The sequence below is a fragment of the Somniosus microcephalus genome, chromosome 3 (assembly GCF_052327205.1).
Source record: "Somniosus microcephalus isolate GS21.2 chromosome 3, FLI_Smic_1.0, whole genome shotgun sequence".
NCBI classification, from domain to species: domain Eukaryota; kingdom Metazoa; phylum Chordata; class Chondrichthyes; order Squaliformes; family Somniosidae; genus Somniosus; species Somniosus microcephalus.
Genome location: NC_140989.1, coordinates 295,527,241 through 295,671,419, shown reverse-complemented (window position 1 = coordinate 295,671,419; position 144,179 = coordinate 295,527,241).

Sequence of the window (144,179 nt, the reverse complement as noted above, 5' to 3'; positions counted from 1 at the left end):
AAATTTTAAAAATCCTCCAACGCTGCCTGAGCTCGAGGGGGTCTATATGGACTCCCGATACTCCCAAGTTATTTTTTAGTGTCCCGACCTCGACTGCAGTAAGGGGCCGTCGGGTAGTTGTCTCTATCCTATTACTCGTGCTTGAGGGGGCCTCCTCCTCATCTTCTGCTCCTTTGTCCCCTGAGGATCTGCGTGTGGGGGCTGGGACAGAGGGTTCGGATTCCGCCGTTGATTGGATGATCACGCACACTGGCATCTTGTCTGCCTCGGCCCCCGCCAATGACGAAGACGGAGCTGGGGGAGCAGAGGGAATAGGGCTCTGTCCGAAACCGTCCCAACAAGAGTCGGGATCTGCCAGTTTAATTTTGGCGACAGCTGCCACTACTGCTCGCTCTTGGCTAATTTGTGCCTGAAGCTGTTGGATTTTTTCTAGGCACAGGGCGTGGTCTGCCTCAGGGGAAGCGGTGCTTTGCTGTCGATTCAGTTCCCTTACTGCCCCCCTTGCATCTTCCAACTCCTCCCTCAACCTACGGTTCTCTACCTGTAACTCAATGTCATTATCTAGGATCTGGTCTAGCCTCCTTTGGGCACGCTGTGCTTTCTCATTTTCTCTTTGCTCCCGGGCCAGCTGGGTGCGGAGCTCGGAGTTGTCCTGCTTCAGCTGACGCGTTAACTCCCTTAACCCTTTAGCCTCCAGATTTACCTGTTCAGCAAACAGGTGTGCCCCATATGCCAACTGATCCCAGCCCTTCTTCAACTTAAGTTTGTTTTGGTGGATGTCTGCCGAAAGTTTGTCAAGAATGCAATCATAGTTCCCGCTACTATCTTCTAAAATTCCTAGAACGCCCGTGGCCGCAGTCTTACCGACTTTTTCTGCCAGGCTGCCTATTAATGATTCTCGATGATATGCCAACACCATCGTATTTCTGGTTTTACCTTTCAACAAGCTCTTTTCCACTCCCTTCTTTCAGAGAGAATACAACACTATACCCAAGTCTAAGCAACGATCACATGCGTTCGCCCGGTCCCTCCGGTCACCCCGACCAGAACCTTACAACTCCTAACTCTGTGATCCCACTTCTGACACCACTGTAAAATCCGGATCACAGGCTACACATAGATTACCCAACAGGGCATTAGAAGTTGTAAGGCTTTTATTAAAGAGCTACAGTTTTAAAGCATAATCAGATATTACATATGGTTTAAGCTGAGTATAATAGACATACAACCCGTGACAGTAGAAAGCGATCTACGACTCCTGAAGCGGAACGCCACGACCCGGATGGATGGTTGGTTGGATGTCTGATGAGGCAGCGTGGAGGTCTTGGGTCAGCAAGTCTCTGCAGTCAGCAACAGCAGTCACCTCTGTTGATTCATCCCCCTGGCTGTTGGAGGTGTTAGGCATAAGCCAGCATTGATCCACCTCAGAGGCTAAACTTAGTCAAGGTGCTAGGCCTGAGCCAGCATTGATTTCCACCTCGAAGAAGCCTTCACCCCTCGCTGTCTGACTTCTGCTCTCAGCCCTCTATATTTATAGTTATTTCGGTGGGCCGTGATTTATTTAATGTCAATCACCTGTACTCATCTATATCCCAACTGTGATGCAGGAAAACATCTCCCACTGTCTCTCTCTGCATGGCTGCCGAGGCCTTTCCTCTTATCTTTCTGAGGAATCTTTTGTCAAGTTTCTTCAAGGGCATTTTATGGCTTTGTGGCTCCTTATTGTCTAGTTAGTGCTATCCTTCCATGTTTTCTTGCATTTTACGACCTTCTTATCATTTTGGTGTTTGTTAATTGGCCTTGCTGACACTTCCCCCATCTGTTCCTGACTGCAGGTTTAATTTCTGTTCTAAGAGTCAAACTTCATCTAGGAATCTAATAGCTGTTTCTTACATATGACAACCTGTGTCTTATTTATTCAGGACAAACAATTAGAAACAAACACAATTCATAAACTAACAAAACTCGTTCTTACAACATCGAGATATGTGTCAACACAGTAAATAAATATATTAAGATGAACATCAAACTTTGCCACAAACATTCCCCTCATTTATTGGATAATTTTTACTTTTCGGCCTTCAAGAGTGATCTCCATCCCCTGCACACTTCCCCACTTCCCACCCTACTGCTCCTCTGTAATGTGGCCCCAGTGGCTGCAGCAAGGCTGGTGGAAGGCTGCTGAATGTTGGATCCAGAGACTGAAAATGGCTTTCAAGGGCGCCCTCGACCAGCTCTGGGCCTGGAGGGCCCGGCTGCAGACTGCACCAACTCTGCATGGGAGGCAGCAGTCTGGGCTGGCTATGTTACAGGCTGTGGCAAGTGCAATGGCGGAGTGGCAGTGGTGGGAGCAGGAATACTGTCATCCTGAGAGAGGACAGCACCTTCCTGCTCGACTGACACACTGCCACTCCCCCGGGGCAGTACCTCAGCATCTGGAGCAATCTGCTTGAGCACGGGTGAGGATGGCAGCAGTCAGTGCTTGAGTGGCATCAATCTGAGACTGCATGAGAGCAGTCTGAGACTGGATGGCACCAGCCAATAACTCAATTGCAGCACTAAGACGTTGCGTTGCGTCGGCCTGTGCTGCAATAGATCCTGCCACCTCACCCATTACATGCAGCATCACCTTTGGGTCCCCACGGTCTCCCTGCAATTCAACCATCCCCTGCAACGATGTAAGGATGGGTTCAAGGGTTTGCACACAGATGACAGCTGTGCTGGTGGCGGACTCCTCCACGCTCCTAGCCAGTGCATCCATGCTCTTGGGCACCCTTGCCATTGCACCCATGAGCTCAGTATGCATGCTCATCACCTGAGTGTTCATCGCTGCGATATCAAGGTCCTCATCCGAGTCCTGTGCAGCAGAACTTGTACGTGCACTCATCCTCTGGGGAGATCCCCGAGCTTCCCTTTCCCAAGGCGTTGCTGCAGCCCACTGGGTCCTGAAGCATCATCCAGATCAGATGCTAACCCCCCACTCCCCTCCAGTGAATGCGTGGCCCCAGTGTCGGAAGTGTCACCTCGGGAGACGCAGGCAGTGAGGCTCCGGCTTCCTCTTCCTCCTCCTCTGGCGCGTCGCTGTCACTGAGGGACAGGCTGTTCAGCTGGTGGTTCACTATCTAAAAGCAGGAAGGTACAAGAGTGGCTTTAATGTGAGGGCAGGGGGCAGGAAGGGAGCAAGGAATGGAGACAGTTAGTTAGATGGAAAGTGTAAAAGGCTGGTGTTGTGAGGGGGAAGTGGTATGAGAGAGGAGAGAAAGCTGATGAACATACCGTTGCTGTCCCCAAGGGGGTCGACCTCTCCAACGGCCACAGTGCCTACTACCTGGCTCGCAATGAGTCTGTGGACTCTCTCCTCCAATTCTGTGAGTGGATGCAGCTCCGCCTGTCCTCCTCCCGTCCGCTGGGTCTCTCGGCGGTTATGTGAAAGCTTGGCCTGCAAGAAAAAGGACAGCGTGTGAGTGAGTGTGCAGTCATGTGTTTGGCAGATGTGCCTACCATAGTTGAATAGCCATTAATGTGTGCAAGGTGTGGGATGTGCATGTGAGTTTTATGAGATGGCCATAGTTGTTTGGTGAGTGTTGGGTATTTGAGTATTTAGACCGTCTGTGTACAGAATGAGGTTGAGATGGTGGGATGTAGAGGTATTGAAAAGCAGGTACTCACTCTGACCACCCGAGTGAGGTCGTTGAACTTCTTACAGCACTGTGTATGTGCCCTTTGCACCAGGCTCCGCAATGACACATGTTGGGCAACCTCCCTCCAGACTCTTCTAAACTCATGAGGCAATGGCCTCCTGCCAGTGTCTGGAAACAGCACTGCCCATCGGCGTTCCACAGCACCAACCAGAGCCACCAACGCTGTAGGATTCGCAAAATTGAACATTGTCCTATAAGGGTCTATTGGCAGAAAAGGCCTTAATTTTAAAGACTGTTTTAAAAGAAGCCCAGAAAAAGGGGCACACAAAATGGCCGCCAGACCCCGTGACCAGCTTTTTGGGACATTTTAAAATGGTTCCTGCAGTCCACAGACAGCTTTTGTGGATTCAGCCCACAGTAAGTTCTGGAATGCAATTTCGGAGAATGCGAAATCAGACAGAACCCCATGCATATGGATTGGATGCAGATCCAATCAGATCGGCCTGTAGATAAAGGCCATCAAAATGTTTACCCAGACAAAGGGAAACAGCCTCAAGTTCAAAGGGGGACATCAAGACCCGTTAAAGACAATACAAGGTCATTCCAGACCAGAGATGGCAGTTACCGGCCATCCCAAAAGTACTTTAAACACAGTGACTACCCCTCTGTGCTACAAGCCCGCCAAAATTTAAACAAAGACTAACCTTGATATGGCAGGAGATAAGGGCCTCCATGAGAAGTATAACTGGAGACCTGGGGTAGCCATTAGGAGTTCGGAGAGAGAGCAGTGCGGAAGAGCAAGAAGAGCATTGTAGAGATCATTTTCGAGAGATCGTTCGGGGGTCCGAAGAAGGTGCAGTTCGGTTAGGAGTTCGGGTTCGGTAGAGAGGCCGCTCAGACTCGGAAGAAGAAGATGATTCGGTAGACGATTGGGATCGGAGACGTTTTGAAGACTCAGAGTAGCCATTGGTGGTTCAGGTTGAGTCAGCGTCCAGACCCGGGATAGCTATCGGGAGATCATCGACAAACCCCGGGCCATTGACGAGACGAGAAGACGACGACCCTCCAAGAGGAAACCTTATGAACATGGTCAAACAGATGGGCTCTCTCCACGCCGACGTCCAGGCCTGCTAACATCCAGCCTGTCCATGTCCATTACCTCAAGGGAGAAAAGAGTGTGTCGCAGCCTGCTGCGTTTCGCTGACCACGTGGAGACAGGACGCCTGAGAGGACCAAAACGCAGACTTCAAAAACCTCTATTTTCTAACTGGGACTGGTGAGCATGTTTCTGGCCCCTCATAATCTATCTAGCTAGGTTTAGGGGGTGGGCATTTTAGGGGATAATTAACAATGAGTTGTTGTCCCTCGATGTTCCGTGTGTTTCCCTATTTCATGGTGAACCTTGTAAAGTATAATATGCCTGTGGATATATTGGTTAGTACTGTATTATGATTTGTTTTTCCCTCCCATGTACCTTATTTTGGCTTACATTCAATTTTTCCTTTATGCAATAAAATTTCACTTTGTTTCATTAAACTTGGTCTAAAAAGTATTCTCTGCATTGTAGTTCCTGCCTCAAAGTCCAGTGTACAGAACCTAAGGGGTGGTGAGTGGGTCAAACCACTCGGTAAATTACTGTGCAAAAGAGAGAGAGGTCTCACCAGAGAGAGAGACCCAGCAAGAAAACCCCTTACAACGCCTGGTCGCTAAAGCTCTCTCCCTGAGCCTCTGAGTATCCATCAGAAATGTTTGAGGAAGATTTGTACGTGCTTGCAGGCCGATGTCAAATGCTGCAATGAGCAGGGTGTGGCTGTGCAGCAAGATGGACCCTCCCCTTTAAGAACTGGACGGCTCCAGTCTGTCTGAGTTCCAGGGTAATTGACATCGCCTGAGCTTGAATAGCGCTCTGAGGTAGCGCCTCGTTCCCCAATGTTAACGCCCTAAGAGAGATGTGTAGCACTTGATTTAGCACTCAAATCACCTCCAGGGACGATGGAGACGAATTTCGCGGTCGGTGGCGATAATTAGCACCGGGCGCTAAACTTTGCGCCCAGCCGATATCAGCACCCCAAAATGAGCGCTACCCAATTTTTCCCCCTGTGTGTCTACACAAATTAGCTCAATTCGAAGACCTTCTTGATCAGCCATAAACGGGCGCAATCAACGGAAACTCGCCATCATCATTATGTCATTTTTGGGGGCCTGGCTAGTTTTGTGGGCGGGACCATTACTGGGGAAATATATGTCTCTCTTGCTCTTGACTGCACCCAGCAGTAATTCAAGGGGCGCTTCATTGAATTTGGATGCTGCCCTTACTCTTCATGAATCCATGTTAAACACCTCCTACCTCCTCCAAATTCGACTTTTGCATTTGTCCTTTAAATAGTCGACTTGCGATCATGCCATGCGGGTGTGCCTCATGCCTGTGACACAGCTTTGCGACGTGAATCCCAGCAGGAAAAATGTAATTAATCAATCAAGTTTAAATTCAGCGAGGTTTTCTTCTTAGTTTGGCGCACGCAATCTGCCAGCACCCCACCCGCCCCCCGCCCCACTCCCGCCCCTCCCCCCGCCGCTCGCTCAGAACCCGCCTTTGCATTCCCTTTCCCTTCAGTCACCAGCAAATAATCGAGGTAAGTTGAGCTGGTGGTGGGAGGGGAGAGGAAAAATGCAAAGTGCAGGGCTGTGAAGTGATGACAGGAAGAAGGGAATGGCCTGGGGGGATGACAACCATTTTCCCACATACCTACTGTAAACAGGCAATGTCTGAAGCTGACAGGCACATAGACAATGAACTCAAACGTGAATCTTGGCAAGTAGTAGGTAGAGAAGACTGAAGTGAACAAAAGGAATGCTGAATGTTTCATTACTTGGTTACAATACAGATAAGAATGATAGAAGCAAGTTCTTACAATTGGGATATGATACATTGGTGCAATTATAAAGAGCTAAAAATATGGGTGGCCGTGAATTTGTTGTCAGCATGGCAAAGTTTGCCTCAGCGAAAAGTTGACACTGGCTAAGGCCCAATCTCATTTGTCCAAGTGTGAGCGTAAATATTTCAAGTCTGCTCCTGTTCTCCTCGATTCCACCTGTGTACATTTTCCAGCAGGAGTTACTGGGAAACATTTAGGAGCAGGAACCTATGGGTTGATTATTTTTTGCTCTCTAACTCAGGGCTGCTTTACCAGTGGTTAATCAGCTCCCTCAAGAAATTAAATACATTTGGTGAAGTTCATGATAGTACAAAGTGAACATGCGCCCAAATAATGGTTCTCTCTCATCCAGAGTTTCTTATGTTCTAACAAGGAAAGAACAATCAAAAATGTGATGATTGGCAAATGTGATTTTGAAAGGGATATTAAAGCTGCTTTGAAACTATTATTCCATTAGATTACTTTGTAGTTTGAATTAAATCAATTGTAATTTTGATTAACTATGCAATACACTTTGGGAGAGAAATTCAGTACCGCCCCGTTTGGGGCACTAACTTTTGAGAAGTTGGAAATTTAGTGCCAGGCGCTAATCAATCTCGCTGCCCACTAAATTCAGTCTCAGAGCTCAAAGACTGTAGGGGAGCGATAAATCAGGTGCTAATGGCATAGGTGAGTGGCGTTAGGCTCCAAGCAATAACGATTATGAGGTGTTGTGTAATCGGGAGTGAGCATTGGTGCAGGCATTTTCCAGCCATTAAAGGGGAGGGTCACTGGAGTCTGCACACCAGCCCCCAATGATTCGGGGAGTGCAGAACGACGATATGCTGTGGGATGAAATGCAAAGTCCTTTGACGATCCGCAACACTCTGGGGACTAAGCAGCATTTATTTGGCTGCAGATACATCCTGCGTGCTCTCTGCCACTCATAACTGACCTTTGGAACGCATGTTCCTTGATAGCTGGGGCGCTTCCCTTTAAGTAGCGCCCCGCCAGCTGCCAGCCGGCTGGTTCATGACTCTGCTCCCTGGCGCTGTCGGCACAAACAGTAAGGTGGGGGGGGGGGTGTGGGGGGGGGCGCTACTGAAGTTTGAAGATCGGGTGCCCAGTGAGCGTTGCATGGCAAAAGAAACCGAGATAAATTTGCCGTGCAGCACGGGATTCACCCCGCTGCGGCGCTACTGTCTGAGTGACCCATTAGTGTCAGGCACTAACTGAGGACACTAACCAACTTAATTTCGCCCCTTTTGAGTACTGGAGTCATAGCGTACTTGAGTACAACGTCAGTTTCCACATGTACACTGATGACACCCAGCTCTACCCACCACCACCTCTCTCGACCCCTCCACTGCCTCTAAATTGTCTGACTGTTTGTCCGACATCCAGTACTGAATGAGCAGAAATTTCCTCCAACTAGATATTGGGAAGACCGAAGCCATTGTCTTCGGTCCCGGCCACAAACTTCGCTCCCTAGCCAGGTAACTCCATCCCTCTCTCTGGCAACTGTATGAGGCTGAACCAGACCATTCGTGGTGTCGTATTTGACCCAAGATGAACTTCTGACCACATATCCGCGCCATCACTAAGGCCACTTACGTCCAAACGCCTTGGAATGTTTTTCCACATTAAAGGTGCTATACAAATGCAAGTTGTTGTGAACAAAGGCAGATGAGACACACATCTTTGTATTAAATGATTAAACTTTGTTTTATTTACATATATATTTCAAAATTTAATTTTACTCTACAGTGTATTACTCTGATAAAACGGCTAAATAAATGTGATTACTTGATAAACGAGTTATTTTGGAGTCCTCTCCTAGCTGTGTCACATTAATGACAATGAAATATAAATGAGGTGATGTCTGTGTCTCTGGCAGTGTGCAGTACCACTTCAAAAGGTGGCCATTTCCTAAGGAGCCAGAGCCATAGCACCACTGACACCAAACAGAAATGGCTGATGTAGCATCGGGCACCATTTTGCTGGCTCATCGTGAGATGCAGTCATGCTTCTTTTAAAGTTTAAGAATTCAGAATTAGTGGGCGCAAAATACGGATCCTTAGTGGGTGTTTTCTCGGTGCTATGAGGGTTGTTTTGGTTCTGAAATGGCGTCCGCAGCGTGCGTGTACACTTGTGGGGCGAATTGCGCCGGACGCCATAGTGGTGAGGACGTTTGCGCGCGCAATGAACGTCCACCGGAAGTATGCAGAGCAGGCAGATCATGACTTCAATCAGCGTGCAACACTGATTTGACACCAGCGGTGCCATTTCGAAGCTCCACACTCCAACCAACGCCCTTTTTTTAAGCTTGCACAACTGAACAGGCGCATCGCGATCCCCGCACCCATTTAACAGGGGCTATTGAAATTAGTGGCTATTATCTTTTACTTCTATTTATATATTTCATTTTTTTTAAATAGATTTATTTCTCGCTCCAATTTTCTCTTCTCCTCCCCTGAAACTGTTAACTCATCTCGGTGTACAGGTCCTTTGCTGCAGCTCCAATAGGTACTGATCTCAAACTAGTTTTTGAAGGGAATTCCGAATTTCTCTTTATTCTCCAGATCATTTGTTCTTTGATCCTTTGAGTAAAGCTGAGAATCTTTCTGAATTCTGTGTTTATCACAGCACACATGTGTCAGGCCGCTGTGCCATGATGAGCAATTCAGATTCCGTGCTGAGAGTGTACAGTGAAAACTTGAATCCACATGGCAAAACCAAAGGCCAGCATTCAAATCAGATCTCAGTGTAATAATATTCCCATAATACTAGCCATGCTATCAAAGTATCAGTTCTCATTGCATTGTGGTATAAATGGGGGCACTGAATTATAGTTATCACTCACACCACTTAGAAGGAAGAGGGCTAACAGAACTACATAATGCATGTAAGATCTCCAGTTTATCTGTTATCTTGAAACATTATTCCATTGCTCCATTTTCTTTCAATTCACAAGAGATGATGGCACAGTCCACTTGTTTCAACCACAGGGAAATAGACTGTCATGAAGGAAGCAGTGGAAGTTCAACGAAGACAATTGAAGAATAGGTGTCATGCCAGTTGGTGATCTAGCCAAGATCCATGTAATACAGGTTGGGCTGGCACCAGTAGCACAATGTTGCACTTTTGAGACTGTCATAAGGAAAATTGTGGCACAGCACCAACATCATAAGTGCAGTATAAATAGCTGAGGTATAGAGACCAGGAAGATCAGTTTCCTAGTCTAGCTAATCTCAGTTGAGGCAACAGCAAAGGTGCTACAATCAGCCTCACCTGTCTGAGTTACTGGAAGGTGAAATCAGCCATGGTTCTAAGGGGGAGAAATGCAGTATCGCCCCATTTGGGAGCTGTAATTTTCCAAAACTGGAAACTTAGTGCCAGGCGCTAATGGATCCCAGCTTTTGGAAAATTAGTTTTTGCGCTCCAGGGAGGAGCTCCACTTCCTTCCTGGAGCGCAACAGGTAGCAGGCGGGGCGGTAGGTGAGCAGCGCGGCACACTGGACTGTGCAGCACTGCTGCGTTGGAAAGCTCCTTCCCTCCCTTAAAGGAAGGGCCATCGCTACAGGCTCTGCAAGAGGGAAAGCAACTTACCTCGTCCTCTATGGCAGCCATGATCTAGCCACTACAGAGTGCTGGGCTGATTGATGGCTGGTGAAGAAAAAAAAAATGGAAAGAGCATTTCAGATTTTTTCTCACCTACCTCGGCCACCTCGCCTTTAATTATTGCCCCCAAAGTGCCCGACCTCCCGATCAGCGCCTCCTGCAGCTGGTGGTGTAATCGCCTGGCGATGCTGCAGGGGGCAGAAATGAATTTTGGGTCCAGGCCGCTACTAGAGTGATGTGCAGCCGGATGACGTCACAATCTCTGGGTGCAGGAGATCATGGCGGGATCAACCCGCACCCATTCAAAGTAATGTAGGTAGCACACTAATTTCGTGCTCCCTGCTGATTAACATAATTGTGATGTCCAGCCCAGTGCTCAACGCACTGCTGAGTGGCTGAATGCCCAGCAGGGGACCTAAATTTGTGCGAGGCTAACACCAATTAAAGCTGGCCTGCACTTCTTAAAAGCAGTCTGCACCTCTTAAAGGGGAGGTGCATTCTGCCTGCAGCAGACGATTGAACTGGCTGGGGAATAGAGTCAGAGCAGCAAAAAGTACCATTGATGTCACAACAGGGGAGAAAGCGTGCTCCAAAGTTCTCCAAAGCAGCATTGGAGACCTTGGTGCAGGAGGTGAACATGAGGAGAGAGGTCCTGTTTCCACAGGGGGCCAGGAGGCCCTCCAGGCAAATCCAGAAAAGGCAATAGGAGCAGATAGTTGTCATGGTCAATGCCAGCAGTGTTGCCCCGAGGACCTGGATGCAGAGCAGGAAGAAGTTTAATGACCTTACATGAGTGGGCAAGTTCAGTGAATTCATCTTCAAATGCCATATTCCACCATCTGCACCACTAGCCTCACACACTGCTAAATGCACCATACCCCCATCACTCACCTACCAACAATCTCTATGAAACACGACTCATACCTCACTTTCATAGCTTCACCTCACCCCCACACACATACCACTGCTGCAAGCTTCACACCCACATCTTTCAGCCTACACACACTGTCAGCTATTTAGCATGACAGGCATATCACCCAAACACATTGCACCACACTCACTGACACACTTCACCCAAACACATTGCACCACACTCACTGACACACTTCCCTTTATCTTGCAGAACAAGGTGGCTCACAACCGGAAGCAGCAGGATCTAACCGGCAGGGGACAGACGCACCTGCATAACCTGACCCCGATGGAGGAGACAGTGCTGGCCATTATTGGGAGGGCCATCGCTGAGCCTGTAGCCAGCAGCGGGGCTGAAAGAATACAAGATGCCTGTATCCTCATACGTAATCCTCTTTCTCACATCCCACTTCCCCCTCATCCCACAATCTCTGCTGATTTACAAGCTGCACATGGTGTAAGCATACACCTATTGCTTTGCCCTCCGCCCCTCACCACAACCTTACCCTTTTGCCTTTCTCCTTTCAGATAGCCAAGAACTGCCACCTGGCCAGGCATTGGTGGAGGTGCAGGAAATAGAAGAGCACCAAGACACTGATGATGAAGACACAGCACCATCACTCGATTTCACACTCGCAGCTACCAGCTCAGATACTGACACCCTGGGCCAGATTTTCAGTGTGCCGTGAGGTGGGCTTTTAGGCGTGCGGGGGGCAAAAATTCTGAATTCGGGGGTCCCGACACCATCCCGCCCAAAACCCGCCTCAATGTAAGTTTCAGAGGAGGCAGGTACCCGCCCCGCACTAGGACCCGCCGACCCGATGCGGGAAGGGATTAGTGGCAATTAACTGCCTGTTAACAGGTTGTTAACAGGCAGTTTTTAGCCTAATTCCTATTTTGAGGGGTTTCGTGTGGGATTCCTGACAGCTCCAAACCATGCCAGGTTAGAGCAGGCAGGCCGTCGGGTTGAAGGACTTGGAGGGGTCGCGATGTCGGTGTTCAGGTGAGTGATGGGTGCATAAGTGCAAAGGTAAGTGTGTTTGGTGTGTCTGAAGTGTGTAAAGAAGTTTAAATTACCTGTACTTACCTTAACAGCCTTTCTTCCTGTAGGCGTCGGGAGTCCATCACTCAGCCAGCACTGAAAGCAGAATGGCTGCGATCTGTCAAAAGTGACAGCCTTCAGCTTTGAGTGCCGGTGACAGTTCTAATTGAGTCTGCGTAGAAGGACTCAGGTTAGAAGTCAGACTGTCAGTGTTTGACAGCTTCAAACAGCTGTGAAACACTGATATTTCATCTGTCAAAAACTCTTGACAGATGAAATTTCAGTCTGTGACGTCACCTGTTGCCGGGTGGCCCTTAATTGGCCTGCTGAGCCCGCCCAGCGGGCTCAACAAGGTCAATCAAGGGAAAATCGAGTGGATTGGCCGGACGTCGATGGAGGCGGGACTACAACCCGAAAGTTGTAGTCCCGCCTCCTTCCCGACTGCTGAATGAAAATCCAGCCCTCTGTGTACGTTAGAGGTAGCTTAGAGATAGGATCTGCATGTGGTGAGACACCGGGCATGAGTGGACTGCAGCCAAGGCAGGGGGAAAGGGTAGCGCAGGTGCCAGCTCCCCGAAGGGCGAGGTCGCACATGAGTTCTGCTGCAGAGGCCTCAGTGGAGGACTTCAATGAGGTGGCCTACAGAAGAACACTGATGGGTATGCGCAATGAAATTCTTGGTGCTTTGGCAAGCTTGCCAGAAAGCCTGAGTGCAATGTCAAGGAGCATGGAAGAGTATGGCACGAGCCTTGCACAGGGCTTTGTACAGAGTTTGGAGCCCATGATTTCCAGCATAGAACTGATGGGCAACTCCATTAGCGCACTTGTGGACCCAACCATGATGCAGCGTCTGATAGCCAATTTCTCAGCTTCCATTGCAGTGGAAGCTCAGACTGCTGCCACCGTGGCTGCGTTTACAAATGTGGAAAGGGGCTTGCAGGGTCTCACAGCAGTCCAGCAATCTGTTCTCCAACTAGGATTGCTGGGGTGTTGCCCTGGGGGAGTGGCAATGTCTCAGTGGAGCATAAATCTGCTGTCGTTTCTCAGGATGACAGCATTCGTCCTCCCACCACTGCCACTCTTCCAGTGCCCTTGCTGTTGCCGATCAGCCAGCCAGCCCCGACAGCTGCAGCCCATGCCGAGGTGGTGCAGTCTAAAGCTGGGCCTTCTAGGCCCAGAGCTCCTCGAGGTCATCCTGCAAGGCCATCTGCAATGGCCCCCACTGAAAGTCAGCACCCTTCTACCAGCCATGCTGCAGCCACTGCGGTAGCACTTTGTAGGAACACTAGGACAGGCAAAGGCACATGGATGATAGCCACTAAGGGAATGCACAAGGGTGATCAATTTACATTGTTATATAATATTGGATGGATTGATGTATAAAGGTGGTTTGGAATGTTTCTTTTGTCGTGGTTTTAATTCAGCATTGTGACCAAGAGGACGCTCTGATGGTCCAGAACAGAGGGATGGTAAGGCGTGTGACTGTTGTACAATGGGGATTTGGGCTTGTGTTCAGTGGAACCGTAGTCAAATGAGGCGATCACAGACAGCTCGGCCAGAGACGGGATGTGCTGGTTGCCTCCTCCCTTCCTCCTGCTCCTCCTCTTCCTCCTCCTCCTCCCTCTGCGAGCAGCTTGTCCTCTTCTTTGCTGCCTCTGCTCCATCTCCCTGTCATACTGCAGGCCAAGGGGGATGACAACTAGAGCACCCATGACTGGGAGCAAGTGGTCTGACCAGAACCCTTGAAGTCAGAACCAAGGCCTTCTCCATTTGCAGCACCATTCCTTGTCACCTCACCAACTTTAGACAACTCAGGAAAACACAAAACACTTCTACAAACTTACACAGAGCCAGTAAAAATTAATCAACAACTAACCGGAGACTGGTGGCTGATCCTTTTATATCTCGCTGGTGGAAGGTCCTTGCTGCTGCTGAACACATGTTCAGCTGTGCGAGGTTAAGACAGGGCATTAGTGTCAGCATTGAGGATGAAAATGGCAGCGCTGGCGTCAAATCAGCGTTGTACGCTGATTGACATTACGATCTGCCCACTCTACATACTTCCGGCACACGCTCCTAACGCCCGTCCTACTGCCCTCACCAAAATGGCGTCTGGTGCGGCCACAGCAGAAGTGTCCATGCACAGTGTGGATGCCATTTTTGACACAAAATTCCACCCGTATCGCCGAAAAATCAAGCGCTACGAAGCCAAATTTCTAGCTCAGTGTCTTCAGGGGAGGAGGGAAGGGAAAAACACTGAAGAAAAAATTGGCAAGATAAAAAAAATGTGATCGCATCTGCCCAAGCTAGATGTGGGCCACTGGCTAATTCTAAGTAAAACATTCTGTTCTGGTAATTCCCATCACTTATTTAACATTTGCCACAATTTCTGCAACCCTGGCTCTGAAGGCTGTTGCATTTTCTCCTATTTTGTTTAACAAAGCTTCATGACGTTCCAAGTGACATTCCAAATATACATGAAGAGAATAAAGGAGCGGCAAAAGGAAATACATCAGATAGAATCTTACAGCGCAGGACGGGGCCATTTGACCCGTTGTGCCTGTGCCGGCTCTTTGAAAGATAAAAGCAAATTCATAGGCCTTTGTGAAGGTTTGATAATGGAAAGCAAAGTAATAAACTAAGGGGGTAATTATTTCGCTTCTGTATTTCTCCCAGAGGATTATCTTTTATATCTTCTTGTTGGAGGAGCTCAGGAGGCGGGGGTGGGGGCGGAGGGAGATTGTGCTGAATAAAAGTACTTACCAATGGAAATGATTTAAGGCGGCAAGATCAACATTCTTTTCCAAGCACCTCATGAATTGTTTGTCAATCCTTTTGTGAGGGTAATTTGCATTTCATGATGCTCAAGATACCAAAACACTGCCATTAATACTGAGCAGAATGTTCAATGGCTGTGGCAGTACCACACTCAGTATTTTTACACATTAATATATCACAGTTTGCTCTGGGAACAGCAAGTGAAATCATTCCGAATGCTTTCTGTTTATTTATAAGACATAGACCGAGATTGTTAGAAAGTTAAAATAAGCCAGGAGTGTTTTTTACGGGGGAAAAGGGCTTTCATTACTGGCCAAGGTGAAGGATGTTGTTGCTGGGCAACTGACTGTATTACTGTAGATAAAAAGTGTTTTTTCTCTTCATTGTATTTATAAAAGCTCACCTTTTCTATGGCTGATATCTCTTGCCATCTCATTTATATTTTGTATTGTTCAATATATTTATATATTAATTTTCCAGTTCTATGTGTATATAGGATAGTTGGGAAGTAAGGAGATGCCATCTAAGGAATTGATGAGAAATGGAGCTCTTCCCACTTCTTGCTACCCAGTGCCAGTAAATATTACTGGTCAGGAATAGCACAGGTTAGCTGCAGCCTTGACTGAGTATTCTGAAACATCTGTTTCTGTTATCACCGAAAGTGCCTTTTGTCCTCCTGGTGGATTTTATGCATTCCAGCCGGTGCTCATTGGCAGTGTAACCAAGCATAATGTTTCTACAGTAGTTTTAATTAGGAAGATGTTAGTTTCTGGTTCTATTACCAATACAATGAACAGATGGAGCCTTGACCTGCTAAAAACAGGATTCCAACCATATCTGATGCAAGAGGCACCCTGGGATCAGCAAGTGGCTGCCACTGCAGCAATAAAACCAGCTGGCCTGATCATTACTAGCGAAATGGGACTTTGATTTCTGAAACAACCTGCTGTCTAGGTGTCAGCCTTGGCTCAGAGGAAGCATTTTCGCCTCTGTGTCAGACGGTTGTGTTTTCAAGCCCCACTCCATCGACTTGAGTATATAATGTATGCTAACACTTCATTGCAGCACTGAAGAAATGTTGCATTGTCAGAGATGCTGTCTTAAGGATAAACCGCCTGTCCTCTCAGATGGACATGGCACTATCTGAATGAAGAGCAGAGGAGTTCTCCCGGTGTCCTGGCTAACATTTATCCCTCAACCAACACAACAAAAACAGATTATCAGATAATTTATCTCATTGCTGTTCGTGGGACCTTCCTGTGCACAAATTGGTTACCATGTTTCCTACATTACAACAGTGACTACACTTCAAAGTAACTTATTGGCTGTGAAGTGCTTTGGGAAGCCTGAGGTTGTGAAAAGTACTATATAAATACAAGTTCTTTCCTTCATTTTAGACCCATCTTTCCTTTTTTTAGAAAATTGGGTTCGAAATTTGTTAGATCCGTGTATCTTGATGTTATGTGTCCTTCAATAACTAGACACGAGACTGCAGGGAACAATCAACAGGTGTTTACTGGATGAGGGTTACTCTAAAACTAAACGTACAGATCCCTACTCAGGGTTTATATACAGGTGTGGTCACTGCCGGTACTACAGTATACAGGAGCTGTAAAAAGTAGTTCTCCCCTTAAAGGTACATACACTACAATTCCTCCCCTTTTAGATTGACAGTACCATAACATTCATTTAACAATTAACACTTTTAACATGCACATTAACTGAAAATAGTCCATTTATAAATTCAGTCTTTGGGGCGGCTTCCTGATCCTTTCTGGATAGCGTCTTTCCTGAGTGTCTTTTTCTTGGTGCGGAGGCCCCCTGTCTTCAGTTGGTTCATCAGCTTCCGATGCTACTGTTTCTGGGGTAGATGCTGCCTGTATGTCGGGTTCATCACCAGGTGCGCGAGACATGGGGTTGACTCGTTCCTGTGACTCGAGGATCTGGTCGACATGGCGTCTCACAATGCTCTCCCCAACATCCACTGTGTACATTAGTGGCCCCTGCCATGTGCATATCATTCCTGGTTGCCATTTCTCTGTTCGGTAGTCGCGGGCCAAGACTGGTTGCCCTACATTGAAGCTCCTTGTTGGCTTCTCATTGATGTGCTGGAATTGCTTATTCTCAACATCTCTTCGTACATTTGGTCTGAGCAAATCCAGATGAGATCTCAATCTTCGGTTAAAGAACATCATGGCCGGGGTCTGGTTGGTGACTGCATGTGTCGCATTTCTGTAGGCTAACAGGACATTTTCCACCTTATTATGCAGTGGAATGTCGTCATCGCACATGGCCCTTACTGCTTTCTTAAAGGTTTGTACAAACCTCTCAGCCAATCCATTTGTGACGAGATGATACGGGGCGGATGTGTAATGCCTTACCCCATTCCTTTTCATGAATGTTCGAAACTCTTCGGACACAAACTGTGGTCCGCTTTCAGAGCAAATTGGCTCTGGCAAGCCGTTCCTGGCAAATATGGTTCGTAGGACTGCAATAGTTTTCTCCGTGGTGGTGGACGACATTTTGATCACCTCAGGCCATTTCGAGTGCGCATCCATGGCTATTAGAAACATTGAGTCCATGAATGGACCAGCAAAATCAATATGCACCCGTTGTCATGGAGATGAGGGCCACTCCCATGTGTGTAGAGGGGCATGTGGTGGTGCATTTTGGACCTTCTGGCATCCTGAACAGCTCTTTGTCAGGTCCTCAATTTGCTGATCGATCCCCGGCCACCACACATAAGCCCTAGCAAGGCTTTTCATTTTCACCCCTCCCAGATGGCCTTCATGAAGCTCATTTAGCACTCTCTCCCTTAACTTGGGTGGAATTACCACTCAGGATCCACACATCAAGGTCCCCTGGCATACTGACAGCTGTTCTCTTCTGGATGAGAATGCTAGCAACAGTGAGTCGCCATGTGTTGGCCATCCCTTCACCTTCAAGTCATATACCCGAGACAGTGTCGGGTCATTTCGGGTCTCCTTCTCTATATCAGCGTTAGTTACTGGCAAGCGTTCAATTATAGTCGAATAAAATATTTCGACAGGGTCCACTGCTGGTGCTTCCGCCGCAGTAGGCAGTGGCAGGCGTGATAGCCCATCAGCGTTTCCATGCTGTTTCGTGCCCTTATACTCGATTTCATATTGGTTCGCCCCTAGAAAAAGGGTCCATCTTTGTAGCCGTTGCGCAGTCATCACCGGCACGCCCTTCTTTGGATTAAAGATGGAGACAAATGGTTGGTGGTCAGTCAGCAAGGTGAACTTCTGCCCGTGCAGATAGTGGTTGAACCTTTTCACTCCCCACACGAGGCTGAGGGCCTCCCTGTCAATCTGGGCATAGTTACACTCGGCTGAGGTTAGTGACCAAGACGCAAAGGCTACCGGCCCCTCCGAGCCGTCCGGGAACTTGTGCGACAGCACCGCTCCAATACCATAGGGTGATGCATCACACACCAACCGAATTGGTAGTGCTGGGTTGAAATGGGCCAACACCTCTTTTGATGTGATCAATTCTTTGCACTTCTGGAAAGCTCGTTTACATTCATCATTCCACTTCCATGGTACCCCCGTTTGCAGTAGGGTGTTCAGTGGGTGTAGTACTGTAGACAAATTCGGCAAGAACTTATGGTAGTTGTGATAATAATAATAACTTCCGGGAAGTTATGTCATCACTTCCTGTGAACTGTGAACTGTGAACTATGAACTATGAACTGTGTACATACCTCACTTCCTGTCATATGTCACTTCCTGTTGGACTGGTATAAATACTGGTCTGTTCAGTATTGTAAGAGGCTTCTACCAGAGGCATGGTAAAGACCTCTCTTGTATATAGTGTGTTTATAAGTTACTTAAAGCTTACTTTAAAGTTACTTGATGGTAAGACTCCTTTTTCTTACATCAATTTAAGTAACTTAATATTTACACTCTCAAATACTAGACCTTCGGACAAACTCGGAGTTAAGGATCCAGGGAACCACCCATCATGGAGAGAATCCTTAGACCTATTCGTCTGGACTTGGACCCGAATACACCAGCAGCTGGCAGGGTATGGAAGCATTGGTACCGTACTTTTGAGAATTTTCTGGATGAATGTGAAGCGGATGCTCCTGCTAGATTGAGGATACTTATCAATTATGTGACCCCAAAAGTGTTCGAATATGTTGATGAATGGGATAATTACGATGAGGTGATTCGGGCACTTAAGAAACTGTATGCCAAGACCCCAAATGAGGTCTATGCTAGACATCTACTGGCCACAGCCCAACAAGGGCCAGGGGAATCAATTGACGAATTCCTGCAAGAACTTCGCAGGCTCAGCATAGATTGTAACTTTCAGGCAGCCTCAGCTGAGCTGTACCGCAATGAAATGATTCGTGATGCTTTCATCTGCGGATTGCCTCTCCATTTATACGCCAGCATCTACTAGAAAGTAAAACACTTGAGCTACAAAAAGCTTTTGACCTAGCTTGTTCTCTGGATTTGGCAAAGAGAAATGTAGACCTCTATCAGCTGCCCAGATCTCGATCTGCTGCTGTAGCTGCAACCAGACAATTCAAGCGGTCTCAGGTGAACCCTATCATGGGGGAATCTAATTCTGATAATTCTGATGAAGAAGAGGAGGATGACCCCACTTTAGCAGCCTCTTGGCAATCTAGGAAGGAGTGCTTCTTTTGTGGAGATGCTTTTCACCCTAGGAAAACCTGCCCTGCTCGCAATGCAATCTGCAGTTATTGCAAAAAAAAAGGACACTTTGCTAAAGTTTGCCTATCAAGGGCCTCTACGAGGGCCAATCCAGCTAAGGCCTACCGAACTGCCCCAATTAGGGCCTATCAAGGTGCTCCAGTTAGGACCTATCAAGCTTCCTCTCGAGCTCTCTCCCGAAGAAGCACACCGAGAGTTTTAGCCACTCTCTGTGCAACGACACCAATTACAGCTGCTTGCCCACAGAACCTGTCTCATGCAGCCACAAAAATTTCAATTAAAGGGCATACCTTAGATGCCTTAATTGACTCAGGAAGTACTGATAGTTTCATTAAGGAACAGATTGTTGCGAAATTGAAACTACATGTCTTCCCATCGGACCAGGCAATTGCGATGGCTCAGTCATCACTTAATACCAGAATCTCCGGCTTTTGTGTTGTTGATATGACACTTCATGGTCGTATGTATCCCTTCACCTGACTTTCAGTGCTCAAGGACTTATGTAGTGATCTCCTCTTAGGGCTGGACTTCCAAAAACAGCATAAGAAACTCACCATTGAGTTTGGTGGATCCAAACCCGGACTTACTATTTCTAATATATCGTCTAAATTACCGTTTTGTGCATTGTCAGCAGCTTCACTTGATGAACCCTCATTATTTGCCAGTATTCCGCCTCGATGCAAACCAATAATAACGAAATCGCGGCGCTTTAATCAGGAAGACCAATCTTTTATTGCGGCTGAAATCTCTCGACTTCTAGCAGAGGATATCATCGAACCATGTTCGTCGCCCTGGCGGGCTCAAGTCATCATTGTCAAAAACCCTCTAAAACCTCACAAACAGCGACTATGCATCGATTATTCGCAAACCATCAATCAATATACCGACTTGGACGCCTACCCATTGCCACACATTGATGATACATAGATACATAGATACATAGAAGATAGGAGCAGGAGTAGGCCATTCGGCCCTTCGTGCCTGCTCCGCCATTCGATGAGATCATGGCTGATCCTTTAATTCAGTATCCCGTCCCCGCCTTCTCTCCGTAACCCTTAACCCCTTTTGCCCGTAGAAATATATCTAATTCCCTCTTAAATATATTTAATGAGCTGGCGTACACTGCCCTCTGTGGCAATGAGTTCCACAGGTTCACCACTCTCTGAGTGAAGAAATTCCCCCTCATCTCTGTCCTAAATGGTTTAGCCCTTATCCTTAAATTATGTCCTCTAGTTCTGTTCTCACCCGCCAAGGGAAACATTCCTTCTGCATCCAGTCTGTCTAGACCTGTCAGAATTTTATACACTTCTATGAGGTCCCCTCTCAATCTTCTAAACTCCAGTGTGTACATCCCTAAACTACATAGTCTCTCCTCATAGGTCATTCCCGCCATTCCTGGTATCAGCCTGGTGAATCGCCGCTGCACCCCCTCCATGGCAAGAACATGATATGGTTAATAAACTGGCCGAATACAAAGTGTTCTCAACTTACGATTTAAAAAGTGCCTATCATCAGGTACCCTTGAAGGTCTCAGATAAGCAGTACACGGCCTTTGAGGCTAATGGACGGCTGTACCAATTTCGTCGCCTCCCATTCGGGGTTACTAATGGAGTGGCTGTCTTCCAACGGGCAATGGATGGCCTGGCTAAGCAGGAAAACCTAAGGGACACTTTTCCCTATCTTGATAACATTACCATTGCAGGTCACAATCAACAGGAACACGACGCCAACCTCCAAAAATTTCGGGATGCCCTCCATCACCGTAATTTGACCCTGAATGAATCCAAATCTGTTGAGTCGCAACCGACCATCAACATCCTTGGCTACTGCGTAGGCAATGGTATCATTAAGCCAGACCCAGAAAGACTTCGCCCGCTCCAAGAGCTCCCGTCACCTAAGAATCCGGCTTCTTTACGTCGGGCTCTCGGTCTGTTTGCATACTACGCTAAATGGATTCCTCATTTTTCGGACAAAATCCAACCCTTGCTGCATGCTAGATCATTTCCACTGGGAACAGCGGCTGTTGCAGCCTTTAATCTTCTCAAAAAACAGTTGGAGAAAGTGGCTCTTCACTCCATCGATGAGAATCTCCCTTTCGTGGTTGAATGTGATGCCTTGGAGGTGGCGATCTCGGCTACTCTGAATCAGTAAGGTCGTCCTGTAGCATTTATGTCCAGGACCTTACAAGGTGCCGAGCTACATTATCCTCCGGTTGAGAAAGAAGCCACAGCCATCATAGAGGCAGTACGGAAGTGGAACTATTTTCTAGCTCGCCAGGACGTTACATTGATCACGGACCAACGATCAGTCGCCTTCATGCTCGATAATCGAAAACGAACCAAAATTAAGAATAATAAAATACAACTTTGGAGGATGGAACTGGCCTCTTTTGGTTATACCATTCTCTATCGGCCTGGCAAGGAGAATGTGGCCCCGGACACCCTCACACGGGCATTCTGCTCCACTATGTCATCCTCTACTTTCATGGATGTCCACAATGGATTGTGTCATCCTGGCGTTACGCGCATGCTACATTTCGTACGATCACGGAATCTCCCTTTTTCCACTGGAGATGTAAAGAAAATATGCTCAGAATGCCGGCTATGTGCGGAATTAAAACCTCAGTTCTTCCGCCCCTCAGATGGCATACTAATACATGCAACCCAACCGATGCAACGGCTTAGCATCGATTTTAAGGGCCCAGTGCCCTCTTCAACTCGGAACACATATTTGCTCACCATGATCGACGAATATTCACGTTTTCCGTTTGCCTTCCCCTGCTCCAATATGCTGGCGTCCACAGTAATCTGCTGCCTTGAGCAGGTATTTTCTCTCTGTGGCATGCCGGCTTATATTCACTCAGATCGGGGTCCATCCTTTATGTCAAGGGAACTCAAGGACTACCTCTCAGAATGGGGAATTGCTACAAGCAAAACAACACCATACCATCCCATCGGAAATGGGCAGGTAGAGAGGTATAACGGTATCATCTGGAATTCCGTACGTCTCGCTTTAAGATCTCGGGGCCTACCAGACCAGCAATGGGAAACAGTGCTTCCGGATGCATTGCACTCTATACGGTCCCTGCTTTCTACAGCCACAAATACTACACCTCATGAGCGGTTCTTTGGATTCCAGCGTCGCTCATCTCATGGGACATCACTCCCATCATGGCTAACTACTCCTGGACCTGTATTACTCCGAAGATACGTTCGGATATCTAAAAATGACCCTCTCGTAGACGAGGTCGAACTAACCGATGCCAACCCCACCTATGCAAACATACGATATTCCGACGGCCGAGAATCTACTGTATCATTACGGGATCTGGCTCCCTGCCCACCAGGACCTAGTGGGACATCGGGTGATGGCATTTCACCAGGAAACTCTTGGGACCTATCGGGTACCCCTCTCCAGGATCCTGATCAGACACCAACTAGCTTGGTGCCGGTAGAACCCCGTACTCAAGGTTGCGACCCTCCCAGTACCACGCATGAAAGTACTGATCCGCCACAGGCTAGCTCTGCACCTCCCTCTGAACAGAGGCAGTCCAACTTTGAACCTATTGGGGCTCGTACTCGAAGCCATGATCTCCCTGACCCTTCACAGGGCAATCCAGGCCACACAGACTCTGACCAATGGCCAACCGCATGTAAGCGGACCAGCGACCCTCTACGGCGGGAATCCAAACGGGTGCGACTCTTCCTTGTTCGGCGGCTGCGGACCAAAAGGTAGACCACAGCCTCCTAATCCTGCAGGAGGGAAGAATGTGATAATAATAATAACTTCCGGGAAGTTATGTCATCACTTCCTGTGAACTGTGAACTGTGAACTATGAACTATGAACTATGTACATACCTCACTTCCTGTCATATGTCACTTCCTGTTGGACTGGTATAAATACTGGTCTGTACAGTATTGTAAGAGGCTTCTACCAGAGGCATGGTAAAGACCTCTCTTGTATATAGTGTGTTTATAAGTTACTTAAAGCTTACTTTAAAGTTACTTGATGGTAAGACTCCTTTTTCTTACATCAGTAGTAGTTCACCAGCCCGAAGAACGACCTCAGTTGTGACACATTTTCCGGTGCTGGAGCCTTGACTACTGCCTCAATCTGTTCAGGGGACTTATGTAACCCCTCTTCATCAATAACGTGGCCACAATACGACATCTGCTTCTGGAAAAACTCGCATTTGTGGCGATTTGCTCGGAGCCCATATTCCTTCAATCTAGTGAGCACCTGCTCCAGGTTGGCAAGGTGATCACTGCCATTTTCGCCCGTGACCAGGATGTCGTCCAAATAACACTGGGTCCCTGGAATCCCTTGCAGGACTTGTTCCATTGCCCTTTGCCAAATAGCCGGAGCTGATGCTACCCCGAACACCAGCCGGTTGTATTGGTAGAGACCTTTATGAGTGTTGATCGTGAGGTACTGTTTCGAGGCTTCTTCTACCTCCATTTGCAGGTACGCCTGGGCCAGATCAATCTTAGTGAAGCGTTTCCCTCCAGATAGCGAGGCGAAAATATCTTCAATCCATGGAAGCGGATATTGTACCGTGTGAAGGATTGGGTTTACTGTCACCGTAAAGTCCCCACAGATGCAAACCTTCTTTGGTTCCCCAGGCGTATTACTCAATGACCTCTTCATTACAGGAACGATGGGTGTAGCCCACTCGCTCCAGTCCACTTTGGACAGTACTCCTGAACGTTCCAAACCTTCCAGCTCTGCTTCGACGGCTGGGCGGATCGCATAAGGCACCTGTCTGGCCTTAAAAAACTTTGGCCTTGCATTTTCCTCTATTTTGATCGTCGCTGTTATGCCTTTTAGTGTTCCAAGTCCCTCCTGGAACACTTCTTGTGCGTCAGTTAGCATTTTTCACAGTCCAGGTGGGACATCGTCATCCTTTTTGGCATCTACAGTCAGTGCTTGTATGGAATGCCAATCTAGCTGTATCTTTCGGATCCATTCACGTCCTAGTAGTGGTGGTCCTCCATCTGGCAATACATATAGGTCCATTTTTGGTGTTTCTTTACCGTTATATATAACGTTCACCCTTATTTTTCCTTTGGGGTAGACTTTTTGCCCCGTGTACGTCTTCAAGACAATCTCTGTATCTCTCAGGGGTATATGTGAGAATAGCCGCTTGTAGTTCCTTCGGTTTATGACTGTTAGGGCTGATCCTGTGTCCAATTCCATTTTCACTTGGACTCCAGCTATCTTGAGCGTGACCCAGATAGTTTGGTGATCCTCCGTTTGGATCACCTTATGTAGTTTCAGACAACCCAGCTCCTTGCTTCCGGAGTCTGTATCACTTTTCTGTTCGTCTGAACTACTCTCCGTCACCTTATGTACCTTCTTGTACTTCTCCTGTGGAGATTTCTTGCTGCTGGTTTTCTTTCCCGACCTGCAGACTCTTGCTATGTGTTCTATTTTTCCACACTGCCTGCACACTTTGTCCTTGAACCAGCAATCATTATGGTCGTGTGTTGTTCTGCCGCAGCGATAGCACTTCACTGTTCCGTATGACATTTCATTTGTGCCATATTCTTGCGGTCTCCGTTGTATCTCTGCAGCGCCCCGTGCAGCTGCTTCATGTGATACTGCCATGCTGAAAGCCGTGTCCAGCGTAAGATCCTTTTCTGATAGAAGCCGTTTCTGGGTTCCTTCACTTTGAAGCCCACACACAAACTTGTCCCTTAAAGTATCTGCTAGTCCCGTTCCAAACTGGCAGTATTTCGATAGCTTGCGCAGTTCCGTTAAATACTCAGCATTACTTTCATCTTTATGCTGGTTCCTTTTGTGAAACTTAAATCTTTCTGCTATCAGCAGCGGTGTGGGGTTTAAGTGGTTCTGTAGGATTGACACTATGTTTCCAAAATCCTTTTCCACTGGCTTCTCTGGGGTTACTAGGTTTCGCAGTAAGCCATACGTTTTTGCACCCATTGAATTCAACAATGCCAGCGCTTTCCTCTCACCTGGCACTTCATTCGCCTTGCAGTACACTTCTATGCGTTCGAAATATGTCGTCCAATCTTCGACTTCATTGTCGAACGCTGTGATACTGCCACTCTTCGGCATCCCTGGGTGTGGTTAGACTGGCTCAAAATGGCATTTTCCCGCACTCTCCCTTCTTCTCGCGGCTCAAAATGGCATTTTCCCGCGCTCTCCCTTCTTCTCTGCTGCGGCTCAAAATGGCGTTTTCCCGCGCTCTCCCTTCTTTTCCGCTGTGGCTCAAAATGGCGTTTCCCGCACCCTCCCTTCTTCTCCGCTGCGGCTGCTCGGCCCTTGAACACCGGCTGCGCTCTGCGCATTTCCCTTTCTTCCCCGCTGACGCTGCTCGTCCCTTGAACACCGGCTGCGCTCTGCGCGTTTTCCTTCGCGCCTCTCTCTCTTCTCCCGTCGATGCCGTTCGGTCCTGAACACCGGCTGCGCCCTGTGCGCTCTACCCACTCTCTTCTCCCGTCAACGCCATTCGGTCCTGAACACTGGCTGCGCCCTGTGCGCTCTACCCTCTCTCTTCTCCCGTCGGCGCCGCTCGGTCCTGAACACCGGCTGCGCCCTGTGCGCTCTACCCTCTCTCTTCTCCCATCGACGCTGCTCGGCCTTTTCTGTGCCGTCGGTCGGCTCTAGCCGCCGCTGCCCGGGAAGGGTCTGCGCCGTACCTGTTGCCAGCCTGTTTCGCTGGACCACCGTGACTGGAGAACCAAGCCCAGCTCTCAACAGCCTCCCCTGCGATGCTCAAATCTCCCCTGGATGACTGGGTGGTTGCTCGTGGTCGACGCCCGTGCTTCTGGCCTCGACCTTCTTCCACTGTTCTCCAGGAGCGAATCCCTGGGAGGTGATGCAGAGTTGCAGGTAGGTTCGAATCTGCTTCGTCGCCAATGTTAGATCCGTGTATCTTGATGTTATGTGTCCTTCAATAACTAGACACAAGACTGCAGGGAACAATCAACAGGTGTTTACTGGATGAGGGTTACTCTAAAACTAACAGTACAGATCCCTACTCAGGGTTTATATACAGGTGTGGTCACTGCCGGTACTACAGTATACAGGAGCTGTAAAAAGTAGTTCTCCCCTTAAAGGTACATACACTACAAAATTGATATGTGTTGTGCCCGTTTTTTGGCATAAAATGGGCGCAAAGCATACCAATTTTGTAGTGGACTGGCCTGCACCCAATCTGCGCAGGCATTTGTCCCCTGTTAAATTTGTGTGGCCATTTTTAGGTATACTAAGATAGACATTAGGCCCCTGAAATATTAAAATGAGTGCCAAACACCTGCTGAAGGATCCCATTGAGAAATTAATCAGCGTCAGGCCTACCTGACTTAGGATTCTTCGGCAGCCTCCACAGCTGCCAACAGTAGGTAAGATAATAAAAATGTGTTTAAAAAACCCATCCTGTGGAGACAGGAGGAGCAGGCATGCTCTTCAAACACCACAGGAGTCTGGATTGCTGCCACAACCCCCACCCCCCCAACCCCTACCCCGTAACCTGCTCCAATCCCCCTCCTAGGGCTTAACTGAGCTTTGCAGCCAATGAGGCAAGTAGCCCGAAACTGATATCTTCACCAGGGCGAACTGCCTGTGGAGACATGGGTAGAGTATTTTGATGAGGCCAAGGACCAAATTCCATAAATTCTCAGACCTCTCGGCACAGCATAGGAACCGGCCGATTTCCCACCTGACGCAACCATCGAATTACGGCTGGGCACTTGTTCGGCCCCCGTAGCTCACTGGCGGTATTTAAATGAAGCCCGAAGCTGAATTTAGATCTGGCCTCAGGCCGGCATAGACCAGTGAGTGGTGCCTTCACTCTTCCAACTTGGCACCCGCTTTGGGAACTAGTTGAATTTCTCAACCAAAGATACTGCAAGGCAATAATCCAGTCAAGAAGCCCCATTGACACCATCTGGAGCCTAAGATTAAACTGCTGCTTGAAAATCTCAGCGACCCAATCAGTAATTTTCGTTGCCCATTTTTATTGCAGCAACTGGTTTATCAATCATGTGTCTAGCAAAAGAAAAATTCAAGCTTATTATTAACCTCTGCCACCATTTCTCTCTTCATCTGTTCCATTTCCTGCTTTTTTCCCGTTCTGACGAAAGGTCATTGACCTGAAACGTTAACTCTGTTTCTCTCTTCGCAGATGCTGCCTGACCTGCTGAGTGTCTCCAACATTTTCTGTTTTTATTTCAGATTTCCAGCATCTGCAGTATTTTCTTTTTGTATTTCTTTTTTGCTGTTGCTGTTATGACAAATCAAAGTAACATGGGAACTCACAAAATATCAGGCTGGTAACATAAAATGATGTGAGACATCACAGAGTAATGGGTTCTTTGGGATGATGAATTACAAAGAAAATCAGCATTATCCACATAATATTCATTCTTATCCTGGCTGATGTGTCATCAAAATGTTTAATTGAGTGCTATTAACTTGATCTCTGACCCAGCTGACTCTGTCAGAATATTTTCCTATATAGTTTTTCAGAGAGTAAAATTCTGTTCTGTTTTGAAGTCATACATAATTGGCAAATCTACTTAATAAAGAAATGCCATTTTGTTCGCTAAGAAATATGTTTTTAAATTTTTTATTAAAATGGTAATTTTTACAATCATTAAAGTGAAGGTTGTCAGTACTGCAGAATGGATTTTTTTTTCTGTCTTGGCACCCACTCAACACTCTGAAGTCAGATATAGCACAGCTGGATGTAAAGTAAAACTCCTTCCAGTCTTAACCTAACTTCACAGATGCATCCTGTGCTACCCTAGTATGAGGCTTTCTATGTCCAACTATCCTTATGAACTCTGTAAGTAAGAGTGCCAATTTAGTGCTGAATTACGGGCAGATTTGTACTACGGCCCTGTGCTCTATAGTGAATTGAGAATGCCCAAACTCATTGCTTATTGGACTTTTGCAGCTGGCACATTCATATACTTTCATCCCATCAATCCTGCTCTTAGTTCTTATGTTCTAATCCGAATCAGATTGACATCCAGATCCCAGAGGTAAAAGGATAGTTTGTTAATTCACTTAACTATATTGTTCCTCACAGCTAAGCACTGCATTAATTAACAATAAGATATACAAATACAACCATGGATTGCCAACATGAAAAGTAGGTCAGAACATTTGTGATTTGTGTTCTTGGTCAGTATCAGACACAGATGTTCCTGTTTATATGAAACTCTGGTTATAGCCAAGTGATTACAATTCTGCTGGAAACTTCGGGGAACGCATCTGGGAAAATACATAAAAGATGTATGTGCCCTGTATAATAAATGTATAATTTTCTTAATGTTATGCTATTAACTTTTGTATTCCAATCCTGATTCTTGTGGTGTTCTTATGTTTTTCATATGCAAAAGATTGGAATTGTCAGAGGTACTGAGGAGTTGGTGGAGCACTCATGTTCTTTCTGGCTCCACAGAAACAATTAAATTAAATTAAATTGCCCACCGTCTAAGAGTCCTGAGTGCTGCAGGCCCAATGCCTGCTCCACTCATCCCTTTCCAATTTCGGCAAGGGAGCCTAAAACAGGCATTGGGCGGCTCACTTACATATGCAAAGCGTGTTTCAGGCAGCTGTCAGGGACACCTGAAAATTGCCCGACCCAATAGCGAGTCGGATGTCTTTCAGGCGTACTTTGGGTGCAGATAAGGAAGCAGTCCATGCCCGCATGCAACAAGACCTGGAAGACATTCAGGCTTAGGCTGATAAGTGACAGCTAACATTTGCGCCACACAAGTGCCAGGCAATTACTATTTCCAACAAGCGAGAGTCTAACCACCGCCCCTTGACATTCAACGGCATTATCATCACCGAATCCCCCACCATCAACATCCTGGAGGTCATCATTGACCAGAAACTTAACTGGACCAGTCATATAAATACTGTGGCAACAAAGTCAGGTCAGAGGCTGGGTATTCTGTGGTGAGTGTCTTACCTCCTGACTCCCCAAAGCCTTTCCATCATCTACAAGGCACAAGTCAGGAGTGTGATGGAATACTCTCCACTTGCCTGGATGAGTGCAGCTCCAACAACACTCAAGAAGCTCAACACCATCCAAGACAAAGCAACCTGCTTGATTGGCACTTCATCCGCCACCTTAAACAATCACTCCCTCCACCACCGGCGTACTGTGGCTGCAGTGTGTACCATCTACAAGATGCACTGCAGCAACTCGCCAAAGCTTCTTCGGCAGCACCTCACAAACCCGCGACTTCTACCACCTAGAAGGACAAGGGCAGCAGACGCATGGGAATACCACCACCTCCAAGTTCCCCTCCAAGTCACACACCATCCTGACTTAGAAGTATATCACCGTTCCTTCATTGTCGCTGGGTCAAAATCCTGGAACACCCTCCCTAACAGCACTGTGGGAGTACCTTCACTGCATGGACTGCAGCGGTTCAAGGAGGCAGCTCACCACCACCTTCTCAAGGGCAACTAGGGATGGGCAATAAATGCTGGCCTTGCCAGTGACGCCCACATTCCATGAATGAAAAAAAAGGATGTTGGTCTCTCAAATTGGCCCTCGTGCCCATTTGACACATATAAAATGGAGGCAACGAGATCCAATTTCTACCTGTAACTTCCCAGCCCCTAAACTTGCTTTAAAATCTATTCCATTTCATGCATAATGTTAAGTTTTGTGATAGTGCAATATAAAACCTTCCATGGGTTTTATATGGCTCCTCTCATTTTCATGACTGAGTCTGCCAAGTGTTGGACACGATATTCTACTTATGGGAATCCCATGTGGCATATAGATTGACATTGGGTAGTAGCATCCATTAAAGTTACTCTTCATATAGAGGGCTTTGATGTGTGAAGTGAAGTATAAAAGCAGATATGTATAGCAATCTTTTCTAACTACCAATACTAGAAGAACAAGATTCAAGCTTGAATCACCAGGAAAGGTATTATTTGATCAAATGTAATCACTTTGTGTATTTCATGTATTAGAGTTAAATGGATAAGTTGGTGGAGCTAAATTCGACAGAAGAGGAGTTGGGAAGGTTTCCTCCTTCCACTCGGGAGTAGTTAAAGGAAAGCATCCTCTCATTCAAGCGATGTGAAGGATATTTTAGATATTGGTGGTTAAAATTTGTGACCATCCTTTCCCAAGTTCTGTATAGGATATTGCATTAGATTTTTTTTCTAAGGTGACCTCTCTTATTTACCTCTTATTTGGAAGAAAAAAAATAATTGTGGTTAAAATAAATGAAAAAAATGACATTGACATTGTAATAATTGAAAGTCCTTTTTTTCTGTCCTTGGCAGCAGCACCAATGAGTTCAGTAAAGCAGAAATACCACCTGGTTTGAAATCCCATCGGGCCATGATTTGCATGTTGGCCTTTCTCCATTTATTAATACTCTGTTTACATATACCAGGTGTGCAGACCTCTCTGCAAATAGTACACAAGGAAAAGTCTCACTAACTGCCTCCAGAGCTCTATGTTGCAAATAATTATTTTACGCATATTTTTATAAAGAGCCCCAAGATTGGGTAACAATTTGTTTGCAGTCAGAACTTATTTTGCATACAAGGAGGTTTGAATATTTGTAACATGGCTTCTAACAATCTTTTCCTCATTGACTAAACATATCTTTTGGAAACAATAAAATGTGCATTAATAGCCACTGGTTTAATCATAATGGCCCAGATATTCCGATGCCTACGGGTGGGCACGCACTGTGTATTGGAAAATACAGGCCAGTATCTCCTGTAACAATCCCCGCCCCCTTCCCCTAGTCCTGCCTGCCCCCAGCTTTGAAATTCTCTACAGATATTGGGCTGGAAATTGCGGCCAGAGGCGGGCGAATGCCTCTGAACTGCAAGTAAACTCCGCATCTAACTGGGGTCTCTCTACCTTTGAAGACACATGCTCCTGTAAGATTCGCAAAATTCCCACATTCCCCCAAGGTTATTAATAAAAGGGACCCTATGGACAATTTAAAAAGGGTACCCAAAGATGGCGTCTGCACCTCGTGACCAAAAGCCTGTAAGATTTTAAAAGCTTGGACTCTGCAGCTCAGAACAAGCAGCTTTGGGAAATCAAAACTTAAAATGCAGTTTCTGTGAAAAGGACTTTGGCCTAGAAATTCGGTGGGCTTTGCGCCCAGTTACAGCCCAAAGAGGGCTTCTGCGCCAGTAGGGGTGGTAGCGCTGATTTTGAGGGCCGCGGTAATGGCGGCGGTAGCCGGTAGCGCTGCGCCGGCACCGATGACGTCATCGGTGTGCGCAGTGCCCCGGTTCCGCCCTGCTACCGCCCCAACCCCCATCTTCAGTAGCGGCCGCCTCTTCCATGGCGGCCGCTAACAACATCGGGAGACCGGGTCCTTACTGCAGCCTTAGTGGGGCGCTTTAAGGTGGAGGTGCGGCCGGCCGCTTTTTCGGCGGCCGCCTGCCCGCACCTCCTTCCCCGGCCTCCTCCGCCCCCCCCTGCGGCATTGCCGGCTGGTTTCCGTGGAGCCCGGCACTTCTCCGTTGTGCCGGGCTCTTTTGCCGGCACTCGCGATCGGGGCTCTGGCCGTTGCAGGCACCTCCTCCTTAAGAGAAGGAGGAGGCCTGCAGTACAGCAGCCTGCCGCACCGCATCGGGTGGCGCAGCGGCACCGGGAGCGCTGAAATTCACTTTCAGCGCCACAAGCGGGGGCGGGCACACCCTGGAACAGCGCCCGGTTCCGCCTTGGGGCACTAAAAGTGAATATGGGACGGGCGCAACTGGCTCCGCGGCCAGCGCAATATTTTCAGCGCAAACGAGCTGGCGGGGCTATACCCAATTTCTAGGCCTTTGTGTTTTGGAAGCCAGGCAGCAAACATGGAATTGTAGGAATGGAGGTTCCTATCAAAAGAATGAGTTCAACTCAGATAATTAAATTAATGAACTTTAATGAAAACAAACGAGTTTAAACTGGAAACTGCTAGGACACATCAATAACAGGTCTATTCTCCTTGAGGACTCCACGAGGACTGATCCCCTGATCAGGAGACTGACGTCATGACGTCATCACGTTCTTCCCGCCGTTGGGGCATCACATGACTAACGGCATGACGTCATCATGTGCTGTAAAGGTAACTGGCATTGTACAGTCAAACAGTGTAATTAAAGGTACAGGCACAGACAGTAACTACATTGCTGTTAAAGGAATTATGTACACCCGCTCTGAGTCCTTTGGTGGCTCCGCCACATGCGCCCCCCAGAATTGTCTTTAACAGAAAAGGTGAGGCGAGGAGGAGGCCTAATGAGCCTGTCCGATCAACTTCGATACCCTGGTAGAGGAAGCTGATGACCGGTGGACGTGTTGGCAGGCAGTGGCGGCTGAGCAGGCGCGGCGAGCGCAGGCGGGATGTCAGGCGGCTTTGGTTGATCAGGTGCGGCGGCCACGGGCGGTCGGCCACATTTGGGTGGTTGAGTGACTACGACAGGGTGATCCAGGTCCAGGAGAGCCGGCTTCAAGCGGTCCACTGAGATGTGATCCGGTTTCCCTCCGACGTCGACCAAAAAGGATTTGTCACCCGGTTCGATGACGCGGAAAGGACCAGTGTAAGGAGGCTTGAGCGGATCCTGGTGAGCGTCGTGTTGGATGAATACATACTCTGCAGTCTTCAGTCCCGGTGGCACGTAAGAGGTCTGCAAACCGTGATTGGACGTAGGGATCGGGGCAAAGAATCTGGCCGCTTCTTGGTGGCGAACGAGTTGCCGGGAGGCGGACCATGGCTCTGTGGGTGAAGGGAGGAAATCTCCTGGTACCCGGAGCGGCTGGCCATAGACAAGTTCAGCTGAAGATGATTGCAGATCATCTTTGGGCGCCGTACGGAGACCCAACAGGACTCATGGGAATCTGTCCACCCATCCTGCGCCTTGAGGACTGGCCCGCAGAGAGGCTTTAAGCAACCTGTGGAATCGCTCGCAAAGGCCGTTTGCCTGAGGATGGTAGGCGGTGGTGCGATGAAGCTTGGTACCGTGCCCCTGAGCCACAGCATTCCAAAAATCCGAGGAAAACTGCGGCCCGCGGTCAGAGGAAATGTCCGCTGGTACTCCGAAACGGGCGACCCAACAGGAGATGAAAGCCCTAGCGACGTCTGCCAACGTGGTGGAAACCAAAGGAATTGCCTCTGGCCACCTAGTGGTGCGTCCACTATGGTAAGGAGATGAGTATAACCCTGAGAAGGCGGAAGCGGCCCCACAAGGTCCACATGCACGTGGTCGAAATGACGATCCGGAACAGTGAACGCAGCTACTGCAGCCTTGACATGACGCTGGACTTTGGCCTTCTGGCATACGACGCAGGTATTAGCCCAGTCATGGACATCGATGTGCATCCCCTTCCAGATGAACTTGGCTGACATAAGCCATTGCGAAGCCTTCATCCCTGGGTGCGACAACCTGTGTATGGCATCAAAAACCTTCCGGCGCCATGCGACTGGCACTATGGGACGAGGGACTCCCATGGAAACGTCGCAAAGGAGCGTGTGTGGTAAACCACTTTTATCGTTCACTATCGTTACACTATAGTTATCACTGTTATATCGTTACTCTATGGTTATCACTGTTCACACTGCTGTATCACTATACGAGGTCGCCTCTTGTCACGCTGCTATACCTGGGCTGACCACTGCTGACTCCGCCCATGACTCCACCTACCTGCCCAGGTATAAAGGTAGTCGACTGGCTGGCATTCCTCCTTGTTGTATCCGATCACCGACGAGGGTGGGCTCTGTTATTTAGCCAATAAAAACCTATAGTTACTTTCTTAACTCGTCGCTTTTCATTGGATGAATTGATAGGTATATCAATTTTATTGGCTAAATTTTAAAATGTCGACACCTGAGCAGTCAAACGACCAGCCAAGCGACCAGCCAGACGCCCAGCTACAACAGCCACAGCAGCCGGCCTGGCTGCGAGCCCTCAGACCACCGTACCTGGATCTAAACCCACAGGCAGCAAACTCAGCCCTCGACTTCGAACACTGGCTGAGCTGCTTCGAAGCCTACCTGGGAGAATCCGGCGTGCCTCAGAAATCCATGCTAAGAGTTCTGAACGCCCAAGTGAGCCCTAAAGTATTCGCACTCATCCGGGACCTTAAAACATACGAGGACGCCATCAACCGGCTGAAAAGACAGTACCAAACCCCGGTAAATTCCATGTATGCCAGACACCTCCTGAGATCCCGCCCGCAACAGCCAGGAGAGCCCGTGGAGGAATTTTTACGGGTGCTACAAGCACTCGGCAGAGACTGTAACTTTAAAGCTTGTACCGGCCAGGTAAGCTGAACGAACCCCCCGATGCTCTGTCACGAATTATATGCGCCAGCGCGCAAAGTGATAGACTTCAGACCCTCCACAACGACCTCTGCCACCCCGGGGTCACCAGACTTTACCACTTCATTAAGGCCCGCAACCTGCCCTACTCCATCGAGGAGGTCAGGACCATGACCAGGAACTGCCAGACCTGTGCCGAGTGCAAACCGCACTTCTTTAGGCCGGACAGAGCAAGCCTGATCAAGGCCACCCGCCCCTTCGAGCGCCTGAGCATCGACTTTAAGGGGCCACTCCCGTCCTCTGACCGTAATGTGTACTTCCTCAACATTGTTGATGAGTACTCCCATTTCCCCTTTGCCTTCCCCTGCCCAGACATGACCAGTACCACGGTCATTAAATGCCTGAACGACCTCTTCGTCTTGTTCGGGTTCCCAAACTATATACATAGTGACCGGGGCTCCTCCTTCATGAGCGAGGAACTCCGTCAGTTCCTACTAGCGAGAGGTATTGCTGCAAGCAGGACCACCAGCTACAACCCCCGAGGGAACGGCCAGGTAGAAAGAGAGAACGCGACGGTATGGAAGGCCGTCCTCTTAGCCTTAAAGTCTAAGGGCCTCCCAACCTCCCGCTGGCAGGAAGTCCTCCCGGCAGCGCTGCGTTCCACCCGGTCACTACTTTGCACTGCCATCAACGCCACCCCCCATGAACGAATGTTTGCTTTCCCCAGGAAGTCAACTACGGGAACCACGCTACCAACCTGGCTGACCTCTCCGGGGCCCGTCTTGCTGCAAAAGCACGTGAGGGCCCATAAAACGGACCCCCTGGTCGAGAGGGTGGACCTCCTGCACGCCAACCCCCAGTACGCCTATGTGGCATACCCAGACGGGCGGGAGGACACAGTCTCCTTACAAGACCTCGCACCCCCTCGGGCACTCCGGAGACACCACCTTCACCCCCCCCCACCACCCCCCCAATTCCAGACCAGGTAGACGGCATGCCGGAACCCCACGAGCCTTCGCCGACCACGCAGACACCAGCATTAACACCGGATAATGCAACACCGTCGCTGCGACGATCAGAAAGGCTTACGAGGCCTCCGGACAGACTGACATACCAGAACTGGTAGTACACTTCACCCCGCCGGACTCAAATCTAAACAAGGGGTGAATGTGGTAAACCACTTTTATAGTTCACTATCGTTACACTATAGTTATCACTGTTATATTGTTACTCTATGGTTATCACTGTTCACACTGTTGTATCACTATACGAGGTCGCCTCTTGTCACGCTGCTATACCTGGGCTGACCACTGCTGACTCCGCCCATGACTCCACCTACCTGCCCAGGTATAAAGGTAGTCGACTGGCTGGCATTCCTCCTTGTTGTATCCGATCACCCACGAGCGTGGGCTCTGTTATTTAGCCAATAAAAACCTATAGTTACTTTCTTAACTCGTCGCTTTTCATTGGATGAATTGATAGGTATATCAGCGTGGCACCTGCGTCCTGGAAGACGACGTCGGTCGCTTGGAAGCTGGAGGGAGCGGTTCAAAATGATTGGACTTCCGAATCCGAAACCTGATCTTTCGCCATGAAGGCGTAGTCGACCCCCAGGTGCACTGTGTGGACCGTCGCACGGGAGAGGCAATCTGCCACCAGGTTGTCCTTACCAGACACATGTTGAATGTCCGTAGTAAATTCGGAAATGAACGTCAAGTGACGTTGTTGACGAGTGGACCATGGTTCGGTGGTGTTGGCCATGGCGAACGTAAGGGGTTTGTGGTCGACAAAAGCCGTGAAGGGGCGCCCCTCCAATAAAAACCGGAAATGGCGAATGGCGAGGAAAAGGGCCAGTAGTTCCCTATCAAAGGTGCTGTACTTTTTTTCATTTGTTCGCAATTGACGGCTGAAAAACGCCAGCGGTTGCCACATGCCGTTGACCCATTGCTCTTGCACTGCACCAATGGCGTAGTCTGACGCGTTGGTAGTAAGGGCGATAGTAGCACCTGGAAGTGGGTATGCCAGCATGGTTGCATTGGCCAAAGCATTCTTGGTGTCACCGAATGCCTGGATCATTTCAGCTGTCCAGTTGATTGGGTCTTTACCGGACTTGCCCTTGAGGTCCCCGAACAAAGGTTGCATGAGTTGAGTCGCCTTGGGGACGAAACGGTGGTAGAAGTTAACCAACCCCAGGAACTCCTGCAAGGCCTTGACTGTCGACGGCCGCGGGAAAGAAGTAACCGCCTCAACCTTCGTCGCCAAAGGGACGGCGCCATCCGATGTTATGTGGTGTCCCAGGAAGTCGATTTGTTGTAGGCCGAACTGGCACTTGGCCGAGTTGATGATTAACCCGTGCTGGCTGAGGCGCGTAAAGAGGGAACGCAAATGGGATATATGCTCCTCCTTGCTGGCACTGGTGATGATTATGTCGTCCAGGTAGACAAAAAGGAAACACAGGTCCCGAAGAACGGAGTCCAATAAACGCTGGAACGCCTGTGCTGCATTCCTTAAGCCAAATGGCATCCGCAGGAACTCAAAGAGGCCAAAAGGGGTGATGACCACAGTTTTCGGGACGTCTTGTGGGTGCACTGGAACCTGGTGATAGCCACGGACGAGGTCGACTTTAGAGAAGATAGTAGTTCCCGCCAAGTGGGCCGAGAAGTCCTGGATATGCGGGATCGGGTACCGATCCGGAGTGGTGGCGTCGTTGAGGCGTCGGTAGTCACCGCATGGCCACCAGCCGCCACCTGGTTTCAGCACGATGTGGAGAGGCGAAGACCAGGGACTGTTCGATCGCCTAATGATGCCGAGCCGCTCCATTGTGGCGAACTCCGCCTTCACAGCTGCAAGCTTGTCGGGTTCGAGCCTTCTAGCCCGTGCATAAACCGGGGAGCCAGTAGTGGTGATGTGATGTTCAACACCATGTTTCATCGCTGAAGAGGAGAAGGTGGGCCTTGTCAGCTCCGGAAACTCCCCGAGGAGCCGCGTGAAATCATCTGTAGGAGGAAAAGCACAGGCGATGGAACGGACCACGGAGGTACCGTGGAAGCACGGGATCGAGTGGAAGGTGGCTGCGTTGATTAGCCGGCGGTGTCGGACATCAACTAGCAGGCTGTTGGCACACAGAAAATCTGCCCCTAGGATAGGCTGTGAGACTGTAGCTGTGACGAAATCCCAAAAGAAGCGCCAACCGCCGAAACAGACTTCGACCCGCCGCTTTCGGAACGTTCGAATAGCTGCGCCATTAGCCGCTACGAGGGAAAAACCGAGGTTACCAGTCTGCGTGTCGAGCTTCGACGCAGGTAGAATGTTACACTGCGCCCTGGTGTCACAAAGGAAACGGCAGCCCGAGAGGGAATCGGTGATATAGAGGAGTTTCCCCGTAGAACCGACGGCCATCGCCACCGCGGAACGCCCGTTAGATTTGGTCATCCGTCGCCAGGGACGCCGCCTGCGCCTTCTTGGTTTTTTGGGGGGTGAAAAACTGCAGGGGGAACGGCAACATTGTGCTTTCGCGCCAAAGCGGGTGTGGTAGGAGCACCAGCCCGCTGTAGGAGAAGCCAGGACCACGTCTGTGGGGGGTGGGCGCCTCGTGGCCGCACAACACTGCTAGGTTACCGTGAAAATCTTATCGGCTTCGGCCGCAAGCTTGGCGCAGTCAGTAATGTCGGAGCTGGCCAGGGCAGCCTGAACCTGTTCAGGCAGTTGGTAGAGGAAAAGCTCCGGGAAGATGAAACATTCCGGTTCAGCACCCAAGAGCGTGAGCATTTGGCTCATGAGCTCAGACTGTTTGGAATCCCCGAGGCCGGGCAGCGTGATGAGCCGGCGAGCACACTCCAACTTTGATAGCCCGAAAACCTGAAGCAACCGTACCTTAATTGCATCATACTTGCTGTCAGCAGGAGGACTACCGATGAGGCTGATGATCCGGGATGCAGTTGCGCTGTCGAGGGCATAATAACGGGTCTGATCCGCGTTGCTGTTCCGGATGGTGAACTGGGCTTCAGCCTGGATGAACCAGGCGTCTGGTTGTTGCTCCCAGAACTGTGGCAGTTTCAGCGTGACGGCATTCGTGTCCATGTCGAATCTTCCACGAAAATCGGTCGTAGAAGTTGGGGTCACCAATGTAGGAACGGAGGTTCCTATCAATAGACTGAGTTCGACTCAGATAATTAAATCAATGAACTTTAATGAAAACAAACGAGTTTAAACTGGAAACTGCTAGGACTCATCAATAACAGGTCTATTCTCCTTGAGGACTCCACGAGGACTGATCCCCTGATCAGGAGAGTGACGTCATAACGTCATCACGTTCTTCCCGCCGTTGGGGCATCACGTGACTAACGGCATGACGTCATCACGTGCTGTAAAGGTGACTGGCATTGTACAGTCAAACAGTGTAATTAAAGGTACAGGCACAGACAGTAACTACATTGCTGTTAAAGGAATTATGTACAACCGCTCTGAGTCCTTTGGTGGCTCCGCCACAGAATATGCATTACGTCAGATCGTAGACAGATCAAAACCAGTTAGGCCTATACTTGGGGCCATTAGGTTGTTCGCATAAATAATCGGAAACAGCTTATGGGAGCCATCAAGGCTGGACAGGCCGATTAAAATGCATTAAGGACAATACAGCCCGGACATCAGGCCATTAGGTGCGATAAACGGCCATCTAAAAACAGTTAACTTAGATTGCTATAATCATTTAAAACAGCCCGCCAAAATTGAAACAATGAACTATCCTGATTTGGCGCGCAGATAAGGGGCCATCGGAAAGAGTATAACTGTAGGCCCTTGGTAGCAATCGCGGGCTGTCTTCTTCTCTCTGGTCGCTCTGCTCTTGTCAGGCTTGGGGCTGCTGCCACTCGCACTCGTAACCTGGCCTCGTGGCGGGTCTCTCCTCGTTCCCCGTAGTAAGATTCCAGCAGTCAAGGACATCCATACCAACAGCAGGGGAGGGGAACGAGACCCGAGTTCATAGTCATCCTGGACACCCAGGCCGCAAGTAGGGGTGAGACGAAACTGAGCAGGTGGCCCAGGACTTGTATAGTAGCCATACATGACGAGACGAGTCGAGACAAACAGTAGGGTAGACCCGACAAAGAGCAGAGAAGGGCAGCAGAAGACGTATTAATTTAAAAACCCGAGCGCTGAGTTATAAGCTGACGCTCGGGGAAGAAAGTATCTGGGGACAGTGAGACTAAGTTGGTTGGGCGAACCCTGCAATTAAGCTGGTGCTTGGGGGAAAGCCTCTCGTTGAACATTGTGAATAAACGCAGGTGTCCACGCCATGATGAATATGCTGGTGTTCTAAGGATAGGTAGTAAAATCTAAGCAGTAAAAACTGCTAATCGTCTCATTGACATAACGTTACCGCCGACGACCGCCCGAGGGAGAAGCAGAAGAGAACCCATCGTGATGAGGCAACGACGGCAGCTGAGGAGAAGAAAGGTGTGTCGCAGCAGCAGCTCTAGCACCGCACCCTGAGACCACGTGGTGACGGGGTACCTAAAAGGACAGAAGACCAAACCTCAAAAGCCTCATCCGTTAAAACAGCTGGCTTTGCTTTGGATTGGTGAGCATGAATTCTGGCCCCTCATAGCTTAATCTAGTTAGGTGTAGGGGTGGGATAAGGATTAAGGGGATTGTTAAAGTAATTGTTTTTCCCTCGATGTGCCGTGTGTTCCCCATTCCCTGAATAAGTATAGTTATTTTGTATTTGCCTGTATTTTATACTAGTGCCTTCTCATAAGACTGCTTTAATTTCTGTTTTAATAAAATCTTGGTTTTCTTACACCAAACCACTTGTCTACTCGAGTCTTTCTGTATCGCCGCCTGTACCTAAGTCCGGTGTCTAGAACCCAGGGGCGTGAGAGCGATTCAAACCACTCACCAACAGTCAGGGGCATAACTGACTGGGCGCACGCGCCACCCGCCACCCCCTACAGAAAATGGCGACCGCGGCAGGACACCGGCAACAGGGTTGCGATACAGTAGACAATGGTTCGGATGAGCAAACCATGATGGAGGAAAGGATTTCTGACTATATGTTTAGCAAGGTGACTATCACTAAGAAGTGGATCACCACTCTGTTAAGGGCTGGGCATCCGGTAGATGCAGCAGCTAAGTGGACAGAGGGAAAGGAACACAAGAAGTCCTTAGAGAAGGCAGTTTGGCTGATGTGCTTTAAAAAGCAGGTCCAGCTTTTGGACATGCTCGTTGCAGCACAGGCAGTCGAGTTAAGGGAGTCAGCCCTGGAGATCCAGGATAAGGCTCTAGCAGGGGAGAAGTTATTAGTAGCTTTGCAGGCCTTGAATCAGGAGAACACAAGGCCCAGTTGGAATACCTACGGTGCCAGGTCACCGAGGCCAAGGGAAATGAGTTAAGGTTGCGGGAGAAGAACGCCCATTTGGCAAGGCAGATTAGGGAACAGGAAGAGAAAGTACAGGAGGTAAAGGCCGCGTACAAGCTAGCGAGCGAACAGGGGTTTGCGGAGGCAGACCACGGCCCCTGTAAAGAGCGGATAGAAAATCTGAGCCAGGCCCTCATAAGCCCAAAGGCAGGTCAGGCAGATTTTATGGGGAACGAGGGGAGGACAGTTCCAACGTCACCGGTAGTGCCCAGGGACGACCCAGTTGAGGGAGAGGAGATCTCACGACCACCACCCGTAGCACTAAGTTTCAGCGAGGTTTGGCAGCAAGGGGGGGTGGAGGCAGAGGTGGAGGCGGAGGTGGAGCAACCCCCGCCAGAGAGGTCGGAGCCGGGACCGATGTGCCCAGCACGGCATCGGAGGTTCAGCCCACCCGTCAATGGCGACGATGAGGGATCCCTCCAAAACCAGTTCGTATTACCCTATAGCACCCAACAGCTTAGGGCTATGGTCAACCATATCCTGAAGCTGACCGAAAAGGGAGACCCCTCGATTCACTTCAGGGACATAGAGCAGGCAGCCAGCATCAACGACTGCGATGGCGCTGAGCAGGCCAAGATGCTGCTGTTCTCCCTGGAGAGTAGTCTCCTCCAGTCCCTCTCTGATGAGTGTAAAAGGGGGCAGAGCGGGTATGAGGAGCTCAAAGATGCAGTTCTGGAGGCCATGGGGATGAATGAGGGAAGTCCTTTCTCCCGTGTGGAGAAGACGGTCCAGCTCGCAGGGGAAACCCCGCAGGCTTTCGCGGACCGGTTATGGCCGGTGTACTGGAGGGCCTGCCCGGGGGTGCCGAACCGGGCGTTCCTGAACGGGGACCCCCTGGCCCATTGGCTCTGTTGCCTGGTGGCGAACAGCTTGCCACAGGTCTGGGCCAAGGCAGAAGTCTGGTTCAACCCCAAAAATCCCCAGACCACCGAGCTTACGGTGATCAGGCAGCTAACTCTGGCCTATATAAATGGTAGGGGAACCGATGCACACCCACCCAAGGGGAAGGTGCATGAGGTAAAACCCGGACCGGGTAGGAAAGAGTGGCATCCGGAAAGGGAGTAACCCCCCCAACACAAAGACCAATTGTTACGGGTGTGGGAAGGATGGTCACTGGCAGAAGGAGTGCAAAAACCCTTGGAAAGATAACAAGGGAAAGAATTCCACAGCCCCAGCCCAAAAGGCAGAGGCAGGAATCCCTCCCGCAGAGGTCGAATCACTTTTGGACACAATGAGGTCATTATTGACTGGCCAGGGGAGAGTAGCAGCCGCTAACGGTGCTCTGACCCCATCAGCCCCATCCAACCCACAGCCATGACTAGAGCCAGCGCAGCCTGTTTACCTGTGTTCTCTCCGGTATGATGAATGGAAAAGACCCCTTTTGGAGATGGAGGTAGTGTGATGAAATATTCCATTCATCACTGCCTGTGACTGTGGTTGGTTTCAGTTTCATTTCCCTTACATCTGTTCCGTTTCCTCACCATTGTATTGTACTATGTGTAGGGCTCCGCCCATACCTGGCCCATTGTATTGTACTATGTGTAGGGCTCCGCCCATACCTGGCCCCTATGTAAGCTGGCCCAGCCTGCAGCACATCCAGTACGGCAGAGCTCTGGATGGAAGATACCTCTCTCCTGTGTGTTACCTTCTAAGTCAATAAAAGCCTTGTTTTGTTTCTCTAACATCGAGTCTCGGATTTATTGGGGCACATCAGGTAGAAAAGGTGACGGGAACCTTTCTGTTGGACACGGGGGCATCATGCGCCGTGATCTACTCAGCTAACCCCACCACCTCACCTCTATCTAGTGGGGTCCCACACAGTCTGTCGGGGTTCACAGGCAAAGAACAGACTGGCTTGTTTTTCATCCCGCTCGCCATTCGGTTAGGACCGCTCCACTCCAAGTGGACCTGTGTCCTGATGAAATGGGAAGTGGAGGGTGGAAGAGGGGGCCTGGGGGCTGACCTTATTGTAGGCCACGGGATCCTAGTAGATTTGAGAAATCATTGCCTATGGGGGGCAGGTAAAGTAAAGAATGGTGAGATAATAGTGATCCCAGGAAAGGAAGGGAAGGGGACCCCATGCACCATGAAGCCCAAAGAGGATTATAACCTCGAGCTTATGGTCAGCAATACCCCACCAGAGTTCCAGGCATTTGTGCAGGCCCAACTAGCCACATTTGCCACACACAAACACGACTGTGGGAGGGTCACCGGGTTTGAGGTCAGCATAGACGGGGACCCCTTGGCCTGATCACAGAAACAGTATAACTTCCCCAGGGAAGTAGAGCCAGACATGGAAGCAGCCATGTCCTCGTTAGTACAGCAGGGAGTTCTGAGGCCAATAGCCACCCACGTAAACTCTCCATTGTGGCCGGTTAGAAAGCCGGACAATTCCTGAAGGACCACGGTGGACTATCGGGTGCTCAACAGTAACATCCCAGCCTGTGCACCCATGGTAGCATCAGTTGCCGACCTAATAGGAAGTATTCCAGCATTCGCGACCACTTTCACGATGCTGGATATTTCCAACGGGTTTTGGTCCATCCCTTTAAGGAGGGAGGATCAGTACAAGTTTGCCTTTACATTTAAAGGGCAACAGTACACGTGGAACTGCTTGCCTCAGGGTTTCCACAACAGCCCCAGCATTTTCCATCAGTGCATGGCAAACAGTTTAAAGGATTTTAGCCAGCCCAGACAGTTGGTCCAATATGTGGATGACCTGCTCCTGTTCACTGATTCGAAAGAGGAGCATGGCCCACTATTGGCCGAATTGCTGGAGCTGCTAGGGCAAAAGGGTTTTAAGGTTAGCCCAAAGAAAGCGCAGATCGGCCAGCAGGAGGTAAAATTCTTAGGTCTGACCGTCCGCGCTGGAGAAAGGGCCATAGATAAGGCTAGGAGGGAGGCGGTACAAGAGTTACCAGTCCCCAACACAGTAACGGGTGTGAGGTCGTTTCTAGGGCTAACCGGGTACTGCAGAGACTTTATTGAGGACTATGCAGCCACTGCAGCCCCTCTGCTCCGACTCCTACACAAGGGAGTGGAGTGGGCGTGGGATGAGAGTTGCCAGACAGCATTTGTCAGGCTCAAAAAGGCTTGCAGACCGCACCAGCTCTAGGGGCCATTGATGGGGGGGAAGAGTTTTTCCTGGAGGTAGCAACCAGGGGGGACAGCCTGAGTGCTGTGCTGCTCTAAGAGCGCCACGGCCGGCTGAGGCCGGTGGTCTACTCCTCCCGGATACTCACGGATGTGCAGAGGAGCTACTCCAACTGTGAACGGCACCTCTTGGCCACACATTGGGCTGTGATGAGATCACTGATCTTCACAGGCACCTCTCCCATCACCCCCCTCACCCATCACACACCCACCCAGATGCTTCTGGATGGGAGGATCAAGGATGGAACAGTGAGCAGGGCCCGCATTGCCCGCTGGACCTTGCTCCTCTCACAGATGGATCTTAGAGTGAAGGGTCTCTGCGAGCCTGGTATATCCTGGAACAGCCCACCGGTGTTCCATTGAAGGGGTTTGGGAAGTAAACATAGGTTTACGGGCGGGATACATCCCACGGGCCGCGAGATCTATGTAGAAGGTTCCAGCATGGTATCTGCTGGCGAGCGTCCCATGGGGTGTGGAGTTTATGACCCAGCGGCGAACATTGCCCTGGCGATTAAGCTCCCCAGCGCCATGAGCGCCCAGCAGGCTGAGCTGTCCGCGGTGGTGTACATTGTTACACAGCCCGAAATCTTCCCCACCCCTTACACGATTTGCTCGGACAGCATGTTCACGTGCAATTCGTGTACGGAGTACCTGGCCATTTGGTCCCACCGCGGATACACCTCCGCCGACGGGAGACCCCTCACAGTAAAACCCCTGCTGGAAAAGATCCTGGCAGCAGTGGGGGAGGAAGGGGAGGTTTTCATCCACAAGGTGAAAGCCCATTCCTCCACAGAACCCCGCAGCCAAGGCAACCAGCAGGCTGACTTGCTCGCCAAGGAGGGTGCCCGCACCGGCACTTTCTGGGACCCATTTGGGTTCAGACCCATGGCGGCGGTCAGAGGTAGGGACAGGACCCAAGGGAGAGCAGGGGTAGCGTTAGCCCCGGACCTTAAGACAGTCCAAGCCCAAGACCCCGTCCTCAAGGCAGTCCTCAGTGCAGTGACTGAGGGAAAAAGGGTAGAGGGTACGTACGGCACAGCAACCCTCTCTGTAAAAGAGGGCATGCTGTTCTGGGGGGAACAGTGGGTTGTGCTGCAGCAGCACCAGAGGGAATTCCTTTAACTGGCCCATGAGGGTCCACGAGCGGGACACCCCGGGCCTGAGACCACCTGGCAGCGGGTGGAACAGGTGGGATGGTGGCCAGGACTCAGGGAGGATGTCTGCGAGTTCTGCGCAGGCTGTCTTGTGTGCGCTGCGAATAACCCCGACCCCCACAAAAGGAAGGTACCTATGGGATACGTCAGGAGGGTAGAGGGACCATGGCAGTCGATACAGGTCGACTACATCGGGCCCCTGCCCACCGCCCAGGGAGGCTATAAGTACTGCCTAGTCCTGGTGGACGTGTTCGCCAAATGGGTAGAGGCCTTCCCCTGCAGAACAGCCACAGCTCTGGGTATTGTCAGGATCCTGGTCCGGGAAGTGTTTTCGCGGTGGGGACGACCACAGTATGTGGAGTCTGACCAAGGGAGTCACTTCACTGGACAGGTGATGCAGAATATCCTTATGCTGCTAGGCATCGAGGGGAAGTGGCACGTGGCCCACAACCCGCAGTCATCAGGGATTGTGGAAAGAATGAATCGGACCCTGAAAGAAAGGTTGAGGAAGGAGACGGTGGACTCGTCCCGTAAATGGGCCGAGGTCCTACCGTTGGTTCTGATGGGGATCCGGGCCAGCCAGTCGAAAAGCACGGGGTACTCCCCGTACGAGCTGATGACTGGCAGGGTTATGCGGACCCCCACCCATGTGCTAGCCCTGGTGCTCACGGAGGGTCAGCTCAGGGAGGTAAACCGGGACAGGTTCGCCCGAAACCTCTCTGAGCACCTGAAGCAGGTCCACGAGCAGGCGGCTGGGAACATGGGAAGGCAGCATCGGAGTAACCGATTGCTAGAGCCACGAAAGCACCATGAGTGGGAGGTAGGAGACTAGGTCATGGTGAGGAACTATGCCCAAGTAGGAAGTTTGGAACCATTGTACATGGGGCCCTACAGTATTGTAGATAAAGCTAGCCCCATGGTATACACCATTAAGATGCCCTGGCGTACCAAATGGTTTCATATCAACCAGTGCAAGCTGTTTCAACCTGAAAGGGGAAAACAGCCAGTTAGGGTAAGGTCTGCGGATAAAGATCCTCAGCCTGCAGCAGGAGCGAGTTCACAGACTGCACAGGCAGGCGCTGTGGCTTGCTTAAAGGGAGGGGCCACCCCGCCCATCGATTGGGACACCCCCCCAATCTTCTGGGATCCAGACAAGGGGGAAGGACCTGAGGGCGAAAACCCCGCCCCTAACCCAGGTGTAGAGGGGGAGGGACCCGAGGTCGAAAACCCCGCCCCAGACCCAGCCATGGGACCTGGGGGCGGAGACTCTCAGCCTGCGGCAACAGGCTGTGAAGAGTTACCTGCCCCTAGCCCAGGTTCGGAAGAGGTCAAGCCCGAGGGAGCAGCGGTTCGGGTTAAAGGCCCATCAGCCAAGAAAGCCCCACCCGCCAAGTCCCCTAGAAGGTCCCCACTGACGCCCCAGCCGAGAAAGCCATGGTCACCAGCTCTCCAGTTACCAAGGGCCGCCTCCCGAGTCAGGGGGAAGTCAAAGGACAAGAGGTCCTCAGCTAGTCGCCACGGGCGGCGAGGGACCAACAGTGCAGGACGGTGCGGCCACGCCGGGGGAAGCGGTGTGCCGCAGTCCAACCAGGAATTAGCCTGGCCGCCCGGAGACGGGCGGCGGATGTACATAGTTTAGGTAATGTAAGTTTATATCGTTAAGTTTAAGTATTTAGCTTAAGTTTGGGTGTTTTAGCTTAAGTTAAATAAGGTGATGGGTAGTTTAGGTTAAGTAAGTAATCTGCTAAGAGTGTGTATTTTGGGTCGAGGTCGCGAGACCCGACCATGCTTCACCCAAGCCAGAGAATCTCTTGGGGACCTGGCTGTATGTTTTTGTATCTGTTACAGAAAGACTGTCGGGATGAAGGGGATCATAATCCTACTCGCCCTGATGGGACTGAGCCGGGGAGAGCGGGGCGATGTACAAGACTCCCACATCTACGGGTGCTCAGGAGATAGAGCACCTATAGCGACCGACGGAAGCGGTGAACGGGAGATGGAGGAGACCGCCATCTACGTCCATGAGGGAAGGTGGCCAGGATGGCTGGGGTCCAATTCGTCCCAGTAATCCAGCCAAACCGGATTCACATACGGGGAGGCCTCCCTCCTGTGCCCCAGGGTACGGGTTGTCACCACGAGGGTCAGCGTCACTGTAGGGAAGCGTATATATTTAACGTGTAAGGGACACATTCCTCTGGATAGGTGGTGGTGGCTCAGGAAGCTGAGCAAAGATATGAGAAACCCCGCAGTCGAGTTGGAACGGTTGGGCAACAATACCCACCGGACGATTACAGGGACTCACAGAGGATTAAGTGTGTGTTGGGACAAGTGGTGGGAGCCGGATCAAGGGATTTATATCTGTATGTGGGGGTCAGAGAGGGCCTGCCCCGCAGGCATATCCATTGTTTCCACCGGCAGTGGCAAGACGCTGGGGAGGGGATGAAGATGGGATACCAGCCTGAAGGCGTGCGCAGTCCCATTCTCCCCGATCGCAGTCAATTCCACTGAGCTTGTAACCCGCCCCCGTAAGCCCTTGCCCACAGCACAGGCAGCGAGGTTACACAGGGAAGGGTGCCCCACCACCACCAAGGGACCAGGGAATGGGTTGGTACTAGTGCCTACAGATCAGGTGCTGTACCAGGGGATACACTACGCGGTAGCCTCCGTGATTTTAAATCTCACCGAGGTACATTTACCGGAGTGGTGCCCCAAAGAAACAAAGCAGCTATACCAGGCCCCATTAAAGGACATGTTCAGGAAGTTTTATGAGTTCGATTTCGCCAATGTTGACAAAACCGAACTGTATACCACACACCGCGAGTTTTTGGGTAATGCAGGGAGACAAAGAAAAGGAATATGGAATGATGTTTTTACTGCGTTTAACACTGGGTCCTCTGTCATCAACAGTTTGGATGACATAGAGCTGCAGACCCAGATAAACGGTTTAAAAACACAGTTAACAAAGATATTAATGGATGAGAACAAGGTAGTGGGCTCGGAGTTACATGAGGACCAGGCCATGACGGTCCATTTAAAGGAGATTATAGCGGAGTTGGAGAAGCACGCAAAGACGGTAAATGCCCTCATCAGAGAGGACAGAAATGCTTCTGATCAGGCTGCGCAGAATGAGGTGTGCGTGCTATATGGGGCATGGTTACTGGGCGAGAGCCGTAGTAATCTGGAGGATTTAAACAAGGTTTGGTCCCCTCCTGGATTAGCAACAAGCACCTCACAGCCCTCCACCCTTTTCAGAATGCATTAAGCCCGTGCCAACTCCGGCTAGCCTCCGAAGCCTATCCAGTCCCCGTGGATTGTGGTCGGTCCAACCACACAATCATGGGAGTAGTAGTTAGGATGCCGGTCATGGGTAGGACAGCCCGACCTGCACCGGTATACAGGGTTGAGAACATTGGAGTCATTCAAGGGGGTGCACACATTTGTTTCACAGCGGTCCCATCTTACGTCATTAAGTGGGAGCACGCTATGACAGGTACTGACCTCTCAGGGTGCCAGAGCCGGGGAGCACACATAATCCTGTGTCCCCAGCACTTGAATGCCTTTTCAAAACCGCAGTGTGGGTTCAGAGCTGCTGGCATGAAACCTATAAATTGCACCATGGAGGCAATGGCACAAGGCCATGTTCCCCCGCAGGTAGCATATATAGGAGGTGGGACATATTGCGTCACCACCAGCACGTCCCACTACCAGCTGGTGTCCGGTTAGTGATAGCAGTTTCTGTTTTAAGCCCGAGGCAGAAGTTCAAGTGGCCCGGGAGCGAATTGTCCCCATTCCTGAACCCTCCACTGTTCACCTCACTGTGAAGGAGAATTTTACGAATTTGCAGAAGTACGTAGCGCACTTTGGCTATGAAATTCCCCCTCTCCCTGAACATCTGACCAAAATACTCAAAGCCGTTATAGTGTCGCAGTAACATTTTTACACTCTCGAACAGAAAACAGTGGAGATAGGCACTAAGATATTGGATATTGTGACTCCACCCTGGTGGAACATTTTCAGTAATATAGAGGCCCCTTCATGGATCAGACTGGCTTCCCACATTCTCGTGGTTTGCCAGTTAGGGATAGTGTTTTATTTAGTTTGTATTCAGTGTAAGGGAAAAGGTCGGTGGTCTGAATTCCGAAACCAGAGGATTTGGAAGGAACATTATGTAAAGGTGGAGGGAGATACACCGGTTTAAGTCTTTTCCCTGTATTATAAGTAAAGGATTGTCGTTTCTATGTGTTTGTTATTTTGAATAAAGGTTTTTTCTTTTGTTGTTTTTTTGCGACGTGGTTTAATAAAGATATGTGTACCAAGTGGTGCAGGGGTGTTGAACCCCCTCCATGCTTGGATGTGTGTGTAAAGGCTGTAGTTTTACTCTCTGTATGCTGACGTACACTACATTTTCGCGGAATGGGAAGTGCATTTGTCGTGGGTATATTAGATAGATAATTACAGGGGAAGGTTGACTATGGAGGGTCAGAAAAATTTTGCTCACCTTAAAAGTATGACACTTCAAGCAAGTTTTAGTATCACAGGGGGGAAAGTAAGATTTTGCAAAATTTCTGCATTTTCCCGAAGGCTGTTATTAATAAACGGGACCCTGCGTGGACATTTTAAATCAAAAAGGGTACCCAAGATGGTGTCCGTGCCTCGTGGCAGAAAGCCTGTGAGATTTTAAAATTGACTCTGCAACGCAGACAGCTTGTGGATCGAAACCCAAGCTGCAGGTTTCTGTGAAGAGAGACTTTGTATTTTGAAACCAGACAGGACTCTGAATTATGCATTAGATCGAATTGGAGGCAAATCTAAATTCAGTTTAGGCCTATAGTTAAGGCCATCAAGCAGTCTACATATATAATCGGAAACAGATTAACAGAGCCATCGAGGCTGGACAGGCCCATCAAGGAACTTTCATGACAATATAAGTCGATTATCGGGCCGGTAGATGTGATTACCGGCCATCTAAAAACAGTTAGTATGGATTGCTACCATTATTTAAAATAGCCCACCAAGATTAAGACAAAGAACTAACCTGATTTGGCGTGCAGATAAGGGTTTTCGAATAAGGTATAATTGAAGGCCCCCGGGTAGCAATCGCGCTCTTCTCTTCTCTCTCTGCTCTTCGGCCCCTCGCCCTCATGGCTGCCGCTCTTTCCCCATCCCGCGCTTACCCCCAGGCCTTTGCCCGTGCCTTTTCCCCACTCCATCTGGAATCGCCCCGGCACCGAGTCGGGCGGACACGGACAATTCAGGCCAGGCGAGGTGGGACGCGAGGAGGGGAGGAGGGAAGACCACCGGAGGGAAGACCACCGGAGGGAAGGCCACCTGAGGAAGACCGGCTGAAGAAGACCAACTGAGGAGATGAACTGAGGGGAGGCTTCAAATTATTGGGCCTTCAGCCTCAGCCGACCTTCGAATATCTGCACACCAACTCAAACTGGCGGCTGGCGATGAAGAATCATCCCTGCAAGGTAAAGTACCCAAACAGAGATTTGAACTTTGGGGTACTCGAACCTGGACAACGCCCTTGCAGCGCCCGGAGACCACGTGACGACGGCAGACTCCAGAGAGCACCAAGAGCGAACCCCGAACCCCACCGCTGTTTTGAGCCCAACAAGCCTTTTGATTGGTGAGCATGAAGTTCTGACCCCTCATAGCTTAATCTAGTTAGGTATAGGGGGTGGGATAAGGATAAGAGGATTGTTAAGATAGTTGTTTTCCCTCGATGTGCCGTGTGTTCCCCATTCCCTGTATAAGTATAGTTATTCTTCTTTTATATTTTTGCCTGTAGAAGTGTACACTAGTAATTTTCCATAAGATTGTATCAGTTTTTTTCCTCTTCAATAAAATTTTGGTTTTTGTTTACATCCAACCACCTGTCTACTCGAGTCTTCTCTGTACCGTCGCCTTATACCTAAGTCCGGTGTCTAGAACCCAGGGGCATGGGAGCGATTCGAACCGCTCACAAAACAGTCAAAGGCATAACTGACTGGGCGTACGCGTCAAACACCACCACAAGCCACCCCCTACATCTGTCAAGCTGAAACTTACGGGTTCTGGGTTTTCGGGCATACACATCGCCCGCGGAAACCCGGAACTTGCGGGGCACTTACGACCATGTACGCTGTGTGTACATGTTCATAGGCCCGAGAAAATCTGGGCCATTGTAGCTAATTCTTCAATTGAAATCCATGGGGGCCTTTGTTCAAACTATTTAGAACCCTCTTTATAGAAATGTTGAGATTATATTTGTTGTATCCATGTGTTAATAGAGACACTGAAGGCAGGAGTTGGTTTACAGGTGTTTACTGGACAAAGTCTGGAGGTGAACTAACAGATACAAGACAATATACAGGCCTATATAGCCCAAGTGGCCATTACCGGCATTACAGTACACAGGGGGCTCTTAAAGGCACATACACCACAATTCCTCCCCCTTTAGACAACCAGTACATAATATTTTAAGTAATCATTAATTAACATGTTACAAGAACAATAGTCTACACATTGCTGCAGTTAATCAATTATAAGTCAGTCTCTCTGGAGGCTTCCTGACTCAGTCCGGATAACGCCTCGGTGGTGTAGTAGTTTCTGGTGGTGTAGTAGGTTCTTTTGGCAAGGCTGATTCGGCTTGAATGCCAGTGTCGGGTTCATCTGGTTCCAGTATCACTGGATCGGAGGTCGATACTATGGGTATCTCTATTTCATCATTAGGCGTATAGAGTTGTGGTTTAGGTTGTCCCTTTTCGGATGACTCTATGATCTGGTCAGCATGGCGCCTTATTATGCTTTCTCCAATGTCCACGGTATACATTAGCAGTCCTAGTCGTGTGCAAATAGTTCCAGGCTGCCATTTCTCGGTCCGGTAGTCCCGGGCCAAAACTTGTTGACCTATCTGGAAGGTTCTAGTTGGCCTTTCATTCATGCCTTGAAATTGCCGGTTCTCCACGCCCCTTCTGATGTTGGGCTTGATCAAATCCAGCCGGCATCTTAGGCTTCTATTGAAGAACATCATGGCGGGAGTTTGGTTTGTAACCACATGTGTTGCATTCCTGTATGCAAACAAGAAGTTATCTACCTTATGCTGAAGTTTTATGTCTTCATTACCCATGGCCTTTATGGCCTTCTTGAAGGTCTGGACAAACCTTTCAGCCAATCCATTGGTGGCGGGATGGTATGGGGCGGACGTGTAGTGCTTAACCCCATTGTTTTTTAAGAACTTCCTGAATTCTTCGGACACAAATTGCGGTCCATTATCAGAACAGATCTGTTCAGACAGCCCATTCCTGGCAAATATGGTCCTTAATACTGTGATGGTTTTTTCCGTGGTGGTGGAGGACATCTTTATTACCTCCGGCCACTTGGAGTGTGCATCAACTGCGATTAAGAACATTGAGTCCATAAATGGACCAGCAAAGCTGATGTGTACCCTTTGCCATGGAGATGAGGGCCACTCCCATGGATGTAGAGGGGCTTGTTGTGGTGTATGTAACCGTTCCACCTTTAAGAGAACTATTTTAAGAAATGCGCTACTTTATCTTGGCTGCTGTATACTGTAATACCGGTGGTGACCACACCGGTATATAAGTGCTGTGTAATGATTTATTGGGCAGTTCAGCCTGACCTTCGACTAGTAAAGACCTGTTGAATTTATTCTTGTGGTCTGTGTGCAGTGATTCTTATTAACAATAACTAGAACACACAGACTTAACAGTGGCGACGATGACGATCTTACCCTGCGGCAGAGATATATCCAAGGCAGTTTAACGGACGTCGAGAAGAGGCATCCGCCCTCATCATCCTGCTGAGAAAAGACTCGGGTCTGAAGAGCAAGGAAGAATCCTGACACGAAGCCTTCCATCAGCAACAGGCAGTGATCATCCCTTCTACCATGGTGGTGGGTAAGCCGATCAGCGACAAGCAGCAAGTCGGCCACGTTGGCTGTGAAGTAGGGGAGGGAAAAACGGAGGCTATAAGGGCGGAGAACTCGACCACGGCCGGGGAAAAGAGCCGGACAGAAGTCGGGGCCAGAGGCGCTGAGACTGGGGCAGCGTAAGGCACGGGAGCCGCGGTGAATGCAAACGCAGCCGGTGTAAAAGACCGGGCTGCAAGCGGGCTGGGAGACGCAACAGCGTCGAGAGAGAGCTCGACCGCGACCGGGGAAAAAGGCCGGGCAGCTATCGAGGCCGCGAGGCGCGGGAGAAAATAAAAATAAAAAAAAAACGCGGAGAACTCAGCCGCAGCCGGGGGAAAGGACCGGACTGCAAGAGGGGCTGGGAGGCACGATTTGAGAACCGCTGGGGAGGGCAAACGCAGCAATACGGCAATCGCCATTACAGCCAGCGGGGAAGAAAGGCAAACGCGGGAAGCTGCCATTTTCGTAGGCGGGAGAAGAAGACAAGCGCGGGAAACCGCCATTTTGAAAAAAAAAAAATAAAAGAAAAATTTCTTTTTGTTTCTCAAGAAGATTGCGAGGATGCCTAAGCGTGGTAACATCAACGATTTCGATGCCGATGTTGGAGATTGGGCCATGTATGTAGAACGCATAGAGATTTATTGTAAGGCAAATAAAATATCAGATGAAGATAAAGCACTAACCTTACTAAACTCAATGGGTGCGAAGACATACGGGCTATTGAAGCATCTTCTATCACCAGCTAAACCGGCGGATCAGGCTTTCGCTAATATTGTTGCTGTCCTGAGAAATCATTTGAACCCCACACCGCTGATGTTAGCGGAACGATTTAAATTTTATGCGAGAACGCAACTGAAAGAGGAAAGCAACGCGGAGTATTTAATTGAACTGCGTAAGCTAGCGAAATACTGTCAGTTTGGGGAAAGACTGACAGAGGCACTGAGAGACAAATTCGTGTGTGGATTGTCGAAAGAAGGAACACAAAAGCGGCTGCTTGAAGAGAATGATCTTACACTTGATAAGGCTGTCACTATTGCAGCATCGCACGAAGCCGCAGCGAGAGGCACTGCGGAAATGCAGCTGTAGGCAGCGGTACTCAGCGTAGATCAAATGGCTTTGGGTACAGTGGAATGTTATCATTGTGGAAAGACAACACATGATCAGAACCAATGCTGGTTTAAAAATCAGGAATGTAGAAAATGTGGCAAGCTTGGTCACATAGCTAAAGTATGCCGGTCAGGAAAGAAGACCAGCAACAAAAAGTCACCGCAGGAAAAGTGCAGAAAGGTACATAAGGTGGCTGAGAAGAGTTCGGATGAACAGAATTCGGATTCAGACTCCAACAGCAAGGAACTGGGTAGTCTGAGAATTCACAATGTGAGTAAGGAAGCTGACCTACAAACTATCTGGGTCACACTTCAGGTAGCAGGAGTCCAAGTGAAGATGGAATTGGACACCGGATCGGCGTTGATGGTCATGAATAAGCAAGATTACAAAAGGTTATTCACACATATTTCCCTACGGGATACGGAGATAGTATTGCAGACATACACGGGGCAAAGAGTATACCCCATCGGAAAGATAAAAGTCAAGGTGGTACACAAGGGCAAAGAACACCAAGGAATGGACTTATATGTACTACCTGAGGGAGGTCCACCACTTCTGGGACGGGAGTGGATCAGGAAAATAAATATGGACTGGCACTCCCTAAAAGCAATAACGGTAGATTCCGGAAAGATGTCAAACCTGAACGATTGTCCAGAATATTGGGTGAGGCTAAAGAGGTGTTCCAACAGGGACTGGGAACACTGAGAGGAATTACGGCAAAAATCAAGATTGCAGAACATGCAAACCCAAAATTTTTCAAAGCCAGATGCGATACGGCCTGCTGTGGAAGCTGAGCTGGAAGGGCTAGAACGTTCAGGAGTACTGTCTAAGGTGGACTGGAGTGAGTGGGCCACGCCCATTGTTCCCGTCATGAAGCGTTCATCGAGTAACAAGCCAGGGGAACCGGGGAAGGTCCGCATCAGTGGAGACTTCAAGATCACGGTTAATCCGGTGCTTCACACGGTGTAATATCCGCTTCCGCGGATTGAGGATATCTTTGCTTCATTGTCTGGCGGGAAACACTTCACCAAGATAGACCTGGCGCAAGCGTACTTACAGATGGAAGTTGAGGAAGAGTCGCGCCAGTATCTCACAATCAACACGCACAGAGGCTTGTATCGATATAATAGATTGGTTTTTGGAGTGGCTTCAGCTCCAGCAATTTGGCAGAGGGCCATGGAGCAGGTATTACAGGGAATTCCAAGCACTCAATGTTACTTGGACGATATCCTGATTACAGGAGATGACGATGAGGAACACCTTACAAATTTGAAACTGGTGCTCACCAGATTGAAGGAATATGGACTTCGAGTTAATCGCCAGAAATGTGAGTTCTTTCAGAAACGGATCTCGTACTGTGGTCATGTCATTGACCAGGAGGGGCTGCAAAAGTCACCTGACAAGATCGAAGCTGTTGTGAAGGCTCCCGCTCCGGAAAATGTATCCCAGTTGAGGTCGTTCCTAGGGTTGATTAACTATTACCATAAGTTTCTGCCAAATCTATCCACGGTGCTGCACCCGCTGAACGCTCGTTTGCAGAAAGAAGTACCATGGAAGTGGAGCGAAGACTGTAAGAAGGCCTTTTGCAAAAGCAAGGCATTGATCACCTCAGAGGAAGTGTTGGCTCACTTCAACCCAATGCTACCTATTCGTTTAGCTTGTGATACTTCTCCTTATGATATTGGAGCAGTACTCTCACACAAGTTGCCAAATGGCTTGGAAAGGCCAGTCGCATTTGCATCCAGATCATTGACCTCCGCTGAGCGCAACTATGCTCAGATAGATAGGGAGGCTCTCAGCCTTGTGTGGGGAGTAAAGAAGTTTAATCTTTACCTGCAGGGCCAGAAGTTTACACTGCTGACAGACCACCAGCCGTTGGTATCCATTTTTAACCCTAAGAAGGGTGTTTCGGTGATGACAGCACAGAGGCTCCAGAGATGGTCCCTTTTCCTAGGGGCACATCAATATCAGATAGAATTCAAAGGTACAAAGCAGCATGGTAATGCTGATGGGCTGTCGCACCTGCCACTACCTACTGAGGAGGAGGCACCGACGGTTGACCCGGTGGAGTTATTTCACTCGACCATCATCGAATGTTTACCTGTCACCAATGCAAATATTGAAAGGAAGACTAGGAATGACCCGACACTGTCCCGGGTCTACGAATTGACAGTAAAGGGATGGCCAGCCCATGGTGATCCACTGTTACCGGCATTCTCAGCAAGACGAGAACAGCTGTCCATCTGTCAGGGAACATTGATGTATGGAACAAGGGTGATTATCCCTCCTAAGTTAAGAGAGAGAGTTCTAAAAGAACTACATGAAGGTCATCTGGGGGGAGTCAAGATGAAAAGCCTTGCTAGGGCTTATGTGTGGTGGCCGGGTATCGACCAACAGATAGAGGATCTGACGAAAAGCTGCTCAGGGTGCCAAAAAGTCCAAAATGCACCTCCAATTGCACCGCTGCATCCATGGGAATGGCCTTCAACCCCATGGCAACGTGTACATATTGACTTTGCTGGTCCATTCATGGACTCCATGTTTTTAATTGTGGTGGATGCACATTCTAAATGGCCAGAAGTGATTAAAATGACTACCACTACCTCGGAGAAGACGATCGCGGTGCTAAGAACGATATTTGCAAGGAATGGATTGCCAGAGCAAATATGTTCAGACAACGGACCACAGTTCGTGTCAGAGGAATTCCAGAAATTCCTGAAGAAGAATGGGGTGAAACATTATACCTCTGCCCCATATCATCCAGCTATGAATGGGCTGGCCGAGAGGTTTGTAGAGACGTTCAAAAAGGCAATAAAGGCCATGAGCGAAGATCAGATTCCACTGCAACACAAGGTGGACAATTTCCTACTGGCATATCGAAACACCACCCATGCAACAACAAACCAAAGTCCTGCCATGATGTTCTATAACAGGAGGTTGCGGTCCAGGTTGAACTTGTTAAAACCAAATGTGCGGAGGGAAGTCGAAAACAAACAGTTCCAGCATATCAATAACAAGCCCACTCGGAGTTTTGAAATAGGACAACCGGTGTTAGCCAGGGACTATAAAAATGAGAAATGGCAATCTGGAACAATTCGGGCCAGACAAGGACCCCTGATGTACACGGTAGATGTTGGTGAAAACGTAATGCGACGTCATGCTGACCAACTGGTGGGATCGAGAACAAGGGTCGAGCCCATGGTTACGACAGAGACAACCGTGGAGGAAGTTAGTGAACCTGAAGCATCTACCTCAGAAGTGAATATACCTGATGATGATGTCCTATCCATAGGGGATCAACTAGATGAGTCACCCCAGCAACGAGAACCAGAGACCCCTGAAAGGCGTTATCCGTCTCGGATCAGGAGGCCTCCTCAGAGACTGAATCTGTGAACTGTTTTTACATGAAGTTGTGTATATATGTTATTATGTTAAATGGGGTATGCTGTTAAGCTAAAAAGGGAGGATTGTGGTGTATGTAACTGTTCCACCTTTAAGAGAACTATTTTAAGAAATGCACTACTTTATCTTGGCTGCTGTATACTGTAATACCGGTGGTGACCACACCGGTATATAAGTGCTGTGTAATGATTTATTGGGCAGTTCAGCCTGACCTTCGACTAGTAAAGACCTGTTGAATTTATTCTTGTGGTCTGTGTGCAGTGATTCTTATTAACAATAACTAGAACACACAGACTTAACACTTGTGGTGGGGTGTTTTGGACCTTCTGGCATCCTAGGCAGCTCTTGGTCATTTCTTTGATGTCTCCATCGATACCTGGCCACCACACAAACGCTCTGGCTAGGTTCTTCATTTTCACTCCACCCAGATGCCCCTCGTGAAGCTCCTTTAGCACTTTATCCTGGAGTTTGGGTGGAATCACCACTCTGGATCCACACATCAAGGTTCCTTGGCACACTGACAGCTGTTCTCTTCTTTGCGAGAATGCTGGCAACAGTGGTTCACCATGTGCTGGCCATCCCTTCACCGTTAAATCATAGACTCGTGAGAGAGTCGGGTCATTTCTCGTTTCCTTTTCAATGGCAGAATTTGTTACTGGTAGACATTCCACTATGGTTGAGTGGAACATTTCCACTGGGTCTACTGTAGGTGCCTCTTCTACCGTTGGCAACGGTAGGCGCGATAAACCGTCAGCATTCCCATGCTGTTTTGATCCTTTGCATTCTATGTCATATTGGTGTACCCCTAGGAAAAGGGACCACCTCTGTAGCCTTTGCGCTGTCATAATGGGAACACCCTTTTTAGGGTTGAATATGGAGACGAGGGGTTGATGGTCAGTCAACAAGGTAAATTCTTGTCCGTGTAGGTAATGGTTCAATTTCTTCACTTCCCATACCAGGCTGAGTGCTTCCCTGTCGATCTGGGCATAGTTACGCTCAGCTGAGTTCAATGAGCGTGACGCAAAAGCTATCGGCCGTTCTGAGCCATCAGGGAATCTATGTGATAATACCGCTCCTACGCTGTAAGGGGATGCATCGCACGCCAGTCTGATTGGCAGTGATGGGTTGTAATGAGCCAAAACTTTCTTGGACGTGATCAAGCCTTTACATTTATGGAAGGCACGTTTACAGTCCTCGCTCCATTCCCAAATTACTCCCGTTTGTAGCAGTTCATTAAGAGGGTGCAGAACAGTTGACAAGTTCGGTAAAAATTTATGGTAGTAATTTATCAATCCCAGGAACGACCTTAATTGTGAGACATTTTCAGCTGCTGGTGCTTTTATGACCGCTTCAATTTTCTCAGGGGACTTATGCAACCCTTCTTCATTAATTATGTGGCCACAATGTGATATTTGTTTCTGGAAAAATTCTCACTTGGGGCGGTTTGCTTGTCGGCCCCGTTCTCTCAGCCTAGTGAGCACCTTCTCCAAATTGGCAAGGTGTTCGTTGTCATTTTCTCCTGTTACAAGGATGGCGTCTAGGTAGCATTGAGTCCCAGGAATCCCTTGCAGGACTTGTTCCATAGCTCTTTGCCAGATAGCTGGAGCTGATGCTATTCCGAAAACCAGTCGATTGTACTGGTACAGGCCTTTGTGTGTGTTTATTGTGAGATACTTTTTAGAGGCCTCCTCAACCTCCATCTGTAGATATGCCTGTGCCAAGTCAATTTTTGTGAAACGTTTCCCTCCGGATAGTGAGGCGAAAATATCTTCTATCCTCGGAAGAGGATACTGTACCGTGTGAAGGACTGGGTTTACAGTCACCTTGAAGTCCCCACAGATGCGAATTTTTCTCTGTTCTTCAGATTTATCATTATTTAACGCTTTCTTCATGACCGGGACGATGGGTGTTGCCCACTCGCTCCAATCTATCTTGGATAACACGCCTGTCTTTTCCAAATTCTCCAGCTCTGCCTCGACTGCTGGACGAATTGCGTATGGCACCGGCCTTGCCTTAAAAAACTTGGGAATTGCCGCATCTTCCACCTTTATTGAGGCGGTGATGCCTTTAAAGGTTCCTAGTTCCTGTTGGAATACTTCTTTGGCGTTGGCCAAGATGTCTTTTAATCGTTCAAGTATGATGTCATCATCATTGTTTTTCTTACTGGTCACCATCAGTGCCTGAATGGAGTGCCAGTCCAAACGTATCTTCCTGATCCATTCACGTCCCAACAGCGGTGGACCACCATCTTGCAGAACGTATAAATACAACTGTATTTCCTTGCCGTTGTATACAACAGGCACTTTTATTTTCCCTTTGGGGTATACTTTCTGCCCCGTATATGTTTTCAAGATAATGGATGTGTCTTTCAAAGGTATATGCTGAAATAGCCGCTCGTAATCCCGTCTACTTATGACGGTCAGAGCTGATCCTGTATCTAGCTCCATTTTAACTGGGGACCCCGCTATCGCGAGGGTAACCCAAATGGTCTGGTAATCTTCTTTGGCAATTACATTATGTAATTTGAGAGAGCTTAGTCTCTTGTTTCCGGAGTCGCTATCGCTCTTCTGGTCTTCGGAGCTACTGTCGGTCATCATTTGTACCTTTCTGTACTTTTCCTTATTGATTTTTTTTCTGTCAGTGGATTTTTTGTTTCCAGATCGGCATACACGTGTAATGTGTCCCGTCTTTCCTCATTGCCTGCATGCTTTGTCCTTGAACCAGCAATCCCTCTGGTCATGGGTGGATCTGCCGCAGCGATAACATCTCTCGAAGCCCCGTGCCATTTCATGGGTGCCGAAGTCCTGTGGCTTTTGCTGTATCTCTGCATCTCCTCTTGCACTGAAAGCCTTGTCCAGTGTCAAATCTTTCTCAGAAAGTAGCCTTTTTTGTGTTCCTTCACTTAGGAGACCGCAGACGAATTTGTCTCGTAGAGAATCTGCCAGTCCTGCCCCGAATTGGCAGTGTAGGGTATCAACAACCTCCTTAAAATTCTTGTCCATCGGTTTGGCTGGAGTGATTAAGTTTCGTAACAGCCTGTATGTCTTTGCGCCCATTAGATTTAGAAGTACTGACGCCTTTTTATCATTTTCTATTCCATTTGCTGTGCAATATACCTCCACTCTTTCCACATATGTGGTCCAATCCTCTATATCATTATCAAAAGCATCAATATTGCCAGCCTTAGGCATCCTGGAAAAAAAATGGCACTTCCCGCGCTTTCCTTTTTTTTTTCCTGCAGAAAAAATATGGCTCTTCCCGCGCTTTCCTGCCGCTGCTGCTGCTGACAACGCTGTTTTCCGCGTTTAAAAAAAAAAAAATTATTTACAGGTGGAGACTCGTTCCCGCCGGACTCTCTGGGACTTTGCCCCCCCTCTGCTAAGTCCGAACGCCGACCTGCTTTGCAGCGCCGGCCGTCTCACGAGTGCTCCCCCCGTATGTTTCTGTTTGCCTCCGCCTTCGCTGCTTGGCCTCGCTGCAGAGCCAGCCGATGGAGCCCCAGCCCGCCGCCCAGGAAGGATTATTGCCGTACCTGCCACCAGCTCGGCTGGCTGGTGAAACCACAGTTTTTTGTTTTTTTTTTCTTGCTTTTCTTCGACTTTGGACGTCTGAGGAATCGATGTCCTTGAGGTGCTGCCGAATTGCAGGTAAGTCCGTTTCCAATTCGTCGCCACTGTTGTATCCATGTGTTAATAGAGACACTGAAGGCAGGAGTTGGTTTACAGGTGTTTACTGGACAAAGTCTGGAGGTGAACTAACAGGTACAAGACAATATACAGGCCTATATAGCCCGAGTGGCCATTACCGGCATTACAGTACACAGGGGGCTCTTAAAGGCACATACACCACAATATTTGTTTAATTTAATATTTTAGTAAATTTTGAACATGTAATCATAGAATGATACAACACAGAAGGAGGCCATTTGGCCCATTGTGCCTGTGCCGGCTCTTTGGAAGAGCTATCCCATTAGTCCCACACCCCTGTTCTTTCCCCAGAGCCCTGAAAATGTTTTCCCCTTCAAGTATTTATCCAATTCCCTTTTGAAGGTTGGCCCCGATTTTAGGTTTGAGACGTGCTGGGCGCGGGGGTTGGGGTCCGATCCCGGAAGTCAGTGCTGCTTGCCTGTCAGTGGCTTTTTAACTCAGCCACCTCATTATCACTTAACGTTCGTGTTTCCTGTCCAATCAGGGGCAGTGGGCGTGATGTGGACCCGCATGACACGATATCAACTCCAGTATTTAAAGGGAGAATCCAAACATGCAAGTTGAAGGAGTTGGAGTTGGATGTCAGAGAACTGGATGTATCAGAATGAAGTCCAGACGGGCAAAGGCTGCGCCCCATTTCACGGACGCCTCGCTGGATGTGCTGCTGGGGGCTGTGAGGAGTACGACAGAGATACTTTTCCCTAACAACAGGAGGAAGAAGCCATGGTTAGAAGACCAAGAAGGCATGGTTAGAGGTGGCATAGGAAGTCAGCAGCATGATTGTGGCAACATGCTTCTGGATTCAGTGCAGAAAGTGCTTTACTGATCTAAGCAGGTCAGGAAAGGTGAGTACAGGTGCACATTCACCTACATCCTGCTGTGCTCATCAACCCACCCCCTCATTCTACCTTCTCAAGCCTACTCCATCACATCACTCTTCACACCCACTTACCTTGCAGGTGCGCCCGTTCTCTTTGCATGCACTTCCTCAAATCCCCATCTATCCATCCACCACTCCACTCACCTGTAATGATATCAGCAAATAGTGATGATATTTGTCTGTGTTTGATTACTTATGCCTTACAGCATATTTGTCTGTGTTTTTGATTGCTTGTGCCTTAGCAGCAGAGGTCATGTGACCAGACAAGCAGGCTGACAGTTTTACTTTCAGTTTCATTCCAGATGCATCACAGCATAGTGTGTTCTGTAAAAAGCTGTAGAAAGCCTTGAACAAGACTTTAGATTAAACAACATTCTCTTTCAGAAATGAGTCTTTATTGAACCCAAAAAGAAATCAAAACATGATGTCAGAAGTGGCTGAAAGAGAAAAAATCTGAAGTTAGCAACTTGATGGGACAGTGAAAGCAGTTGTGGCAAGTAAGCGAAATCAGCTCTCCACATATTAGCAAGCCAGAAGAGAACATCGTTGCTTACCATTAGAGAATAGCTAACGAAGTGAAAAAATGGAAGGTTTACTCCCACCGGCGACGCTTCAATTGACAGGTAATGTGGCTGAAAATTGGAGAAGGTTCAAACAACGTTTAGAGTTGTATTTAGCGGCAATCGGAGCTGACGAGAAAAGTGATAAACAAAAATCGTCCGTGTTCTTACATGTCGTGGGTGATGCAGCGCTGGAGGTATATAATAATTTCATATTTGCTGTTGATGGAGACAAAATGAAGCTAGATAAAATAATGGAACAGTTTGAGGCCTACTGCATACCTAAACGCAACGTGACCTTTGAGAGGCACAAATTTTTCACATGTGTACAGAAAATCGGCGAGACTATTGATCAGTATGTGACTGAACTGAGAAACCGGAGCAAATCGTGTGAATTTGGGGGACTCACAGACTCGCTGATAAAAGACAGACTGGTGTGTGGTATTCCAGATAATGGTCTAAGGGAAAGGCTGCTAAGAGAGCAAGATCTAGACCTGGGAAAAGCCATAGCATTGTGTAGGGCTACAGAGACTGTGAAGTTGCAGGCAAAGGAGCTGTTCAGTGACAGTAGCTGCAACATGGATGCAGTGAGAAAGAACGGATACAAACCGTTTAACAAAGAGAGCGCCAATGTGAAAAAAGAGACGTGGCCAGCAAACGAAAATGAAAGAGACAATCGGAAGTCATGTAGTCGATGCGGTACACAGCATCCACCAAGAAAGTGTCCAGCATATGGTAAAACTTGCAATAGATGCAACAAAAACAACCATTATGCTCGTTGCTGTAAGAACCAAGCGCAACAAAGCAAGGTCCATACAGTAGATGAAAGCAAGATAGAGGAATTCAATGTAGATGTTGTGTCTGAAAACAAAAAAGAAGAAAGAGACTGGATATTGACACTAAAAGTGAATGACATACACATTCCATTTAAATTGGATACTGGAGCACAAGTTAATGTGATATCAGAGACCGATTTTAAGAGAATTAGACCCAGACCAAAGTTACATGGAATACAAGTGAAAGTGACCGGATACTCAGGTACTGATATACCAGTGAAAGGAAGATGCATTGTCAAAGTAACACACAAGGACAGAGAGCACACGCTAGCATTAATCGTGGTGCCAAAGGATGTGCAAGCCATACTAGGGTTAAAAGCCTGTGAGAGACTGAACCTGGTAAAGAGAGTCCTCGTTGTGGAAAGCGAAGGAGAGACAGTCTATGATGAACTCATGAAAGAGTACAAAGACCTATTTAAGGGTCTAGGCTGCATTCCAGGAGAACACACGATCAGAGTAGATAAAAGTATGACACCGGTCATACATCCATGCAGAAAAGTTCCGTTTGCTCTTCAAAAGCAACTGAAGGCAGAGTTGGACAGGATGGAAAGCCTGAACGTGATTCAGAAGATAGATGAGCCAACTGAGTGGGTGAGTTCCCTCGTCGTAGTGGACAAAAAGAATGGAAAGCTTAGAATTTGCCTGGATCCAAGAGATCTAAACAGAGCAATAAAGAGAGAGCACTTCAAGCTTCCTACACGTGAGGAAATCATGGCACAGTTTGCAAATGCAAAATATTTCAGCAAGTTAGATGCGTCCTCAGGATTTTGGCAGATGAAGCTGGACGAAGCAAGTTCAAGACTGTGCACGTTCAACACTCCATTTGGCAGATACAGATTCCTAAGGTTACCATTTGGCATTGCCTCAGCTCCTGAAGTGTATCACAAGACTATCCATATGATCTATGAGCACCTGGAGGGAGTTGATACATCAATGGATGACATCATAGTATGGGGAACCACGAGAACTGAGCATGACGAGAGACTGAAAAAAGTGCTGGAAGCAACAAGGAAAACAAACCTGAAGCTGAATAGAGAGAAATGCCAGCTCGGGGTGACAGAACTGACATTCGTGGGAGATATCCTTTGCAGTGAGGGCATCAGACGAGATCCCAGAAAGGTGTCCGCCATTGAGAATATGCCAAGGCCACAATGCAAAAAGGACGTGCAGAGGTTTAATGGAATGATCAACTACATGGGTAAATTCATATCCAACCTCTCAGAAAAAATAGCGCCACTGAGAAGACTAACTGAAAAGAACATAGAATGGGAATGGAATCATGAGCATGAGAAGTCATGGAGCGATCTAAAGAAACTGCTCACAGAGGAACCAGTTCTGAGGTTTTATGACCCAGCGAGACCCATCAAGATATCATCAGATGCATCACAGAGTGGGCTCGGTGCCGTTCTTCTGCAACAATATGACTACTGGCAACCTATTGCATATGCATCGCGCTCAATGACAGACGCGGAGACGCGATATGCTCAAATAGAAAAGGAGCTGCTCAGCATCACATATGCCTGTGAAAGATTTCACCAGTTTGTGGCAGGACAAGCAATCAGTGTAGAGACTGACCATAAGCCCTTGATTGCATTGTTCCAAAAGCCACTGAATAGCTGTCCGCTTAGAATACAAAGAATGATGATCAGGCTGCAACGCTATACACTGAATGTTGCGTACACACCGGGTAAGCTGATGTATACAGCAGACACGTTGTCCAGAGCTGTTGACCCAAGTGAGACCGCAAACACCACAATGGATGAAAAAGTGAACGCCTACGTGGACATGATCACAAGTGCACTGCCCATAGCAGATGCAAAAATGGAGCTCATAAAGACTGAGACAAACAAAGATGAAACAATGAGACGACTGAGAAAAAGCATCTTGGATGGATGGCCCAACATGAAGCAAGACTGCTCACCTGATATAGCAGAGTACTGGAACTGCAGGGCAGAACTATCAGTGGTCGAAGACATCATCTACAAAGGAAGTAAAATAGTTATCCCAAAGAGTCTGAGAAGAGAGATGCTAAAAAAGATTCATGGAGGACATCTGGGAATCGAAAAGTGTAAGAAAAGAGCACGAGAGGTGATGTACTGGCCACGAATCAACCAAGATGTGACAAATGAGGTGTCAAACTGCACAATATGCCTGAAATATCGAGCAAGCAATCCGGTAGAACCACTAAAGCCACACCCAGCACCAGACAGACCTTACCAGAAGGTAGGCGCTGACCTATTCGTATGTCAAGGGAAGGACTATCTTGTCGTCACAGATTATTACTCCCTGTATCCAGAGGTTTGTAGACTGTACACCACAACTGCAGAAGCTGTGATAAGAAGTATGAAAGCCATATTCTCCAGACATGGCGTGGCAAGCGAGGTCTTCACAGACAACGGACCCCAATTTAACAATGCAAATTTCCGACACTTTGCCAAAGAGTGGGACTTTGTCCACACAACGTCAAGTCCTCACTATCCACAGTCCAATGGACTAGTGGAAAAATCAGTCCAGACAGTGAAAAGACTGATGTACAAGGCAAAAGACAGTGGAACTGACTTCTACCAAAGCATGCTTGTATACCGCACAATGCCGCTCGAGTGTGGTAGGTCACCAGCCCAACTCCTGATGGGACGTCGGCTAAGGTCAAACCTACCCATCCCGGAGAACCCCCTGAAAACAAAAGAGGGGGAGAAAGTGAGGAAGTTCAAAGAGCAACAGAAAGAAAAGCAAAAGTACTACTATGACAGAGGAACACAAAACCTACCTAAACTCCACACTGGTGACCAAGTAAGGTTGAAAGACAAAACAAACACATGGACTCAGAAGGGAACTGTCCTGAGTGAAGTTCAACCAAGATCATACACCATTCAGATAGATGAGGGTGCTGTTCTGAGAAGAAATCGTCGAGATCTTCTCATGGGACCAGCCACAGCAGGTCAAGAGACTGATACTGGTGAACAACCTGATCACACAGCTGAGAACCAATCATCTGAGGCAACAACTCAGATTCAAGGACAATCAATCAGAAAATCCTCAAGACACGTGAAGCCTCCTGAGAGACTCATTGAGCAAATTTAAGGACTATTGTTAAAGAAGGAAGTAATGTTATCTTATTCTTTCTTCAAGTTCTAGTGTATTGACATATTTCATGTGAACACACAAAGCAAGGGTAAAAAACCTTGATCATGATAATGATGATGTAAGTTCATTAAATGTTGTTAGTTAAAAGTAAAATACTTTTGTTTTAAGAAAGGGAGATGTAATGATATCAGCAAATAGTGATGATATTTGTCTGTGTTTGATTACTTATGCCTTACAGCATATTTGTCTGTGTTTTTGATTGCTTGTGCCTTAGCAGCAGAGGTCATGTGACCAGACAAGCAGGCTGACAGTTTTACTTTCAGTTTCATTCTAGATGCATCACAGCATAGTGTGTTCTGTAAAAAGCTGTAGAAAGTCTTGAACAAGACTTTAGATTAAACAACATTCTCTTTCAGAAATGAGTCTTTATTGAACCCACAAAGAAATCAAAACATCACCCTCATCCTATGCAATGTCATGCCTATCCTTCATAGTCACCTTCACCAAATGCACTCCATCGGATGAACACCTGCCATTACACTCACTCATAGTTCTTTCCCTCCTTGCAGGAGGAGAGTACAGAACACCAGAGGGACGGGGCCCTCTGCAAATCTCACAACTCACAACTGCAGAGGAGGAGACATTGTAAATAAGTGGAGTTATGGTGTCCCTGGCTGTCGGAGAGGGAGATGGAAATGGAGAGACGGGGAGCTCCCAGTTACCTGGCAACACAATTAAATGAAGGCCACCCACAAGTCATATGGCACTCAGTCATGCTGATTTGGTTTCAACAGTGAGTGAAATATGATCATCTTCATGATGATAATTTGCAGCATTCTTACCTTGCCAGGACTAATGCATGTCTTTTATCTCCCACAGGGTCTTCACACGTGCAACAGGGGGTCCACGGACCGCGCGGACGACGTATCCTCAGAGGAGCTGATTCCTTCTGAGGGTGCACTGTCACAGGACTCCTACAGACCATGCACCAGCTCAGATACTCAGGCCGGAATTTTGCCTACCTGGGCGGGTCTGGCGCGGGTAGCGTCCGTGGCGGGTCATGACCCCGCTGCTGGCTCCATCCCGCTGTTGAAAGTGAACTTAGCTTAACGGGGCCTATTAAGTCTGCCTAGCGCATTACCCGGCCCAATGAGATGGAGCGGGTCTGGTGGCGTCATTCATGACACGTTTTCAGCCGGGATCTTTAAAGCGACTTTGGCCACATTACATTTGAAGTTTGATCTAGCATAGTGCTGCCAGTGTACTACAGCATTAGAGTGCTACAAACAATGTCAATGACTGCACAGAGGCAGAGGGCTGCACCCAGGTTCTCCCATGACTAACCCCATAAGAACATAAGAAATAGGAGCAGGAGTAGGCCATTTGGCCCCTCGAGCCTGCTCCACCATTCAATAAGATCATGGCTGATCTTTTACCTCAACTCCACTTTCCTGCACTATCCCCATATCCCTTGATTCCCTTAATATTCAAAAATCTATCGATCTCTGTCTTGAATATATTCAACGACTAAGCATCCACAGACCTCTGGGGTAGAGAATTCCAAAGATTCACCACCCTCTGAGTGAAGAAATTTCTTCTCATCTCAATCCTAAATGGCCGACCCCTTATTCTGAGACTGTGACCTCTGGTTCTAGACTCCTCAGCCAAGGGGAACATCCTCCTTGCATCTACCCTGTCAAGCCCTGTAAGGATTTTGTATGTTTCAATGACATCACCTCTCATTCTTTTAAACTCTAGAGAATATAAACCTAATCTCCTCAATCTCTCCTCATAGGTCAATCCTCTCATCCCAGGAACCAGTCTGGTGAACCTTCGTTGCACTCCCTCTATGGCAAGTATATCCTTCCTTAGGTAAGGAGACAAAACTGTACACAATGCTCCAGGTCTACTCACCAGGGCCCTTTATAATTGCAGTAAGACATCTTTACTCTTATACTCAAATCCTCTTGTAATAAAGGCCAACTTACCAATTGCTTTCCTAATTGCTTGCTGTACCTGCATGGTAACTTTCAATGATTTGTGTACAAGGATACCCAGGTCCCTCTGAACACTGACATTTTCCAATCTATCAGCATTTAAAAAATACTCTGCTTTTCTATTTTCCCTACCAAAGTGGATAACTTCATATTTCTCCACATTATATTCCATTTGCCATGTTTTTGCCCACTCACTCAGTCTGTCTATATTACTTTGAAGCCTCCTTGCATCCTCCTCACAACTTACATTCCCACCCAGCTTTGTATCATCAGCAAACTTGGATATACAGGTAGACTATCCTTTATCCGAAAACCTCGGGACCAGCCGTGTTTCGGTTTTCGGAAAATTTTGGATTTCGGAAGGTATTTTATAAGACTGGGAAATTTGTCGGGGGTGGGTCGGCGGGGGTCAGGGTCGGCAGGGGGGTCGGCGGGGGTCCGCGGGGGGGTTGGCGGGGGGTCGGGGGTGGGGGTCGTTGGGGTCGGCGGTGGGGGTCGGCGGGGGGTCAGCGGGGGGGTCGGCGGGGGTCGGGGTCGGCGGGGGGGTGGGCGGGGGTCCGCAGGGGGGTCGGCGGGGGGTCGGCGGGAGTCAGGGTCGGCGGGGTTCCGCGGGGGGGTCGGCGGGGGTGTCGGCGGGAGTCGGGGTCAGCGGGGGGGTCGGCAGGGGTCGGCGGGAGTCGGGGTCGGCAGGGGGGTCCGCGGGGGGGTCCACGGGGGGTCGGCGGGGGGGTCGGCGGGGGTCGGGGTCGGCGGGGGGGTCGGCGGGGGTCCGCGGGGGGGTCCGCGGGGGGTCGTCGGCGGGGGTCGGGGTCGTGCGCACGACTTACGCTGACCCTCTGCTCAGCGTAAGTCGTGCGCCACTCTGGTCATGTCGTGCACATGACTTACGCTGAACGAAAAAACCTTCGGTTTTTAGAGGGTTTCGGTTTTCGGAAGTTCGGATAAAAGGTAGTCTACCTGTATTGCATTTGGTCCCCTCATCCAAATCTTTGATGTAGATTGTGAATAGCTGAGGCCCAAGCACTGATCCTTGCGGTGCCCCATAGTTACAGCCTGCCAACCTGAAAATGACCCGTTTATTCCTACTCTCTGTTTTCTGCCCGTTAACCAATCCTCAGTCCAAGCTAGTATATTGTCCCCAATCCCATGAGCCCTAATTTTGTTTAATAACTTTTTGTGTGGCATCTTATCGAATGCCTTCTGAAAATCCAAATACACCACACCCACTGGTACCTCCTTATCTATTCTGCTCATTACATCCTCAACAAATTCGAACAGATTTGTTAAACACGATTTCCCTTTCATAAATCCGTGTTTTCTCTGCCAATCCTATTATTATTTTCTAAGTGCCCTGTTACCACATCCTTAATAATAGATTCTAGCATTTTCCCTACTACTGATGTCAGGCTAACTCCATATGCTTATGGAGGGAGTCAGAGCACGCAGGGAGGGTCTCTTCCCTTCCGATGGGTGGAAGAGACCTCCCCAGGAGACCAAGACAGCATGGTTGCAGATTGTAAAGGCGGTCACAAGCAGGGATGTGGTCAGGAGGACCTGGGTGCAGTGCCGCAAACGCTTCAATGGTCTCATTAGATCAGGAAACGTTAGTATAAAGCCACATTCAACTGCATCCTGCTGTGCTTCTCATCACATCCCCATCACTCTGCCTTCCCTATCCTACACCTGCACATCCTTACTCATACCAACATACCTTGCACCTCCACCCTATCACATCCCCAACTCACTAGCTACCCCTCACACTCACCCTCATCCTAGTGCAATCATACCAACTTACAACACACCAGGGTAGCCACTTGGGTGTTTTATCCAATGTTTATGTAAAGTTTCTGTTAATGTAGTGTCAAACATATTTTCAACACAGATTTGTGTGCACCTTTGGAAGTGGCTTAGTGAGTTGCAGTGAATGGTGAGACATAACTGTATCGCCACAAGAACATAAGAACATAAGAACATAAGAAATAGGAGCAGGAGTAGGCCAATCGGCCCCTCGAGCCTGCTCCGCCATTCAATAAGATCATGGCTGATCTGATCCTAACCGCCAATCTACTATCACAGAACCATCTCCTGAATCTAACAGAATTAGACACACGAAATAGGAGCAGGATCAGGGTACACGGCCCCTGGGCCCGCTCCGCTACCCACAGGGCCATGACCGATCCGAACCTAGACTCATGTCCAAATTCCTGCCCGCTCCCCGTAACCCTTAATTCCCTTTACTTCCAGGAAACTGTCTATTTCTGTTTTAAATTTATGTAATGATGTAGCTTCTACAGCTTTTTGGGGCAGCATATTCCATGGACCTACCACCCTCTGAGTGAAGTAGTTCCTCCTCATCTCAGTTTTGAAAGAGCAGCCCCTTATTCTAAGACTATGCCCCCTAGTTCTAGTTTCACCCATCATTGGGAACATCCTCCCCGCATCCACCCGATCCAAACCCTTCACAATCTTATATGTTTCAATAAGATCACCTCTCATTCTTCTGAACTCCAATGAGTAGAGTCCCAATCTACTCAACCTTTCCTCATATGTCCATCCCCTCATCCCCGGGATTAACCGAGTGAACCTTCTTTGTACTGACTCGAGAGCAAGTATGTCTTTTCTTAAGTATGGACACCAAAACTGTATGCAGTATTCCAGGTGCGGTCTCACCAATACCTTGTACAACTGAAGCAATACCTCCCTATTTTTATATTCTATCCCCCCAGCAATGAAAGCCAACATTCCACTGGCCTTCTTAATCACATGCTGCACCTGCATACTAACCTTTTGAGTTTCGTGCACCAGGACCCCCAGATCCCTTTGTACTTCAGTACTTTCCAGTTTCTTGCCATTAAGATAATAACTTGCTCTACGATTTTTCCTGCCAAAGTGCATAACCTCACACTTTCCAGTATTGTATTCCATCTGCCAAATCTCTGCCCACTTACTTAGCCTGTCTATGTCCCCTTGCAGGTTTTTGATGTCCTCCTCACTCACTACTTTCCCTCCCATCTTAGTATCATCTGCAAACTTTGATATGTTACACTCGGTCCCCTCCTCCAAATCGTTAATATAGATTGTAAAGAGTTGGGGACCCAGCACTGACCCCTGCAGAACACCACTAGTTACTGATTGCCAGTCTGAGAATGAACCATTTATCCCAACTCTCTGCCTTCTGTTAGATAGCCAATCCTCTATCCATGCCAGAATATTACCCCCAATCCCGTGATTTTTTATCTTAAGCAATAATCTTTTGTGTGGCACCTTGTCAAATGCCTTTTGGAAGTCTAAATACACTACGTCCACTGGTTCCCCTTTATCCACCCTATATGTTACTTCCTCAAAGAACTCCAGCAAATTTGTCAAACATGACTTCCCCTTCATAAAACCATGCTGACTTTGTCCTATTAAATTATGATTATCCAAATGTCCTGTTACTGTCTCCTTAATAATGGACTCCAAAATTTTACCTACCACAGATGTTAGGCTAACAGGTCTATAGTTTCCAGCCTTCTGTCTACTGCCCTTTTTAAATAAGGGTGTTACATTAGCAGTTTTCCAGTCTGCCGGGACCTTTGCTGAGTCCAGGGAGTTTTGGAAAATTATTACCAATGCATCCACAATCCCTACCGCCACTTCCCTCAAGACCCTAGGATGTAAGCCATCAGGTCCAGGTGATTTATCCGCCTTGAGTCCCATTATTTTACCGAGTACCACTTCATTAGTGATTTTGATCGTGTTTAGCTCCTCCCTCCCATAGCCCCCTGTTTGTCCAGTGTTGGGATATTCTTAGTGTCCTCTACTGTAAAGACTGATACAAAATATTCATTCAGTGTTTTTGCCATCTCCATATTTCCCACCATTAATTTCCCGGTCTCATCCTCTAAGGGACCAACATTTACTTTAGCCACCCTTTTTCTTTTTATATAACTATAAAAACTCTTACTATCTGTTTTTATATTTTTTGCTAATTTACTTTCATAATCTATCTTCCCTTTCTTAATCAATCTTTTTGTTATTTTTTTGCTGACTTTTAAAGTTTTCCCAATCCTCTATCCTCCCATTAGATTTGGCTACCTTATATGCCCTTGTTTTTAGTCGAATATTATCCTTAATTTCTTTACATAGCCACGGATGGCTGTCTTTTCTTTTACACCCTTTTCTTCTCAGTGGAATATATATTTTTTGGAAGTTGTAAAATAACTCCTTAAATGTACACCACTGATCATGTATCGTCTTACCCTTTAATCTATTTCCCCAATCCACTCTACTCAATTCCGCTCTCATACCTTCATAGTCTCCTTTATTCAAGCTTAGCACGCTTGTTTGAGATCCAACCTTCTCACCCTCTAATTGAATATGGAATTCAACCATGTTATGGTCACTCATTCCAAGGGGATCCTTTACTAGGACATTTTTAATTAATCCTGTCTCGTTACACAGGACCAGATCTAAGGTTGCTTGCCCCCTGGTCAGTTCAGTTACATACTGCTCAAGAAACCCATCCCTAATACACTCAATGAACTCATCCTCAAGGCAGCCCTGCCCAATTTGATTTGTCCAATTAATATGATAGTTAAAATCCCCCATAATTATAGATGTTCCCTTATTACAAGCCTCAACTATTTCCTGATTGATACTCCATCCAACAGAGTTGCAACTGTTTGGAGGCCTATAGATTACACCCACTAGTGTTTTTTTCCCCTTATTATTCCTTATCTCCACCCAAACTGTTTCATTATCCTGATCTTTTGACCCAATATCATTTCTCTGTATTACAGTGATTCCTTCCTTTATTAACATAGCCACCCCACCTCCCCTTCCTTCCTGCCTGTCCTTCCTGATCGTTAAATAACCTGGTATGTTTAATTCCCAGGCATTGTCACCCTGCAGCCATGTTTCTGTAATGGCCACAAGATCATACCCATATGTAGTTATTTGTCCCATTAACTCATCTATTTTGTTATGAATGCTATGTGCATTCAGATAGAGAACTTTCAAATATGTTTTGTGACACTTAGTTCCTGCTTTTGCCCTTTTTATTACTTTACCTTTTACTCCATACCTTCTGCCCCTTCCTGACACGCTCTGGCTTTTAATTCCCCCACTGCTACCTAAGTCTATGACCTTCTCTGTTGTCATTTTTATTATTTGCTCTCTAGGAACCTCCCCCCCACTAGTTAGTTTAAAGCCCTCTCTACAGCCCTAGTTATATGATCCGCCAGGACTCTCGTCCCAGCACTGGTCAAGTGAAGCCCATCCCAACGGAACAGCTCCCTCCTGCCCCAGTACTGGTGCCAGTGTCCCAGGAAGCAAAACCCATTTCTCCCACACCAGTCTTTGAGCCACGCATTTAACTCTCTAATTTTATTTGTCCTAGCCAAATTCGCTCGTGGCTATTATTACCCTTGAGGTTCTGTTTTTTAATTTGACCCCTAGCTGCTCATACTCCTTTAACAGAACCAGCTTCCTAGTCCTATCTACGTCGTTTGTACCAACATGGACCATGACAACTGGATCCACCCCCTCCCACTGCAAGTTTCTTTCCAGCCCAGAGGAGATGTCCTTAACCCTGGCACCGGGTAGGCAACACAGCCTTCGGGACTCTCGCTCTCGGCTGCAGAGAACTCTATCTATCCCCCTAATAATACTGCCCCCTACCACTACAACATTTCTATTTACTCCCCCCTCTTGAATGGCCCCCCGTTCCACGGTGCTGTGGCCAGGTTGCTCATCCTCCCTGCAGTCCCTGCTCCTGTCCCAACAGGGAGTAAGAACCTCGAACCTGTTGGACAAGAGCAAGGGCTGCGGCTTCTCCAACACTACCTCCTGGATCCCCGTACCTGCCTCACTCGTAGTCACGCCGTCCTGTCCCTGACCATGGGCTACATCTGAATTAATTAACTTCATAGGTATGACCACCTCCTGAAACACAGAGTCCAGGTACTTCTCCCCCTCCCTGATGTGCCACAGTGTCTGAAGCTCAGACTCCAGCTCATCAACACAAAGCTGGAGTTCCTGTAGCAGCAGACACTTGTCACAGACGTAATCACCGTGAGCCTCAATGGGGTCCACTGGCTCCCTCATCTCGCAACAGTAACACATCACCTGCTCCATTCTATGTAATTAATTAAATTTTTTATTGTTAGTTATGGACACCCTCTGCACGATTTTAGATGCTAGTATCCCCTTTAATTAATTGGATTTAAATTAAATCAATCCCTCTAATTAAACCAGTTAAATGGTTTACCAACAATCACTCTGCACCAGAAAGGCCTTATTAACTACAACCCACAGAGTTAAAGTTTGAAAAGAGCACCTAACACCCCACTTACCCTAACTCACACTTACCCAAACTCACAGCACTCAGTGCTTGCTCGCACTGGGACTGGTCTTTTTATACTGTTTGTTTGTTTACAGCCAAATGAGTCACCCCTGCTGATTGGTTAGAAAACTGGTTTCCACTGCCTGCTGTGCCAATTTACTCCTACTGCAGTGTAACCTTCTTTTACTCTTCTTAAACCAACAGAATCCCAAATATTTAACTTTTCCCCTTTACTTAAACTGCTTAAGTAATCTTATCAAGAATGATTTAAAGATAAATAACAATTAAAGCACTCTCACACTTACCCAAACTCAGAGCACTCTCTGCTGACTCGCACTCAGTGCTTGCTCGCACTAGGACTGGTCTTTTTATACTGTTTGCTTGTTTACAGCCAAATGAGTCACCCCTGCTGATTGGTTAGAAAACTGGTTTCCACTGCCTGCTGTGCCAATTTACTCCTACTGCAGTGTAACCTTGTTTTACTCTTCTTAAACCAACAGAATCCCAAATATTTAACTTTTCCCCTTTACTTAAACTGCTTAAGTAATCTTATCAAGAATGATTTAAAGAGACATAACAATGGTGTGAAACGAATGGCTTGGTCATTGTAGGGATGCTTTATGGTGTTGGTGTGGGTGCATCATGTGGCAGCCATATGGGTGTACAGCATAAAGTTAACTAAATCTGATCTTGATGAGGCCATGCTGGCCTCCCGGGCAGCAATGTGCTCAGTTGCTGATGCCCTGTGTCTTGTGCAGCATTAGATGATTGTGGAGAAGGTTGGTGGTGTTGCTGTTGGTGCTGCTGGTGTGCCTGGTGTTGCTGGTGTTGGTGCTGATTGCGGTCCGATTCTGAGGACCAAGGTGAGACAGCATAAACGGCACCCATGTTGATGGAATAGATGACAGGTGAAGTACAGCTGACAGAAGCATTCTGTCAATGGTGAGAGAGTTTGCTGGAAACACTTGCAGCCTGCAGAATCTGTGCTGGAAATAGACTGAGCAACAGCTTCTGCCTGAGGAAAGTGATCATCTGTCAGGTGGGAGATTTTACTCTACATTTGATGCTGTCAAATAATCAGCTGGAGCAATGACCACGGAACTCCCGCATCAGGTTGACAGACGTGGTTCCCGAGGTGCGTGAATCCCGTGGCCATGCAGGGAAATTTAAAAGGTAAGTGAAAAAAGGCTCTTAACTGCCTGTAAATGACCTGATAATGATTTCAATTGGGTCGCCCGCCGCTGCCAGTCGGGTCGGCTCCGTGATGACAGACGCGCCTGGGGGAAAAGTGCATGGGGGCGAGCTGACAGCGGGTTCCTGACCCACTGTCAAAAATAACAACTTTCCCGCCCGACCCGCCACAGATCGCACCCGCTACCACCCTGGAAAATTCCGGCCCCACACTTTAGTTGGACCAGTAAAACAGATAGGATTTCACACCGTGACTCACACTTCACAAGTGAGCAAGAGCAGATGGTGGAGGAAGGGACAGCAGTGGAGAGTCTACATCGGAGGACGCAGCCCACTCCAAGCTCTGCTCAGCTGCACATAGGTGCTGTACCCCAGGGGTCGTCGGTGAAAAAGAATCATTAAGCAGCAGCAGAGAATGTGCAATGCACTGACAGGCCTTCACAGTAGACTCACCACGATTGCACAGAGATTGGAGAAGTCCATCTCAAGCATGAGAGAGGTGATGTTGGAGGCCACTGAGGTGAAGTGTGGAATTTTAATATAGAGGCGGGTTGGGAGCAATGGGGACCGACGGGGGGTTGCTGGAAAGTGGTTGGCAAACCCTGGATTAGGACCTGATTAGCATTTCAAAGCTCTGTCTCCCATCTGCTCCCAGCCAGATGGAGAGGAGGGAGAGAGGGATCGGGTGGGTGGTGGTCGGGGGCCAGAGGGGGAGGCGTTGGAGTATCGGAGCCGACCGGAGGAACATCGGGGGTGGGGGGGGGAAGAGAGGATCGAGGCCGGAGGAGCATTAGGGGGAGAGAGAGGATCAAGGCCGGAGGAGCATTAGGGGGAGAGAGAGGATCGAGGCAGGAGGAGCATTAGGGGGAGAGAGAGGATCGAGGCTGGAGGAGCACCAGGGGGAGAGAGAGGATTGAGGCAGGAGGAGCATTAGGGGGAGAGAGAGGATCGAGGCTGGAGGAGCATCAGGGGGAGAGAGAGGATCGAGGCCGGAGGAGCATCAGGGGGAGAGAGAGGATCGAGGCTGGAGGAGCACCAGGGGGAGAGAGAGGATCGAGGCAGGAGGAGCATTAGGGGGAGAGAGAGGATTGAGGCAGGAGGAGCATCAGGGGGAGAGAGAGGATCGAGGCAGGAGGAGCAACAGGGGGAGAGAGAGGATCGAGGCCGGAGGAGCATCAGGGGGAGAGAGAGGATCGAGGCAGGAGGAGCATCAGGGCTGGAGAGGCGAGAAGGTGATCGGGGGCCTCAGCTGGGGGAGGGGGAATCGGAGGCCTCAAGGGGGGGAACCAGAGGCCTTGTTTCAGGGGGGGGGAATACGAGGCATTATGGGGGGGTGGGAGTGGGTGCTAATATCGGCCAGGTGCAAATTTCAGCGCCCGCTGCTGATTATCGCCACCAACCACGAAATTCGTCTCCAGCGTCCCTGGAGGTGATTGGAACACTAAATCAAGTGCTACACACTTCTCTTAGGGTGCTAACATCGGAGAATGAGGCGCTACCTCAAAGCGCTGCTCAAGCTCAGGCAATTACCTAGTCCTCAGACAGATTGGCGCCATCCAGTTCTTAAAGGGGAGGGTCCATCTTGCTGCACAGCCACACCCTGCTCATTGCAGCGTTTGACCTCGACCTGTAGGCAGTTAAAAAGCTTAATCAAAGATTTATGATGGATACTCAGAGGCCCAGGGAGAGAGCTTGCTGGTTTAGCAACCAGGCATTGGTGGCTCTGGTTGGCACTGTGGAATGGTGACGGGCAGTGCTCTTTCTAGAGACTGGCAGGAGGCCATTGCCCCACGAGTTTACAAGGGTCTCGAGGGAAGGTGCCCAGCATGCGTCATCGAGGAGCCTGGTCCAAAGGACACATACACAGTGCCGTAAGAAGTTCAACGACCTCACTCAGGTAGTCAGGGTGAATACCTGCTTGAAAAACCTCTACATCCCACCATCTCAACCTCACCCTGTGCACAGACTGTGTAAATACCCAAATACCCAACACTCACCCAACAACTACAGCCATCTCATAAAAGTCACATCCACATCTCACACCTTGCACACATTAATGGCTATTCAACTATGGTAGGCACATCTGCCAAACACATGACTGCACACTCATTCACATGCTGTCCTTTTTCTTGCAGGCCAAGCTTTCACATAACCAGAGGGAGCAACAATGGATGGGAGGAGGACAGGCGGAGCTGCACCCTCTCACATAATTGAAGGAGAGAGTCCACAGACTCATTGCCAGTCATGTAGTCGGTGCAGTGGCCATTGGAGAGGACGACCCCCTTGGGGACAGCAACAGTATGTTCATCAGCTTTCTCTCCTCCCTCATGCCACTTCCCCCTCACAACACCAGCCTCTTACACTTTCAATCTAACTATACTGTCTCCAGTCCTTGCTCCCTTCCTGCCCCCCTGCCCTCATGTTAAAGCTACTCTTGTACCTTCCTGCTTTTAGATAGTGAGCCAGCAGCTGACCAGCCTATTCCTCAGCCTCCCAGTGGCAGCGACATGCCAGAGGAGGAGGAAGAGGAAGCCGAAGCCTCACTGCCTGCTTCTCCCGAGGGCGTCACATCCGACACTGGGGCCATGCACTCACTGGAGGGGAGCAGGGGGTTTGGATCTGATCTGGGTGAAGCTCTGGGACCCAGCGGACTGCAGCAACGCCATGGGGAAAGGGAACTCGGGGCCATCTCCCCGGAGGGTGAGTGCGTGCATGAGCTCTGCTGCACAGGACTCGGATGAGGACCTCGATATCGCGACGATGAACACTCAGGCGATGAGCATGCATACTGAGCTCATGGGTGCAATGGCAAGGGTGCCCGACAGCATGGATGCACTGGCTAGGAGCGTGGAGGAGTCCATCACCAGCACAGCTGTTATCTGTGCACAAACCCTTGAGCCTATCCATGGCCTCATTGCAGAGGATGGTTGAATTGCAGGGAGACCGTAGGGACCCAGACCCCATGTCGCGTGTAATGGGTCATATGGCAGGATCTATTGTAGCACAGGCCAAGGTGACGCAACGGCTTAGTGCTGCAATCGAGTCATTGGCTGATGCCATCCAGTGTCAGACTGCTCTGATGAAGTCTCAGATTGATGCCATGCAAGCGCTGACTGCTGCCATCCTCGCTGGGTCGCCCACTGTCCACCAGGGATCTGATGGTGCCGCAGCAGGCCAGCAATCTGTGCTCGAGCAGATTGCTCCGGATGCTGAGGTTCTGCCCCGGGGGAGTGGCAGTGTGTCGGTTGAACAGGAAGGTACTGTCCTCTCTCAGGATGACAGCATTACTGCTCCCACCACTGCCACTCCGCCATTGCACTTGCCAAAGCCTGTAACCCAGCCAGCCCAGACTGCAGCTGCCCATGCAGAGTTGGTGCAGTCTGCAGCCGGGCCCTCCAGGCCCAGAGCTGTCGAAGGCGTCCTTCAAAGCTATCTGCAGTCTCTGGATCCGACATTCAGCAGCCTTCCACCAGCCTTGCTGCAGCCACTGGGGCCACATTATGGAGGAGCAGTAGAATGGGAAAGGGGGAAGTGCGCAGGGGATGGAAATCACGCTCGAAGGCCGAAAAGTCCAATAAATGGGGGGAATGTTTGTGCCAAAGTTGGATGTTTATGTTACTATATTGTTCACTCTGTTTACGCTTATCTCGATGTGGTAAGAACGAGTTTTGTTAGTTAATGAATTGTTGTGTTTGTTTGTTATTGGTTGCACTGGTTGCACTATCTTGTCAGATAAATAAAAAAATTTATTGAAACTTCTCAACTTTACTCATTTGACTCATTGGAGCTTTGCCCGGCAGTAGGGGCTGTGGGATGGTTGTAATGATGTGCTTCTTCATCCCAAAAACCATCTTCTCTGTCATTCATCAGAAGCAGTGTCTTATCCGACGTTCACGGACGGCCCTTGCAGAGGCAACATTGAGCGCTTCCCTCCCGCATTGGTGCTGCTCATCCTCCTCTTTATCCTCTTTATCTTCCTCCTCCTCCTCCTCTCCCTCCTCCTGAGGTGGTGCACCAATCCCTGGCGGCAATGGCTGGGTCCTCCTAATTGCGAGGTTGTGAAGCATGCAGCACACAACAATGAAAAGCGAGACTCACTTGGGAGAGTACTGCAGGGCTCCTCCAGAGTGATCAAGACACTGGAACCGTTGCTTCAGCACACCGATCGTCTGCTCAACGAGGTTCCTGGTGGCACTATGACTCTCATTGTATGCGAGCCCAGCAGGATTGTTGGAGTTACAGAGCGGTGTCATCAGCCAGATGCAGAGTGGATAATCCTTGTCCCGGAGGAGCCAGCCACGAGGTTGACGCAGTGGTTGGAAGAGGTCTGGGACACCAGTCTGGCGCAGGATGAATGAATCGTGGCTGCTGCCAGGATAGCGGACCTTGGTGGTGAGGATGCGTTGTCTGTGGTCGCACACCATCTACACGTTGAGAGAGTGGAAGCCTTTGCGGTTGCGGAAAACCTCTGCATTTTCATGAGGTCCCAGCAATGCCATATGCGTGCAGTCAATGGCGCCTTGAACCATGGGGAAGCCCGCTATCCTAGCGAAGCCACATGCACATTCATGCTGTTTGTCCCGGGTCATGGGGAATGAGATGTACTCCCTTCTCCTTTTATAGAAAGCATTTGTGACATCCCGGATGCAGCAATGGATAGCGAACTGGGAGATATTCACTATGTCCCCAGTTGAAGCCTGGAAGGAGCCGCTGGCATAGAAATTCAGAGCCACCGTCACCTTCACTGCCACCGACAGAGACGTCCTGGTCCTGAGCTGAGGCTGCAGACCTGGTTGCAGGAGGTGGCAGGGCTCAGTGACCACCTCCTTGCTGAAGCGCAGCCTTCTAAAACACTGCTCCTCAGACAAATGAATGTAGGAGAATTGCTCTGGGAATACCCTGGGAGGGTAAGGTCTCCTGTGCAGAGCCCTGTTGGCCCTCCTCCCTCTGGCCATGTTTGCCACTCTCTCTCTGTGCCTCTGCTGCCTCTGAAGGTGAAGCTGGAGGACGACGCCCTGGGTTAGTACAGCTCCCATTTAATCTTGTAAATGTGGTAAATATGAAGCTCAGAGAAATAGGAACCTGAAAAGTGTTGCTCAGGAACAAACTCCTTGTAGGACAGCATTAAATGTCTCCAGATGCACCTCTCCTTCTCTTAACCTGTGTATTGTAGGGTTTCGCAAGAATTTCGAAAATCTCTACAGCTCTGAAGACTATTTTTGATTAAAGAAAAACCTGGGTAGAATATACCTTAAAAATCCAGGGATCAAAATGGCCATCAGACCTCATGGCAGAAGACAAAGGACAGTCTGCCTGTATCTCTTCAAGCACGGGCTGACAAAAGGACTTGAAATCACCAGCCTGTGTGAATGCATGAAGTACATAAAACTGTCAATCAATTGCAGTTTAGGCAGTTTCACCACAGGACAATGGATGTTTGTTTACTCAAAGGCTTAAACACTTAAAGCTGTCAATCAATTGCGGTTGGGCGTGACCGCAGGACAATCGGATGTTTACACTAACCTCCAAGGGCTGTTTACCCAGCAATTAAGGAAACAGACATGTTTTTTTCAAACTGAGACAGCTATATCCAAACCAGACAATGAATGGGGATACATTCAAAAACCCATCACAATGAATGGGGATACATTCAAAAACCCATCACAATGAATGGGGATACATTCAAACCAATCACAATGAATGGGGATACATTCAAAAACCAATCACAATGAATGGGGAAAGATCGATTCCCTTTTGTATAGCCCAGATACATCCGGATTTGGGCGTGAAGATTTTGGCTCCAAATGGGGTATAAAGATAGCTTCTCAGGAAGCCATTCTCTCTCTCTCTGCCACCTTGCCTCCGTGCTCTGCCTACAGAAGAACAGCTCAGCAAGCCTGCCCAAAGGAGTGGAATACCAGCAGTTACTTTTAAACACTGGGGTATCTCCATTTCGGGGTGGTGAAGACTACAGACCGCAGGGGCACGGAGCAGGCGTTTCACTGGTGAGCATAGATTTTCTGACCCATTACAAGGCAACTTAGGTAGGTATTTAGGGGTGGGAATTAAGGGGAATTATTGTTAAATTGTGATTTTAGTCAATTTTCCCTCGATGTGTCCATTTTCTCCTCCCCTACGAAGCTAAAGTGTATTGCACTCGGTAAAACGTGCTGTATATAAGCAATAGAGTGCTGTAGTAGACTAAAAAGTGCTGTATTTAAGTAAAAGAGAGTTGTACTAAGCAAAAGAGTGCTGTAGTAGACATAAGTGTACTGTGTTAAGTATGAGTGCTGTATTAAGCATAGGTGTGTTGTATTGATTATTTTCAATTTATTTCCTTTTATTTCAATAAATACTGGTCTTCTTTGCACCCAACCATGAGTCTCGTTTTGTCTACATCGCTACTGAATAAGTCCGGTGGTCAGAACCAGGAAAGGGGAGCGATTTGAAACCGCACAGGGCTCTGGAGCAGCTCAGATACTTCTGACTGGCCAGAGAGACAATAAGCCCATCCCCATTAATTCCTACAAAATGGCGACTATGGCAGGACCGTCGGCAACGGTATGCAATGTAGCAGACGGTGGTTTGGGTCTGGAGAGAGCAGCAGTTATTGGGTTTCTTTTTATCCCACTGGTCTGTTTGTGGTTAGGTGCCCGCAGGCTTGGGAAAGTTACCCGCAGGCTTAGGGAATCTAGAGCAGAGAGTTGGGATAGGGAAAGGGAGGGTGAAGAATGCCAGGCCAAGATAGAGCGCCTGGTGGTCCAGTATAGTGAGAGCAAAAGCCACACGAGGTACGAATTAGAGTACCTGAAGTGCCTAGTTGCAGAGGCTAAGAGCAATGAGATGAGGGTGCGGGAGGAGAACGCCCGCCACATACAAGAAGTAAAAGCGCAGGAGGAAAAGGTTAGGGAGGTAAAGGCAGCGTATAAGCTGGCCTGCGAGCAAGGGTTTTAAGGAAGCAGATCATGGTCCCTGTAGGGAAGAGACAGAAAGCTTGAATATGGCATTAAAGAGGGCAAAGGGGATGATATGTCTGATAAGCCCGAAGGCAGGTCAGTCGGATTTTATCGGCAACCCAAATAAAACCATCCCACAGGCAACACCCAGGAAAAGGTTGCTCAGGGAATCAGAGGTCCCACGACCACCACCCACAGCTCCGAGCTTTCAGGAGCTCTGGCAGCAAAGGGGGGTGGAGGATGAGGTGGTAGAGGAAGCACAGCAGGCCCCGCTAGATAGGCCAGGACCAGGACCAGTGTACCCCCTCCGACAACGGAGGTATGGTCCACCCGTTGATGAAGATGACCCAGGGGCCATCCAGAATCAGTTTGTGGTGCCGTATGGCACCCACCAGCTCAGGGACATGGTTAGCCACATCCCCATGCTCACTAAACAGGGAGACCCTTCTCTACACTTCAGGGAGATAGAGCAGGCAGCTTGTGTAAATGACTGTGATGATGCAGAGCAAGCAAAAATGCTGCTGTTTTCCCTGGCAGGTGATCTCCTCCAGGCCCTATCTGGTGAGTGCAAAAGGGGGCAGAGGGATTATGAGGGTCTCAAGAATGAGATATTGGAGGCCATGGGACTCAATGATGGTAGTCCGTTCGCCCGGGTAGAAAGAACGGTGCAGCTCCCAGGGGAGTCCCCGCAGGCATTCGCAGACAGGCTGTGGCCAGTCTACCGGAGTGCATGCCCGGGAATGCCAGGGCGGGCAGCACTGGGCCCAGTCCAATTGACTCACTGGCTCCGTTGTCTTATGACAAACAGCCTACCCCAGATCCAAGCCCAGGTCGTGGCTTGGTTTGACCCCTGAAACCCCCAGACCACCGAAGAAGTGGTGATCCGCCGGCTCACAGTAGCCTTTAGAAACCTAAGGTGTATCGAGATGCCCCAACCCAAGGGAAAAGCCCATGAGGTTAAACCTGGGAGCCAGAGTAAGAAAGAGTGGCACCAGGAGGGGAACCGTCCCTCCCAGGCTAGGTTAAATTGTTATGGATGCGGGAAAGACGGTCACTGGAGAAAAGACTGTAAGAATCCCTGGAAGGATAACCAGGGAAAGGATCCCACAGCCCCAGCCCAAAAGGCAGGGCCAGATATCCCTCCCGCTGCGATCGAGTCATTTTTACAGTCCCTACGGTGTCTTCTGACTGGCCAGGGGAGAGTAGCAGCCACCACCGGTGCTTTGACCCTGTCTGCCCCATCCCACTCCCAGCAATGACTAGAGCCAGTGCAGCCTGTTGACCTGTGTCCCCGCGTAAATGCTGAGGGGAGCAGGCCCTATGTTAAGATGGGGGTGAAGACGGTGCAGGGGAGATATTCGATGGACACTGGAGCCTCCAGCATGGTGGTCCACTCGGAAGACCTGACCAATTCACCCCGGTCTAACAAGGTCCCATTTAGCTTAATGGGACCCGCAGGGAAACAGGCAGCTGGGAGTGAACCTGAGGTCAGAAATCCCCAGCCCGCAGCGGGTACAAGCTCACAGGCTGCACAGGCAGGCGCTGTGGCTTGTGTTAGGGGAGGAGCCATTCATGACCAGTGTAAGTTGCTTAAGCAGGGGGGCAGGGAAGGAGAGTTCTGGGACCCCTGTAGAGCAGGTCCGGTAGCAACAATCCGGGACAGCGGAGGCACAGAGGGGATAGCTTTGGCCCCGGACCAAAAGCAGGTCCAAGCCCAAGATTCCACATTTAAGGCCGCCCTGGTGAGGGAAAAGGATTTTGAACAGGATTACTGGCAGGCTGCCAGTTATATCAAACAATGCGGGTTGTTTAAGCTGGAGGCAGGGAAACAGGCAGCAGGGATTGTACCTGAGATTAGAAAGCCTCAGCCTGCGGCGCATACACATACACAGACTGCACACGCAGGCGCAATGGCGTGCGTGAGAGGAGAAGTTCCCCAGCACTTGGCCCGAGCGATTCCCCCTCTCTTGTGGGACTCCGGGGAGGAGCCTGAACCAGGTTTTAGACCTGAAGGGGAAGCCTCTCAGCCACCCGCAGCCAGTGGCAAGGGATTGCTTGTCCCCAGCCCAGGTTTGGGAAGGGAGGGACCTGAAGGAGGGGGTCCCCAGCCAGCAAGGAGTGTGACCCGAGCTAAGGGTCTGCTCGCCGGGGTAGCCCCACCAGCGACACTCCCTAGGAGATCTCTTCGGGTACCCCAGCCCAAGAAAGTATAGGGCGGGCTCCCGAGTCAGGGAGAAGCCAAAAGGCAGAAGTCCCCAACCAGCAGCCATAAGCTGCGAGGGACTAGAAGTTGGAATCAGTCCAGCCATGCCACAGGGAGCAGCCTGTGGCAGCCCAAACAGGGATTAGACTGGCCGCCCGGAGACGGGCAGCGCTTGTATATAGCTGTGTTCAAATAATGTGTATATAGGATTAAGGTTAGAATGTGTTAATTTTAATTTTATATTGCAATTCAGTAGTGGTAATTATTAGTGTATAAGTTTTAAGTATGGAACCGTTCCAGAGTTGTATTATGTGAGTCGAGATCGCGGGACCTGATCACATTCCCCCGAGCCAGGGGACCTGGCTAGATGTTTTCTTTTAAAGTCTTTTTCAGAGTTCCGGAAGGTACAGAGGACCATCGTGTTTTTGGGTGTTCGGGAAAGGAGCACCTCTAGCCCACGATGGGAGGGGTCTGCAGGAGGCAGATGCCCACAGCATTCAAACTGTTATTGGTAGTTCGATTAAGAGTTTACTAAAGCTTGTTCATTATTTTATATCTTGTATTATGTAGCGGTCCCAACTCCAAAGGAAATAATGTGTGAATTTAGTTCTTAACTGTAAGATTGGACTACTTGTTTGGAGTTAATTTGAACAAATTGCATATGCCTACGGATTGTCGTGTTTGCAGCTTGTGAAAATTTAAAATACATTTATGGCTGAAGAATAGTGCCATTTAATAAAGTGTCAGGCAATTGCATTTTAATTAAAAAAAAGGGGGGAAGCTCGTTTTCTTCCATTTATATTTTTAACAGATATGTTTTGGCTTGGTGGTAATCCCACTGAAGATGTCGTATCATGTTAAAACTATGTCGCAAGTGGTGCAGGGGCATTGGACCCCTCCATGCTTGAATTATTGTGAATGCAAGTGGTGCAGGGGCATTGGACCCCCTCAGTGTATTGATTATTTAACTAATCTTGTTTTTCTGTCAATAGATGCCTACAGTGTACTGCGATTCTCTCTGGGTAGGGGAGATGGAGGTGTTGGGGGATCAAAGATAGGTCTAGATAAGTATAAGGGAAGGTTGTTTGTGGGGGGTCAGAAATTATTGCTCACCTTTGGACAGGATACTACAAGCAAGTTTTAGTATCCGATGAGGGACTGTAGGGTTTCGCAAGAATTTCGAAAATCTCTACAGCTCCGAAGACTACTTTTGATTAAAGAAAAACCTGGGTAGAATATGCCTTTAAAAATCCAGGGATCAAAATGGCCATCAGACCTCGTGGCAGAAGACAAAAGACAGTCTGCCTGTATCTCTTCAAGCACGGGCTGACAAAAGGACTTGAAATCACCAGCCTGTGTGAATGCATGAAGTACATAAAACTGTCAATCAATTGCAGTTTAGGCAGTTTCACCACAGGACAATGGATGTTTGTTTACTCAAAGGCTTAAACACTTAAAGCTGTCAATCAATTGCGGTTGGGCGTGACTACAGGACAATCGGATGTTTACACTAACCTCCAAGGGCTGTTTACCCAGCAATTAAGGAAACAGACATGTTTTTTTCATGGTGTGGAGATGCCGGAGTTGGACTGGGGTGGACAAATGTAAGAAGTCACACAACACCAGGTTATAGTCCAACAGCTTTATTTGAAATCACAAGCTTTTGGAGCGCTGCTCCTTCTTCAGGTGAAGTGGAGAAATGCATAAAGACACAGCTTATATAGTCAGAGAATCATGTCAGATGTTTACAGGTAACCTTTCCAACTGCCATTTATCACACCTCGGCAGAGAGATAATCACAGCAGTCAAAGGTGTGAATGGTGTCCAAACAGGTCAGTCAGGGAAACATTACATCAAAGAACAATGAGGTGGGGTCACAAGGGGTCAAATATTGCAGATGCTGGGGTCTGTATGAAAAACAAAAAAACAGTCTGTTTTTTTGTTTTTCATACAGACCCCAGCATCTGCAATATTTGACCCCTTGTGACCCCACCTCATTGTTCTTTGATGTAATGTTTCCCTGACTGACCTGTTTGGACACCATTCACACCTTTGACTGCTGTGATTATCTCTCTGCCGAGGTGTGATAAATGGCAGTTGGAAAGGTTACCTGTAAACATCTGACATGATTCTCTGACTATATAAGCTGTGTCTTTATGCATTTCTCCACTTCACCTGAAGAAGGAGCAGCGCTCCAAAAGCTTGTGATTTCAAATAAAGCTGTTGGACTATAACCTGGTGTTGTGTGACTTCTTACATATGTTTTTTTCAAACTGAGACAGCTATATCCAAACCAGACAATGAATGGGGATACATTCAAAAGCCCATCACAATGAATGGGGATACATTCAAACCCATCACAATGAATGGGGATACATTCAAAAACCCATCACAATGAATGGGGACAGATCGATTCCCTTTTGTATAGCCCAGATCCATCCGGATTTGGGCGCGAAGATTTCGGCTCCAAATGGGGTATAAAGATAGCTTCTCAGGAAGCCATTCTCTATCTCTCTCTGCCACCTCGCCTCCATGCTCTGCCTACAGAAGAACAGCTCAGCAAGCCTGCCCAAAGGAGTGGAATACCAGCAGTTACTTTTAAACACTGGGGTATCTCCATTTCGGGGTGGTGAAAACTACAGACCACAGGGGCACGGAGCAGGCATTTCACTGGTGAGCATAGATTTTCTGACCCATTACAAGGCAACTTAGATAGGTATTTAGGGGTGGGAATTAAGGGGAATTATTGTTAAATTGTGATTTTAGTCAATTTTCCCTCGATGTGTCCGTTTTCTCCTCCCCTACTAAGCTAAAGTGTATTGCACTAGGTAAAAAGTGCTGTATTTAAGCAAAAATGTGCTGTAGTAGACTAAAAAGTGCTGTATTTAAGTAAAAGAGAGTTGTATTAAGCAAAAGAGTGCTGTAGTAGACAAAAAGTGTACTGTGTTAAGTATAAGTGCTGTATTAAGCATAGGTGTGTTGTATTGATTACTTTCAATACTTACAATAACCCCATCCCCATTAATTCCTACAGTGTGCAGAATATTTTGTTGACAGGAAAAAGCAGGAAGCGCACGCCTTTAAATAGCGCTCTCCCAGCTCCTTGCTGACTGCAATACGTCCCCCTTTACCTGTCGTTACTAGTGGCAGGCGCTAAGGCAGGGGACGAGAATCAATTTCCTGTCCGGGGCGTTACCAGGGCATTGCACGCTTCGATGACGTCATGATCTCCAGGCGCAGAAGCTCGTGGCGGTAGTGTTTAGCGCCACCGCAAACCACCAGGTCAATTTCGCAGGCGGTACTCAAATCGTCGCACTCGGGTGGTAAGTCGTTAGCACCCCCTCCCCCCGGAGGCACTAATGGGAGGTGCTAACCAACCCAATTTTTTCCCCTAAGTATGTATTACCATATTTCCAGGAGATGGATTGACTCCCTCAATTGCTGTTGTGTTCTTGTCTTGCTTCACTGGCGAAATTCAGGAAGCCCAGGAAACCTGTAGACCCAACGGTAAAACAAAAGTGTGGAACTATCATTCTAATTGAGTGTTTAACATATGTTAATTGCCTACTGCCTCTCACGAGTGGGTTGCGTGCACGCAACCTAACACGCTCGCGTGAAATACAGAAGTCGGCGGGTTGGAGCCGGCTTCCCAACACACTCGCATTTTTCACAATTTTCACCCTGCACCCGCACCCAAACCCACACGTTACTCAAGGTTAAAATTCCCCCCCAAGCCAAGGATCCATCATGCTTTTTTAATAGCCTTCTCTACTTGTCCTGCTACCTTCAACGATTAGTGTACATACTCCCCCAGGTCTCTCTGTTCCTGCACCCCCTTTAAAATTGTACCATTTAGTTTATATTGCTCCTCCTCAATCATCCTACATCTCCTGGCACAATCAACCCTAACCTCAGCAGTGTTGAGTAGCTTAGTATTTAATCTCTTATGATCTATATTTATCTGATAAATCCAGACAACCCCTTTTGAAGTAAAAGGATGTAGATAGGGTTTTGAAATAGATACAAATTACAAAGCACTACAAACCCTCCTCTTGAAGAGGGAAATGCTATCAGACAAATAATTTCCAAATCCACAGTTAATAAATTATTTCCCTACCATCCATTTACAGAAAATGAATCATTTAGCTGCTTCTAAAATGAGAGTGATAGGAGTCTTTCAAAGTTAACAGTTTAATCAATTACAACTTAATTGTACAATGTCAGCATCAATGCTCCAAAGGTATCAGCCGCACCTGTGGCCAAATTAAAATAAATGGATGGAACGTTGTGTGTCTGACTTCCGGATGTGTTTTCCAGTTGTGTAATGCTCCGCACTGTGAGTGCTGAAGACAAGTTTACCTCAAGGTAAATCAGGAAGTAGCAATTAGGTTACAGTGAGATTGGGTTATTAAAACCTTGTAGACTGTAGGAGGATGTGAGGACTCAGGAAGGTAAGGAGCTCTAGGGGGCTAAATTCGATAAACCCTGAAAATGGGATTGCGATGTGCAACTAGCCCACGCCCGTTCAATGTAATGCAAGCAGCGCGCCAACTTTATGTTGCCTGCTCATTTACATGATTGCTGTGTGCAGCCAGCGCTAACCGTGCTGTTCATTGGCTGCACACATCAGCAGGGGGCCCAAAATCATGAGAGGCCGCCACAACTAAAAGCAAGTCTGCACTGCTTAAAGCCAGCCTGCACCTCTTAAAAAGGAGGTGCATTGTGGCTGAAGCAGGTGGTGGAAATTGTTCTACAACTGATTCTGACGTGGGAAACACTCAATAATGCCACAACATGGGGGAGAGCGGGCGCCAAGGATTTCTGACGCTGCACTGGAGGCCTTGGTGGAGGAGGTAGAAAAGAGAAGAGATGTGCTGTATCCACAGCGGGGCAGGAGGCCCTCTGGACAAATGCTCAGAAGGCAGTGGGAGCAGATATGGCAGTCAATGCCAGGAGTCAAGACCCAAGGACCTGGATGCAGTGTTGCACAAAGTTCAGTGACCTCACATGAGTGGTCAAGGTCAGTGAATTCATCTTCAAATGCCATGTCCCACCAACTGCACCACTAGCCTCAGCAATTGCTCAATGCAGCACACCCCCATCACTCACCTACCAACAATTTCTATCAATCAGGACTCATGCCTAATATTCAGAGCTTCACCTTACCCTCACAACTTACCACTGCTGTAAGCCTGACACCCACATTTCACAGCTTGTACACACTGTCAGCTATTCAACCATGACAGGCACACCACCCAAAACATTGCACCACACTCACTGACACACCTCCCTCTCTCTGGTAGGACAAGGTGGTGCACAACCGTAGGCAGCAGGAGCTAACTGGTGGGGGACAGGCGTGCCTACATCTCCTTACCCTCATGGAGGAGACGGTGCTCGCCATCATTGGAATGGCCATTACTGAGGCTGTGGCCAGCGGCAGGGCTAAAACTATAGAAGATGATGATATCTTCATACCTAATCCTCTTTCTCACATCCCACTTGCCCTTCATCCCACCATCTCTTCTGATTTGCAAGCTTCAGATGGTGTAAGCATGCAATGGGATCATGGCTGATCTGTGACCTAACTCCATATACCCGTCTTTGCCCAATATCCCTTAATACCTTTTGGTTAACAAATAACTATCAATCTCAGATTTTAAATTAACAATTGAGTCTGGAAGAGGTGGGTGTAGAGATGATCTCATGGCTGGGGTAGTGGTATCCAGGCAGTAAATGCCCGGACTTTGCCTGGATGCCTGGGTGAGTGCAGCTCCAACAACACTCAAGAAGCTCGACACCATCCAGGACAAAGCAGCCCGCTTGATTGGCACTCCATCTACCACCTTAAACATTCACTCCCTCCATCACCGGCACACCGTGGCAGCAGTGTGTACCATCTACAAGATGCACTGCAGCAACTCGCCAAGGCTTCTTCGGCAGCACCTCCCAAACCCGCAACCTCTTCCACCGAGAAGGACAAGGACAGCAGGTGCATGGGAACACCACCACCTCCAAGCTCCCCTCCAAGTCACACACCATCCTGACTTAGAAGTATATCACCGATCCTTCATTGTCGCTGGGTCAAAATCCTGGAACTCCCTCCCTAACAGCACCGTGGGAGTACCTTCACCACACGGACTGCAGTGGTTCAAGAAGGCGGCTCACCACCACCTTCTCAAGGGCAATTAGGGATGGGCAATAAATGGTGGCCTTGCCAGCGACGCCCATGTCCCATAAACAAATTTTAAAAAAACTTGCCTTGTGGGGCCCAGAGCCTGTCTACTGAGACCATCTAAGTGTGGGATCATCTGCAAGGGCCCGGCTCACTATGGTCTCGCGATTAGGAAAGGAGAGCAAGTCCATGGCAGAGAAGGTCTAGGCTTTCATTGTGGAGTCCAGAGGAGCAGTCCTGCTTCTCCTGGGCCCAAAAGGAAAGTGAATTTTTAAAAAAAAACTTACCTCTTTACGCCTCTTCTGGTCCCAATCCGCTTTCCCGTTAGGTTGACCTGGCGGGAAACTCAGCTCAGGCTGTCGAGTTAAAATTGCAGCCAGGTCCCAATGACGTCATCAGGATCTGACATGCTTACGTTAAAAAGGGACCCAACCAGCTTTGGGCTATTGGCCTTTCCACTTGTGGTTAAAATCACAACCGGTCAGCACCTGGTGGCTCCCAGGCGGGTAAGTAACCTGGGTGATTTTAATTGCCCACCCGCCCAGTTTTCAGGCAGGTAGGGTTAAAATCGCCTGCTCTGTTTTTGGTCCCACTCACAGGCACAGCCTCCTTCTTCCACATCACCCATGCTGCTGTGGGAGGGGGGGCAGCAATCGGGAAGGGGGGTGAGGGAGAGGGGGTTGGCAATCGGGAGGGGGGAAAACAATTACGGGGGGGTGGAAGAGAGGATTGGGGGGGTTTGCAGGATCAGCAGGGGATCGGCAGGCAATAGAGGTGATCGGGGATCACGGGGTGGGATCGGAGATTGCGGAGGGGGCGGAGGATCGACAGCGGGGGGGCGGAGGTTCGGAACCAGCCATCGGAGGATTGTGGCCGGCCTCATTATCATCTTCGGGGGGGAGGCCTGGGGAGGCGATCGGAGGCTTTGGGCAGGTGGGGGGGTGGTCTCCGATCGTGGGGGGTGGGTTAGGGAGGGACCCTGGATCCAGGAGGTAGGCATAAAGCCACTAACCTCTCGGATGCAGCAGTCCCCACCTCGGTTTAACTGCCGGGTTTCACGAATTGTGTGAAACCCGTCCCCAGGCAGTTAAATTCAAAATGGACGGGGAAAAAGAGGCTTCCAGCCTCATTACAATAATTAAATTGTGGTAAGGTCCCCTGGCAGCGGATTGGCTGCCCAACCCCCGTCCAGCCTCCGGGGAAACCGGAAGTGGGTGGGTTGGAGGCGGGATCACAATTTTAACAATTTAACTGCCGCCACGCTCCAAACCCACCCATTTTTTGATGGGAAAAATTCCGGCCAGTAAATCCCAGGCTTCCATTTTTAAAGATTTTTGGCCAAATTTCACTAAAATGTTGATGAGTAATGCTTCTGCGGCCAAGGAAGGTTGAAGCATGTACAAAACAAAATGCTCAATCTGCATTAAATGTAAAGCAAAACAATTAGTGAAACCACAGTGACAGAATATTCTGACATCATCTGCTTGGATTCAGACTGTAATTACACAACTTTCCATTTCTCACCTGATGAAAGCTCATCTATGAGCCTGAAAGCCAGTGTAATTCCAACAGTTTTTTGAATATCATTAGAAATCCAATTACTGTCATTGTTATGTAGAGTCTTTGCGGGGTACAGAGGCTAGAGATCAATTAAAAATAAAAATATTTCAGAGAGCGGAGGACACTTACTTGTTAGCATATGTTCGTGATGCTTTTAGTCACTTTCAGATAGTGGGATTTAATTAATCTTATTTGATGAGTTTTTTTTCCCCCTCTAATTCCACAAATAAAGATTATAAACAGTAAAAATTCCCAAATTGCTCTTGTTCAGTGGGTAAATGCACCATGTGGTGTGGTAATGAGCCATACATACCAGGTAGATTCCAGGTTTGTTCCCTGGCCCGTGTTGAGATAGCTGATCTGAGACAAGGCAGCAGTTAGAGTGCTACAAAGGACATCAGAAAGCCCTGGACAAGGAAAGGAAAACTGATCAGTTACTGATTGTTATCTAGAGATTCTTTTTGGAAAAAGTGCACACGTATGGGCATTGGGTGAGGGAAGGGGTGGGGTGAGCTGTGACAGATTCCGTGACCGAACAGCCTGTGGACATTCACTGTCTAGGCTTGTGAAACCTTAACAATCAGCTTTTATAGATATGTGAAGAGAAAAAGATTGGTGAAGTCAAGCGTAGGTCCCTTGCAGTCAGAATCAGGGGAATTTATAATGGGAAACAAAGAAATGGCAGACCAACTAAATTCATACTTTGGTTCTGTCTTCACAAAGGAGGACACAAATAACCTCCCAGAGATGCCAGGGAACATAGGTTCTGATGAAAGGGTGGAACTGAAAGAAATCAGTATTTGTAGGAAAATGGTGTTAGGAAAATTGATGGGACTGAAGGCCGATAAATCCCCAGGGCCTGATAATCTACATCCCAGGGTACTTAAGGAAGTGGCCCTAGAAATAGTAGATGCATTGCTGGTCATCTTCCAGAACTCAATAGACTCTGGAACAGTACCCATGGATTGGAGGGTAGCTAATGTTACCCCACTATTCAAAAAAGGTGGTAGAGAAAAAGCGTGGAATTATAGACCGGTAAGCCTGACATCAGTAGTGGGGAAAATGCTAGAGTCTATTATAAAAGATGTAATAGCAGAGCACTTGGAAAGCAGTGACAGGATCAGACAAAGTCAACATGGATTTACAAAAGGTAAATCATGCTTGACTAATCTACTGGAATTTTTTGAGGATGTAACTGGTAAAATAGATAAGGGAGAACCAGTGGATGTGGTGTATTTGGACTTTCAGATGGCTTTCGATAAGGTCCCACATAAGAGATTAGCGTGCAAAATTAAGGCACATGGGATTGGGGGCAAGGTATTGACTTGGATAGAGAACTGGTTGGCGGACAGAAAGCAAAGAGTTGGAATAAACGGGTCGTTTTCCGAGTGGCAGGCAGTGACTAGTGGGGTACCGCAAGGATTGGTCCTAGGACCCCAGCTGTTCACAATATATATTAATGATCTGGACGAGGGAATTGGATGTAATATCTCCAAATTTGCAGACGACACAAAGCTGGGTGGGAGGGTAAGCTGTGAGGAGGATGTCGTGAAACTCCAGTACGATTTGGACAGGTTGGGTGATTGGGCAGAAACATGGCAAATGCACTATAATGTGGATAAATGTGAGGTTATCCACTTTGGTGGCAAAAACAGGAAGGCAGATTATTATTTGAATGGCAATAGATTGGGAGAAGGGGAAGTGCAAAGAGACCTGGGTGTTCTTGTGCACCAGTCGTTGAAGGTAAGCATGCAGGTGCAGCAGGCGGTTAAGAAGGCAAATGGTATGTTGGCCTTCGTAGCAAGAGAGTTCAAGTACAGGAACAAGGATGTCTTGCTACAGTTGTACAGGGCCTTGGTGAGACCGCACCTTGAGTATTGTGTGCAGTTTTGGTCGCCTTACCTGAGGAAGGACGTTCTTCCCATGGAAGGAGTGCAGTGAAGATTCACCAGGCTGATACCTGGGATGGCAGGAATGACGTATGAGGAGAGATTGTGTCGATTGGGCTTATACTCATTGGAGTTTAGAAGAATGAGAGGGGATCTCATCGAAACCTATAAAATTCTGTCAGGCCTGGACAGACTAGATGCAGGAAGGATGTTTCTGATGGCCGGTGAGTCCAGAACCAGGGGTCATAGTCTAAGGATAAGGGGTAAGCCATTTAGGACTGAAATGAGGAGGAATTTCTTCACCCAGAGAGTGGTGAACCTGTGGAATTCTCTGCCACAGAGGGCGGTGGAGGCCAGTTCATTAAATGTATTCAAGAAAGAGTTGGATATATTTCTTAAGGCTAAAGGGATCAAGGGATATGGAGAGAAGGCAGGGACAGGGTACTGAATTTGGATGATCAGCCATGATCTCATTGAATGGCGGAGCAGGCTCGAAGGGCCGAATGGCCTGCTCCTGCTCCTATCTTCTATGTTTCTATGTTAAGCACTTTCAGGAGACGAGGAAAGAAAAATTGCGAAAAGGAAAAGTTCCTCAGTGCCTGATGGGCATTTTGTTTTTGCCTGGTGGAAATTAGGTAGTAAAATTGCTAATGGCCCAAATGTCTGACCAAAAACATTATTAAAAATCTACCTGGCGGGATTTTCTTTCCAATGGTTGGGTAGCAGCAGGGCGGGACAGGTGACATGCAGATGAGGCCCAGGACCTAAAGGTCATCTCTCCACAGATGTTGATTGGCCTGCTGTGTGTTTTTTGGGTTTTCCTGTTTTTATATCAAATTTTCAGCATTTGCAGTATTTTGCTTTTTATCAGGAGTTTTAATTCTTCAGTTTCACAGATTATCCAATAACAATTGTATTCCTGTTTGAATTCAATGGCAGTAGTAAGTTTCCAGACTCACCATGAAGGTGCTCCTACTGATAATGAAAACACCCAATACAATTCAAAAATACATTCAGTGATCCCATTTAGTAGACAATCAAAAAAGATTGCTTTTTTTCCCCAAAAGAGAAATAAAATATTTACCATTCTGCATGTTAGAATCTTTACTGAGCTTAATTTGTCAGATAATATAAAGCTAATTCCAATACCTTACTTTTTTTTAGCAAGACTTACGAGTGAACAGAAAGAGGATTTATCCTTTCCATATTGATATAATTGAATAAAAAAAAAGCAAGTACAATTCAATAAACATTCTATTGGAAATAGTTTTTTGAAATAAACAATCTTACTAATAACAACAACAACAACAACTTGTATTTATATAGCGCCTTTAACATAGTAAATGTTCCAAGGCGTTTCATAGGAGCATTATCAAACAAAATTTGACACCAAGCCACATAAGGAGATACTAGGTCAGAAAGAGGTAGGTTTTAAGGAGCGTCTTAAAAGAGGAAAGAGAGGTGGAGAGGTTTAGGGGTGGAATTCCAGAGCTTAGGGCCTTGGCAGCTGAAGGATTTGTGTGATATTTTGTCAATTTTATTGATTCTATGAGATGTATCTTATTAACAATTGTACAAATGAGATGCTTCTTTGATACAAGATATTGGTAGATATGATAATGTGAAGAAGGAAAAGAATAGTCACTTCTAATGAAAAGATTAAAGGAAAGAAGTAGTTATGAGTTTGTCTACAGCCTGTGCGTACAAACGGCAGCATTAGCTAGAGCAGGTGGCCCCGATGGAAACATGTGCTAACATAAATTTGCACTGCTACAACACTTCAAATCTTAGCTCCCAGAGACTTTTGTTTCGTCCACACAACAGCTGCTCGATTACTGCGAAATATGTTTCTTATAAACTCAGTTATTTATTGCAAAAAAGACCTAGTACTTTTTCTTCATAAAGTTTTGTTTAGCGTTTCACTTTTTTAATGTTCGGTTGGTTAGAAGACTGTCCTTTTGCATCTAGGGCCAAGGTTTAAATCCAGTCTGGAAGGATGCAACACACTCTCCTCTCTATTTCATGTTATACAAAGGTCCTAAATTCATTATATTTGTGGTATTCTCACCCAGTTCCTAGTAGACATAGACTAACAGCACAAATATGCTCTAATTCAGCACAGAATTGCACTATTGGTTTGGCACGACCATGTTAAGCATTAAAGTGCTTCACACTCTCCTCAGCCAAAACCATCTACTACTTCAAGGTCATTAGAACAAGAACAACCCAAGGCTCTCTTGTCCACAACTAATCATCTCTTTAAGCTCCTTTCCTCGGCCTCTTTCAACTCCAACATGAAATAGGAATAGTCTCAGGATTTCTTTGTCCCCAAGATTGAAATCATCAATGCAGCTGCCACCGCTGTCACCATCCATTTCTCTCCCCCTGATCTCTCTTCCGTTTCTCACCCATTCTAGCCCTGATCGCCTGTCATTCTTCAGTTTCTCGCCAATCTCCCTCTCTGCCTTCGATGTGCTCATCTCTTTCATGAGCCCCACAGCCTGCTCTCTTGATCTCCACTTCACTCAGCAATTCCCTTGGCTGCCATGCTAGCTGACATTGTTAATAGTTCCCTTTCCTCACGTTCTCTCCCACTCTCTTTGAAACTACTATCATCACCCCCTTCTCAAAGAAACAATCCAAGACCTCTCCATCCTTTTCAACTAGAGCCCCAACTCTAACCTTCTTTGCCTCTCTAACAGCTTGAATTTGTCATTGGTTCCCAGTTCTGTGCCCCACTGTCCCAAAACTCCCAGTAAAAATCCCTCCAATCCCAACTGCCATCCTTTACAAAGCACTGAGATTTCCATGGCCAAAATCACAGGTTACACTAGTTGTAAAGTCTGTAGGTTGTGCAGTAAATAACTTCAGAGACTTTAGAAGTACAAACAAAACAGGTCTTTACTATTCAGAGGTCTGGCCGATTTCTGCCCTAGTTAACGTATCACAACCCTTATATACTGGTGTGGTCACTATCGGTATTACAGTATACATGAGCCAATAAATAGTGCCACCCTGAAGTAGTGCTCTTAAAGGCGAACGGTCACATTCTATAGTTCCCTTAAAGGTAAACGGTTACATACACAACACTCCTCCCTTCCTAGCTTATTACTTACAGAATCCTGTTAAACATACAATCTTCAATTTTATATAAACAGGTTGCAGATATACTCTCGATGGAGTCAACGTCATATAACAATTTACAGATATACTCTCGATGGAGTCAACGTCATATAACTTCATGTTTAACATAACATAATAACATATATAACTTCATGTCAAAACAGATCACAGATTCAGTCTCTGTGGAAAACAGTTCATAGATTCAGTCTCTGTGGTGTAGTCGGTTCACATTGCTGGAGTGACTCATTCAATAGTCCTTCCATGGGTTTAACAGTTTGAACTTCCGAACTGAATTGGCTCCGTTCGGAGGGACCACGTGTGTGATCTGGTAGAGGTAATCATGGTTCAGATGGGTCATCTTCTGTTTTGACTTTTCCTTTTCTGCTTCTTGGAGACTCTCTGGGCTCCACTGTCAGCTGCCAGCTGCATGCGCAGTTCCTCCTTCTCTTCCTCCTTTTTCCGTAGTAGAGCCACCTTCTCCCGATGTTCCGTAGACTTTCGGTGCTCCTCCATGATTTCTGTATGGTGGGAGTCGAAGTTACAAGTTGGGCAGGACAGGACATAGTAATATTCGGAGTCGTCCTGAGCTAGGCCAGCGAGAGGGTCTTCTATGTCCTCCCTACCCAGCTGGACGTCAGCCAGCTTTTGTTCCAAATCCAGACATCTTTCCTGAAGAGACTTCTTCACGTGTTCCGCTTCCTCTAACTTTTTCTGGACTTTCAGCAAGTTGTTTACTAATGACCTCATTTGTGATTTTAATACTTCAACTTCCTTTGGAGATTGATTGATCGGACTATTCAATCCCTCTACCGGAGCAGTTGTTTCAGCGTTCTGTTGTTCAACCTTGACATGAGTCAGCGTACTTTTGGTATCTAAGGGTTGCTCTGCTGCCATCTTCTCAGTCTGTGTTGCAACCTCGGCTATTTCAATAACTTTTGAGAGCTCCAAACCCTTCTCCTCTGACGATTTAAGCTCATGTTCATGGCCCATTCTTACGGTCTCTGTGTTTCTTACAGTTCCCTTTTCTTCCACTGAAAAGATTTCCAGTTGCATCTGTTCTTCAAGTCGTTGGACCTCGGCCATTGCCGCTTCATATTTATTTTGTGTTTCCTTTAATAATTTAACGAGTTCTTGGACATCCTGTATTCCCTGTTCTGGTATGTCTTCCACCACTAATTTTTTTCCTATGGATTGAATCCCTAACGATGAGTCAGCCTTGGCCTGAAGCTCATCAAACATTTCCTGCAGACTTTGTAATTCTTGCTTATGGTCAACCTTTAGTCGTTCATGTTCTTTCACTAACACGAGCTTTTCGGAAGTTGCCAAGTTAACCCCTTCCAGGATTGTAGTCCGAGCCTGTTCATACTGTTCTTTCAACTCGTTACACTCTGCTTGCAACAAGTCGTAGAGGTGAACTGGAATACCATCCTGACTTCCTGAAGATTCCTCTTCCTTTGGATCGTTCTGTGTATATTCTAGTTCCTGAACAGCCTCAGGGAGATGTGATTGGTACTTGGCCACGATGGCTCTATGGTCGCTCTCTGCTTGAGCGAGCTGTCTCTGTTGTCTTTCCAGGGACTCCCATTCGGTGTCCCAGAACTTTTTCACCTTTTCCATCTCTTGTAGGAGACGGGCACTCAACTGTTCTAATTGTCGTTGTACTTTGACATAACGTTGAGTTCTAGCCCGGTGTTCCTCCGTAATGCATCTGTCTGTAGCTTGAACAGACTCAGAATTCTCTGTCTTTATGCACGCCATCGATTTCCCAACCTTAGTCCGTGAGTTCATGTTAATCTTGTTTTTCATACATAAGCTGGACTTATCGTCTTCCGGCTCGGAGTCTGAGCTGCTTGTCTGCACCGAGTCCTCACTCATCATTGCTTGTCGGTAGTGCCATTCCATGTCTATTTTCTTGATCCACTCCCGTCCCAGAAGTGGTGGTCCTCCCTCAGGTAGTACGTACAGATACATTCGTGGGTGTTCTTTACCCCTATCTCTCACCTTGACTCGTATTTTTCCCAGGGGGTATACATGATGCCCCGTGTATGTCTGTAATACGAATTTGGTATTTCTTAAGGGTATGTGAGAGAATAGCCGGTGATAGTCCTTTTGGTTGATGACGGATACAGCTGATCCCGTGTCCAGCTCCATTCGTACTTGGACTCCCGCTATTTTTAGTGTGACCCAGATCAACTGTAGATCAGTTACTTTACCCACATGGTGGATTCTCAGACTATCCAGCTCCTGGCTGTTTGGGTCTGAGTCTGAATTTTGTTCGTCTGAACTCTTTTCAGCCACCTGATGCACCTTGTTGTACTTTCCTTGTGGTGGTGGCTTCCTTTGCTTGTTGGTCTTCTTTCCGGACCTGCATACCTTCGCGATGTGACCCAGTTTGCCACATTTCCTGCACTCTTGGTTCTTAAACCAGCACTGATTCTGGTCGTGCGTTGTCTTTCCACAACGGTAGCATTTGGGAGTGCTTGTTGTAATTTGGTCCACCCCGAGTGCCGCCGCCTTTAGCTGCATTTCCGCCGTCCCTTTCGCTGCGGCTTCGTGCGATGAAGCTATGAGGACAGCCCTGTCCAGTGTGAGGTCGTTTTCTTCCAGAAGTCGCTTCTGCGTTCCTTCTTTGGCCAAGCCGCATACGAACTTGTCCCGCAGCGCCTCTGTCAAATTCCCTCCAAACTGGCAGTATTTCGCTAGCTTACGCAGTTCGACTAAGTATTCCGCATTGCTTTCATCTTGCCTCTGGGTTCTGGCGTAAAATTTAAATCGTTCAGCCAGCATCAACGGTGTGGGGTTCAAGTGATCCTTCAACACTGTTACGATCTCTTCGAAGGTCTGGTCCACTGGTTTAACTGGTGCTATTAGATGTTTCAAAAGCCCGTATGTTTTTGCTCCCATCGAATTTAACAAAGTTATTGCCTTGTTGTCATCCTCAATTTCGTTGGCTACGCAATATATTTCTATGCGTTCCACATACGTGGCCCAGTCTTCTATTTCTGCATTAAAGTCATTAATATTTCCTCGCTTAGGCATCTTCTTCTCTTTTTGAGAACAGTACAAGTATTACTTTACTTATTATTAATTTTCTTCTCTCTTCTTGAGAACACACCAGCCTTTCTGAAAAATCTTATTACTTTTCTGAAATTCTTAATAATTTCCAAGATGGCGGTTTCCCGCTTCTTCCTTCTTCTTCAGCGGTTTTCCCCGAAAAATGGCGGCTTTCCCGCGCTTCTCGCTCTCCCCGCCCACTTCAATGGCGGTTTTCCCGTGCTTGGCGGTCTTCACCCGGTCCCCCGACGCCGTCTGTCAGCCCGAGTGCGGTCCTTATCTATAATGCGATCGCTGGATCGCGAAGCGGCTGCCGGCCCTTATCTGTAGATCCGATCGCTCTCGCGGCTCTCGGCCCTTATCTGGAGATGCGATCGCTGGCTTGCAATGCCTCCCGCTCGGCTCTGGCTCCCCCGCTCGCGCGGCTCTCGGCTCTGACACTCCCGCGCCTACTCGCAGGCTCAGCGCTTCGTGGCAGTGGTTGCTGCACGGCTTCTCACATTGCCCGCGGTCCGGCTGTCACCCGACGCCGTTGGACCCGAATGCTTTGCCCTTCTCCTCCAAATACTTCTACCCCGTTTTTTTTTAAATTTATTTGTTTTAACTACTCACAGTCTCTTCGGCCGCCTTGTTTTAGGCTGATTGGCTCGCTCAAGATGTGGTAGCAGGGTAATCTGTGCCTGTTGCTGCCGCAGCTTTGCTGTTAATCTTCCAGCTTCCAGTAAGTACTATACTTTTAGTAGACGGAGCCTCGTGTTTTCTTTTTGAAGCTCTCTGCTACTGGTTAGTCTTGCCGCAGGGTACGATCGGACTCGTCGCCACTGTAAAGTCTGTAGGTTGTGCAGTAAATAACTTCAGAGACTTTAGAAGTACAAACAAAACAGGTCTTTACTATTCAGAGGTCTGGGCGATTTCTGCCCTAGTTAACGTATCACAACCCTTATATACTGGTGTGGTCACTATCGGTATTACAGTATACATGAGCCAATAAATAGTGCCACCCTGAAGTAGTGCTCTTAAAGGCGAACGGTCACATTCTATAGTTCCCTTAAAGGTAAACGGTTACATACACAACACTAGTGGTGGGAAAAATACGGCCCACAGGCCATATCCGGGCCGCCAGTTCATTCTATCTGGCCCGTTGGACAGGACAGAAATAGAATGCGAGCCAGAGCTCGAGCTGCACACTAGTCTGAGTCGAGTCATGGCTGCTCATCTCGATGACACTTTTACCGGCGCTGTGTCTTTCCTCTCCCGGTACCCAGAATATGACAGTAGGGGGTTCTCATCGCCGTCTTAGACACAGGAGAGGATCCCGGAGCACAAGGACTCCAGGTAATGGCACGCAATTGTAGTTCAGGCCTTGTGAAGCCTCAGGCTCCTGTACTCAGCACACTAAAAAGAGAACACCTCTCGCGTCAGAGGCCCTGCAGGCTCAAGCTGCTCTGCCAAACAGCACATAGACTTTCAATACAACATATCAATCAATCATTTCATTCATTTAGTAATGGAAGATTTTACTATTTTACACTACATTTTGTGTATTTAAGATAGTATCTGACTACTATCTGAATTTATGTTTATAGGTAGAAGTGGGAGTGATGATCAACACTATGAGCTGGCCTGTTTTAAATTTACCAATTTAACACTTTGCTCTCACCAATGACTGTTAGTTGGGTTATTAATTCTTGCACAATTATTCACTCATTTTAATATTATCCCATTCAATTAGCATAGTGGAGGCATATCTAAATGGACACGGGAATATTGGACATTGCATTCACTGTTTTTAATTTAAGCACTTTTTCCCGATACCATGATGTAATGTTCAATTTAAGTTTATTGTCATGACCGGAAGAAGGTTGTAGAGATTTATGCCGTTGGCCAGTCCCAGTAATAAATAGCACTCGAGAAAGTAACGTGTGTTATAATGGTGCATTACTTGTGCCATTCTCAGGTGAAAGTCCACAAACTCTATAGGTGTCTTGGCTTTTCTCAGAACATTGACAATGAACAATCCCAACTTGATGGTAGTATAAATCATTTTCCGAGTCACCTAATTATTTTGTAGTGAGGTTTCAAAAGCATCAAAGTAACACTTTTATGTGCAATTTTTGAAGGTTGTATAAATGATTTTATTCTTGATTGTGCCTTATACCTAGTTTATAATTGCCAGTCGAAGCAGAATCAATTTCTCATTTTCCACTAAAAGAATGAATTTAGAACATTTGGAATAAACAGACTGTGCACTTTTCAATGTGACTCATAACTCTGTATCATGTTCATTAGCATGTTGATAAGGGGGAAAAATTGAGTCACGCCCCCTTTGGGGTGTTAACTTTCCGGGGCACTACTTTTAGCAACCCGAAAAAATTAGCGCTCCCGCGGCCGAAATTCATCGGTAGCACCCCAAGAGGGAAGCAGGGTGCTACTGGAAGTGCCCCGCCTCCCTCTTGGGGTGCTGCGAGGGAATATCGCAGTGCTATGTGCTGCAGTGTCACGCTCTGCAGCATGTCGCGCCATAGTACTGCAGGCCTTTCTCCCCTTCTTAAAGGGGAGGGGCCTAGCGCAGTGCGACCCGGGCCCAGCTGGGCCACCAGGGATCTGAGTGCCGGCAAAAGAGCCCGGCTCTCAAGAGAAGTGCCGGGCACATGGAGCGCAGCCGGCACTCTGCGGGGGAGGCTTCAGAGGAGGCCAGGGACAGCAGAGGGGGCAGGTGCTGGCAGGTGGCCAGCAACAAAAATGGCCGCCCGGCACCTCACCTTTAATTAGTGCCTCCCCGGCCGCAGGTAGGCCTCCCTGACCCCGTCAGACATATCGTATGGCGGTAAGTCAGAGGGTGCTACCGAAGATCGCGGCCGGGGCACGAGCGGGACGCTGCACATGGCGATGACATCATCGCCGGCAGCGCGGCACCGCGGGGCGCTAACGGTTACCACTGCCGCTAACCTCCCGCTGAATTTCGCAGGAGGCGTTGGCGCCTGGGCACTAGTTGCTTTGCGCCCCATTAGGGCGCTAACGGGAGGCGCAAAGCAATCACATTTTTAGGCCTTGGAAACGACATGAAGGGTTCTTTATGCAATAAATGCCAGAACAAATTTCAATGGTAGCAGTTGTTAACACAATTCATTTTATGTATGTGGCAATGTTCCCTCTAATTTATTTTTCATGTGCGGTCCCTTTAAATGTGTTGCGTGGCTGTGCATGCGCAGTATCTCTTCCAGTGGCAGGAGCTGGTGAGCGGCCTGCACGGGACCTCACAATTGGTGTGCAACCATGCACCTTAGGGGGAATATTGGTGTGCAGTCCTCAACAGCTCACCAAAACTTGTTAAGTGGCCCTCCAGCCCAAATAATTGCCCACCTCTCTGTTACACCCTCTATGACTGTGATCATAATGCATTATCCCTTCTTGCTGTCCATGTCTGCAGACTGTCTGTCCAACTTAAAGTCATGGACGAGTCAGAATTTGGACCCCAGGCCTTCTTTGCTGTGCAGGAAGAGGTTTAATCATGTCACCAGAACAGTCAAGGTAAGCTACCTGTTCCCCTTTCCTTCCTTGCTGTCTCTTTTTATGTGTGGCACTCCATTAATTGTCCTCATTGGTAACAGAGGAGTCAGAGGTGAAAATAGCATCTGAAAGAGGGTGTGGCGGCTGCACAGAAGTCAGCCTCTGGCTCATGAGCCTGAGTCCTCAGATCTCTGGAGTGCTGCTCAAAAAAGAAAGGATGCTGGATTAACATCACACACACATAGAAGCAGTGAGAACCATCTCAGATGACTTGGGGCAGATTGTAGGATCACAACAACATCCAATGCCATCCTCGGTACCAATTTAGTGCAGTGCTACCTGGAGCAAGTAGTGGCACTGGGTACATTTGCATCAGTCCCACTGTAAAAGAGTCCTCTGGAACAGTCAATGTAACCAATGTGGATGTTCTGATCATTGGCCTTCAAGCCTTTGGGGACTGTTTGGGGGAACAATGGCAACTAGTTTCTGAGAGATCCAGGGCACCATCTCTCTTATGAGGAGAACTGACTAAGTTGATTCAGTCAAATTGTTCCGTGTGGTAAATGATTCAACAGGAGACACAAGTTACAAAAATTAGAAAGTTAGGAATAAATAAACAACCTTATCATCTAAAAGATTTGTAGAATAAGAAAACAGAACCAGCCATTAAGCAGGCAGTATAAATGGACCCAAGAGACGATGCATTTGTGGAGAGAGAAAGGTTAAAGGCTACGGTGAGAAGGCAGGCTGGGGGAGGGGGTTGATCAGCTGAAAAGCGACAGTCTTGTTGAGTTTAATGGCCTTTTCCTGTTCTTAAAATCTTCATGTTCTTAATCCTGTCCAGTTTTTATAGATATGCTGCACAATTCTTTTTTCAGTTTTATTTACCCAATCCCTTCAGATTCATTTGTTGTAGCAATTTCAGGACATGGAAAGGTTTCCTGTACACTATTGTTTTTCTCCTGGTTTTTTAATTTTATTTTGATATTTCTTTTTCTGCATTCTGTTCACAATGTTTCCCAAGTGCAAGATATACCAGGCCATGGCCCTCTGCTTGTCAACTCCACCTCTAGATCAGTTGGAAGAAGCACCGAAGGAGAGAGAGCACAAAAGTTTCAGGTTTTCTTTTCCTCTGAGGCAGAAAATTACTCTTTTGACCCTAAATAAGAACAGACAAAAATCATTACAGCTAAGAATGACGGATTCAAATGTGACTAAGCCTCAGGAACTCAATCTATGATCGCTACTTTGCGAAAGAACAATATACTTCCTGTGACCATTTTCCCCTGTCCAGTCCCTCATAATTTTCTTTCTTTCACCTTTGCTTTTTGAAGGGTCACTTTATTATAGAGACCCTTCTGTGATCTTTACAAAGATCTAAAAAATCTGACCCTTTCAGAATTGTATGCAGTTGAAATACCACACATTTTAATTTGCATGTTAAATTTTATATAGTTTTAACACTTTACCAGAAAGAAACACTTTTATTAAAGTGAATGGTATTTTGGTGAGAAAAATCCCAGTGAGAAAAAAAACTGTGAAAGAAGCTACATTGCACCCATTACAACAGAGAGAAAACACTTGCAGGAAGTGGACTGCCAAACATTTGTCCTCTTACCGCATATCAGCACAAATGAGCAGGAGCAGGTGTTGACGGCAGAACAGAAGAAACTTGCTATCTGAAAGGCCAGCTTGTGCCTGGATTTCACAGGACCTTCTTTAAAAGAAGAATGCTTTCCAAGCATCATTGGGAACCCTGCCGAGCAGTGAGCTGCAGATGACAACTCAGGTGGAAGAGTCCAATAGCTGCACGTACACAGCCTTACATGATGATTTTGCAACACTGCAAAATGCAGCATGGAGCATATGGCAACAGCAGGTACACCTGCCATAGAATCCCCATGCCAGAGGCCTTCAGGGCAGCCAGTGCTTCTTCCAAGCATGCTTAGACTGCAGTCTGAGTGGAGCAGGCTATCTCATTTGGTTTCAAAAGGCTTGGGGATTGATTAGAGACAATCCGAGGCAGGACTTCATTGATCATTGATAGTATTAGAGTTGCCATCACACGGATCAGTTGCTATGGTGAGGCATTGCCCACCGGCAAGGGCCTGGCTGGAATGGGCATTAACGATAGTGTTTGTCTTTCAGGATGTCAACACATTTGAATCCTCCCTTCAGTACCCTCCAATACCTGCTTGTGTAATTGATTGTTCATCCTCTGACACTTTTTAAATTAGATCAGGACTTCCCCTAAGCCCTGATCTCGTTCCCACTATATTCCTTCTTCATATCAATGACCTCCTCCCCTCATCATCCAACCGATATAATCTTGCTGACAATTCCACTCTACATTCATTAACTTTCTTCAGGTCACATGCTCAGTGCACATAACCTGCATTCTTTTAGCAATACAATAAATCAGTCACTACATTATTAGCTCATCTATGCATTTTAATGAGGCAAATTTTATCAGTTCTTCAAAGACTCAATTTCTTGATGTCTTTGACAGCTCTAATTAACAGCAAATATATTTTACCTTTGGCTCCTCCTTTTGTCCTTCATCTATTGGTAGGAGTGGCCAGCAACAGCCTTGACGGGGCAGGGGGGCAGGGGGGCAGGGAAATGCACATTGGCTGATGGGCTTCGTCGCTTGAATTTCCCATCATTTGTCATCGCTATCCTGCCCGACTTCACATGGGATCGTGGAGGAGAATCCAGCCCATAACATTTTAAAAATATGAAATGATTCGAACAGCAGTTTTCTTCTTGGCTGTCTAAATGTAGAATGGAAATGATTGTATTCTATAGCAGTATCATTCCTCACCACACTAAGTACCAATATATTTTCATTATTACTACTTGTCATATTTTTAGTATAGCCTTTATGCATCCTAATTTTTAGAGTTTTTTGTCTGTCGCAATAGAATAGTGATAGTAGCTGCTAACTGCTAATGATGCTACTCATAAATCATCATAATTTTAAATAAATTATTATACTTGAAATAAATAATGTAGTGAATACATAATCCTCTTATTATCAGGCTTGCCATTTTGGATTCATATACAATCAGAAGATGTCTCCCTATCTTCAACCACACTCCCAGATCTAATCTGCTATACAGAGAGAGGGCTGTAGTTGGAGGAGGCGCAGCAGCAGCAGTGGCCCTTGCACTCCATAAAAAGAACAGAAGGTTGCTTTGACATGCTGGTGATGTCACAAGTAAACCCAGTACACCAACATTTAGAGGCTTGTTTAACCTGGCTTTACAGCAAAGTGTATCGATTCTGCTGCCGTGCGAGAATGTTGGTGCAAATGCTGTCAGATTGCACCTTCCACTTCACTCAATACAGAAATCTGACTATTAGGTTGCTCCAGTTGATAGAAGCCTGGTATGTGCAATAGTCTCTGGAGTTCAAGGCACAACTTTAATCTCTGCCAAAGAATGTTACTGCCTCACAAACAGATGGTAGCAAGATGATGTCAACTCGACCTGGCACTATCTTGCTAATTTGTATATCACTGCACCGCTATCGTTGAATAGAGCTGTCAAACTACATCTGTGGTTTCATTAAACCGGTCAAGTTGTTGTGATTGAATGAACGGTATCCGAGTAAACTTTACTGGATTTTTTCTGCGCCCTAGTAAAAATGCAGGTTAATATACAGTGGCAGCTCTGGTATGAACTGGGGGTCACTGGTTGACCAGCTGTCCCTCACCTGTGTTCCTCAGCATACCTGTTGCACCATGTGTCTTTGGGCCTTAGTTCCTTGATTGCCTTCTCTGGGATTTTGAAAGAGCCAAGATTTATGGGTGAGGGAAGAGCTAGAGAAAGACAGAAACAAAAGAAACATTGGTTTCGCTTTATGTAGCACTGCCAACATTCATTTTGTTAATAATTGTTTTTTTTTATCATTACTTTAATGCATGCAATTCATGGGGGTGGAAGGAAGGCAATTTCTCTCTTTTCTATCCCTGCATTTCACTTGCATTAAACATAGTGCAAAACCAATAAATTAAATTAATGGAAGCATGAGTGTTAACAATGCTGTTTCGGGTAGGAAGGCAAAGTTGTCCTTACAAAATGTTCGTGTTATTAACCCTGGGATAAGATATTTGACTGTTCATTTTTTTTGAGGGCAACACTTTACTGAGTACCTGTTAAAAATCCTTACCAGAACTTGGCATGATATGACATTGCTAGGGCAACCAAAACTAGGTAAGTAATTGTAGATGCTCAGCAAAAAGCATTATTCAGAGTTTTTTTACCACTCTGAACAGCTGAACTCTTATAAATGCACAACATACACAAAAAGCCTTACAGCTTTGAGTGTATTTTACCCGTGATTTGTATCACAGTTTTTGATTATGCTGATTAGCCAACCTAATTAAAATACTTGGTGTGTACGTGTTAGAAATATAAAACAATATTTCACCATACAGAGGGACCATGTACAAAATTACTAGTCGCTGCTAATGGATCTTAATGTTTGTAACTACCCTGATCTCAAAATTTCCAACTGTTATTCCCCTATTTACATAGAGCTTCTATTTGTTATACTTACAACATTCAGAGGAGGGAGCTATTAAATTACAGACAACCCATGACAAATTTTCATTGTAATTATCACCTTCCATCACAATATCAAGCTATCATAAAATGCAAATGACTTGATTCTTATTATTCGATATATTTAGTGGCTTTGCAGAAACGTAAATCAACAAGGAAACAGTGCATGTAATTATTTCTTCATGTGGGAGGGTGGTGTATTCAGCCAATGACGAGGTATGGATAGGGAGAACAACTGCTGATTTGTGTTGTGTGCTGTAACCTTTCCTGGATCTCTGGAGTTCCAGTGCCCTTTTCCCATTGAGTTCCAGATGGGGTTAATGATTAAAGTAAATTACTTGATTGGTCAAGTACAACAGTATGGAGGTAAAATAGAAGTGGGCTTCCCCCAAAAGCTCAGAAGGTAAATGCACCAAGCAGTGTTGTACTAAGTTCAAGGTTCACTCTCTGGTCGGCGCTGAGTTAGTTGATACGATCCAGGGCAATGGTGGAGCTGCTTCAATTTGTCTCTGTCTCCAACTTAGGGAATGGAAAAATCAACCAGAGCCATGGCTCCTGATCAATATCCAATGACTCCAGCTGAAAAATGCACATGTATCGATGCCTGGTGAGGTCAGGATCAAGCTGAGTTGTAATGATCCCACATTCAAATAGCCTGCTGAAACTCACTATGTATGCTCACACAGGAAGAATGGTCAGTTGGATAAGACACCAGAGGGCTTTCAGCACATGTGGAATGTACCCCAGCATAATCACTGCCCTCAGGAGAGGAGGAAAGAAAGAGGAGAAAATTAGGAGGGGGGAATTTATGGTAAGGGTATATATTTTTAAATCAAGTAAATGTTAAGTTGTGTAAAATGCTTGTCCTACAAATAAAGACAATCATGTTTAACAAATGGTCAATGAGAATGACTATTAGTAAACAATGTATTATTGATAAGACAGGAAGGTAGACTGATGATCAAGGGGCTGGTTGGCATTATTAACCTGCTCCTTGATCCGACAACCTATAGACCCAATGGTGATGATAAGCCTGGTGAAAGCTATTCAATTCCCTGTTCTATGGGCCAAGACTGTCATGAAGATGACATTTAAAATGCTGTCTTATTGCATAGGTGCTATTACTGCTCTGTCACTTCTTGCCAGTGCCTGAAGTTAATATCCTTTGCAGCATGTAAAGCCCACTTGGCTTTAGCAGGAATAATAACATTGCTGATTGGAGGAAAATAATCAAGATTTTGGGCAGTATCAGTTTAACATTAGCAGCACGAGTGTTAAATCCAATATTACCCTTGCTGAGGAGAGATGGACCCACGATGTCATTACTGGAGACTATCAACATCATTATGTTGCTCAGTTACCTTGTGCACATCATTGAAAAGAAGCATTTTTACTTAAAAAAATGTTTCCATGGTCTAGTAGCATTGCAAATGCTCCTGGATTATTTGCCAAACCAAGTGACATTTGCAATTCTGCCTGGACAGCAATAATCACCTCTAGACAGGATATCATTTGCCAACTGAGAGAACAAATGGGGAGCCAATTCATAGGTCTCTGCCTGTGCTGTTCTTGAAAAATGCACCATTTCACAGACACACAACATGATGTTCTTTGTAAAAAAAAACAAATGCCATCATAACCTAGAAATTACAGTTTCTGGTATCAGTGAACAAACACTTAACCTGTTTGTGTGATATTCTTCTGTTCATTATTTTAACTGAGGCATTAACCATTAATTTTAAATGGGTTAAAGAGCCCGAAAATCCACAGACTGTCGATCCCGGCATAAGCACTGGGATTCATCCACATGAATAGAGTACAAAAACAAGAACTTTATGCGAAACCTGATTAGGCCCCAGCTGTAGTATTTGTAATGTATATACCTTTAAGGGGGGAACTATCTTTTACAGCTCATGTATACTGCAGTACCGGCAGTGACCACACCTGTATATAGCACTGAGTAGTAATCTGTACAGACCAGTTCCAGTGTGAGCCACGTTGAGTAAACACCTGTTGTACCGTTCTCCTGCAGTCTGTGTCTTATTATACACGGACACAACATTGGCGACAAGGCAAGTTCGAACCTACCTGCAACTCTGCATCACCTCCCGGGGATTCGTTCCTGGAGATCAGTGGATTGGAGGTCAAGGCCAGAGACTCGGGCGTCGACCACGGGCAACCGCCCAGTCATCCAGCAGAGACTCGAGAATTGCGGAGGAGGCTGTCGAGAGCCAGGCTTGGCTTTCCAGTCGAGGTGGTCCAGCGAAACGGGCTGGCAACAGGTAGTGCGCAGACCCTTCCCGGACAGCGGCGGGCTAGAGCCCGACCGAGCGGCACAGCAAAGGGCCGAGCAGCGTCGACGGGGGAGAGAGAGAGAGGGCAGAGCGCACAGGGCGCAGCCGGTGTTCAGGGGCCGAGCAGCGTCGAAGAGAGGGAGAGAGAGACGCACAGAAACCCACGAGGTGCCGCCATTGCCACGAGGACCGCCGAGAGCAGCGTTGGCAGCAGCGCAGGAGAAGCGCGCAAAACCTACAGGGCGCCGCCATTGCCACGAGAACCGCCGGGAGCAGCGTTGGTAGCAGCGGGGAAGGAAGGAAAGCGTGGGAGACGCCATTTTAAGCCATTGGGAGACGCCATTTTAAACCACACCCAAAATGCCGAAGAGTGGCAGTATCACCGCATTTGACAATGAAGTCGAAGATTGGACTACATATGTCGAACGAATAGAGGTATACTGCAAGGCAAATGAGGTGTCAGATGACAAGAAAGCGTCGGTATTGTTAAATTTAATGGGTGCAAAGACGTATGGTTTATTATGAAATCTAGTAACCCCAACAAAGCCAATGGAAAAGAGTTTTGAAGACATAGTAACGATACTACAGGAACATTTAAACCCCACACCGCTGCTGATAGCAGAAAGGTTCAAGTTTCACAAACGGAACCAGCATAAGGATGAAAGCAATGCTGATTATTTAACAGAACTGCACAAACTATCGAAACACTGCCAGTTTGGAGCGGGACTGGCAGATACCTTAAGGGACAAGTTTGTGTGTGGGCTTCAAAGTGAAGGAACCCAGAAACGGCTTTTATCTGAAAAGGACCTTACGCTGGAAAAGGCTTTCAGCATTGCAGTATCATATGAAGCAGCAGCACAGGGCGCTGCAGAGATACAACAGAGACCGCAAGAATATGGCACAAACAAAATGTCATATGGAGCAGAGAAGTGCTATCGCTGCGGCAGAACAACACACGACCAGAATGATTGCTGGTTCAAAGACAAAGTGTGCACACAGTGTGGAAAAGTAGGACACATAGCACGAGTCTGCAGGTCGGGAAAGAAAACCAGCAATAAGAAACCTACCAAAGAAAAGTACAAGAAGGTACATAAGATGACGGAGAATAGTTCAGACGAACAAAAGAGTGATAACGACTCCGAAAGCAGGGAACTGAGTTGTCTGAAACTACATAATGTGATCACAGCGGAGGATCACCGAACCATTTGGGTCACTCTCAAGATAGCAGAAGTCCAGGTAAAGATGGAATTGGACACTGTATCCGCCTTAACAGTCATAAACCGACGGGACTACGAGCGGCTATTCTCACACATACCCTTGAGAGACACAAAAATTATTTTGAAGACGTACACGGGGCAAAAAGTCTACCCCAAAGGAAAAACAAGGGTGACCGTTATATATAACGGTAAGGAAACACCAAAACTAGACCTGTATGTATTGCAAGATGGAGGACCACCACTACTGGGACGTGAATGGATCTGGAAAATACAACTGGATTGGCATTCCATACAGGCACTGACTGTGGCTGACAAAAAGGATGACGACGTCACACCTGGGCGACTGTCAAAGATCCTAACTGACATGAAAGAAGTGTTCCAGCAAGGACTCGGAACACTAAAAGGCATGACAGCGACGATTAAAATTGAAGAAAACGCAAGCCCAAAATTTTTTTAAGGCCAGACCTTATGCGATCCGCCCAGCCGTCGAAGCAGAGCTGGAGAGTCTGGAACATTCAGGTGTACTGTCCAAGGTAGACTGGAGCGAGTGGGCTACACCCATCATCCCTGTGATGAAAAAGTCGTTGAGCAGCACGCCTGGGGAACCAAGGAAGGTTCGCATCTGTGGGGACTTTAAGGTAACAGTGAACCCGGTCCTTCACACCGTACAATATCCACTTCCGCGGATTGAAGATATTTTCGCCTCGCTATCTGGAGGGAAACGCTTCACTAAGACTGATCTGGCCCAGGCGTATCTGCAAATGGAGGTAGAAGAAGCATCAAAAAAATACCTCACAATCAACACCCATAAAGGTCTCTACCAATACAACCGGCTGGTGGTCGGGGTAGCATCAGCTCCGGCTATTTGGCAGAGGGCAATGGAACAAGTCCTGCAAGGGATCCCAGGGACCCAGTGTTATTTGGACGACATCCTGGTCACGGGCGAAAATGACAGTGATCACCTTGCCAACCTGGAGCAGGTGTTCACCAGATTGCAGGAATATGGGCTCCGAGCTAACCACCCCAAATGCGAGTTTTTTAGAAAACAGATCTCGTATTGTGGCCACGTTATCGATAAAGAGGGGTTACATAAGTCCCCAAAGAAGATTGAGGCAGTAGTCAAGGCTCCAGCACCGGAAAATGTTTCACAACTGCGGTCGTTCCTTGGGCTGGTAAACTACTACCATAAGTTCTTGCCAAATTTGTCTACAATACTACACCCACTGAACACCCTACTGCAAACTGGGGTGCCATGGAAGTGGAGTGACGAATGTAGACGAGCTTTCCAGAAGAGCAAAACACTAATCACATCGAAAGAGGTATTGGCCCATTACAACCCAGCATTACCAATTCGGTTGGCATGTGATGCGTCACCCTATGGCATTGGAGCGGTGCTGTCGCACAAATTCTCGGACGGCTCAGAGAGGCCAATAACCTTTGCGTCACGATCACTAACCTCAGCCGAGCGTAACTACGCCCAGATTGACAGGGAGGCCCTCAGCCTAGTGTGGGGAGTGAAAAAGTTCAATCACTATCTGCACGGGCAGAAATTCACCTTGCTGACTGATCACCAGCCTCTTGTCTCCATTTTTAATCTGAGGAAGGGCGTTCCGATGATGACTGCGCAACGACTACAAAGATGATCACTTTTTCTAGGGGCGCACCACTATGAGATTGAATATAAGGGCACGAAACAGCATGGAAATGCTGAATGGCTATCACGCCTGCCACTGCCTACTGCGGAGGAAGCGCCAGCAGTGGATCCTGTCAAAATATTCCATTCGACTATAGTTGAATACCTACCGGTAACTAACGCTTGTATCGAAAAGGAAACCCGAAATGACCCGACACTGTCTCGGGTATATGCTTTGATGGTGAAGGGATGGCCAGCACATGGCGACTCACTGATGCCAGCATTCTCGACAAGGAGAGAACAGCTGTCAGTGTGCCGGGGGACCTTGATGTGTGGATCCCGAGTGGTAATTCCACCCAAGTTAAGGGATAGAGTGCTCAATGAGCTTCATGAGGGTCATCTGGGAGGGGTAAAAACGAAAAGCCTAGCCAGGGCTTATGTGTGGTGGCCGGGAATCGATAAACAAATCGAGGACCTAACCAAGAGCTGGTCAGGATGCCAGAAAGTCCAAAATGCACCACCACAGGCCCCTCTACACCCATGGGAGTGGCCCTCATCTCCATGGCAACGGGTGCATATTGATTTTGCTGGTCCATTCATGGACTCAATGTTTTTAATAGCCGTGGATGCGCACTCGAAATGGCCTGAGGTCATCAAAATGTCCTCCACCACCACGGAGAAAACTATTGCAGTCCTACGGACCATTTTTGCCAGGAATGGCTTGCCAGAACAGATTTGCTCCGACAACGGACCACAGTTTGTGTCCGAAGAGTTCCGGAGGTTCTTGAAAAAGAATGGGGTAAGGCATTACACATCCGCCCCGTTTCATCCAGCCACAAATGGATTGGCTGAGAGGTTCGTACAAACCTTTAAGAAGGCAATAAATGCTATGTACAATGACAACATTCCGCTGCAGCACAAGGTGGACAATTTCCTGTTCGCCTACCGGAATGCGACACATGCAGTCACCAACCAGGCCCCAGCCATGATGTTCTATAACCGAAGGTTAAGATCTCGCCTGGATTTGCTCAGACCAAACGTACGAAGAGATGTTGAGAGTAAGCAATTCCAGCACATCCATGAGAAGCCAACAAGGAGCTTCAATGTAGGGCAACCCGTCTTGGCCCACGACTACCGAACAGAAAAATGGCAGCCAGGAACGATATGCACACGGCAGGGCCCACTAATGTACACAGTGGACGTTGGGGAGAGCATCGTGAGATGCCATGCTGACCAGATCCTAGAGTCACAGGAACAAGTCAACCCCATGCCTCGCCCATACATACCTGGTGATGAACCCAACGTACAGGTCGCATCTACCCCAGAAACAGTAGCATCGGAAGCTGATGAACCAACCGACGACAGGGGGCCAGAATCGCCTCCGCACCAAGAGCAAGACACTCGGGAAAGGCGCTATCCAGAAAGGATCAGGAAGCCTCCCCAAAGACTGAATATATAAATAGACTATTTTCAGCTAATGTTGCATGTTAAAAGTGTTAATTGTAATTAGTTTGATATTTAATTGTTAAATGAGTGTTATGGTACTGTTAATCTAAAAGGGGAGGAATTGTAATGTATATACCTTTAAGGGGGGAACTATCTTTTACAGCTCATGTATACTGCAGTACTGGCAGTGACCGCACCTGTATATAGCACTGAGTAGTAATCTGTACAGACCAGTTCCACTGTGAGCCACGTTGAGTAAACACCTGTTGTACCATTCTCCTGCAGTCTGTGTCTTATTATACATGGACACAACAGTATTGCCCAATTTTGGGCACGATATTTTAGGAAGGATGTCAAGGCCTTAGACAGGTGCACTAGAATGGTACCAGGGATGAAGGACTTCAGTTATGTGGAGAGACTAGAGAAACTGGGGTTGTTCTCCTTAGAGCAGAGAAGGTTAATGTGGGTGTTCAAAATCATGAACTGTTTTGATAGAGTAAATAAGGAGAAACTGTTTCCAGCGCAAGAAGGATCAGTAACCAGAGGAGGCAGATTTAAGGTATTTGGGAAAAGAACCAGAGGCGACATGAGGAAAACATTTTTTACACAGCAAGTTGTTGTGATCTGGAATGCACTGCCTGAAAGGGTGGTGGAAGCAGATTCAATAGTAACTTTCAAAAGAGAATTGGATTAATACTTGAAGTGGAAACATTTGCAGGACTATGTGGAAAGAGCAGGGGAGTGGGATTAATTGGATAGCTCTTTCAATGAGTTGGCGTAGGCACTATGGGCCAAATGGCTTCCTTCAGTGCTGTATCATTCTTTGATTCTATGATATCACACAATTACTAAGGGCAACTTCCACCACTTGCTAGTGGGGCCAAAGGTTGTATTATCTGAGTCCTCAGTGCAACCAATGTGTATCAGAAAATCACAGGTGCACTGTGCATGATTTTCTGTTTATTGAAGTCAATGGATAGACAATCATGCACTACACTTTTATACAATATACACAGGTGACGGGCGAGGGCTTGGAAAATCTACCCTTATATTCCATCATGGTAAATGTAACATATGACTTTTCCAGCCCTTTTCTCTCCTCCTCAAAAACTATGCCAAACAATTTTCATGAATACAGTGTCCCTTTAAACCAACCAATAGCAGGTCGACGACTGGCATGTGTTAATCTCTTCCCTTGGCATTTCCCTCAGTGCTGTCTAGTGTCGTACATATGCTGGCTGCCTCCACCACTTCGCTCTGATGAGAGCAGGATTTCACCATGTGAAAAATCAAGAAAGCAAAATGATGCTGTATCACACTGATGCTTCCATGTGTCAGCACATTCTGTCACTGAATTTCTTACCCATTTTCACAACTTTTAATAACCTGGCTGGGTTGTATCTGAAGATTCTGATTCTATGTATTGCAGACACATGTGCAGGAAGTGTCGCCAGCTACAGCAACTCGAGCTCTGGGTTTTGGAGCTTGAGCGGCAGCTGGAGTCACTGCAGTGCATCCGCGAGGCTGAGAACTTTGTGGATAGCACGTTTCTAGAGGTGGCCACCCTGCAGCTTAAGAGTGTGCAGGCAGAGAGGGAATGGGTGACCGCCAGACAGAAGGGGAAGACCAGGCAGGTAGTGCAGCAGTCCTGAGTGCATGTCGCTCTCCAACCAGTATTCTGTTCTGAGTACTGGTAGGGGCGATGTTCCTCTGGGGAGTGCAACCAGAGCCAAGTCCATGGCACCATGGGTGGCTCAGCTGCACAGGGGGGGAGGAAGAAGAATGGAAGAGCAATAGTGATAGGGGATTCGATAGTTAGGGGAGCAGACAGGCATTTCTGCAGCCGTAGGCGTAACTCCAGGATGGTATGTTGCCTCCCTGGTGCCAGGATCAAGGGTGTCACCGAGCAGCTGCAGGGCATTCTGGGGGAAGAGGGTGAACAGCCAGAGGTCGTGGTCCATATCAGTACCAACGACATAGGCAGAAAGAGGGATGAGGTCCTGCAGGCAGAGTTTAGGGAGCTAGGAGATTAAAAAGCAGGACCTCAAAGGTAGTAATCTCCAGATTACTCCAAGTGCCATGTGCTAGTGAGTACAGGAATAGGAGGATAGAACAGATGAATGCATGACTGGAGAGATGGTGCAGGAGGGAGGGCTTTAGATTCCTGAGGCATTGGGGCCATTTCTGGGGAAGGTGGGATCTGTACAAGCCGGACGGGTTGCATCTCAACAGAGCCGGGACCAATATTCTCGTGGGGAGGTTTGCTAATGCTGTTGGGGAGGGTTTAAACTAGCTTGGCAGGGGGATGGGCACCAGCATATAGGAGTAGAAAAGAGGAATAAGGTGCATAAAAGAGTGAGTGTGTTGGATAGTACTAGAGAAGAAAGTAGTACTAGAGGCGGAAGTAGTACCATATTAGATAGGAGCAGACTAAGAAAGACTATGGAAAATTCAAAAATGGGTTTAGAATGCATGTACGTAAACGCACAAAATTTGGTGAATAAGGTTGATAAGCTACAAGCACAATTAGTCGTGTGGCAATATGATGCTGTGGCAATAATGGAAACATGACTTAAAAATGTTGAGGACTGGGCACTTAATATTCAATGGTACAAGGTGTTCAGAAAAGATAGGGAAGCAAAAAAAGGGAGGTGGGGTGGCAGTGCAGATTAAGGAAGACATTGTAGTGTTGGAAAGGGAGAATGTTCTTGAGGGAACGAGGACAGAATCCATTTGGTTAGAGTTGAGGAGCAAAATGGGTATGATCACGCTATTGGGGGTATTCTATAGGCCACCAGATAGTGAGAGGGAGGTAGAGGAGCAAATCTGCAGGGAAATAGCAGAGACATGCAAAAGCATGGTGGTCATATTGGGAGACTTTAATTACCCAAATATCGATTGGGATAAGGCGAGGGTAAAGGGAAAGGATGGGGAAGAATTTCTGAAATGTGTTCAGGAGAATTTCCTTGACCAGTATGTTTTTGGCCCAACTAGGAAGGAGGCATTGCTGGATCTGGTGCTGGGGAATAAGGTGGGCCAGGTTGACCAAGTGTCTGTGGGAGAACACTTGGGTGTGAGTGATCACCGTATCATAAGATTTAGATTAGCAATGGAGAGGAGCTAGGAACAATCTAGAGTGCAACTTCTAAACTGGAATAGGGCTAACTTCAATGGGATGCGAAAGGATCTAGCCAGGGTAAAATGGAACCAAAGACTGACAGAAAAAACTGTAACGGAACAATGGGTGATCTTTAAGGAGGAGATGTTCCAAATACAGGCTAGGTACATTCCAACAAGAGGGAAGGGTAAGGGAGCCAAAGCAAGGGCTCTTTGGATGACGAGGGAGATAGAGAAGATGAAGAAACAAAAAAAAATGCATGTCAGGTGAATTCTTCAAAGGAGAACCAGACCAAATACAATAATTTGAGAGGGGAAGTGAAGATGAAAATAAGATTGGCAAAGAGAGAATATAAGAGTAGAATGGCGGTTAACATAAATGGGAACCCAATAATCTTCTACCGGCATGTAAACAGTAAGCGGGTAGTAAAAGTGGGGTGGGGTCTATTAGGGACAAAGAAGGTGATAGAAACATAGAAACATAGAAGATAGGAGCAGGAGTAGGCCATTCGGCCCCTCGAGCCTGCTCCGCCATTTAATGAGATCATGGCTGATCATCCAAATTCAGTACCCTTTCCCTGCTTTCTCCCCATATCCCTTGATCCCTTTAGCCTTAAGAAATATATCTAACTCCTTCTTGAATATATTTAATGAATTGGCCTCAACTGCCTTTTGTGGTAGAGAATTCCACAGGTTCACCACTCCCTGGGTGAAGAAATTCCTCCTCATCTCTGTCCTAAATGGCTTACCCCTTATCCTTAGACTGTGACCCCTGGTTCTGGACTCCCCCGCCATCGGGAACATCTTTCCTGCATCTAGTCTGTCTAGTCCTGTTAGAATTTTAAATGTTTCAATGAGATCCCCTCTCATTCTTCTAAACTCCAGCGAATATAAGCCCAATCGACCCAATCTCTCCTCATATGTTATTCCTGTCATCCCATGATATTTGCTTAGAGGCGCAGGGCAATACTAGAATACTTCGTATCGGTGTTTATTAAGGAGGTGGATGCTGACAAAATATCGGTAGAAGTGGAAAAGGTAGAAGCAATGGAAGGGGCGAAAATTGATAGACAGGATGTACTACAAAAGGCTGGGTATGCTTAGAGTGCATAAGTCACCTGGTCCAGATGGCTTGCATCCCAGGTTGCTAAGGGAATTGGGGGAGGAGATAGTGGAAGGGCTTGCCATAATTTTCCAATCTTCCTTAGATGCTGGGGAGGTGCCTGAGGATTGGAAAGTGGCAAATGTGACACCATTGTTCAAGAAAGGGTGTAAGGACAATCCTAGTAACTACAGACCGTCAGTTTAACATCAGTGGTGGGTAAAGTTTTAGAAACAATAATCAAGGAAAAAATTAGCGGGCACGTGGAGAGGTAAGCCTGACCTCGGTCTTGGGGAAAATGCTAGAATCCATTATAAAAGATGTAATAGCAGAGCACTTGGAAAACAGTGACAGGATTGGACAAAGTAAACATGGATTTACAAAAGGTAAATCATGCTTGACTAATCTACTGGAATTTTTTGAGGATGTAACTGGTAAAATAGATAAGGGAGAACCAGTGGATGTGGTGTATTTGGACTTTCAAAAGGCTTTTGATAAGGTCCCGCATAAGAGATTAGCGTGTAAAGTTAAGGCACATGGGATTGGGGGCAAGGTACTGACTTGGATAGAGAACTGGTTGGCAGACAGAAAGCAAAGAGTTGGAATAAACGGGTCTTTTTCCGAGTGGCAGGCAGTGACTAGTGGGGTACTGCATGGATCGGTCCTTGGACCCCAGCTATTCACAATATATATTAATGATCTAGACGAGGAAACTCGAAGTAATATCTCCAAGTTTGCAGATGACACAAAGCTGGGTGGGCATGTGTGCTGTGAGGAGGATGCCGAGAAACTCCAGGATGATTTGGACAGGTTGGGTGATTGGGCAGAAGCATGGCAGATGCAATATAACGTGGATAAATGCGAGGTTATCTACTTTGGTGTCAAAAACAGGAAGGCAGATTATTATCTGAATGGCAATAGATTGGGAGAAGGGGAAGTGCAACGAGACCTGGGTGTCCTTGTGCACCAGTCGCTGAAGGTAAGCATGCAGGTGCAGCAGGCAGTTAAGAAGGCAAATGGTATGTTGGCCTTCGTAGCGAGAGGGTTTGAGTACAGGAACAAGGATGTCTTGCTGCAGTTCTACAGGGCCTTGGTGAGACCACATCTTGAGTACTGTGTGCAGTTTTGGTCGCCTTATCTGAGGAAGGATGTTCTTGCCATGGAGGGAGTTCAGCAAAGATTCACCAGGCTGATACCTAGGATGGCAGGAATGACGTATGAGGAGAGGTTGGGTCGATTGGGCTTATACTTGCTGGAGTTTTGAAGAATGAGAGGGGATCTCATTGAAACTTATAAAATTCTGACAGGACTGGACAGACTAGATGCAGGAAGGATGTTCCCGATGGTCGGGGAGTCCAGAACCAGGGGTCACAGTCTAAGGATAAGGGGTAAGCCATTTAGGACAGAAATGAGGAGGAATTTCTTCACCCAGAGAGTGGTGAACCTGTGAAATTCTCTACCACAGAAGGCAGTAGAGGCCAATTCATTAAATATATTCAAGAAGGAGTTGGATATATTTCTTAAGGCTAAAGGGATTAAGGGATATGGGGAGAAAGCAGGGACAGGGTACTGAATTTGGATGATCAGCCATGATCTCATTAAATGGCGGAGCAGGCTCGAGGGGCCGAATGGCCTACTCCTGCTCCTGTCTTCTATGTTTCAGCTAATTAAGGAGAGCCAACATGGCAGATCGTGTTTGACTAATCGAATTGAATTTTTTGATGAAGTAACAGAGAGGATTGATGAAGGGAATTCAATGGATGTTGTCTACATGGATTTTCGGAAGGCATTTGATAAGGTACCACATAGAAGACTGGTTAACAAAATTGAGGCTCATGGAATAGGTGGGTCAGTGGCAGCTTGGATAAGGAATTGGCTTAAGGACAGAAAACAGCGAGTTGTGGTAAATGGCTGTTTTTCAGGCTGAAGGATGGCAGACAGTGGTGTTCCCCAGGGGTCAGTGCTGGGGCCACTGTTTTTTTTTATATATACAAATGACCTGGATATTGGAATACAGAGTAGAATTTCTAAATTTGCCAATGACACCAAACTTGAGGGTGTTGCAAACAGTGAGGATGATACCAATTGACTGCAACAGAACATAGAAAGGCTAGCAGAATGGGCAGACAAGTGGCAGATGGAATTTAATGCAGAGAAGTGTGAGGTGATGCATTTTGGCAGAAGGTACAGGGAGAGGCAATATACATTTAATAGCACAGTTTTAAAGAGTGTGCAGAGACAGAAGGACCTGGGAGTTAATGTGCATAGGTCCCTGAAGGTGGCAGGGCATATTGAGAGAGTGGTTAGCAAAGCATATAGGATCTTGGCCTTCATAAATAGAGGCATTGAGTACAAAAGTAGAGAAGTTATGCTGAACCTTTATAAAGTGCTGGTTAGGCCACAACTGGAGTATTGCGTCAAGTTCTGGTCACCACACTTTAGGAAGGATGTGAAGGCCCTTGAGAGGGTGCAGAGAGATTTACCAGAATGGTTCCGGGGATGGGGTATCTTAGCTACAAGGACAGGTTGGAGAAGCTGGATTTGTTTTCATTAGAGCAAAGGAGGTTGCGGGGTGATTTGATAGAGGTGTACAAGATTATGATGGGTTTGGATAGGCTAGACGGGGATAGGCTGTTCCCACTAGTTGATGGTACAAGGACTAGGGAACACAGATTTAAGGTTTTGGGCAAGAGTTACAGGGGGATGTGAGAAAAAACTTTTTAACGTAGCGAGTGCTGATGACCTGGTACTCGCTGCCGATGGAAGTGGTGGAAATGGAGATACTCAATGTATTCAAAGGGAGACTGGATAGACACTTGAGGGAAATAAACTTGCAGGGCTACGGGGATAGAGCGGGGGAATGGGACCGACTGGATTGCTCTACAGAGAGCCGGCACGGACTTGATGGGTCGAATGGCCTCCTTCTCTGCCGTTACGACTCAGTGGGGGAGAAATTCAGTATCACCCTGTTTGGGGTGCCATTGACGGCCATGCGCAAAGTTTAACGCCTGGCGCTAATTATTGCCTCCGACAGCAAACTTGGCTTTTATCACCCCTGGAGGTGATTTGAGCGCTAAATCAGGCGCTACACACCTGTCTTAAGGCGCAAAGGCCGAGGAGTGAGGCGCTACCTCAGAGCGCGGGCGCAGCGCAGGTGCTGTCAGTTAGCGATTGAACACAGACACACTAACGCCGACCAGTTCTTAAAGGGGAGGGTCGATCTTGCTCTCCAGCCACACCCTGCTCATTGGAGCCTTGAATCTCGGCCTAGACAGACCTGTGGCTAAATCTTGCAGGCAAAGATTATGGAGAGGGCCAGGGAGCGAGCACAGTGCTTCAGCGAGCGGGCCTTGGAGGCTCTGGTTGGTGCGGTGGAGCGCAGAAGATCTATACTGTACCCAGAGAGTGGCAGGAGGCCTTTGCCGCGGAGTACAGAAGAGTGTGGAGGGAGGTGGCTCAGAGCATCTCCTCAAGGAGCATGGTGCCCAGGACCCATATTCAATGTAGAAAAAAGTTCAACGACCTCACTCCGGTCATCAGGGTAAGTGGCTTTTTTTCAATATCTCTCAATCTCTCCATCTCAACCTCACTCTATGGCCAGAGGGTCTTAAAACTCCAATGCCCAACACTCATCCAACACCTATGGCCCTTTCATCAAACACACACGCACATTCCACACTTTGCATACAGTAAGGGCTATTCAACTACGGGAGGCACATCAGACAAGACCATGGCTGCATACAGTAAGGGCTATTCAACTATGGGAGGCACATCAGGCAAGACCATGGCTGTATATTTACTCAGACGCCGTCCTTTTTCTTGCAGGCCAAGCGATCTCATAATAGGAGACAGCAGCAATGGATGGGTGGAGGGCGGCCTCAGCTGCAACCCCTCAGATCTTGAGGTTCGCGTCCACAGGATTGTGGCAAGCCGGGTGATTGGTCCCGTCGCCACTGGAGACGCCGACCCCGTTCTGGACAGCAATGGTAAGGTCATCACCTTTTTGTCCTCTCTCCTTCCACTTGTGCCTCACAACACCAGCCTTTGACACTTTCAATCCAACTTACTAAATCGCTGCATTCATTCCTCCCTTACTGCCACCCTGTCCTCACGCTAAAGCCACTCTTGTATCTCCCTGCTTTCAGGTGGTGATTCACCAGCTGAGGATACGGGCCCTCAAGCTGCCAGTGGGAGTGAAGCTGCAGGCGAGGAGGAAGAGGAAGCCGGAGCATCAGCGCCACCCTCTCCCGAGGAAGCCCATGCCCACACTGGGAACGCGCCTTCCATGGAGGGGAGCTGTGGGGAAGGGTCCGATGAGGGTGAAGCTCCAGGACCCAGTGGGCTACAGCAACGCGATGGGGGTAGGGAAGCTCGGGGCCCTTCTCCCCGGAGGGAGAGTATGCCAGCGAGTCCTGCTGCACTGGACGCAGAGGAGGAGCGGCTCATCGCTGAAATGAACACCCAGGCACTGGACATGCACACTGAGCTCATGGGTGCAGTGGGAAGGGTGCCCGAATCCATTGAATCACTGGCAAGGAGTGTGGAGCACTTTGCTGTAGCACAGGCGGATGCCACGCAAATGCTTAGTGCTGCAATTCAGTCACTGGCTGCCATGACCCCACCTCAGACTGCTCTCATGCAGACTCAGATTGAGGCCACGCGATCACTGACTGCTGCCATCCTCGCTGGTTCGGACACATTTCCCTGGGGCTCTCACCGTGCCGCAGCAGGCCAGCAATCTGTGCTCCAGCAGGTTGCTCCGGATGCTGAAGTGCTGCCCCGTGGGAGTGCCAGTGTGTCAGTCGAGCAGGGAGTTGCTGTCTTCTCTCAAGATGATAGCATCCCTGCTGCCACCACTGTCACTTCTCCACTGCACTTGCCACTGCCTGTAGGGCAGACTGCTGCTGCCCATGTAGAGTTGGTGCAGTCTGCGGCCGGGCCCTCCAGGCCCAGAGCTGGTCGAGGCCGTCCTTCAAGGGCATCTGCAGTCTCAGGTTGTGACAATCAGCAGTCTTCCCCCAGCCTTGCTGCAGCCACTGGGATCCCATTACAGAGGAGCAGTAGGGTGGCAAGGGGGGAAGTGAGCAAGGGAAGGAGATCACCCTCGAAGGGCAAAAAGTAGGAGGTGAGACAAAATGTTCATTTTTTTATTGAAGGCCAAGGTTATGGTCAAATTTTTTTTAGTGTTTTGAACATTATTTCCAGGTTGTGAGAACCAGTTATGTTAATGACTGTTTTTTTTGTGTTTCTTTCTATTATAGAGTCATATCATAGAGTTATACAGCACAGAAAGAGGCCCTTCGGCCCATCGCGTCCATGTCGGCCATCAAGTCCTGTCTAATCTAATCCCATTTACCAGCATTTGGTCTGTAGCCTTGTATGCTATGGCATTTCAAGTGCTCATCCAAATGCTTCTTGAATGTTGTGAGGGTTCCTACCTCTACCACCCTTTCAGGCAGTGAGTTCCAGATTCCAACCACCCTCTGGGTGAAAAAGTTTTTCCTCATTACCCCTCTAAACCTCCTGCCCCTTACCTTGAATCTATGCCCCCTTGTTATTGACCCCTCTACTAAGGGGAAAAGTTCCTTTCTATCTATCCTATCTATGCCCCTCATAATTTAGTTTGTCATGCGGAAATGACACACACAGAGTTTATAAAATAAATAAGTTTTTGTATTTAAAATGTACATGTTTGGTCTTTGCAATCATTGTTGCCTTGGCCGGCTTAGGGGTTGTGGGTTGGTTTCATTCATGTTGTTCTCAATGGCAGAAGCCATTTCCTCAGCAGGGGCCTAGAAGCGGCTTGCTATCAGCCGTTGATGGACGGCCCTTCCAGTTTCTACATTGTGTGTCTCCCTCCCGCCTTGGTGCTGCTGATGATCATCCTCCTCCTCTTCCTCCTCCTCCTCTGGTGGTGCTCCAAGGCCTGGTGGCATTGGCTGGGTCCTGAGGATTGCCAGGTTATGCAGCATGCAGCACACAACAACTGATAAAATTGACCCTTAGTGTTAGGGGGATTAAATACGTGGGGTTACGGGGATAGGGTGGGCTATGTGTTGGCATAGGGGTTACGGGGATCGGGTGGGATATGTGTCGGTGCAGGCTTGATGGGCCGAAATGGCCTCTATCTGCACTGTGGGGTTTTCTGTGATTTCTCTGTGAACAACGAAGTGGGAGACTTGCTCAGGCGAGTACTGCAGGGCTCCTCCAGAATGGTCCAGACAGCGGAATCATTGCTTGAGCATGCCGATTGTATGCTCAATGATGTTCCTGGTAGCTTGAGGGCTCTCGTTGTACAGCAGCTCAGCAGGGGTGTTGGGCGTACGGAGCAGTGTCATCAGCCAGGTGCACAGTGGATATCCCCTGTCCCCGAGAAGCCAACCACCTGGGTGATGCAGTGCCTGGAAAAGCTCTGCCACAGTAGTCTGGCACAAGATGTATGCATCGTGGCTGCTGCCAGGATAGCAGGCATTGACAGCGAGTATCAGCTGTCTGTGGTCACAGACCAACTGCATGTTTAAGGAATGGAACCCCTTTCGGTTGCGGAAATCCTCTGCATTCTCATGCGGAGCACGCAAAGCCACATGCGTGCACTCAATGGCGCCCTGCACCATGGGAAAGGCCGCTATCCTTGCAAAGCCCATAGCGCATTCATGCTGGGTGTCTGGGGTCATGGGGAAAGAGATGTACTCTCGTCTCCTTTTATAGAGGGCATTTGTGACCTGACGGATGCAGCAATGCACCGCGAACTGGGAGATATTGGCGATGTCCCCAATAGCTGATTAAAATGAGCCAGTGGCATAAAAGTTGAGAGCCACTGTTATCTTCACTGCCACCGACAGAGATGTCCTGCTCCTCAGTTGAGGCTGCAGATCTGGCTGCAGCAGATGGCAAAGCTCAGTGACCACCTCCTTGCTGAAGCGCAGCCTTCGCAAACACTGCTCCTCAGACATATTAATGTAGGAGAATTGTTGGCGGAATACCCTGGGAGGGTAAGGTCTCCTGTACAGAGGCCTGTTGGCCCTCCTCCGTCTGGCCATGATTGCCACTCTCTCTCTGCATCTCTGTGTCCTCCGAATCTGCTGGCGCAGGACGACGCCCCCAATCAGTACAGCCCCCATAGTATCTTGGCAATCAAAGTAATGAAGGTCAAAAACCAAAGTACCTGCAAAGTTATGGTCAGAAGCCAAAACTACTTCACACAGCGTTGACTCAATGCAGAAGTCTCTCTGTAATGTCCGAGTATCAATAATACACGGACTGCAGGAGAACAATAAAACAGGTATTTACTTGAACAGAGGGTACTCTTTTTGTTTGGACCCAAAAAAAACCCAATTGGACTGTAAATAAACAAAAGTTCAACTAAAACTTAACAAATCAAATTAAAATTTGGTTTTCCGGGTTGATAATGCACTCCAGTCCCCGCGACGCCCACCGGTCGCGGAAATACTCAAGCGCGCCGGCGGACACCGCGTGCTCCATCTCCAGGGCCACCCGGGTGTGAACATGACCGCGGAAGAGAGGCAGGCAATCCGGCTGGATGACCCCCTCGACCGCCCGCTGCCTGGACCAATTGATAGCTCTTTTAGCCAGGCCCAGGAGCAGGCCCACCAGGAGGTCCTCCAACCTGTCCGCTCCCCTCCGCACCGGGTGACCGTAGATCAAGAGCGTGGGACTGAAGTGCAACCAAAGATCGAGGAGCAGTCCCTTCAAGTAGTGAAAGAGGGGCTGCAACCTCTCACACTCCATATAAATGTGAAACACGAACTCCTCCAGGCCGCAGAAAATGCAGGCGGCCTGGGAGTCCGTGAACCTACTTAAAACCTTATTGCACGGGACCGCTCCGTGCAACACCCTCCAGGCCAAGTCCCCGATGGAACAAGGGAGGACTCCCGCGTAGAGAGCACTCCATTGGGGACCTCCACCACCGCCAGTCGGCAAGACGCCATGCCAAGGCGTGTCTGGACGGTAGACGAAGATGGCAAAGTGGACAGTGTGCAGGAGCAGCCCGTACAGGAAACCCCTCCGCGTGGAATGAAAAGGCACGGAGGGTATTTCCTCGAGACGGCTCAAGTTGTGAAGCGCCGGTTCCCGAGGGGAGTTTCGGGGCCGGGCGCCGATGAGGAATTCCGTCCGAACGGGGGTAAGCTCGGATGGGATCGCTTGAGCCGCCTCGATACACCTAGTGGAGTCGGGGCCCAGTGCCGCTTTCACCGATTCGATGGCTTCGACCGCGAGACGGACGTTGGCCCAGGACAGGTGCCGCACCAGCTCCTCCGGCGCCATCCAGCCCGCTCCTCCGCCATCGAGCAGGTCCCCGACTCTGGTCACCTTGCCAGGCACAGCCCTGCCCACCGCCAGCCGCCCGAACCCGCGTTCGTGGAGGTGCGGATTCCTGAGCAGCGGCTCCCGAAGGAGAGCTGCCGCTCCTGACGGGGGCGAGCTCCGCCTGGAAGCGACATAGTTCCAAACCCATAGCAGTTCCTGGTAGAAGACAGGCAGCTCCCACAGGCCGGCACGCCTGCCGGCCACTTTCGCAAACAGGAGCTGCGTGTCGTAATTGAGGCCGTGCAGCTGGCGGAAGAAAAACGTCGCCAGCGCACACCATCTCGGAGGATTCTTGACGTACAGGTATCTCTGCAGCGTCTGAAGACGGAAAGTCGCAGCCTGGGTGCGAAGGCACACCAGCGCCTGACTGCCCTCCCTAAGCGGGAGACACAGAACCGCGGCAGAGACCCAGTGCTTCCTTTTGTCCCAGAAGAAGTCGATGAGCTTCTTCTGCATCTTGGCGACAAACGCAGGGGGAGGGATCAAAGCGACCAACCGGTACCACAACATGGCGGCCACCAGCTGGTTTATGACCAGCGCTCGACCCCTGTAGGACAACACTCAGAGCAGTCCTGTCCAGCGTCCTAGGCGAGCGGTGACTTTGGCCTCCAGCTCTTGCCAGTTCGCCGGCCAGGCGTCCTCGGCAGGGCTAAGGTAGACTCCCAAATAGAGGAGGTGCGTGGTGCTCCAGGCGAAAGGCCTGAACTCCTCCAGCAGGGAGTCCACCCGCCACTGACCCACCAGGAGTCCGGAACATTTCTCCCAGTTGATCTTGGCGGAGGATGCGTCCGAGTAAATCTGCTGGCATTCCCGCATCCTCCGCAAGTCAGCAGGATCCATGACCGTGAGGAGCACGTCATCGGCGTAAGCCGAGAGGACCACCTCCACGCCCGGCCCTTGCAGAGCCAGTCCCGTCAACCTCTTCCGCAAGAGGCGCAGGAATGGCTCCACGCAAACGGCGTATAACTGACCGGACATGGGGCATCCCTGACGCACCCCCCTCCCGAAGCGAAGGGGCGCCATCAAGGACCCGTTAACTTTAATCAGACACTCCGCGGCGGCGTACAGAAGTCGGATCCGGGCGACGAAATGCGTCCCGAACCCGAATGCGCGCAGAGTCCCGAAGAGACACTCGTGATCCACCCTGTCGAATGCCTTCTCCTGATCCAGGGAAAGGAAGGCGACCGACAGACCAGCCCTCTGGGAGTGGTGGACCAGGTCCCGGACCAGATGGATGTTATCGTGGATGGTCCGGCCCGGGACCGTGTAGGACTGGTCGGGGTGGATCATGTGGGCCAGCACGGTGCCAAGGCGAGCAGACATGGCCCTGGCAAAGATTTTATAAACCGTGCTGAGGAGGGAGACCGGGCGCCAGTTCTTAAGGAGGCAGAGATCGCCCTTCTTAGGGAGCAGGACAATGACCACCCTGCGCCAAGAGAGGGGCATCTCCCCGGTCGCCAAACTTCCCCCAGGACCCGCACGTAGTCGCCCCCCAAGACGTCCCAGAATGCCCTGTGGAACTCCACGGTCAGCCCGTCCAGCCCCGGGGACTTTCCCCTAGAGAGCTGGCGGAGGGCGCCGGTCAGCTCTGCCAGGCTTAGCGGAGCGTCCAATTTTTCGGCGCCCTCCGGGCTGACCTTCGGCAGGTCCTCCCACAAAACTCTGCGCACATCCTCGCTGGACGGATCCGGAGAGAGCAGAGCCCCGTAGTAGGCGCGGGTCTCCTCGCTGATTCCCTCTGGATTCGAGACCAGAGATCCGTCGTCGGCCAGCAGCCCCAAGAGCTGCTTACGGACCCCCCGTCTTTATTCCAGCGAGTAGAAGAAGGGGGAGCCGCGGTCCAGGTCCTGCAGGAGCTGGATCCGCGACCTCACGTACGCGCCTCGGGACCCGACGAGCTGCAGGTCCTTCAGCGCACCCTTCTTCTCTTCGTACACCTTCCGCAGGTCCGGGTCCTCGACGACCTGACCGAGACGGGACTCCAGGTCGAGCACCTCCTTCTCCAACCGCCCGACCCGGGCCTCCCGCCTCTTGGTCGACCCCTTCGCGTACTCCTGACAGAAGAGACGGACGTGAGCCTTGCCCCCGTCCCACCGTAGCCTCAAGGAGGGGAAGCCCCCCCGCTTCCTTCTCCAGTCGGCCCAGAACCGATGAAACGAATCCCGGAACCGCGCGTCCTCCAGCAGCAGGTTGTTAAAATGCCAGTACGCGGACCCCCCCCCGCGCGCGCAGCGGATCGAGCTCCGCCCACACCAGGTGGCAGTCCGTGCACGGCACCGGCCGCATGGAAGCCGCCGGAACGCAGGAGACGTACGCCCGGGAAATGTAGAGGCGGTCGATTCTGGACCTTCCTCCCCCAGACCTCATGCTAGTGAAGGCGCTGGAGTCGGGTGGAGATTTCGCCAGACGTCCACCAAGTCGAAGGACCCGACCAGGTCCCTCAGCTTTTCCATTGCCGCCAGGCTTTGCGGGGGACCCGAACGGTCCCTCGCCTCGAGGGTGCAGTTAAAATCCCCCCCGAGGATGACGCACTCGCCCACGTCGACGGAGCCCAAAAGAGCGGAAACTTCTTCGAAGAAGCGCACTTGCTGCGCACCGGTCTGAGGGGCGTACACGTTCTCTAGATGGAGCGGCACGCCCCCCAGGCGAACAGTGACCTGGAGCAAGCGGCCCAGCACGTGCTCCTTGACCCCCAAGATCTCCAGCTGAAAATGAGGGGCCAGCAAGATAGCCACCCCGCTGGAATTGTTGGAGAGGTGACTCATGCTGACCCCTCCTTGCCACTCCAGGAGCCACGTGGCTTCGTCTCCCGGAACGGTGTGGGTTTTCTTGCAGGAAGCACACCGCATACTTCCCGTCCTGAAGGACCGAGAATTTATTGAATCTGCAGCGCGCCTCCCTGCTGCCGTTGATGTTGAGGCTGGCTATGGTTATCTTCATGTCAGAAGCCTAGTGCAACCTCTACCTACACCTAACGGGGGGAGGAAGCGCAGCCGCTGGTCAGCCGCCACCTCCTCAGCAGCCCAGTGAGGAATGTTCTGAGCCGACGCAGCTCGAGCGGGTTCACGCCCTCGTCCGCGCCCATGATCTTAACGGCGGCGCGGACGGACACGATGAGCAGCGCCAGCTCTGACCACCTGTCGAGGGCCAGCCGGACATTATTGCGCCGACCCAGGTACGTGGCCATAAGATCCCGGAGTTCCCTTACGGGAATGAGGGGAGACTCGGCAAGGGGCACGAGGTCATCCAACGCCTCGTCAGCGCTGGAGTCCGAATCGTCCTCCGTTCCCATCACCGAGTCCCCATCCTCCTCCAGGGGGTCGTCACCAGTGGCCGACCCGTCCGCCGCACAGTGCGCAGCGAACGGCTGTGGTAAACCACTTTTATCGTTCACTATCGTTACACTATGGTTATCACTGTTTATATCGTTACACTATGGTTATCACTGTTTACACTGTTGTATCACTACACAAGGTCACCTCTTGTCACGCTGTTATACCTGGGCTGACCACAGCTGACTCCGCCCATGACTCCGCCTGCTTGCCCAGGTATAAAGGTGGTCGACTGGCTGGTATTCCTCCTTGTTGGACCCGATCACCCACGAGGGTGGGCTCTGTTATTTAGCCAATAAAAACCTATAGTTACTATCTTAACTCGTCGCTTTTCATTGGATGAATTGATAGGTATATCAATTTTATTGGCTAAATTTTGAAATGAGTGGATCGGAGCAGCCAAACGACCAGCCAAACGGCCAGCTACAACAGCCACAGCAGCCGGCCTGGCTGCGAGCCCTCCGACCGCCGTACCTGGATCTAAACCCACAGGCAGCGAACTCAGCCCTCGACTTCAAACACTGGCTGAGCTGTTTCGAATCCTACCTGGGAGAATCCGGCGTGCCCCCGGGATCCAAACTAAGAGTTCTGACCGCCCAAGTGAGCCCTAAAGTATTTGCAATCATCCAGGACCTTACGACATACGAGGACGCCCTCAACCTACTGAAAGAGCAGTACCGGAGCCCGGTAAACTCTATGTATGCCAGACATCTCCTAAGATCCCGCTCGCAACAGCCAGGAGAGTCTGTAGGTGAATTTTTACGGGCGCTACAAACACTCGGCAGGGACTGTGACTTTAAAGCTGTAACGGCTGCAGAAAATACTGAAGGGAATATCCGCGATGCCTTCGTGAAAGGCCTTCGGTCCGACTACTCACGGCAAAGACTGCTCGAATCAAAGGACCTCGACCTGAATACAACTGCAGCCCTCGCTCGCTCTCTGGAAGTGGCCCATCGGGACCTCGAGGCGTATTCCAGGTACTGTGCTGCGCGACCCTGGGACTCCGGCCCGACCCCGGCCGCAATACCCCTCGCACCGCCGCCTCTGGGACCTACCTCAGCGTCGGCATCCCAGAACCGATCGAGACCGCCACCCCCGGTACCGGCTGCAACATCGGAGCCCCGCGATCGGGCCGCCGGCTGCTTCTTCTGTGGCCAGGCGAAACACCAGAGGACGCGCTGCCCTGCAAGAAACGCGACTTGCTCCGATTGCCACAAGAAAGGCCACTTCACTAAGGCCTGCAGGGGGAGAGCCACAGACGCCAGCAGTGCCTCATGCGAGTTGTGGGGGCGGCCATCTTTCATCAAGGCCACAGATGCCAGTATCCCCTCGTGTGAGTCGTGGGGGTGGCTATCTTTGATCAAGGCCACCGACACCAGCAGTGCCTCATGTGAGTTGTGGGGGCGGCCATCTTCTCCGCCATTTTATTCAACCTCGTGGGCGCCGCCATTTTGTCCACCACACTCGACCGCCACCTTGCCTCCAGACCTGACCACCGCCTCACCCGCAGACTACAGCAGCTCGCTCAGCCATACACTAGCCTCCGTCACACTGGACCAAGCTCGCCCGCATCACCTGTCCAAGTCCATGATGGACATCAAAGTAAACGGCCACGCCATGACCTGCCTGTTCGACAGCGGAAGCACGGAGAGTTTCATCCATCCAGACACGGTGAGCCACTACTCCCTCACTGTCCGGCCAACGCGCAACCGGATCTCGATGGCGTCGAGGTCCCATTCTACAGACATCAGCGGCTACTGTGTTGTGACCCTGTCGGTTCGGGGCACGGAGTATAAAAATTTTAAACTTCTCGTCCTGCCCCAGCTCTGCGCTGCCGTCCTACTAGGGCTGGACTTCCAATCCCACCTTCAAAGTGTCATTTGGCATACGGTGGACACCTCCCCCCACTCACAGTCGACAACCAGCAGCCTTTAAACCGCCCACCGCATACCACCTGCGGCCTATCCACCCTCAAGGTCCCGCCCCCCTCCCTGTTCGCTAACCTCACCCGCGACTGTAAACCCGTCGCCACCAAGAGCAGGCGGTACAGCGCCGGGGACAGAGCTTTTATTAGCTCTGAGGTGCAGCGTCTCCTGAAGGAGGGCATCATCGAGAGGAGCAACAGCCCCTGGCGTGCCCAGGTCATAGTCGTTAAGACCGGCAATAAAAACCGCCTGGTCATCGACTACAGCCAAACCATAAACCGGTACACCCAGCTGGACGCATACCCGCTTCCCCGCATATCTGAGATGGTCAATCAGATTGCACAGTACCGGGTATTCTCCACCATCGACCTTAAGTCGGCCTATCACCAACTCCCTATCCGCCCTGAGGACCGCCAGTATACCGCCTTCGAGGCGAATGGCCGCCTCTACCACTTCCTTAGGGTTCCCTTCGGCGTCACCAACGGGGTCTCGGTCTTCCAAAGGGAGATGGACCGGATGGTTGACCAGAACGGGCTGCAGGCCACGTTCCCTTATCTAGATAACGTCACCATCTGCGGCCGCGACCAGCAGGACCACGATGTTAATCTGGAGAAATTCCTCCGTACGGCCGAAAGGCTGAACCTCACTTACAATAAGGAGAAATGTGTGTTTAACACCTCGCGTCTCGCCATCCTCGGCTGCGTAGTAGAGAACGGGGTCATCGGCCCCGACCCCGAAAGAATGCGCCCTCTCATGGAGCTACCCCTCCCCCACTGTCCAAAGGCGCTGAAGAGAACCCTGGGGCTCTTCGCCTACTATGCCCAATGGGTGCCGAATTATGCGGACAAAGCCAGACCCCTCATGAAGTCCACCTCCTTCCCCTTGACGGCAGAAGCGTGCGCAGCCTTAACCAGGCGGGGAGACCTGTGGCCTTCTTCTCAAGGACCCTCCAGGGCCCTGAGATCCGACACTCTTCGGTCGAGAAGGAGGCCCAGGCAATCGTGGAGGCAGTACGACGCTGGAGGCATTACCTGGCAGGCAAACGATTTACCCTCCTCACCGACCAGCGTTCAGTCGCTTTTATGTTTAATAACAAGCTGAGGGGCAAAATCAAGAACGACAAGATCTTGAGGTGGAGAATCGAGCTCTCCACCTATGATTATGATATCTTGTACCGACCTGGTAAACTGAACAAACCCCCAGATGCTCTATCACGAAGTACATTAAGGATGAAATAGCGGAGCACTTAGCAAATGGGGACAGGATAGGACAGAGTCAACATGGATTTACAAAGGGTAAATCGTGCTTGACTAATCTATTGGAATTTTTTGAGGGAGTAACTGGTAGAATAGATGGGGGAGAGCCAGTAGATGTGGTGTACCTGGACTTCCAAAAGGCCTTCGATAAGGTCCCACATAAAAGATTAGCATGGAAAATTGAGGCTCATGGGATAAAGGGGAAAGTATTGGCGTGGATAGGGAACTGGCTGTCAGATAGAAAACAGAGAGTTGGAATAAACGGCTCATTTTCTGAATGGCAGGCAGTAACAAGTGGGGTACCACAGGGATCTGTCCTGGGCCCCCAGCTGTTCACAATTTACATTAATGACCTGGATCAGGGAGTCGGATGCAGCATTTCCAAATTTGCAGACGACACTAAACTAGGAGGGGGGGTGGGCTCAGAGGAAGAGACCAGGAAGCTCCAGAGCGATTTGGACAGACTGGGCGATTGGGCGGATAAATGGCAGATGCACTATAATGTGGACAAGTGCGAAGTTATCCACCTTGGGTGCAGGAACGGGAGGGCAAATTATTATTTAAATGGCAATAGATTGGGAGAGGGGGAAGTACAGAGAGACCTGGGTGTTCTTGTACACCAGTCACTGAAGGCGAGCATGCAGGTGCAACAGGCGGTCAAGAAGGCAAACGGTATGCTGGCCTTCATAGCAAAAGGGTTAGAATACAGGAACAGGGATACCTTGCTGCAGCTGTACAGGGCACTGGTGAGACCACACCTCGAGTACTGTGTACAGTTTTGGTCGCCTCATCTGAGGAAGGATGTTCTTGCCATGGAGGGGGTGCAGCGGCGATTCACCAGGCTGATACCAGGAATGGCGGGAATGACCTATGAGGAGAGACTATGTAGTTTAGGGATGTACACACTGGAGTTTAGAAGATTGAGAGGGGACCTCATAGAAGTGTATAAAATTCTGACAGGTCTAGACAGACTGGATGCAGAAGGAATGTTTCCCTTGGCGGGTGAGAACAGAACTAGAGGACATAATTTAAGGATAAGGGCTAAACCATTTAGGACAGAGATGAGGGGGAATTTCTTCACTCAGAGAGTGGTGAACCTGTGGAACTCATTGCCACAGAGGGCAGTGTACGCCAGCTCATTAAATATATTTAAGAGGGAATTAGATATATTTCTACGGGCAAAAGGGGTTAAGGGTTACGGAGAGAAGGCGGGGACGGGATACTGAATTAAAGGATCAGCCATGATCTCATCGAATGGCGGAGCAGGCACGAAGGGCCGAATGGCCTACTCCTGCTCCTATCTTCTATGTATCTATGTATCTATGTATACATGCGCCAACGCGCAAATTGATAGACTGCAGACCCTCCACAACGACCTCTGCCACCCCGGGGTCACCAGACTTTACCACTTCATTAAGGCCCGCAACCTGCCCTACTCCATCGAGGAGGTCAGGACAATGACCAGGAACTGCCAAACCTGTGCTGAATGCAAACCGCATTTCTTTAGGCCGGACAGAGCAAGCCTGATCAAGGCCACCCGCCCCTTCGAGCGCTTGAGCATCGATTTTAAGGGGCCCCTCCCGTCCTCTGACCGTAATGTGTACTTCCTCAACATCATTGATGAGTACTCTCGTTTCCCCTTTGCCTTCCCCTGCCCAGACATGACCAGTACCACGGTCATCAAATGCCTGAACGACCTCTTCGCCTTGTTCGGGTTCCCGAACTATATACATAGCGACCGGGGCTCATCCTTCATGAGCGAGGAACTTCGCCAGTTCCTACTAGCGAGAGGCATTGCTGCAAGCAGGACCACCAGCTACAACCCCCGAGGGAACGGCCAGGTGGAAAGAGAGAACGCGACTGTCTGGAAGGCCGTTCTCTTAGCCTTAAAGTCTAAGGGCCTGCCAACCTCTCGCTGGCAGGAAGTCCTCCCGGCAGCGCTGCATTCCATCCGGTCACTGCTTTGCACGGCCATTAACGCCACCCCCCATGAACGAATGTTTGTTTTCCCCAGGAAATCGACTACGGGAACCTCGCTACCAACATGGCTGAATTCTCCGGGGCCCGTCTTGCTGCGAAAGCACGTGAGGGCCCATAAAATGGACCCCCTGGTCGAGAGGGTGGACCTCCTGCACGCCAACCCCCAGTACGCCTATGTGGCATACCCAGACGGGCGGGAGGACACAGTCTCCTTACGAGACCTTGCACCCTCGGGCACCCCTGAGACACCACCGTTACCCCCCACCACCCCCCCAAATCCACCCCAGGTAGACGGCATGCCGGAACCCCACGAGCCTTCGCCGACCACGCAGACACCAGCATTAACATCGGATACTGCATCACCGCCGCCGCTGCTGCGCCGATCAGAGAGACTTACGAGGCCTCCGGACAGACTGACATACCCGAACTGGTAGCACACTTCACCCCGCCGGACTCAAATCTAAACAAGGGGTGAATGTGGTAAACCACTTTTATCGTTCACTATCGTTACACTATGGTTATCACTGTTTATATCGTTACACTATGGTTATCACTGTTTACACTGTTGTATCACTACACAAGGTCACCTCTTGTCACGCTGTTATACCTGGGCTGACCACAGCTGACTCCGCCCATGGCTCCGCCTGCTTGCCCAGGTATAAAGGTGGTCGACTGGCTGGTATTCCTCCTTGTTGGACCCGATCACCCACGAGGGTGGGCTCTGTTATTTAGCCAATAAAAACCTATAGTTACTATCTTAACTCGTCGCTTTTCATTGGATGAATTGATAGGTATATCAACGGCCTGGCCGCACCAGCCAGCCCCGCCTCCGCCCGGATCCCACCCCCAGGATCGGCGGCAGAGGATTCCTCCCTGGGCTCCTCTAGGGGTGCTGGGCCAGAAGACGGCGGCGGCTCAGAGCTCCCCTCCGCCCCAGACACCGGAACATCCGGAGAAACCGGGGAGAGAACAATTCCCAGCTCCTCCAGTACATCCGGCACCAGAGACGCAGCCAGGGGGCCATCCCCTCCCCACCACCAACCTCCGACCCAGCGGATGGGGTGTGTTGAATTAAAACCTCTACCAGGTTGAGCAGCCCCTGGGAGATGTCCGGGTCACATTGGGCGAGTTCATTTTCCTCGAGCTCGCCCGACCCAGACCCCAGGCCACCCGACCCGGCGAGGGGTAACAGCACCGATAAAATGTCAATTTCTTCCGCGGGTTGTTCCGCGACCCCCCCCCACGGGCAGGGTCTCGTCCCCATCCCCAGGAGGCATGCGCCGGACAGACACATCTGCCTCAGCCTCCTGAGGGACAGGCGACACCTGCCGATCGCTGGTGATGACGACAGCGGGGGGGGGGCGCAGTACCCGCGGCGGGCGACGACTAGCCCTGCTCGGAGGGACCTTCCTCCTCCCGGTCCTCCTCCTCTTCCAGGGGGTTGCACCTTCTTTTTAGCATGGAGGGAGCGAGGGAGACCTCCATGTCTGCAGAGGCCTCCTGCTGAGCTCCCTCCGGCGGAGCAGGTTTGCCGGGTTCCTCGGGCCCGAGCCCGGCCGCAGGTATTGGCGTTTCCGCAACGGCGGTTGCGACCACAGGCTCGGGCACGATGCCCCTCCCACTCACGTCTGCCCCGATTAACTCCGCGAGGAGCGCGGGTGTAAGGGGCTCAAGGGGCAAGGGCTGGCCCTCCACGGGGGGACCCGCCCTAAGGTGTTTTGATTTTTTCTGTGCCTTTTTTCCAGCCGGACGCGCTCCCTCCCCCCTGCCGGAGGCCTTGGTGGCATCGGCCCCCGACATCAACCACGCATCAGATGTTCCCGACGTGCAGGCAGATCCGGGGGGAGGAGCGGCGGCGGCGCCAGCCTCGGCCGCACGAGATGATCCGGCGGCCTTGGAGGTGGGGCAGTTTTTCTTGATGTGCCCCACCTCCTTGCAGGCGTGGCACCGCACGCCATCCGAAGTCCAAAAGACGCGATGGGCGGTCCCCTCGTGGAGGACGACGAACGCCCCGTCGGTGTCCTCCTCCCGCGCCAGCTGGATAAACAGCTGGCGCCGGAAGGAGAAGACGTGGCGAAGGCTGGCCTCCCGGAAGCCGAGCGGGATGGGCGTAATCCCCGACCTCACCTCCCCAAGTTGGCGCAAATGTGGGAGGAGGAGCTCACCAGGAACATAGGGCGGGACGTTAGAGATGACAATTCTCTGCGCGGTGGCCTCGAGAGGATCCACCGGCAGGAAGGTCCCGCCCACGGTGAGCCCCTTGGCGACGGCCAGGGACACCGCCCGCTCCGACCCCAGGAAGAACACAGCCTTCCCATACATTTTTGAGGCCGCGACAATGGCTGAGGGGCCGACAACCCCAGCCATGGCTTTAACGCAGGCCTCAATGGTCATAGTGGGGTGAGTGTAGCTCTTCACCCCAAGCTTTTTTGTTATCAATCTGAAAGGTAACGGGGCAGCAGAAGCAGCGGGAGCAGCTGTGGCTGTGGCTGCCACTCCCGCATAAGTCCTGGCTGCCCCCGCCACCGGCGAAGATGCAGTCGCCATTCTGGGGTGTTTTCTAAAAAGGGCTACACTCACCCCAAGTCACAGGCCTGAAGGTGTTAATTGTGGCCTCAGGTATTTTTTGGTCCTCAATTGAGCAGAGGGAGCTGTTTAAATTGAAGGCACACCTCTCCCCTTATTGATTGAAATTGGGAGAGGGGCCTTCTCCCCTCTGCTCAATAGGCAATTAGTAAATAAAGATGAAATGAGGTGCCTCACAGAGAGAGGCAGAGAAAGACAAAGAGAGAGAGAGAGGGTGGGTGGGAAGGAGGGAGGCCGCAAAGGCAGGGTCGCCACTCAGGATGGTGGGTGGGTGAGTGTTGGCAGGGGTGCACTCTCCGATGAAAAATTTAAGTCTTTGAAGGTGGTCTTCTAGCAGGGGGAGAAGATGTCTTCACCTGGGAAAGCTGGAGATGCCCCAGGCTCAGTCCCACGCCAGGTCTTAAGGATGTATTAATTGGGCTGTTCACCTAGGCAGCTCCAGCTATCCCAGGTCAGGCAATAGGAAGGGGTGCTTAATTAGTGGTGTGTGTGGCCTAGTGTTTTACAAGAGCCACACACACACACACACACCCCTTGATGATCCGGCCCTTTTTTCTTCTTTTCTCCCCCCACCTAAAATACAAAGTCTTTGGGAGAGTGCACCAAATAACACCCACCTGAAAGATGATGTTGATCTTCCCTCCTTCCAAACAGTTGGCGGTTGTTGGTTGTTTCTCTCCCCTCCCTTCTGGAATGGAGGCCAATTTGGGGAGGCAGTAATGGGAAAGGCCTCTCCCCTGGTTGGTGTTGTTGCTGGTCTCCTTTCTCCTCCTCCTCCTCTGTCCTCTCTCTCCAGGCACCTCAGTTGATGTTATGATGATGGTGGAGTTGGTGGTGGTGGTGGTCCAGCGTTCTTCTCCTCGTCCTGGTCAGGGGACCACCACTTTAGTCCGCTCTCCACTCTCCTAGTCTTGTTGCTCCTTCTCCTTCTGCTTGCTGCTGCACAGCCAGCAATGCTGTGAATGAGGTACTGAACAGAGGGTAACTTAAGACTGAAATACAGAAGCCTGCTATGGCTTTTTATACAGGGGTGGTCACTGCCGGTACTGCAGTATAGAATCAGTTCTTCTCTTAAAGGCACATACACAATAATTCCTCCCCTTTTAGATAAACAGTACATAACATTCATTTAACAACTAAATAATAACTAATTACAATTACAATTTTCTCTGTACTATATACATCAACTGAAATAATCATTTATAAGTTCAGTCTTTGAGGAGGCTTCCTGATCCTGACTGGATAGCGCCTTTCTCGAGTATCCTGTTCTCGCGGCGGAGTTGATTCTGGCTCATTGTCATTGATTGGTTCGTCAGCTTCCAATACCACTGCTTCTGAGGTAGATGCAATCTGTACTTCGGGTTGATTACCAGGTGCACCTGCTCGTGGTATGGGTTTGGCTTGTTCCTGTGATTCTAGAATCTGGTCAGCATGGCGTCTCACGATGCTCTCTCCAACGTCCACTGTGTACATTAGTGGTCCCTGCTGTGTGCATATCGTTCCTGGCTGCCATTTTTCTGTTCGGTAGTCGCGGGCCAAGACTGGTTGCCCTATCTTGAAGCTCCTGGTTGGCTTCTCATTTATGTGCTGGAATTGCTTATCCTCAACATCTCGTCTTATGTTTGGCTTGAGCAAATCCAGGCGACATCTTAGCCTTCGGTTGAAGAACATTATGGCTGGAGCTTGGTTGCTGACTGCATGTGTCGCATTCCGGTAAGCAAACAAGAAATTATCCACCTTGTGTTGTAGTGGTATGTCATCATTATGCATTGCCTTTATGGCCTTTTTAAAGGTCTGAACAAACCTCTCAGCCAATCCATTTGTGGCTGGATGATATGGGGCAGATGTGTAATGCTTCACTCCATTATTCCTCAGAAACCTCCGGAAATCCTCTGACACAAACTGTGGCCCATTGTCGGAGCAAATCTGTTCTGGCAAGCCATTCCTGGCGAAGATGGTCCGTAGGACTGCAATAGTTTTCTCCGTGGTGGTGGAGGACATTTTGATGACATCTGGCCATTTCAAACGGGCGTCCACAGCGATTAGGAACATTGAGTCCATAAATGGACCAGCAAAATCAATGTGTACCCATTGCCATGGAGATGAGGGCCACTTCCATGGATGTAGCGGGGCCTGTGGTGGAGCGTTTTGGACCTTCTGGCATCCTGTGCATCTCTTGGTCATATCCTCGATTTCTTTATCGATTCCCGTCCACCACACAAACGCCCTGGCTAGGCTCTTCATTTTTACCCCTCCCAGATGACCCTCATGAAGCTCATTGAGCACTCTATCTCTCAACTTGGGTGGAATTACCACTCGGGATCCACACATCAAGGTCCCCCGGCACACTGACAGCTGTTCTCCCCTTGGCAAGAATTCTGGCAACAGTGAGTCGCCATGTGCTGGCCATCCCTTCACCGTCAAATCATAGACCCGAGAGAGTGTCGGGTCATTTCGGGTTTCCTTCTCTATACTTGAGTTTGTAACAGGTAGGCATTCGACTATGGTCGCATGGGATATCTCAACAGGGTCCACTGCAGGTGCTTCCTCTACCGTAGGCAACGGTAGGCGCGACAGCCCATCAGCGTTTCCATGCTGTTTCGTACCCTTATACTCTATGTCGTACTGATGTGCCCCTAGAAAAAGTGACCATCTTTGCAGCCGTTGCGCCGTCATCACCGGAACACCCTTCTTTGGGTTAAAAATGGAGACCAGGGGCTGATGATCAGTCAGTAGGGTGAATTTCTGCCCATGCAGATAGTGATTGAACTTCTTTACCCCCCACACCAGGCTGAGGGCCTCCCTGTCAATCTGGGCGTAGTTATGCTCGGCTGAGGTTAACGAGCGCGACGCAAAGGCTATTGGCCTCTCTGAACCGTCAGGGAGTTTGTGTGACAGCACCGCTCTGATGCCGTAGGGAGACGCATCACATGCTAACCGAATCGGTAGTGTTGGATTGTAGTGGGCCAATACTTCTTTTGAAGTGATTAGGCATTTTCATTTCTGAAAGGCACGCTTACACTCATCACTCCATTTCCATGTTACTCCAGTTTGCAGTAGGGCGTTCAGTGGGTGCAGAATTGTTGATAAATTCAGCAAGAACTTATGGTAGTAGTTCACCAACCCGAGGAACGACCTCAGTTGCGACACATTTTCCGGTGCTGGAGCCTTGACTACAGCTTCAATCTTGTCCGGCGACTTAGGCAACCCTTCCTCATCAATCATGTGGCCACAATACGAGATTTGTCTCCTGAAGAACTCGCATTTGGGGTGGTTGGCTCGTAGCCCATATTCCTGTAATCTCGGTGTGGAGATGCCAGAGTTGGACTGGGGTGGACAAATGTAAGAAGTCACACAACACCAGGTTATAGTCCAACAGCTTTATTTGAAATCACAAGCTTTCGGAGCGCTGCTCCTTCATCAGGTGAAGTGGAGAAATGCATAAAGACACAGCTTATATAGTCAGAGAATAATGTCAGATGTTTACAGGTAATCTTGCCAACTGCCATTTATCACACCTCGGCAGAGAGATAATCACAGCAATCAAAGGTGTGAATGGTGTCCAAACAGGTCAGTCAGGAAAACATTACATCAAAGAACAATGAGGTGGGGTCAAATATTTCAGATGCTGGGGTCTGTATGAAAAACAAAAAAACAGACAAAAAACATTTTTTTTGTTGTTGCTGGAAATCACAGCAGGTCCGGTCGCATCTGTGTAGATGCCACGACCACGACACCACACAACCCTGCCACAGCAACCTCTGCAAGACATGCCAGATCATCAACACAGATACCATCATCACACGTGAGGACACCACCCACCAGGTACATGGTACATACTCATGTGACTCGGCCAACGTTGTCTACCTGATACGTTGCAGGAAAGGATGCCCCGGAGCATGGTACATCGGCGAGACCATGCAGACACTGCGACAACGGATGAACGGACACCGCGCAACACTCACCAGGCAGGAGTGTTCCCTCCCAGTCGGGGAACACTTCAGCAGTCAAGGACATTCAGCCTCCGATCTTCGGGTAAGCATTCTCCAAGGCGGCCTTCGAGACACACGACAACGCAAAATCGTCGAGCAGAAACTGATAGCCAAGGTCCGCACCCATGAGGACGGCCTCAACCGAGATCTTGGGTTCATGTCACGCTACATGTAACCCCACCTGACACAGGGTCATCCAGACTCGAGTCGACATTGGCTTGTTCTCTCTACACAGATGCGGCCGGACCTGCTGTGATTTCCAGCAACAACAAAAAAAATGTTTTTTGTCTGTTTTTTTGTTTTTCATACAGACCCCAGCATC